General features: G+C 39.3%; 4 protein-coding genes, 1 long non-coding RNA gene, 1 other non-coding gene and 1 pseudogene across 12 annotated transcripts in view; 3 read left to right on the top strand and 4 right to left on the bottom strand.

The window, feature by feature from the left end:
• LOC148867459 (acyl-CoA-binding domain-containing protein 4-like) overlaps nt 1-34,561 on the bottom strand; it is a 43,438-nt gene extending 8,877 nt beyond the window's left edge. The window contains exons 1-13 of one of the 4 annotated variants that reach the window (XM_088979744.1): nt 34,336-34,561; nt 33,763-33,833; nt 17,136-17,199; nt 16,981-17,052; nt 15,537-15,728; nt 15,325-15,402; nt 14,967-15,077; nt 14,747-14,813; nt 14,588-14,649; nt 7,870-8,009; nt 7,073-7,199; nt 6,878-6,992; nt 2,183-2,271 (exon numbers count right to left, since the gene is read on the bottom strand). In XM_088979744.1, coding sequence (XP_088835870.1) covers nt 2,183-2,271; nt 6,878-6,992; nt 7,073-7,199; nt 7,870-8,009; nt 14,588-14,649; nt 14,747-14,813; nt 14,967-15,077; nt 15,325-15,402; nt 15,537-15,728; nt 16,981-17,052; nt 17,136-17,199; nt 33,763-33,833; nt 34,336-34,488 — 1,341 coding nt within the window. In that variant the 5' untranslated portion in view covers nt 34,489-34,561. Of the gene's footprint in view, nt 1-2,182; nt 2,272-6,877; nt 6,993-7,072; nt 7,200-7,869; nt 8,010-14,587; nt 14,650-14,746; nt 14,814-14,966; nt 15,078-15,324; nt 15,403-15,536; nt 15,729-16,980; nt 17,053-17,135; nt 17,200-17,778; nt 19,266-33,762; nt 33,834-34,335 lie in introns of those variants that run through there. The other 3 variants (XM_088979745.1, XM_088979746.1, XM_088979747.1) reach the window with 3 other exon arrangements.
• Nucleotides 34,562-35,507: 946 nt separating this feature from the next.
• LOC148867458 (beta-1,3-galactosyltransferase 7-like) lies at nt 35,508-52,387 on the top strand (annotated as a pseudogene).
• Nucleotides 52,388-67,815: 15,428 nt separating this feature from the next.
• LOC148867457 (homeobox protein LUMINIDEPENDENS-like) lies at nt 67,816-108,005 on the top strand. The gene is made up of 13 exons (XM_088980424.1): nt 67,816-68,127; nt 72,016-72,043; nt 88,217-88,347; nt 89,073-89,422; nt 89,514-89,607; nt 89,688-89,781; nt 94,480-94,609; nt 94,717-94,765; nt 94,846-94,889; nt 94,995-95,083; nt 102,612-103,037; nt 105,372-105,892; nt 106,548-108,005. The coding sequence occupies exons 1-13, from the start codon at nt 67,942-67,944 to the stop codon at nt 107,511-107,513; spliced, it is 3,108 nt and encodes a 1,035-aa protein (XP_088836550.1). The 5' UTR covers nt 67,816-67,941; the 3' UTR covers nt 107,514-108,005.
• Nucleotides 108,006-111,534: 3,529 nt separating this feature from the next.
• LOC148867456 (Photosystem II reaction center PsbP family protein) lies at nt 111,535-112,864 on the bottom strand. Of its 2 annotated transcripts, none has more exons than XM_088975292.1 (3): nt 112,478-112,864; nt 112,158-112,374; nt 111,535-112,063 (listed from the first exon to the last, which is right to left on the bottom strand). In XM_088975292.1, the coding sequence occupies exons 1-3, from the start codon at nt 112,821-112,823 to the stop codon at nt 111,742-111,744; spliced, it is 885 nt and encodes a 294-aa protein (XP_088831418.1). In that variant the 5' UTR covers nt 112,824-112,864; the 3' UTR covers nt 111,535-111,741. The 2 variants fall into 2 exon arrangements, with proteins under 2 accessions (XP_088831418.1, XP_088831419.1); XM_088975293.1 differs by having other exon boundaries at nt 112,158-112,371; nt 112,478-112,823.
• Nucleotides 112,259-113,198, top strand: LOC148867455 (uncharacterized). Its single transcript, XR_016109249.1, has 2 exons — nt 112,259-112,399; nt 112,504-113,198. It is a non-coding gene; the product is annotated as an uncharacterized LOC148867455 (long non-coding RNA).
• Nucleotides 113,199-118,713: 5,515 nt separating this feature from the next.
• Nucleotides 118,714-118,873, bottom strand: LOC148867454 (U1 spliceosomal RNA). The gene has a single exon (XR_016111420.1). It is a non-coding gene; the product is annotated as a U1 spliceosomal RNA (small nuclear RNA).
• A 3,626-nt stretch (nt 118,874-122,499) lies between these two features.
• LOC148867453 (zinc finger protein JACKDAW-like) lies at nt 122,500-127,107 on the bottom strand. 3 transcript variants are annotated; one of them, XM_088981689.1, is made up of 4 exons: nt 126,873-127,107; nt 126,481-126,675; nt 125,006-125,402; nt 122,500-123,862 (listed from the first exon to the last, which is right to left on the bottom strand). In XM_088981689.1, exons 3-4 carry the CDS (start codon nt 125,359-125,361, stop codon nt 122,725-122,727), a joined length of 1,494 nt encoding a protein of 497 aa, XP_088837815.1. In that variant the 5' UTR covers nt 125,362-125,402; nt 126,481-126,675; nt 126,873-127,107; the 3' UTR covers nt 122,500-122,724. The 3 variants fall into 3 exon arrangements, with proteins under 3 accessions (XP_088837815.1, XP_088837814.1, XP_088837813.1); XM_088981688.1 differs by having other exon boundaries at nt 126,481-127,107; XM_088981687.1 differs by having other exon boundaries at nt 122,500-123,880; nt 126,481-126,956.
• Nucleotides 127,108-144,179: the final 17,072 nt, after the last annotated feature.

The raw sequence follows: 144,179 nt of genomic DNA, 5'->3' as shown, positions 1-144,179 counted from the left end.
TATATATATATATATATATATATATATATATATATATATAATCAGTTCAGATATTCATCAAATCAAATCAGGCCATCATCGTCCACACCTTATCCCAACTATATGGGATCGACCACATGAATCTTGTTTCACTAATCCATTCTGTTTAACACCATATCCACTGTTAAATTATTAGTGCTTAAATCATTTCTTACTACTTCTACTCATGTCCTTTTTTATCTACTCCAAGCCCTTCTAGCCCCTTAAACTTGTAGGTTGTAACAAATCACTTCTTCTAACTGGTATTGTTGATGGTCTTCTATGCACACGACCAAACTATCTTAGTATACTTTCTATCATTTTATCACCTATTGGAGCTACTCCTAGGCTTCTACAGATGACTTCATTCTTGATCCTATCTTTTTTAGTTTTTCCATTCATCCATCTTATCATTCACATTTCTACCACACTCATTTTTTGGACATCTATTTCTTGACTGCCCAACACTCTGATGCATACAGAATAGCTGGGCTTACTACTATTTTATAGAATTTTCCTTTTAATCTAAGAGGTATTTTCCAATCACATAAAAGTCCAGATGCACCCCTCCATTTTTCTCACCTTGCTCTAATTCTTTGGGTGACATCTTCCTCAATCTCTCCCTTGTATTGAATTATTGAACCAAGGTACCAGAAATGATCACATTGAGTTATCTCTTGGTCTCCAATCCTAAGTATTTCCTGATTTACACTTCTATTATTACTAAAAGCACATGTTATGTACTCTAGTTTAGTCCTACTTATTTTAAAACCTCTTGAATCTAAGGCATTTGTCAATAAACTTAATTTCACATTTAATCCTTCATTAGTTTCATCATTTAAAACAATGTCATCCGCAAACAACATGCACCATGGAACTTCCTCCTGAATATGTTTAGTCAATTCATCTATAAGCAATACAAACAGATAAGGGCTAAGTGTTGAACCTTGGTGATGACCCATTGTAACTGTAAAATCTGAAGTCTCTTCCACTGGTTTTCTAACATTGGTTGTTGCCCCCTCATACATATCCTTAATTAGGCCTATATACCTATTTTCAACCCCTTTCTTTTCCAAGGCCCACCATATTATTTCTCTGGGACTGAGGACTCTATCATATGCCTTTTCTAGACCAATGAACACCTTATGAAGATCTTACTTCTTATTTTTGAACTTTTCTATTAACCATCTCAAAAGAAATATAGCTTCCATGGTTGATCTCCCTAATATAAAGCCAAATTGATTCTTTGATATACTTGTTTCAAGTTGTAATCTTTGTTTAATTACTTTCTCCCAAAGTTTCACATTGTGGCTCATAAGTTTAATCCCCTAATAGTTATTACAACTTTGTATGTCAAATTTATTCTTAAATATAGGCACATCAAATTGAATCAAATCAGGTCATATCCAAATTTGGTTCGTTTATGTCAAATCTTGAATTTGAACTCAGTTTCAGATACATATACACCCCTAGCTGTCAAATGTACTAGCTTCTTAGTCACCCCACCTATTTATGGTAGACCAAGACTATACAAATTAAATACACAAATTGATAAGCTGTACTTAACTACAACAGATTCTTTTCTATTATTGAGAAAAACTTATAATAGAAAGGAAGTCAACATTGGGTTCCTATTATTCCATAAACAATGAGCAGTCCCTAGAGGTTGCATATAAGTTTTCAAATAATGAGCCTCCAATTTCAAAGTAGCTTTTACAGAAAGATGATTTTTGCAACTGTACCTTATGTATATCTAGGACTTATTTTCATAAATGAGTATCTAGACTTCTAGATAATCAGATCAAATCCACAACTTAAACCTTGGGTGTACAACTTTGTGATTAATTTCAATCCTATAATGTACAATGGACATGTCATTTTGCAAATATATATATATATATATATATATATTTAATGCTCATAATCTTGCTAGATATTATTGTAAGGCTTTCTGACTTCAATATATCCAACAGATGAGCAAGAGCTCTACTATATAACTCATTTTTTGCAAAGATACTCAAAATATTTGCTTGCTTCTAGTTGATGGGTAAGTACACTCTTTCATATGTCATATCATCTGCCACCTCCTTTCCATATGTCCTTTGAATTGAATTTTTCCTTACCAAAAAGAAAAGAAAGAGATATTTAAAGAAAAGAAGCATACCTCACTAGCAAGAGGTACACGTCCTTGAACAGTGGTAACAACTGACCAAACAAGTGTGGACATGTTTAAAACAATAGTTTCTGAGACACCTGTGACAAGAAAGAAAGACTTAATTACCAACAAAAAAAGTGAAATAAAAATGCATTGTAATTCCATCAGAAACCTCAGATCAGCATGTTTTTTAAATTTTCTTCTGAAATTTAGTCAAAACTCGGAAGTGATATTGAGACAGAGATTTCCTTAGACCCCTTCATGCATCTGAACTCCAAAAGTAAAACAGATGACAAAGTTACCAAGGCATCTAGGCAATTCTGGGTGACAGTGGGGTTTGTAATTCCATCAGAAACCTCAGATCAGCATGTTTTTGAAATTTTCTTCTGAAATTTAGTCAAAACTCGGAAGTGATATTGAGACAGATTTCCTTAGACCCCTTCATGCATCTGAACTCCAAAAGTAAAACAGATGACAAAGTTATCAAGGCATCTAGGCAATTCTGGGTGACAGTGGGGTGCCTAGTTGCCTAGATGGGAATTTAGGTAATAAGAATTTTATAAAATAAAGAATTAAATTTTGTCTAGCTCCCTAGTTTTGTATACTACTCAGCATGCATATTAATTGAAATAAGAGCAATTATCCTCATTAAGAACATTAAATTTCCCCTTAAAGCATGACAAATCATCATATCTAAAAGATAAAAGTATTTTAAATGTATTAATTTCAATATTTTTAAAATAATACTAATATAACAAGTATTTAATAGAGAAATGTCACATCAATTAGAAACTAAAGGCTATAATTTTATATGATAAAAATTTATGATAGAAAATAAAAGAGAAAAAGAACAAGGATAGAGCCGCTGTTTTAGTTAATGTAAGAAACACAGAGAGAGAGAAAGAGAGAGAGAGAGAGAGAGAGAGAGAAGGAGAAATAAAACATCTTTATACTTCTATTCTACATGTAAGCACTGCATGGAATAGTTTGATCATCACTGTCCATAGATATATATTTCTGTGGGGAAGGTGAGAAATGTTAGAGTTCACAGAACAGGGGTATTTTGGTCATTTGGGTGCATCTGTGTGAGAGTGAAAGGTCTGTTTTATTTATGTTTAAGTTGTGTGTCCCATCACTTATGAGGGGCAATATTGACTTTCTTGTAACCAAGCTTATGTGAGATAAATGCAAGTGGGTCGACTAGAGAGGTTAGTTTTTTCCTCATCTGGCTGAACCCTTCTTTCCTCCTTCTTCTTCTCTTCCTTCTCCTCTTCTTCTCTGCTTTAACCTAGAATCCAATAGGATTTTACAAGAAACACCCAATGAGATTAGAAACGCCTTGGGGTATTTATAAAGGTAAATAAAGATAAGAGTAGTTATAAGATGATTGACTCTTAGTGCCTTCTAATTTGGGGAAAAGCTTAAGCTAATCCTTAGGGTTTTGGACTTGGAAGTGAAGGGAGTCCTATACTACCATATTACGTTTTGAATTGCAATTAAGATGCTACTTCCTCCAGTATCACGTGGTGTGGAGCTGCACCAGAACCAGGCAGAGAGAAAAAGAGAAACACACGGCATCCTCTATGTGGAGATTAAGTATGTTGGAAGGCTGGTGTTTATACGCAGTCCTTCTAAGATGGCACCAGACAGCAGAGTGGCAGGGACAGATATATCTTCCATTGAGAAGATGGCAGAGGTGGATGGAAGGGGGAAGTCTTCATGCAATGATGGTATTAGAACACCCCACTGATACTGTAGATTAGGCAGGTTCAATAAAGACATGATTTAAATTTAAACTTAAATGCAGTTCCATCTTCCACCCATGATAGAATGTCAGTCAATAGGGCTGGACCATTGACTGACCTAACATCAAGCAATATGTCTGACAGTGTTGCATGGACTCTTCCAAGTAAATGAAGTGTCCATGTCATACATGCATCAGATACCGACCTCCATGGCCTCTTGATGGACACTTCAATATAATGTTTTCCAATATCCACTTGCTTATTGGGCATAAATGAATGGCTAATGTGCAGATAAATGCCATGTTTTCTAGAAACCATTATGAAGTAACAAAGAGAAAATTGTAGACCTTTTTTTATTGGTATATAATGTTAAAATTCCAAAAAAGTATTATTTTAACAGTTTATATTTTTCTAGGCTTGTCCATGAGTTTTTGGTTTTTCTGTCTTGCCAAGCCAGACTCCTGGCCATGCATTGGATTCTGATTCCCATGTCCGTTACCACGCAGCACTGGTGTCTGATAGTGAGTCAGGGCAGTCAGTTATTCAGCTCAGTGGTTTTGTGGGCCTTTGCTCCATCAATAGACTTGTCCTAACTCATCTGTGGCTTTGGTCCTAATGTGTAAGGTCCGGGACCGGTTAATGTAAATTGCAAGAACAAAGGCCTAGAAGGAAAGGTTTGAGCAGAATATTGAGGCTCTCAAGTGTATTCATAAAGTACTCAAGAAAGGGGATAGCAGAAGAAGATTCATATAAAAGAGTTTATATCTGAAGAACCGATTTGAAAATACGGCTGAAGAGAAGAAGCAAAGGATGTTTCCTTTGCTCTCCTAGGCATTTGATTCATTTAATGCCTTCTCCCCACCTTTTTTCTGCAATGCATTCTCCCCACCTGCTGCATTCGCACCCTCACTGAAAATAATAAGAGCTTAATGTGCCAATTACACCAGGAACAGGTGGCTTGTCTTTGGGTAACATGGGATTATTGGCATCAGAAACTGGTAGGGAGCAGTCCTCAAACAATGTCACATCTCAGCTCAACTTTCAATATGTCAGAAGCTCACTGTCATGGTCGTTTGGATACATCTTGGGTTCATCTCATCCATTTTGCTTGGGCACCTCAGTTTTGTCAGTAGTTAGGAGGCATAGGACCAATTCCTCTCACAAAGGATGAGAATTGATGATGGTAGGACTGGTTCTAGGTCTGGGAGGGTGGAAGAAAGAATTTGGGGAGATACAACTTTATAAGGTACACCAAGTGAACAAATCTCTTCCTTTGTACACATTGGTCTTCCTAGGAGGTTTAGATGGCTAAGCCATTTGGTTGCTTTTCTGGGCGGTAAGAAATTTTCCAATGACACTTTTAGGTGGTTGAAAGAGAAAGGATTGGTAGAGAAGTCAAGGGGGAATTACTGATCAAAAGTCAAGGGGGAATCCTCTAGAAGGAAGGTTAGAGTAACAAGAATTAAAGCTGCATACAGAGGTGTTTGATCTGTTTAGCAAAGATTTGGTGGTCATAGACATAGCTAGAGGAAGGAGTAGAAAGTAAAAAAGAAAAATAAATTACCAAAGGAAAAAATTCTATAAAATTAGAGCAGGATGGGAAAAATGGATGGGTGCATCCAGAATCTTATGTAATAGGCAAATACCACTTCAGCTAAAAGGAAGTTCTATAAAACAGTTGTAAGGCCAGCTATGTTGTATTGAGCAGAGTGTTGGGAACTTAAGAAACAGCATGTCCAAACAATGAGTGTAGCAAAAATGCATATGCTCAGATGGATGAGTGGTAAAACTATAAAGGATAGGGTCAGAAATGAAGTCATGTGAAGAAACCTAGGAGTAGCTCCTATATGTGATAAAATGACAGAAAGTAGACTAAGATGGTTTGGTCACAAGCAAGAAGACCATCTACAACACCCAATAGACGAAGTGATTTATTACAAGTTTAAGTGGCTAGAAGAGCAAGGAACAAACTGAAAAGGACTTGGGTGGAAGTAGTAAGAAATAATTTAAGTGCCCCTAATTTGACAATGAATATGGCACTGAACAGAACAGAATGGAAAAACATGATTCATGTAGCTGACCCCATGTAGTTGGGACAAGGGTTAGATGATGATGATGATGATGATGAAATGACCAAAGGAAAACATGGTGCAAACCATTACAACTAGAGGCCATTAGAAGGCTAGGTGGGAAGGGAAGGGGCAAAAAATAATAAAGATCACTAGATTTTGGTCAATATTGGTTTGTTTTGGTCTTTATGGCTTTGGTGTTGCTTCCTAGGCCTTTGGAGGCGGTTTTTGGTGGTGGTGGTGCTGGGCCTAGCAAGGTACTAAAGAGGCAAATGATGGAATGATAACAGAGTGTTGGTTTCTCTCTTGATGTGGACTGTATGCGGTATGGGAACTGAAGTATGTTTGTATATTTTGGTGTGTACCATTTCTTGCTTGGGTTGCAAATCTCACATAGCACTTGTATTATCCCCTTTTTCCTATTTAATGTAATTGTATCAAAAGAATTAAAAATTCAGATGACATGATGATTTAGGATTTAGGAGACTTATCTATCCTACTGTTCCTATCACCTATTAAGAGAACTGTTGCCCTTGGTCACCTACCTCTGAAGGAGTAATTAAATTCAACCTTGATGTTTGTTCTTTGGAAGTGTTTTCTAGGATGGCAAGGTTTTGTACCTTGTATTATCAACCAAAGTCCATTGTCAAGTTACAAGCTTATGATGGTCAGTTAAGGCCCATAAAATCCATGCTTATAGGATTAATAGGAACAGACATCTAAGCATCCATAAACATTAGGGCTGAACTTTAACTTCTGCCTCACTATGTGCAGTTTCTTTTTTGCACTTGTTTGGTAAAAACCAGCAATACTTACCCATAAGTTCAGATAAGTAATAAAAGTAAAAAATCCTTTTAATGACTACAGAATAAAAGTTGAAGAATACACACCAGTCTTATTATCACCCCCACCAACAATGAACCAGTTCTCTCCAACTGTAACACCTGCATGTCCAGCCCGTGGAGTTCGTATTTCACCTTGTGGAGCTGGTCTTGACCATTCCATCTACAACATTCATAACATGAAAGATGTTAAAAATAATATCTTAAAATGAAGACAAGTACCAAAGAAAGCAGATGTCTTACACTTTGCAAATCAAGAACATGCAAATCATTGAAGCATGTGGCATGTGAACCCCCACCAAAGATAAGAAGGTACCGCTCTGCATGCACTGCAGCGGCATGATCAGACCTTGGGGAAGGAGGGACCCCCCTACAAAATAATGAAGCAGAATAAGATTTGAATGCCACTACTAAAGTAAACCCTAAATTGGGTTTTTCTCTTTCAAAGATCAATTGTCTCGACATTTGGATAGAACTTTGTTATATATGAATGCAGTACTCAAAAAAATGCTTCCTTCAATTTTTCTATAACATGTTTTGCAATTCTAAGGGTACATATTTATTCTCTTGTACCCCTTACAAATACACCTATACCACACATCTGGAATATTGTGTCATTTCAAGTGGGTCCCACATGCCAGCACAGATGGGTCCCAAACAATACTCCAGATGTTTGGTGTAGGATTGATTTGTACGGGGTACAAGAAAATATTTTCATATCCTTAGCATTTTTCTTGTTACTTAAGAGAATATTTGAGAATGCAATTACCTTTAAGGACAAGGAAGAAAAAGTAAAATATGCATCCAAAATTACATCTACCTTTAAGGCAATGGCATGGCAATATCACAAGTCACTGTGCTAGGCAAAGAATGGAGGTATTTTAACTCACACATCTCAAGGTCAGTAAGTATTTCTAAAATGAATAACTATAACTCAAGAACCAAGGAAATGGAAGTTTTCTGAATTTGTTATGTGTCACCTGCCTTGTGTCTGTAAACCTTTATGTACTAATACCAATTGAAAACACAAAAATGCTTACACAGTGTCCATTTCATCCCAAGTCATGGTCTCAAGGTCAAGAATATGCAAATCATTCAAGAGAGATCTCCTTGCATCTTCACCACCAAACATGACTAAAGTTGTTCCAACAAGGGTAACTGACTGACCTCCTCGTGAGACCTGTAAAACATAAGTCAATATATGGGAACAGAAAAGCATAATTTGTTTTTTGATAATTGAGAATTAATTCATTAATCAAAGATAAATCTGTCACAAATAAACCCAGAGAGAGGCTCGAGGTGCAGCCTCGCTCTTAAGAAAAAATCAGAACTACATGAAAAAACAAAATACCACTAGTAGAGAGGTAGTACAAAATTACAAAGCTGCCCAAAATAGAGAATCCCTGTTAACCCCTTGTTTTGCAAGAGAAATCAGCCATCTCATTTTCCGATCTTCTTATCCATTGGATCCTCACTATCATATTCCTTGTTAACCAAACCACCTTCTTAATAAGATCTCTTAAAACCCAGACAGTTGGGTCTGGATTCAGCAACCAGACCACAACAACCTGGGAATAACCTTCAATTATCAGCCTTTCTATACCAAGTTTAATAGCTAGCTGAATCCTCTGTACAGCAACTAGAAGCTCTGCTTTGGTAGAGTTTCCTAAACCGATTGGGGCTGAGAATAAAGCTAAGACATTTCTGTCCTTACCTCTCAAGATTCATCCTATGCCAGAGGGGCCAGGGTTACCTTGGCTGCTCCCATCAAGGTTTAGTTTAATGAAACCCTCTGGAGGAGGGACTCAACTGCAACATGACTCTGTTTTGAGGAAGAAGTGTCATCCACTGTTGACCAATTCCTCCAGAAGTCATCAAAGGAAAAAGGCCAGGATAAGTTTGTTGTTTCCAACCAGTGCATTTCCCTTATCAAGATGCAGTCCTTCAACTCGAAGAGACTTGTCTCCTTTCCTCCCAAATAGTCCAAAATGAAGCTTCCCTAATGCACCTCCATATTAAACTTCCTCTTTTTGATTACCTACCAAGGACTGAGGGTTCAAACAGCTGAGAGACTTCTGCTGGCAGCAACCACCTGCAACCAAAAAGGACAAAGATCCAACACCAGATAGCAGTAGAAACAGGGCAAGATAAAAACAGATGGAAACAGTTCTCACCATTGGATTTACAAAGGCAACACCAATTTGGGGACAAGCACAAGTAAATATTAACTATCTCAAGGATCACTTCCCAGCAAAAAACAGAGACCTTTGGAGGAATGGGCTTAGTTCAAACTTCCTTAATAGGAAAGGTGAGAGAGACAGAGGATGGGCAAAGGATTTTGAAGAAAGAAGCAACTGAAAATGAGCCTTTAGGAGAAGGGGACCAAATCCTTTCATCTCACTTAAGGGGGTTCAAACAAACATTAGCCAAGAGAAGTAAAAGGTCTGTCACACAAGTCAATTCTGCCTCCCTTAGACCTCTTCTAAACCCTAAGTTCCATTTCAAAGAAACAGGGGTGATAGGAGAAGAAAGACACCTGGCCACAATCTCATTCTTCCTCAAGAAAACTGAATAGAGAGAAGGAAATAAATCCTTAAGGGCTGAACTACCCACCCAAATGTCTTCCCAAAACCTTACTAAATTCCCAAAACAAACACCATACCTGAAATAATGAAGGAATTGAGGGAGGATCCTTGTAATTGCTTTCCACAGTGATTCCAAAGTAGCCTAACGATACGAGCCAGCATCCCAACCATTGTCCGAGTAACCATGTATACTATCTATAATCTCATGCCACAAGGACTCCCTCTCTCAGGGCCACTTACCCAACAAATCTGTATTCTTACACACTAAATTTCCTAGGCCCAGACCACCTTGTTCTTCATTCCTCCAAACCAAATCCCATCTTATTAAATGATCCTTTTTCTCCTCCCCAGGTTCCCAAAGAAAATTCCTCATCAATCTTTCTAACTCTACCGCCCAAGGAGATGTAATTCTTTTTACAAGAGGCCAACCTTTTTTCAAACTTCTCCAACATTGGATTCCAAAAATAACTCTCTTTAGGATTTGCACCAAGAGGGAGACCTAACTAGGATATAGGTCAAGAGAAAAATGGGCAATCTAAGCACGCTTCAATAGACTCAACAACCCTATCCTCCAAATTTACGCCCACTACACAACTTTTGGTCCCATTGATCTTCAAATTGGATACACTTTCAAACGAAAAGATCAAATATTTAAGATTCCTCACCTTCCTGAAATCATCCCCTTCACAAAAAAATATTATATCATCAGCAAATTGGAGGTGGGTGATTGAAAGACTGCTCCTACCAACTCTCCAACCCCTAATGGCCTCCTCCTCCTTGGCTCTCGAGATTAAACGGCTAAGCACATCAGCTACAAGGGTGAAAAGAAAGGGTGATAAAGGGTCACCTCTAGAATCTGGAAAAAAATCCCTTACGACACCATTAACTAGCACCAAGTAATGACAAGAGCTTATACACCCAAATATCCATTTACAACACCTCTCTCCAAAGCCCTAATTCCTAAGTACCTCCACTAGGAAGGTCCAATCCACCAAGTCATAGGCTTTCTCTAAAACCTAAATCCAACTTACACACAACCCTTGTCAGCCACTCCTTCAAAAGTCCTCAACACATGCATTCGCTATAAAAATCTAATCAGTTATTTGCCTGCCCTATACAAGAGCTCCTTGAGTTTGACTAACATTTGAGGGGAGCACCACTTTGATCCTTCTTGAGAGCACATTTGCCAAGATTTTGTATAAGCTAGTCACCAAGCTAATAGATCTAAAATCCTTTGGGCGTCAAGCTTCACCTTTCTTGGGGATTGGACAATAAATGTTGCATCAACTCCTAGACTAACCTTAAAGCCATCTTCAAATTCCTTAAAAACCTCAATGAGATCATCTTTAATCACCTCCCAACAATCCTGATAAAAAGTCATAACGAATCCATCTGAACCCGATGCTTTTGATTGAGAGAACTGCATGTCTTATCTCTTCTTCTTAAAAGCTCCTCTCCAGCCAAACATTAAAGTCCTCCCCCAATCTTGTCCATTCAAAACCTTCCAAAATATGCCTAGTATTCAAGAGCCTCCTAAATATTGCTTTGAAGTGCTCCACAAAAATACCTGCTATGTCATCCTGGGAGGAAATCTCTTCACGACTGACCTCTAACTTACCCACAAAATTCTTCCTCCTCCTCCCATTGGCTAGTGCATGGAAAAATTTAGTATTCCCATCACTTTCACTAAGCTAATTATTCCTTGATTTCTGCCTCCAGGGAATTTCTTCTCTCAAGAGGACATCTTCCAACTCCTCTTTTAGTTTCCATCTCATATATCTCTTGCAAATTTAAGGAATCCTAATTCTCCTTTCCATCTAATTATTCAATTTGAGACATTAGGAGGGCATTTTGTTCCTCTACTCTCCCAAACTGGACCTTGTTCCACTCTTTCAAATTGGCTCCAAGTCTTTTCAATCTCTTGTGGAATCTAACCCTCTTCCATTTCACTCCTCTCAAATCCTCATTCCACCATTCCTTTATCTTATTCACAAAATTTGGGTGAGTTAGCCACATATTTTCAAACCCGAAGGGTCTTGGTCCATTTCCCAAGGTCTTCTCCAATTTTAATAAGGTAGTCTCTAGGTAAGGCTCTAGCTACTAAATCCCTCCAATGATTCGCCCACCCCTCATTGAAAAGAAACCCATCCAGCTTAGAGCAAGTAAGGTTTTCTCGGAAATTTAACCAAATGAAAATGGTTTGCAGTAGGGGAATCTCCTTCAAAAGTACTGACAAACTCATTAAACTTTCACATGCTGCTTGTGACGGTCTGATGTGGGTTATTGGTTTCATTACAAAGTTTGATTACGTCAAAATCTTCACCCACACACCAAGGTCCCCTCTCAATCTCACTCATAACTTCATGTCTAACTTTAGAACAACACCTTGGAGGTCGGGATGCTGGCATATCTGTCACAAGCATGGAATAGAGGTCAGTACCAAAAACTGAAAACACAAGGTTACCTAATATGAGGTTAGACGGGTGAGCACACAAATTTTGACCACTTTTCCAGAGGTTTGGATTTTTCGGAACCCCTGTACTTGTACTTGCTATGAGTTAGGACCAAGGGAAGGAGAAGCTTGAATTGGAAGTACATCAAAGACCAGCTTAAAGGGTTGCCCCTGTTTTGGCCTGCTCGAGCTAGTCTTTTTGGTAGAGTCTTGTCCAACAATGCCAATATCTTGACCGAGCTGAGTTGTCCAGGCGGACTCCCCTACCAATGACAGGAGCCGTCTGCGCAACTACATCTGACTCAGATGTTCTCTTCCCCAGCACTTCACAAACATTAGCCACATTTCCGATCTTCGGGTCAGAGGAGCTATCCTCTTCCAAAAAAAGAATCTCCGTTCCAAAGAACTCCTCTTCTAGCACACTCCTCGAAAAGCACAAGTCAGTAAGTCACAGCTTCCCCAGGCTTATTGTATCTCCAGTATCCTCTGCATTAGAATCACTACAGTCTTCCTCTACGGTGAGAAATCCTGTTCTAGCTTCTCCATATCACTCTGGAGAACACACCTTGGGTTCCTCCTATCCAGCAAGAGTACCTTTCGATTCTTGGCTGAGATCCATTGGAGCGATGAGCTCTCCTTTGACAGGGCTGCAGCTTCAGTTGAATTACTTGGAGAGCTCGAGAAGGAAGACGATATAGGGTTCTTACCCTCTATCAAAGGAGACTTCCTTGCCATGTGATTTTTATGAATGCATTCTTTGAGTCATTCGAAAGGTCCTTAGACCTCGGCCCAGAATCGTTGTTTTGGCCCACTCCTTGCCCATCTTGTATTAAAGGCCCATTTCCCCGGTTTAAGCTCCTCACGTGACCAGCTGTGACCAGCTGGCCTGGCCCAACAATGCCAAAGAGCTTCATCTAAGGCCCATTCAGAGCCCACCCAAACATAGTTTTCTTTCTGATTCCTCCACTCCCAACTTACCTTCTCATCCCAGGGTTTGTCTATCCTATTTTTGTGAAAACTATGTTTCTTTCTGATTCCTCCACTCCCAACCTATTACATAAAACTTTAGGCCTTTGGCAAGTCTTTTTGAGAAGATCTTGTAGTTCAGACAGTCAAAAGATGCATTGAGCTTTTGACATAAGACCTGGGCAGCCTGAAGACCATTTGGCAGATATGCACCTTTTCATGCGAGATTAAAATGCGAAAGACGCGAAAAGCTTCATTTGGAGGCTCCTGAAATCAGCCCAAAATTGGCTTCTCGTGTCTTTTCGGCATTCCATCTTTTGGCGGTTAGATCTTCCACGCGCCAAATGGAAATAGGCTGAAAATTGGTCTTTCTGACTTGTAAACAGCCGAAAGACCATGCAGAAAGACGCGCCAAACGGGCCCAAATTCATCTTCTACCTTCTCATCCCCTTCCTCTTCGAGCTTCTCTCCACAGATTTGCTGCAATGGAGGAAGCCAACCATACAGCCACTTACCAGACCATCCGCACTCACTTCCACCTTTCTGGGTATTTCCTCTGGTTTGACTCCATTGATTAAGATGGCTGCTGATCGTAAATCACCCCAGAAGGCTCCTTCCAGTCAGCCTCCACAAAGGACTGCTATGAGCTCTGCTACTTCACTCTTCCACAATTGAAAAGGCAGTCCAATAACACGCTCTACCACCCCATCTATAACCTTCCTGAAAGTGTGAGGCCCTGAACTCCAAGGAATTTTCAAGAGGATCTAATAATGTCCTACAACTATCAAAAGGAGTTAAGTGGATTTACTAGCAATCAATGGTAAGCCACATCTATTTTGTACATCAGATTTCTTGTCATCCCTCTTCTTCCTAGAGCCTCTGAGCCTCCCCAGACCTCTTTCTTATTTTCTTGCAGTCTTTCTAATCCTTCCCTCAGAGAGCCATTACTTTCCACCCCTGACTCCTTTTCCCCCAAGGGACACAGATTAATTGCTTCCTCCCCTGTGCAAAGAACTCAGAAATTACTAGGAAAGGTCCCTTAGAATTTCCCTTACACTCAACCACATACCTTCTACCTGTATCAATGGTCATCTCCTTCCAGACTGGTTGCTTGCCTTCCAAACTTGCCTCTTCAACAAAATCTTTCAGCCATTGAATCACCTCTAACCCAACCAGCAGAATGGTTGCCTTCTTTTTTGCTTCTCAAATCTTTAAGCTTGGGTATCCTCGAATCCTCAGCTCTTCAAGTATGAAAGCCTTTTTTTTGAGAGAGAGAGAGAGAGAGAGAGAGAAGTTAACTGATTTCATTGAAAGAAAGAGAGGGTACACAAGGTGGACAAGTACAAAACAGGGGTCACCCCTAAAGATTACACAGGTGGAACTTTGTTTTAACAGTCTTCCTCCACCTAGCAGACTCCCTGAAACTTCCCTCAATCATTTCTATAGTTCCTACCATGCAACTAGTCCAAACTCCAAAATGTGGGTCAACAGAAAAGCATAAATTAATGGAGACAATCCAAGCAAATGTGAGAAAGGCAAGATGATATCATATTTCAGGAACTTTAATAATAAAAGCTATGAATTTTTTCTCATCAAGAAGAGAACCTAATCAGATGTTTTGCATTTTTATCAAAATTATTTTTCCTATGAGCCTGAACTCTAGGTATTAGTAGGAAGCCTTCCAGTGCTGATAAAACCATATTTACAAATCAAATGGCAGCATTTAAAAACTTGGGGGAAATGCATATGCATTACCGGCGGTTTTCCATAAGTCTTTAAGGTAGACCATGTGCAAGTTTGCAGATCAAACACTTTAACTGTCAGGAAAAAAACAAATCAAAATAAATACAAAATTAAGAAAGATAAGTCATGGAAAAAATGACTAGATGCACATAAAAATTATAAGATTTTAACCTGTGACGGTCTCAGAAGGATCTTTTGTATGACCCGCAATAGAAAGAAGCTTATTTTCCCATTGTATCTACAGGATAAAGAAATGATAAAATAGTGTCATTTAAAGAAGACATTAGCACAGTGCACATGATTGCCTAGATATCATGCATAATTGGTTTGATTACTTGCAGAATTATGCTTGTGAGTTATAAAACTAACAAATAAATCATAATATACCAACCAAGGAGTGACCAGCACATGGAGACAAAGATACTGGATTTGATGATTCTGAAGATTCAGTTCCTGCTTTAACCTCTAGCTTGTACCATGTCAAACTTCTTAAATCCAAAACCTGCATTTCCCAGAAAGAAAAAAGAATAGAATCTATTTTGAAAATAGCTCACACTATATCAAGGATCTGGTTAGTGATAATCCTGGAGTTACAGATTATTCACACATTACAAGACACAAAATGTTCAACCAGTTGCTGTTCATAAGCATAAGAAAAAAACAGAAAAAAAAAAAAGAAATATCTTTCCATTCTATTCCATACAAATTGCATAGAGCTATCTATTGCTACAAGCAACTACAGTGAATACCTGGAGATCATTAAGGTAACGACCATTATGGTTTCCACCAAAAATATACATTTTATCTTGAATTACTGCTGCTCCATGCTACACCAGATTGAGAAGAGTCAGTATAACAACAGATTAAAAACTGACAAAAGAAAAATAAGAAAGACAGGGTACTAGGAAAAAATCAAATAATCAGATCAACTATTATAGATAGGTCAAAAGTGGATAAATACCTCATATCGGGCTTTTGGGCATTGGCCAGATACAGAAGGTGCAACCCATTGATCATAGACTGCAACTGAATCGAGGCCCTCCAGGACAACATCCTTATCTTGGGTCTCCAATGAGCTCCCATTTTCGGTGGAAATAATCTTTGGCTCGGGAGAACAGTCCCCATTCTGAGTGATTGATTCTAGTTTTGGATTCTGCAATAATTGTAAATATAGCAAAAAACCAAGGGCCTGAATCAGAAAACCAGCAAAATGGTAAACAGACATACAGAAAACCAGCAAAATGGTAAACAGACATAGTTACCATTATTCTAATGCCCTTAGGGTAAAAAGGATAAACCAAACAACTAACATATCATCAAAACAAATAGACCAACCATCTAACTGTTGGAATTAGAGATTAAATCCAATGGATTTGATTGGTCAATTACATGATAAATTGCACCTACACACTTGTTTGGAAAAATAGTTTTTATCTTATTAAAACCAGTTTTGACTTGTCACACATTAGAAAATTACAAGTTTTGTTTTGGGTTTTTTTAATAGGAGTTGATTTAAACTCCTTAAATAAAGAGAGGAGAGTATGAAGGCTTGCTACCACACAATATGCATGTGTGCGTTTTTGTGTGGTGCAATGAGGCACTTTATAGGCACACTTTGCTTGCACCCACGTGGCTCGCAAAGAATGGCTTTGGTTTTGGTGCAATGTTCGACCACGATTCAATCAGGTGTAATCAAGGGGCACAGTTTAAAATTAACAGTCATTAAGGAACCTTCATCACTCTTTAGAGATTATTTAAGGAGCACAAATTCAAGCATTTGCACACACAACATTTACGAAAATACTCTCTCTCTCTCTCTCTCTCTCTCTCTATATCCGGTTTGTTACAGTCTCACAGAAGATTTCTTTGAAGACTCTTCAACTGTGCTGGTTGTAGATTCTCGTCCAAGGCTCTATTGTATCCTCAGAACGAATTTACCTGTAATCCAATAACAAGTTCAGTAAAACTGAGTGGGGGCAAATAACGTTCTAAAAACAGCATCTTCAAACGCGCCTTAGAGCTTATCCTCCAAGTTTCAATGACCCCATTTCAACACTAACTTCATGTTAGTGACCCAGAATTGTAGTTTAACTGAGATACACTGCTTCCACCAAGTTTTATTTAAGCATTACTAGAGAGATCTTAGGCTAGAGTCCAGGGGTATAATAACAAACTTAAAGTTTAAAAACGAAAGTTGACACGTTATCTAAAACACAAAAGTTATAATGGATTACAAATTGGCATTCTTCATGTAAATCTTCACCAGAATAAGTTACCACCTTGCGTATGCAGGAGTTAGTAACAAGAAAGTATAACCCACAGAATAATGGTAACTATGTTCTACTGTTAGTAAGAAATTGGATTCCAGTATGGATGAATTTGAGAGAGAGAGAGGAAGAACTCACATTCATCTCCACATCTACAACAGGCTCAATGACAAATTCAGATACTCTTGAATACCACCCTGGATCTTCTTTCTACAAAACAAATGATACAGAAATAATCAGCTTACCGAAGTTCTAGATTATATTATAGCAAAATGAACTCAAGCTGCCCGCACCTCCAGGACTTTCACAAAAAGGCGCATTGCTTCTGTTGAGGCCATATTTCCAAGACCATTCCAACTGCAGAAATGGAACCATTCAAGACTAAATATTTAAGGGAGTCATAATTGATGCATAAACCAGACATAGAATGGCTGAACAATAAAATGCACGAAAGCAAATTAATATATAGAGCCTAGACTCAATTTGGAAGGAGTACAAATACAAATTTGTAGAATACAAAGCCTTGTATTTTGTATTATTTTCTATGAATTTGTACTATACATATTTGTATTTGTACTCTTTCCAAGCCGTGTTTGGTTGCAATGCAAATGTAAATATCTACACTACATATTTATTCATTTTTTTGTTCATGAATGCAAATACGTTTTACATTTTAAACCGTTTTTGCATTCTATCTTATTTGTTTGAAATTGATGCAAAGTGTGGGTACATAATTAAATGGTCCAACTATCTTATCTTAACTTTGGTTAAAAAGTTAATTATCAAAAGATCATAAAATTGTATCAAAAAAATAAGAAAAGTAATGTTATCTTCTCTATGTATAAAAGTATCAAAAATACATTTTTATTCTGATAATCATTACTTTTTTATATATCAAATAAATGCTCACAAACAGGAATCAAGATACATAAATACCCCGATTCGACATTTATATCGCAAACAAACGGAGTTTTAAGTGCCAATAGATATGTGATTCCCCCTTATGCAACTACTGATACTCTTTACGGTACCATCAGATAAAAAAGTTTCTGAGAGTACAACAAGAAGGAAAACAAAATTATATAAAAATGTCAAAAGTTAATAAATACATTTAAGAGTAAAAAAAATTGGATTTGGGTAATAGCTTGATCCGGTTTGGGCCATTAAAAAAGGGCTTATTGAAAAGGACGAAGGTTGAAAATCTGAACCAGCAGGATGAAGCTCTGAAGGGATGACGAAGGAGACAAAAAGGTTGTCAAAGTTCAGAAGTGATGACGAAGCTCTGAAGGAACAGTTCAAGCAAGAAGACGATGGGAGAGAGGACAGCCTGAAAGAGAGAAAGGGGCACTGACAGCAGCGACCCAGAACTAGGCTGTCAATATTGAAGCTCAGAGTCGAGCGGAGAGCTCTTTGGCTTCGCAGTCCAATCTGCCGCATCTGGCGACGGGGACTGACTCTGTATCAAAAGATTTGAGGGTGGAAGAAGGCCTAAGTGCGGTGGTGCCTTTAGAAAAGGAAGTTGGGAGCAAATTTGGGTCGGATGCAAACCAAGCTGTCTATCTCGACGGTAAGGCAGGTACTTCCAGAACCCCCAACGTTTCTTCTTCGAAGATGGTGGGAGAGAATTAGTGGGGGCAGAGAAAATGGTAGGGAAGAAAGAAGAGAAGACTGGTGGAAAAAAGAGGAGGTCGTCACTTGACAGAGTGGAGATAAATTTGGAAAAGTCTTTAACAGAAAAAAAAAGAAAAAAAAAAACTGGTTGGGAGGGACTCGGGGATTGAAGAGGGAAAGGGGATCGAGGTAGGAGAGAGGGAAGAGTGTCAAGAGGAGGAGGGGGGAGGCGGACGGAGAGAGAAGAGAAGATAAGTGAGATACAGGAAAGTGGTAATCAACACACTAGTGTTATTTTTCTGGGAAGGGGAGGAATTTGCAAGGAGAGCCTTCGAACAATTTGAGAAGGATTAGAGAGAGGAGAAAATAAGAAGGCAGGAGAGAAAGGGGTTGAGCAGAGGGTGGGACGAGGAAGGGGGTAAGGAGGAGGTTCTGGGGGAGGATTTGTGAGGGGCCAGAGGTTAATTTGTTTCAAGGAGTGAAGGAAGAGGGCAGGAAATACGAAGGTTTTAAGCTGGAAAGTGTGGGGTTTGAGGGAGATCAACAGGAGGGCAACAGTGAGAAACATGATCAGGAGACTTCGTCCACAGGTGGTTTTGCTACAAGAAACAAAGATGGAAGCTTTTAACATTGGTCTGAAGCAGGAAATATGGGGCAGGAACAGTGGGGATTGGATGGAGCTGGATGCTGAGGGGCTGTCAGGGGGATTAATCACTTTCTGGGATTCAGTAGTGGATTGGGTTTAAGTGCCACCAGAATTTGATCTGAGTTGGGGGAGAATTTATCGAATGTTCTTGAAATTCATCTGTTGTAATTTGGATTAGTTTTAAGAGTTAGTTTTGTTGTGTGTGAAGTGGTGACACCTTGTCACCATTTGGATTGTACTTATCTTTTTTTTTTTAATGAATTTTCATTTACTCTTCAAAAATAAATAAATACATTTAAGAATAACAATAAAAAAATGAAAGAAAGCATCATTAGATTTGGTAGTTTTCACTAACATGTCAATTAACCCATGATGTATCCTGTCAAAAGTAATAAGATGTCCAAATATGAAATGACTTTGGACATAGGCCAACAAAATGCTTGGTGACAAATTAATCCAAAATTGGAAACACATCCTAGAAGGTAGATGTTTAGCCCTCCTGTGGAACCCTCCTGCCAGTTTGGAAAGGTTGTTTAGCCCTTTTGTTTTGAGAAGCACAAAAGGAGAGGCAGGATGATCCTGTGGAAATGTACAAGGGTAGCAGTCATTTGGACAGTGTGGGAAGAAAAAAACTCAAGAAATTTTGGGGGAAATGAAAGGAGTAAGGAGACAGTGATAGAAGTTATAACTTTGAGAGTTGATCAACAGGTAAAGACTTTGAGACTCTTTTAAGACTTTAAAGTGGGGGACTTCTTCAGGAGTTGGAGGAGGAGGGCAATAGCTGGCTCTTCCTCTAGGAAACAAAAGTTCCTAGAGGTCTCATCACCTCCAGTGGATGGATGAAACAGAACTTTTTGATGGCAGTAGTGTGGGCAATCCAGGCCCATCAAGAATTAAAGGGATGCGAGGGTGGTTTTATATGTGCCTTGTTCTCAGGCCCAATTGAGCAAGGTGATTCCGTAAGAGCAGAATTTTTAGCAGCAGTTTTTGGGGTTGAGAAAGCTAAAGAGATGGGAATTGGTATCTTGGTCATTGAAGGTGATTCAAAGATAGTAGTGGGATGGCTGAAAAAAGGAAAGGGGTGGTTTGGCAGCTAAGAAATGAATTCAGGTGCTTCAAATGGCTGTCTAGAGACATGAATTTTCAAATAAAATGGGTTAGAAGATCTGCTAACAGCATTTATCAAAAAAAAAAAAAAAAGAGATCTGCTAACAGCCTGGCAGATGTTTAGCTAAGCAAGGGATTCAAAGTCAACATGTGTACTGGGCACATTTGTAATACAGCATTGGGTGGATGTTTATGTAATGGGTTGCTAGTCTCTCATTACTTCTTGTTGTAATCCCTCTTTTAAAAAAATAATGAATGAATATTTTTCCGTGTTTCTGATAAAAAAATGAGAGGTGTTTAGTTGTTGTTGTCATTCTAGACACTCTACTAGTATAATCATCGGTAATCTAACATATTGGTTTACATTTGTGGTAATATCTTGATTAAATAGGTAGGCAAGAAATCCAAGGGAATTTCTATTGGGAGTAGACCATTCTCTAAGGATCATATATTAGGATCAAAACAGCCCAAATATAAAATAGAAATGCTTTTGTTATTTCAACTTGCGGATTTTAATATTCAACAAAGTCATCATCATCATCATTATCATCTAATCCTTATCCCAACTATATCAAGTCAACTACATTAATCCTAATTTGCCATTCCATTTTGTTTAATGCCATATCTATTATTAAATTATAAGTGCTTAATTCATTTTTTACTTCGATCCATGTCCTTTTTGGTCTACCCTTAGCCCTTCTAGCCCCTTCAACTTGTAATAGATTCACTTCTTACAGGTGTTGTAAGCGGTCTCCTATGCATGTTTTCCTTTGAATGATTTTCATTTCTAACTCTATCCTTTCTAGTTTTTTTTTCACTCATCCATTTCAGTATGCATATTTCTTCCACACTCATTTTTTAGACATGTTGTTTCTTGACTGCCTTACACTCTATTCCATACAGCATAGCTCGCCTTATAACTATTGTTTTATAGAAATTTTCTTTTAATCTAAGTGGTATTTTCCTATTACATAAGACTCCGGTTGCACCTCTCTATTTTACTCATCTTGCTCAAATAAATGGGCAACATCCCCCTAAATCTCTTTCACCAAAACAAGGTATCAGAAAAAACCACATTGAGTTATCTCCTGGTCTCCAGTCCTAAGTGTATCCTGAATTTCACTCCTATTATTATTAAATTTACCTAGCATATTCTATTTAAGTTCTATGTATCTTAAAACCTCTTGTTTCAGAGGTATCTATCTATTACTCAATTTTGCATTCAATCCTTCATTAGTTTCATCGTTTGAAACAAATGTTTTCAACAAACAACAAGTACCATGGACCTCCTCCTAAATATGATTAGCCAACTCATCCATAATCATTGCAAATAAATAAGGGCTAAGTATTGCACCTCTAATATTGATTGTTGCACCCTCATACATGTCCTTATTAGGTCCAGATACCTATTTGAAACCGCTTTCTTTTCCAAGACCCACCACATTATCTCTCTAGGGACTATATCATGTGTTTTCTCTAGACAAATGAAAATTTGTCTTGGTCAAATTTTCAAGAGACTCTCATTTGTTGCAATTGGATTTGGATAGATTTATTTTCTCTATAGACTAGGAGGAAGGGTGGCGGGGGTTAGTAGTTAAAGCCTTACCTAGAACTGCTTCATATCATTGTCCAATCAGAATTTTCCAAGAGAGAGTGGGAGGAGGCCCATCCCCTTTTAGGTTTGAGAACATGTGGCTCCTTCATCCTGACATCAAGGCAAAACAAAAGGAGAGATGAGAGGAAGGTCAGGTGGAGTTTAGGTGGAAGGGCTATAGATTTTATTAGAAACTACAACTATTGAAAAGTAAATAGTGGAATAAGAAGGTATTTGGGTTTTTGGAGGAAAGCTTCACATAGAGTTGAGAAGTAGATGGGCTTGAAGGAGATAGGACAATTAGGGTGGAAGAGAGAGCTGAAAGGTGGAGGTTAAATCAAGATTTGGAAGAGCTCCTAAAAAAAGAGGAGATAAGTTGGAGACATAAATCTAGATGTCGGTAAGGGAAGGTGATGGTAATACAAGATTTTTCCATTTGGTAGCAAATGGAAGGAAAAGAAGGAATAATGTCTCTCAGCTAGAATGGATGTGCGGTCACTAACAAGGGAAGAGGATATTGCATAAGCCTTTGTGGATCACTTCAAATGTATCTTTGTCGAATAGGGGAGACCTAGAGAAACTCTAGAAAACTTTGCATTGAGGAGAGGCTCTAGGGTGCTGATGGAAGCCTTAGAGAAGAATTTTGAAATCCAGGAGATTAAGGAAGTAGACTTTTCTATGGCAAGATCTAAAGCCCCAAGCCTAAATGGATTCACAAAAGCTTTTTTTCAAGATTGTTGGGAGACTATAGGTGTTGATTTGGTGGAAGTGTTTGAGTTGTTTTTTGAATGGGGGAAATTCAACTCAAGGGCAAATGCGACTTTTATTGTCTTGATACCTAAAAAAGCATATGAAAACCATCCAAAGAACTTTAGACCCATAAGCCTAGTGGGAAGTATGTATAAAATTGTTCCCAAGGTGTTGGCTGAGAGGATCAAGAAAGTTCTTCCCTCTTTGATCTCTCCAAATCAAGGGGCCTTTGTGTTTGGAAAACAAATAATTGGCCAAATCCTCGTTGTTAACAATGTGTGGATTTCAAAAAAAAATGAGAGGGGAAAAAGGCCTAGTTTGTAAACTGGACTTGAAAAAAACTCATGGTTTGGTAGATTGGGATTTCCTTATAGAAATGCTAAGGTAGAGAGGTTTTGAAAAGAGATGGTGCAAATGGATAAAAGGATTGTATTTCCTCCTATCACTACTCAATTTTAGTCAATGGAGTAGCTAGGGATTTTTTTCCAACTAAAAGGAGTCTTTGACAAGGAGATCCCCTCTCCCCCTTCTTGTTTATTCTAATAGTAGATGTACTGAGTGATTTGATCTCAAAGGCTGATGCAAATAACTCTCTTAGAGGATAGAGATATGAGAGAATAATGTGATGGTCACTCATCTACAATTAGCAAATGATATTATTATCTTCTATGAAGGGAAAGAGAGGAAATAATTGGTCTTCAAAGGTTGGTAACATGCTCTGAAAGGATCTCTGACCTCAAAGTGAACTGGAATAAAAGTTGTGTAGCATGGATTAATAAAGAGATAGGGGGACGTAGAAAACCTTGCTAGGATGTTGGGATGTGAGGTAGGAGATTGGCTACTATAGTACTTGGGACTACCTTTGGAAGTAAACCCAAATTTCAATAGCTTTTGGTACTCAGTAGTGGAAAGTTTCACAAAGAGGCTTGTGGGGTGAAAGAGAAGCTATATTTCTTTAGGGGGTAGAATAACCCTAATAAAGTCAACCTTGACTAATTTGTCAATTTACTACCTTTCTAATTTTAGGATCCCCAGTAAAGTATCCAATCAACTAGAGAAACTAATGAGGGGAATTTTGTAGGAGCCAGGAGATACAAAGAAAGATCATTGGGTGAAGTGGGAGGTAGTGTCTAGGAGCATGGATAATTGATTTTTTTTTTTTGTATTTGGTGCCACACACCACTAATAACCCTCTTTTCCAAATTGGTAGTGAATCGATTCTACGCCAATGCTAGAGCAAACCAACTAACATACCAACGTGCCACCCCTCGGTTAGTGGATATTGGATAATGGATGTAGGGATAGGAAATATAAAATTAAGGAACCTCTGTTTGGAAATTGGCTTTCGAGGTTTTCTTCTTGTGGCATAAAGTGATTGTAAGCATACATGGCATGGCAAACAATGGATGGGACATTGGTTTTGATCCTAGGGCATCACGTTCATCTCCTTGGAAAGCAATCCACAACTTGCTACCTTCCTTCCTCTTGAATATCAAGTATGATGCTTATGCAGGTAATAAAGTGTGTTTATAGGAAGATGTCTAGTTTGGGGATACTTATTTTAAAGACATATTCCCATCTATTTATTCCCTGACTCTCAATAAAGGGAGAGTAATATCCTCAATGAATGGTAATGATAATTCTTGGGACTTAGGTTTGAGGAGAGGGTTGAGAGAGTCCGAAATGAGGTTGGTATATGAGCTTATCTCCCTTCTAAATGTCGTCTTTCTAGATCCCACTTGTTTGGGTAATAGAACTGGGCTGGTATCCTCGTCTGGCTATTTTACTTGCGCTTCCTTTTTCACTGCTATCTTTCAATCCTCTCATCTAATAGGATCCTCCCCCATAAAGGAAGTTTGGTGTAACCTAGTACCCTAAAAAATAAGATCCTTTTGTTAGTTTAGTTGTACTTCAAAAAATCAACACTTTGGGCAAGATACAGAAAAGAATACCAAATTATTACCTCTCCCTTGATGTTTGTTGCCTTTGATTGAGCTATGATAAGAGAATTACACATCTTTTACTATCCTGTCCTCTTGCTTCTTTTGTGTGGAATTGGTTTTTTTCTTTGTTTGGTTGCAGGTGGACTCCTCCAGATGTGGCAACTCTTTTTTTATCCAAGTCTTTTTCACATTCCGAAGAAAAGGGGTAGAATAAAGTGGAGGGCAATAAGAGTTGTCATTCTTTGGTCCTTATGGGAAGAGAGGAATAAAGGGATATTCCAAGGAGTGGAAAGAGCTAAGGAACAAATCATTGATTCCTTAGTTGTTGAGATCATACATTAGTTGAAAGCAACCAAAATGTTCAAAAATTTCTCAGCTAAGGATATCTTAAGGGGATAGTCAGTAGTGAAAAACTCTTAAGCTACACAAAGTGTGGTTTAGCCCCTTTGGACACCTGTAACACAACAAAGAGTAAAATTGAATTTTGATGGTAGCTTATTGAGAAACCCGATGCCCTCTAGAGTTGGGGGAGTTTTCAAGGATGGGGAGGGCAGGATGCAAGCACTTTATTCTAGCCATTCCTTAAGGGCTGAACTTACGTCCCTACCCCAAGGTATGAGATTGGCCAAGCAATGGAAATATCAAAACCTTGAGGTAGAAGGAGACACTAAACTTTTAATAGGATGGCTACAAACAAAAAGCTTGGGTCTATGGACCCTTAGACAACAAATGAGGAAAATACTTTTCCTAGCAAGGGAAGTGGGAGTAATCTTCAAATGGGTAAGGAGATCAACCAATTCTATGACCGACAATTTGACAAAGCAAGGGTCTCTCAGGGAAAACTTCTTTTGGGCTGTATTGTAAGATTTGAGATTTGTATGGGGTCAACGTTCATGCTTTAAGTGGTTGACATTCTTGCATTTAACTACTATTTTAATGAAAGTTACTATTTCCAATAATAAAAGATCTTTCTCCTTGTCTTTAAACTTTTTCTATCAATCATCTCAAAAGAAAGATAGTTTCCATGGTCGATCTTTTAACATAAACCCAAAAGATATCTAATTTTCTTGTTTTATGTCATAAGCCTTTCTTATTTATTTGCTCCAAAGTTTCATGGTGTGACTCATGAGATTAATCACAAAATAGTTATTACTACTTTGTATATCACCTTTTTTTTTGTTAAACTAGGCACCGCATTGTTCTTTATCCATTCATCACATCTTCATTTTTTTTAATTATCTTATTAAATAGTTTACCTAGTCATAATAATTTTACCTCTCCACACCTTTCCACACTTTTATTGGAATATCATCAGTTCCTAACACCTCTCCCTTTTTCATCATATTTAACCCCTCCTTCACTTTAGTAATTCGAATTTTATAAAGTTAAATGTTATTTTTAACAAGGGGCCATTACTTGGTGTAATGGTAAAATCTCATGTTGACAAGCATGAAAATACAAGTTTGGAAGGAAAAGCTAGATATAGTAATGCTGCAAGAAACAAAAGTGGCTAAAATGGATAGGAGGTGGGTTAGAAGTGTGTGGAGCATTAGAGGAATAAGTTGGGTGGTGGTGCCATCATGGGGAGCCTCAGGGGGATTAATAACAATGTGGAGGAATGAGATCCTAGATCAACTAGAGAAATTGGTTGAGCAGTATTCAGTGTTTATTAAATTTAAGAACTTGGGGGGGGGGGGGGGGGGATGACTTTACTTGGGTGCTTTCAAACGTCTATGGGCCTAATAGGTATAGAGAAAGAAGTCATTTCTAGGAGGAGCTTTATGATATTAGAGGACTATGGGATGGGCCGACCTTGGTGTCTAGGAGGGGATTTTAATGTGATAAGATTCACAAGTGAGACAAACAATCCCAACCAAGTGGTGTCCACAAGTATGAGGAGGTTTAATGAGTTTATTGAGGCTTATGAGTTAAAAGAGATTCGTTTCCAACAGACCATCTTCAATTGGTCCAATTTACAAGTTTCCCTTGTTTGTTCAAAATTGGATAGGTTTGTTTTCAATGCAGCGTGGGAAGACCATTGGTGAAGCTTGATGGCTTGGGCCTTGCCTAGAGTTACCTTAGATCATTGCCCAATTAAAATTGGTTCGAATGAGTTTTTAAATGGTCTAACTCCGTTTAGGTTTGGAAACATGTGGATCACCCACCCAAATTTTCTTTATAGAGTGAAAGAATTGTGGAATGAGGAGGTGACGAATGTTGAGTGGAAGGGAGTGAGGTTTCATAAGAAATTACAACATATAAAAGGCAAATTAAAGGAATAGAATAGAGAACATTTTGGTAGAATTAAGGAAAGAAAGTTGAGAGTCACTTCTAAAATAGAACAATTAGACATGGAAAGTTAGTGGTTGATGACAGATGAGGATACAAGAGTAAGGTGGACATCAAGAAAGGAGCTAGAGGAGATTTTGCTAAGAGAAGATATTTGTAGTCGAGACATAAGTGGATCAAGGAGGGGATGGTAACATAAAATTCTTCCATGCAATAGATAATGGTAGGATAAGAAAAAATTATATAGACAAATTGGAAGTGAATGTTAAAATCTAAGGGGACCAAGAGGAAATTGCAACGTGTTTTGTTGATCACTTTAAGGAAGTCTATAAAAAGACAGGTGAGGGAGAAGTCATGGTGAAAGAGTTGGATTGGCCTAGGCTAGATTCAGGAGTGGCAAATCAATTGGAAAGAGACTTTGAACTTGAACAAAGTAGGAGGGCCATTTTCTTGATGGATAGATCAAAAGCACTAGGGTCGGATGGGTTCACAATGGCTTTTTATCAGGACTGTTGGGAGGTAATCAAATATGATTTGTTGGCAGTGTTTGAAGAGTTTGTAGATGAACATTTTATTAGCCCTGGAATTAATTCAACTTTTTTTTGCTTCGATACCCAAGAAGGCAGATGTCGTAATCAGACCCATAAGCTTAGTGACTAGTATGTATAAAATCATGGCTAAAGTCCTCTCACTAAGATTAAAAGTGGCCTTCCCAAATAAAATCTCTCAATCTCAAGGAGCTTTCATTCAAGGGTGACAAATTACAACCAAATACTGATAGCAAATGAATGTGTGAAAGATTTTAAGAGAAGGGGGGAAGGAGGCTTTGTGTGTAAGTTAGATTTGGAAAAGGCTTATGATACGGTGGATTGGCTATTCCTTTTGGAAGTCTTGAAGTGTTATGGTTTTGGAGAAAGATGATGCAGCTGAATTGTAGGGTGCATGAAACTTGTCATTATTCGATGCTAGTGAATGGTGTGGTGAGGGAGTTTTTTCCATCTACAGGGGGACTAAGACAAGGGGACCCCCTCTCCCCTTTTTACCCTCATAGCGAATGTCTTTAGCAGAATTCTCCAAAAGGCGGATAGGTTGGGAGTTTTTAGAGGTTGGAGAGTGGGTAGGAGTGATACGGTAGTTACTCATTTACAATTTGTGGATGATACAATCATTTTCTATAAGGGTGGAGATCCTAGGAAAGCAATGCACTTGAAGGAGGTGATTAATTTGTTTGAACATATCTCCAAGCTAAAGATCAATTTTGAGAAGAGTTGTGTGGTAGGGGTAAATTTGAGGCAGGAAGAAGTGATTGTAGTAGCAGAATCACTAGGTTGTGCTATTGAAAGCTAGCCTTTGAAGTATCTTGGCTTGCCTTTAAGGGATAATCCAAGAGAATCTAGGTTTTGGAACCCAGTTGTAGAGAGGTGTACCAAGAAATTGGCAGCTTGTAAGAGAAATTATATTTTGTTGGTAGGCAGAATTACTTTGATAAAGTCCACTCTAGTGAATTTGCCAGTCTACTACTTGCTAGTTTTTAGGATGCCTAGAAGGGAAGTGCAAAAGTTAGAAAAGCATATGAGGGATTTCCTTTGGGAGCCTAGGGAAGGTAGGAATGATCACTTGGTCAAGTGGGAGGTAGTGTGCCAGAGTAAAGAACAAGGTCTAGGGTTAGGAAATCTAGGTAAGAAAAATACTTCCTCGTTAGGTAAGTGGTTATGGAGATGGCCATTGGAGAGGGACAGTTGTGGCAAGAAGTGATAGGTAGTATTCACGGTGGTGCAGGCAATGGTTGGGATGTTGGGGTTTCTTCGAGGGCTACTTTGGCTTCTCCATGGAAATCCATTTGCGGAGTGCTCCCTTAGTTCCTTAGCCTTATCAGGTATGATGTTTACTTTGGAGACAGGGTTTTATTTTGGGAGGATCATTGGATTGGAGACTCAACCCTTAAAGACCTATATCTTGCTCTTTATTCCCTTTCGTTGCTTAAAAAAACTAGTACATCGTTTTGTGTCATATTCTCAGTTTCTGGGGTAAGTTGGGACCTGGGACTAAGAAGAAACTTGAGAGATAGTGAGCTTGAATTGGAAACTTCGCTCTTGCAAGTCCTTGATTTTGTTTTTCTAGATCTTTCTGAACTTGATGATGTTTACTTTAGAGAGAAGGTTTTATTTTGGGAGGATCTTTGGATTGGAGACTCAACCCTTAAAGACCTATATCTTGCTCTTTATTCCCTTTCGTTGCTTAAAAAAAAACTAGTACATCGTTTTGTGTCCTATTCTCAGTTTCTGGAGTAAGTTGGGACCTGGAACTAAGAAGAAACTTGAGAGATAGTGAGCTTGAATTGGAAACTTCGCTCTTGCAAGTCCTTGATTTTGTTTTTCTGGATCTTTCTGAACTTGATGGTCGTATTTGAACTCCACACCCTAGGGGTTTGTTTTCCTATGCTTCTTTTTTCTCTTGCTTGTGTTCAGCACCGAATCACTCCCCTTGTCCGTTTAAAGAATTTTGGTCCAAACCTGTCCCTCCCAAAGTTGGGTCTTTTTGTTGGGAGGCCTTCCTTGGAAAAATAAACACGTTAAACACCTTGCAAAGAAGAATACCTACCTTGTGCCTTTCTCCAAACTGGTGTATCCTTTGTAGAGCTTGTGGTGAAAGTTGTTACCACCTAATTTCTTGCCCTTTTGTTATAGGCCTCTAGGAAAAGGTTTTTGATCTTTTTGGTCATAGGTGGATTGTGCCTCTGAAGATTGGTAATCTCTTTGAATCCACGGCCTTCAATTGGACAAAGAAGAGAGGTAAAGTCAAGTGGAGTTGCCTTAGGGCTGCTGTGAAATGGATGGTGTGGGAGGAAGAGAAACGGTAGTCTTCAGTGATAGAGAAAGGAGTATGGAGGCAGTTTGGGAGCATATTTTTAATAGAGCTATAAGTTCTACTGCAAGGAATAGATTAGTGGTAGCCTGGGAACTCCCTGATGAAGGCTTTATTAAGTTAAACTTTGATGGAAACAGACCAGCAGCCCAAGGAACTCAAGTGAAGCTGGTGTAGGAGGGGTTTTTAGGAATAATGAAGGACTCATTGTTGTTGTATTCTCAGGCCCGGTTGGAATAGGGGACTCAGTTTTTGTAGAGTTCCAAGCAGTCTTGCAAGGGGTACAGATTGCGAGACAGCTAAATTTTGATAGATTGCTCATTGAAAGTGACTCTAAATTGATAATAGGGTGGCTGAAGGAACCAGAAACAGTGAGATGGAAGTACAACGAATCTATGAAAAAGTTCAAATGGCTTGTTAGAGACATGATGGTTCTTGTGAAATGGGAAAGGCAGTATGCAAACGCAATGGCTAATTATTTTGTGAAGATGGGGATGTTTAAGTCTGAACTATTCTTGGCTCAGTTGTAATTTGGGTCATTGTAGCATGGGGTCGCACCTCACGTCCCTATCGGGATAGTTTGTCTTCTAAATATTGATGTAATCCTTTTTTTAGTAAAATGCTATCATTAAAAAAAACATTGGATTATCACCTTTTCATGTTATTTTTAACACTTGGAGTTACTAAACTCTCCTCCATTTGAACCCTCTATATGTTGCTCGTTTAATAAATTTTCAAATTAGTTTTTCCATCTTTCCTTTCTTTCCCCATCTTTTACTCTTTTACCAAGACTCCTTGATCTTTCTCTTTAATGCACCTAACATGATTTAAATCTCTATATTTCCTTTCTATCATATTTGCTAATTTATAAATTCTATTTTCTCCCTCTTTAGTGCCTAATTTATGATAGTAGGACATAGATGATGGTCATAAAAGTATCCTTGAGAGATTTTCAATAGAAGCACAGTATGTTTTGCCCTATATAGAAAAAAAAAAAAAAAAAGCAGTGATCATATAAAGGCTTGCTAAAGAAAAACTTTGGTTAGTTTATTGGTTGATTGAGAAGAAAAAATATATATGTATGATTCTAAAATAAAGAGCCATTACCCAATGTTAGTCCCATATCTGGAGTCTTAGGAGGGGTGGACTGGATATGGACCTAACCATTAGCATCCTCGTGTACAAAGTGACCAATCTCAAACTTGAACCCTTGTGCTCTAACAGGCATTCAAGAGACCTGGATATAGTCAACCAAAGATGGCAAATGGTAATCCCCAACAATGAGTATGACAGGACATCTCATAGCATCCTTTCAGGATTGATCATTAATCAACATAAAAAGATGTTTTTCCATTTATTAACCCTTGGAGTATTACACATAAAGGCAAGGTAATATTGCAATTGGTTCAAGGGGGACTCACAGTGCAAATACTTAGCATCAGTGCTTCATTAAGAAAGCACCCTACCGTATTCAACTATTAACAGGTTCTTAGCACGTCTGACCTAACTCAATTAATGTGATTACTCAACCAAGCAAATAACTACCAAGGCACAAAATTTGACTGAGCTCCAGGAAATTCAGTTTTCCATACTTCTAATTCAACATGTGTCTTTTCATTTCCCAATACTATTCGCAAGATTGACCAAAAGAAGGAAAATGATAACCTTTATTGACCATTTGTTGCAAAGATATAGTTTCATAAGAAAGTTTTTTTTTTTTTTGATAATTTACAATTTCATAAGAATGTTTATTATAAGGACTAGTGGATTGGAAAAATTATGATGATGAAATATGTCATTACAACAACTACTTGCTCCACTGAATTATGGGGACACTGTATAGAGTGTATTTTCTTTTTGAATTCAAACTTTGACCCATGAAACACTTTTTGAGTTTTTTCTTTGTTCATCAATGAACTGCTTAAACCAGGTTTAATTTTAATGGCAGTAGTAGTGAAATTGGATTACCTTATTTATGGTTGTGTGCATACTTCCATATTTTAATAGTAGTCACTAACTTCTGATCTAGACACTTTTAATGAAATGTAATCATTTTAATGACATGATTCAACTTAATAAAGTAAAAATATCCCATTTCCCTTATATATCTATACTACTTTAAAAAGCACGAATAGGGTCAAGAATATTTCTGGAATTTTTTGAGGACAAGATTTGCCCCTCTATATTTTAATTTATTGATAAAAATGAGGGCAAATAGGGTAATTGGTTATTGATATTAAATGAATTGAAAAGAGATCATTTTAAGATATTCAATTCCCTCTCTTTAAATCCAATATTTAAGATATTAATTTTAAACAAACTTAAGATATTAATTTGCATTCATCTTTATTTAATCATATATTTAAGGCATTTTTTCTCATTATTAAATTCTATTAATTAAATCCATCATAATAAATTAATAATTCTAATAACATAGAAAAATTATACTTTTAAAATCTACCTAAAATAGTCTTTTCATCTAGGTGGAGGTAAGAAATTAAACCATTTTGGGTCAAATGGGCCAATATGTCACCACAGTTAAATAAAAAAATTAAAAATTAAATAAAAAGTAAAAATATATAGAAATTAAAAAAAAAATTGAAACATTTTTAACATCATATATTTGACATATTAAACAAAAATAAGTATGATAAATAATAAATGTTTTTATTGATAATGGAAATGAAATGTAAAATTTAGAACCAATTGGAAATAAAATTATTTTCCTATTCTCTCTCATTAATTCTCATATCTAATGTATATTGTCTCATTAAACCCTATTTTTAAGATATATTTGTCTCATCATTAAATCCACAACATTAATTTTAAAAGTATAAAGAAATATTTTGAAAACAAAACCATTTTCTTCCCTTCCAGTGATGGATAAGCAATTCAACCAATTGGGCATATCTCTAATACTATATAGTCATTATATAAAACAAAAATAAATATAGAATGCAAAAAGTATTATTATTAATGATGAAAATGGAATGCTGAATTTAAAATCAACCTAGAAATGAAATGATGTCATTGTCAAACAATAAAATTTGTAAAAATAGAAAATACAAAAAAATCACAAAAATTAAAAATAGAGAAAATTTTGGGCACATGTCTATTGTTATATATTTATAAAAAATAAAATATCAGGTACATCTCTAATATTATTGATTCATTTTATTGAACAAAAATAAGTATTATACATAAGAAATAATTTTATCATTGACGAAAGCAAAAGTTTTTCTTATCTAAATGGTGGATAAATGATCCAACTTTTCAAAGAAACTCATGATGCCATAATTGAATAATAAATATTTAAAAAAAATGAACACAAAATGATAAAGTAGAGAGTTGTGCCGAAAACATTTAGGAACATTTCTTAATGTTATATACTCATCATATTAAATAAAAATTATTTTTATTTATGACATAAATGGAATAAAATATACTACTACTACTACTACTATTAATAATAATAATAATAAAAAAAAATAATTGTTATCATAATTTAAAATTTCCACATGCAATGCACATGCACATTATTACAAGTGTTTAAGTTTATTTTTAATCATATTGCTACTTTTGTTAATTTTCATTTTCTATATTAACTATGATGAGTCCAAATCTCCTACCCATAAGAACTCTACCCACATGTCTACACAAATAACATCAAAACCACACATGGAGAACATCTCATACTCCTACATAGTATTATGCACGAGGAGATGTTCCTAATGGATAGGGGTAGTGTGCTGCGGGTAGATCTGAGTAAGGTTTCGAAGTCAATTATGATATATCTAAAATTCAAATAATTAATATAAAGAAAATTTTCTCATGTGCAATGCATGTGCTTAATTACTAGTATTATATAAAGAAAATTCTAAATTGATGAGGCATTTTGTATATATCATAGAGTCAATCAAAAAGTTTCCTTATACACTAGTAATAGTTTAGCTGATGTGACCCAATTACATGAGTTTTAAGCCTTTATTACAGTAGGAGTAAATAGTCACTTTTTCAAAGATATACTCATTTTGGAAGGCTTTCATGATTATGCTTAAAAATATGCAAATTAAACAACGAAGATAAAGAAAAAATGAAATATCTTGTATACAAACCTTGCCCATTTGCTGGTCTCCACAGGATTCCATGATCGGGGTTTTGGAACATTACAGGGTCCTACAGTTGCCTGCAATAGTATGAGCCGTTTCAAAATAACTCAATTATTTGGGTAGCTCCTTACACGTGAAACCTCAAGGACAATTGGAATAAGCCTAGTTCAAACAAAATTAGCCAACAAAGACATCTAACTTGACAACTCCCATTGGGGTGTTCAACAAAAACTCTTGCATTAACATGCAGACATGGCATATCCCCCTGGCAACAACCTCATTCTCAAAAAAAAAATCCAATCCGATCTGCCTTAACTGACACTGGATCAATATTGTCCCAACCAAAATCTCAACCCAGACATCCAGATCTACCTAAATTTCAACAAAAAAAAAAAAAACATCCCTAGCCAACATAAATGACAATTAGAGGCATGTCACCATACGGTAATAGCAAAAGTTCTACCAAACATTTGCATGGGGAATGGAAAAGGATCCGGAAGGTGAAGAAGAACAACAATGAATCCATGAAGAATAAAAATGAAGATAAAAAGAAATAATTTGAAGAAATGATGTGCTTACTTGTTGATGCAATCCGTAGAGCAACAATGCTACGTCATTCTGGAACTTGGAAATCACACCTTCAGAGGAATTTGGAGATCCACCAAATCCTGCATATGAAGCTGCGGCATAAAATCTCTCTGGATAAGCGAGGCCAGTGCTTGCCCTCGCCATGGCCGTTTCTGTAGAGAGATGTTGAGGAAGTGTGTAAAGCGTTGTATGGGCAAACGGTTAAGCCCCTAAGCGTGAAGTTATTTATCTATACTACCTATAAAAGAGCAAATTCCCTTTTTTTTTGGAGTTTTCATTGAACGTTTTCTATCCCTCTTGTCTAAGCACACAGCAGGCATAAAAATAGCATATATGTCCTTTACTCTCACTTCAGAAACTACCCACTCATAATTATTCATAAATTACCCATTTATAAGTTACAACCGTTCAAAAACTACCCATAAATTATAAATAGTTTTGTCTTAAAGATACTGCCATGTACAAATGACGTACATGTTTACTATAAATTAATAAACATATTAATTTTGAAAATCAATACCAAAATTTTCAAACATATCTAACTAGGATACGACCCTTATATTAATCATTGTCATAAATCATATTAACATATCACGTCATGACCTGTTAATATGTTCTATAATTATATAAATATGGTTAATATGTTCATAATTTATAAATTATGATTAATATGTTAATATGTTAAAATAATTATAAATATATGTCCATGAACATAATATGTTAATATGTTAGTATAACCTATATGAATTATGTTCATTAACATATATGGACAAATTTGCATATTATGACAGGTTATAATTATGATAATATAAATTATGTTAACATATTAACCATTTATTACATGATATTAATATTATGTTCATATTAACATAATGTGTTAATATGATAAACATAATAATATGTTAATATTAACATAATATGAATATCATAATAACAGCTCTTCGCATTTTTCTTCTTCTTGTCATCGTCATTCCCCTCTCTCTCTCTCTCTCTCTGTTATCTTCTTTCTATTCAAAATCTGGTCTTTCTAACCCAAATCCGTTCTTTACATTCTTCTCCCTTAAAAAAATGATGTAGAGAGAGAGAGAGAGAGAAGAACGTTTGAAACAAAAGTTCGTTTATTTTCCTTTTCCTTTTTATTTTTGATTCTTTATTAAATGAATATGAAGAACCAAAATGAGACATTTTAAGGGAAGTGGATTGTCATTCTCTACATATCCAACTTTTCGTTTGGCATGCTCTTCACAAACAGGCTCTCCTCTCTATGACTCTAAGGGTCATTGTTAGTTTTGGGGTTCACAACTTCGCAATAGAAAAACTTTATTTTATTTTTACGTTGATCTCGTATAAATCCATATTTCTTTGGAGCTAGAAATGTTTTTCTTTGATGGGTTTCTAGGGATTTTCTTCTTGGTGGATTAATTGTATAAAGGGTATTAAATGCTAAGGGATCATCAATTGTTGGTCGAGAATGCAATGAAATTGTGTTTCTCCAGGGTGTGGTCTACTCCAGAATCATACAGTCAGATGATATCAAGGGAGCGATATGAAGAAGATTTGCAAATCATCTCCGGTAATTGCATGTTCAGGCGGGTCTGTATGTTATCTAAAATTGGATATCTCACTTAGACATTGGACTTGTTGTTTTCTCTACCAATTTCAGGTCTTACATATGTTGACTTATGCTTTCTTCTTTATCAAAAGCGTGGAGAAAATAAGGATCTTATGGGGGAGGTTTTCAGAACCCAGGAAGCAATTAAGTTAGCATCGAATTGCATTATTCTACATGATTTAGATGTTTACTTGTTTCTAAATTTAGTTGATCATTTGGTTCATTAAATGAATCTTTTGTGGTCGGGTAGGTCATTGGACAAGACAATTTCGACGTTTCAAATGGAGCTGGTTACGGCCAAAAGTGCTCAGGAGCTAGGGAATCATGATCACTCTCCTTCACAGTTATCACCTTTCCATGATCTCCCACCAAGAAAGAAGGTGTTTATGGTTATTGCGATAAACACTGCATTCAGTAGCAGAAAGAGGTGAGATTCGGTCCGACAGACCTGGATGCCTCAAGGTATTATTCTTAAAGCCTATCTATATAGTCTTATGAAAATCAAACATTGGTTTTGTTAAGTAGCATTCGGATTCAGTGATGATTATCTTTATAATTTTTGTAATTGCTTTGTTGTGATTAACTAGGCGCAAAGCTCCGGCGGCTAGAGAAAGAGAAGGGAATTGTTATTAGGTTCATGATTGTGAACAGGTACATCCTTTCTTTGAATTGTACTAGGCTTTTACTTCTTCTTTTTTATGGAGCGCAATCTGGCCGATCTTAGCTGTTAACGATTTCGCCTTTGAACTGGAGCAACGGGGAACCTGAAACGGAAAAGATGAGGGAATTCTAGGGGGAACCCGGTGAGACAACTCCGAAGCTCAAGTTAGTAATCTCTCAAAGGCAAAGTATAGACCAGATGGCGCAAAGCTCACATACCTTGTTGTTGGGGGTAGGGGGCCTTTTATAATCATTTCGCACACTCGCCCCAAAGCCCTTGTCAGGTCGGGTATGATTACCCTCGCATCTGTCAGTTCGGGTGTCGTCATTTCTGCTGAGATAGAACCGTCACTACCTTTTATCGGAACCGTCTCTCTAACTGGAGATGGCGGTGTCAGGAGGCGGTGGTAGGTGGCCGTCAAGCATCAGATCCCAAGTATGTCAGGTGCGCCGCCCTTGGGTACGGACTTCCTTGGTGTCAGGCATAGTACGGTTTATTTGGTTTCAGTGCCCTGAGGGCAATGTGGTGGAGTGGTGAGCGAGGCGAAGTCTTGAGTTCGGAGGCATGTATAGGGCGGGTCAGTTTGGCGAGGTGTATCCCAAACTGTTGCATGATAGGCCAGTTCGGCGAGGTATGTCCCGAACTGTTACAAGGCAGGCCAGTTTAGCGAAGTATGTCCCGAACTGTTGGAAGGCAGGCCAGTTCGGCGAAATATATCCTGAACTGTTGCATGCAGGCCAGTTCGGATTACTTTCTGGTTTGGGGCCAAGGGTGAGTTCGGGCCCCTATTAGGGAGTTTGGACAGGTGGTTTCTCCCCTTGGTGCTCGCGCCTTAGGCTTGCTTTTGTGTCGAGCTGTTACTTTTGCCACGTGTTGCATAACTGTGAGGTCGGGCCAAATCTTCCTTCATCAATTGCCCCCCACTCCTCGCGCCGAGGGTCTTGCCCTAGCATGGGGAGTTTTGCGAGGGGATAGGTGGATTTGTCCCGTTCTTTGAATCTTGACTTCACGAGGTGCTTTTGCCAGGGTTCTTCCAGTTTTTCGGAGCGTCCGAAAAGGCGGAGGATGTGCATACTGCTCATGAATGCTGACGGACGTGGCAGCGCGCATTTATTTTAGATTTCAAAAATTTCGCGCCGCTGGGACGTGATAGCGGGTCTTTCAATTTTGAAAAAAGCGCTCCACTACCGTTTTGAAGGGACGTGCGCTGACGGTTTTGTCAGTTGTAGGGAGACATGCGGCGCATTGTCAGTTTTAGAAAGATGTGCGCCAGCGCGATGTCGGTTTCAAAAAGACGTGCACTGACATTTTGCTCTTTTCGGAAAGACGTGCGTCAATCACGTCTTGATCTCAGGGGATGTGTGGTCAGCTCGAATGCAGGCCGTCGGATTGTCTTTGATCTGTACTGTCACTTCTTGGTTACTGTAGCTATAAATAGTAGGGGACCCCAGTCGATTTTGTCACTTCTGCAGTTTGCCTCTTGAGCTCGCGTCCAACTTTTCAGCTCGCGTCCAACTTTTCAGCTTGCGTCTAGGCTGGTTACTTAGCCTTCAAGGTTTTTGGCTTGTTCCTGTCTCCAGAGCCTTCAAAACTTTCTTCCGGTGAGTACCTTCCTGAATCCACCTCTTTTCCTTGATGTCTAACTTTGATAGCTCGGACGACTCTTCAAGTAGGACTGATGTAGGTTCTACAAACCGAGTTGTATCCCCCGACTGCCTTAGTGATCCTGAGGTGGAACTTGTGGATGACTATGAACCCATAGGCCGAGCCGCTTCGGGCAGTTTGGCGTCTACCTCTCGCCGGGGTCAGATGCTAGACAGGTTTGGTCCCTCGACCATGACGCCCGAGGGGCTCCAATCTATACTCATGTCTTACAATCTGCTTGGGGGGTATACATATTTCATTCCTTCGGGCAGTTTTCCTTGGGAACACGGTCCTGACGAGATCGTGATTTTTCAAGAGCAGCTCGCTGCGGGGCTGCGACTGCCTTTCCACCCCCTTCTCGTCGAAGTCATAAACCACTTCGGTGTTACCATTGGCGAGCTTCATCCGAACTCTATTCGGAACCTGGTGGGGACAGTCTCCCTTTTTTGCGAGCAGAATTTCCCTTTAGACTTGGAGATATTCTCCTCCATCTTAATGCTTAAGAAACAAGCGGGTTCTCTTCCTGGGGGAAGACGGGCGTATTACCTGTCTCCTCGCCCTGGCTTTAAGCTTCTACACGAACTTCCCAATAAGGTCCCAGTGTGGAAGCGGGACTACTTCGGTGTAAGAAGTGCACAAGGATGGCCCTTTCAGACCGGGTGGGGTGAGGCCGCTCCTGATTCTGGTGTCACTCTCGACAAAGAGACGATGAAGGGCCTCCGGCAATGGGCACGACAAGGTTTAAAGTGCCATCAGTACTTAACAGAGGCCAAGCTTATTGCGGTCGACCGGAGTTCGGGTAGGTTTCAAGCTCAGAGGTTTCTTGTTTGCCTTGTTCCTTCATTTTTTTCTGATGTCGAACTCTTTTCCGCAGGTGTGATGGACGTAGAGAGGACTCATGGGGGGCGCCTATTCCAACACATGAAGAGGAGGAAGCGGGTCGCCAAGCGAACTCGTACCAAGCTACCCCCAGATGAGGAGCCTCAAGTTCCAGGCCACACGCCAGAGGATCTGCCCAGGGAGCCCGAGGTGACTCCACCGATGCATGAAGCGTCCGGGGTGCCTTACGTTGAGACCACTCACACGGGTGCTCCTGCATACTCCAGTCCTCCTGCTCACTCTAGGTCCGCTCATACACGGGCTGGGCCCTCGGATTCGGGAGCTCAAGGGGAGTTCAGGAGCGTATTGACGCCGAACTATGCTCTTCAGAAGAGTAGGGAGGCTACATTCCCCGAGGAGATCACGACATGGACCGATCTTCCTTTGAATCATGTCGCCTGCCGTGCCGTAACACATGCTATGGTGGTAAGTCAAATTCCGTATGCCTTCTTCATTTTCTATCCTTCTTGTTGTTGTTGCTTACTTGTTTCTTTTGGTAGGTGAATTCTTCAATTCACGCCTTAGCAGCCCAGGTGGAGAGGAGCTCGCGACAGGCGTGAGCTGTTGAGGCTGTTGCCCATGCTGCCGAAGAGGCTTTCCGTGCTGCCGAAGCGAATACCCGAGCTGCTGAGGCGGCCGCTTATGCTGTCGAAGAGGCTGCTCGCGTTGCCATGGCCAGGCAGGCGATGTCTCAGCGGGATGCCGAGGCCATGGGGGTAGTCGTCAAGCACATGGCGGACTTGAGGTTGGACCTGCAGCATCAGGTCGAATATCTTCAAGAGGACATCAGGGAGAAAACACGGATTTTTTCCCAAGGTATTGAAGACGCCAAGAAGAAGGCTGTTGAAGACTATATTGCCTCTCCGCATTTTGACGACCTGATGGTGGATTCTTACAGAAGGGGATTCAAGCTGAGCCGGTGGATGATCCGGAACACGTACCCCGACCTCAACATTAGTGTCATATCCACTTCGCGTATAACTCAGGAGATGGCCAATGCTGTCGATGGCGAGCCGGATTCTGAAGGAGAGGCAGGGCCTTCGGGTGTTGTTGAAGTGCCTTCTAATGGCGAAGAAGTAGCTCTGGGCATGTAAAAGTGCTTTTTTTTTTGGAAGTGCCTTCTGATGGCCAATGTACTCTCCTTTTTCTTGCAATGGAATAGACGATTTTTTTAGTTGGTGCTTTTTCCCGAACTGATTTTTTGTCGAACTGATAATATGCCATTGTTTCTTGTCCGGTTTATTGTACTCGTGCGACCTGTTTCAGCGCTAAGGCTTTTGTAGCGAACTGATTCTTTTGCCGAGCTGATAATATGCCTGACTTTTCTTTGCTTGCTTACGCCGAGGTTCCTCTTGTTGGCTCTACATCATGGCCCTTAGGCCCTTGTAGCGATTTCGTCCACTTCGCTTGGCAGTTTATAGGTAGTATCACCTTAAGTTAACAATGTTCCACGCTCGGGGTACTTGTTTGACTTCTAAGGTTTCAAGCTCGTATGCCCCCCCCCCGAGCGCTCACTTTACTTTATAGGGCCCTTCCCAGTTTGGTCCAAGTTTGCTCACCCTGGGTTCGGGCACCATAATCTAACGAAGGACCAGGTCGCCGACCCGGAAGCTTCGCTGCTTTACTCTGGCATTGTAGTAGCGAGCTACCTGCTACTGGTAGGCCGCTGTCCGGATGTGCGCGAGGTCCCTTACCTCGTCCAGTAGGTCAAGGTTGGTACGTAACTCATCTCCGTTTGTCCGATTGTCGTATGTTTCTAGTCGCAATGTTGGTACTTTGATTTCCGCTGGGATCACTGCTTCAGTGTCGTAGGTGAGGTTGAAGGGGGTTTCTCCCGTGGCAGTTTTTTCTGTAGTTCGGTGAGCCCATAAAATGCTTGGTAGCTCTTCAGCCCACAATCCCTTAGCTCGATCTAGACATGCTTTCAGTCCGCGCAGGATGGCTCTATTCATAACTTTCGTCTAACCGTTTGCCTACGGGTGCGCGACTGATGTGAAGTTCTGCCGAATCCCCATGTTCTAGCATCACTCTTGGAACTTGATATCCTCGAACTGCTTGCCGTTGTTGGAGATTAGTACCCGAAGTAACCCGAAATGACATACTATGTTCTTCCAAAAGAAGTTCTGTATGTTTCGGGCCGTAACTGTTGCTAGAGGTTCGGCTTCTATCCACTTCGTGAAGTAATCCACTGCCACAACTAGGAATTTTCTCCCACCTGTTGTTGGCGGGAATGGCCCCAGGAGGTCGACGCCCCATTGTGCAAAGGGCCACGGGCTGGCGATGTATTTGAGGTCGGAAGCAGGCTGATGGTGGATATTGGCATGCTTCTGACACTTGTCGCATTTTCTGACGAGCTCGACTGCTTCTGCCTTCATCGTTGGCCAGTAGTATCCTTGTCGAAGTGCTTTTTGGGCGAGTGCTCTCCCACCCAGGTGTCCGCCGCATAGACCTTCATGAGTGTCGCGGAGTACGAACTCGGCTTCGGCAGGTCACAGGCAACGCAAGTAGGAGAGCGTGTAGGACCGTCCGTACAACCTTTCATCAATTATGACATATTTGGTTGCCTGGCGCTACACGCTCTTGTCCGCATTGCGTTCTACAGGGAGGGTTCCGTCTAGCAAGAAGCTCGCGAGTGGGTCGATCCAACTCGACTCTACTCCGAGGACGAGAGCGACCTCCTCTGTCCCACCGAGAATACTAGGCCAAGGTAAATTCTCTATGTGCACGGTTCTCATGTTGTTGTGGCTTGTGCTGGCTAACTAGGACAGAGCGTCGGCCTCAGTGTTCTCTGACCTCGAGATTTGCCTGATGAATTGTGAATGGAAGTTGAGCAGGGCCTCTTTTACTTTCGCCAAGTACACAATCATAGAGAGCTCGCGCGCTTCGTACTCGCCCGTAACTTGGTTGACCACGAGCTGGGAATCGCTGCAGATGACTAAGTGCTTTGCCCTTACCTTTTGTGCTAGGTTCAGCCCGGCTATCAGTGCTTCGTACCCTACCTCGTTGTTGGATGCCACGAACTCAAAGCGTAGTGCGTATTCCAATTTTGTGCCACCTAGGCCGCATAAGACTATTCCAGCCCCGTTGCTGCCTTGCTGGTTTGAGGAACCATCTACGTAAAGGATCCAGGGCTCCTCATCGCAGTTCACATTTCGCCTGACCAGGAGAGATGCCACACTGGCTGCTACTTCATGGGGTTCAGACTCTATTGGCTTGGGAGCTCCAGGTTTGCCCGAACTGGGGACCTCGAGCTCAACCTATTGAGGGGCTTCGAGGCTGAAAGTGCACTCGACGATAAAATCTGCCAAAGCGTGGGCTTTAATTGCGGTATGTGGTTTGTACTGAAGATCGTACTCGCTGAGTTCGATGGCCCATTTCGTCAGTCTACCAGAGACCTCGGGCTTCAGCAAGACTTGTCTTAGGGGTTTGTCGGTTAAGACGACGACGATGTGAGCTTGGAAGTACGGGCAGAGTTTCCGAGCTGATATCAACAGTGCGTAGGCTATTTTTTCTATCTGCGAGTACCTCGTTTCTGCTCCCTGCAGAATTTTACTAACATAATAGACGGGCCGCTGGACCCGATCTACTTCCTTTACTAGTACCGAACTGACCACCTTGTCTCTCGCCGAGAGGTACAGTTCTAAGACCTCGCCCTCCTCGGGTCTGGCCAAGGTTGGCACTGTGGCGAGGTAGGTCTTTAGCTCGTCGAACGCGAGCTGGCAATCTCGGGTCCATTCGAACCCTTTGCCTTTGATTGCCTTAAAGAAAGGCAGGCAACGGTCTGCCGACTTGGACATGAAGCGGCTCAGAGTGGCTATGTGGCCGTTTAGCCTTTGAACTTCTTTTACTTTCCGAGGTGGTCTCATATCAAGGATGGCCTTTATTTTGTCCGGGTTGGCCTCAATACTGCGCCGGTTGACAATGTACCCTAGAAACTTACCCGAAGTGACACCGAAGACACACTTGTTTGGGTTTAGTCTCATTTTATACTGACGCGGAATTTGGAAAACAGAATCCAAGTCTTTTATTAATTCATGGGAGAACTGTGCCGGTTGACAATGTACCCTAGAAACTTACCCGAAGTGACACCGAAGACACACTTGTTTGGGTTTAGTCTCATTTTATACTGACGCGGAATTTGGAAAACAGAATCCAAGTCTTTTATTAATTCATGGGAGAACTGTGTTTTGACGACCATGTCGTCTACATAACATTCGATTTTCGTGCCAATTAAAGGCCGAAAAAATTTATTTACAAGTCTCTGGAAGGTCGCACCAGCATTCTTTAGTCCGAAGGGCATGACCTTGTAACAGTACAAGCCGAACTCGGTTATGAAGCTGGTTTTTTCCTTGTCAGACTGGTCCATCTTGATCTGGTTGTAGCCGGAGTAGGCGTCCAAGAAGCTTAGCAGCTCATGTCCCGAGGTCGTGTCCACTAGGCAGTCAATTCGTGGTAGGGGGAAGCAGTCTTTTGGGCAAGCTCAGTTCAGGTCGGTGTAGTCGACGCACATGCGCCACTTGCCGTTCGCTTTTTTGACCAGCACTAGGTTGGCTACCTAGCTCGGGTAATGAACTTCCCTTATGAAGTCCGCTGCGAGGAGCTTTTCGACTTCTTCGTCGACCGCCCTCCAGCGCTCCGGGGCTAAGTTGCGTTGCTTCTGTCTAATGCGTCTGACTACAGGGTCAGTGTTAAGTTTGTGAGTTATAAGGCCGGGGTCAATACCGGGCATATCTGCCGCGGACCATGCAAAAATATCTAAATTTTGAAGTAAGAAACTCACCAGTTCAGTTTGCAAAGGATCCTTGATGGAAGCACCGATCTGTAGTTTTCGCGCCGGATCTGTAGCCGAGGTCGGGACTGCGACTATTTCCTCAGTGGGCGAAGCTTGTTCCTCGCCCTACTCCGCAAGCCGCTCTAGTTCGAGGTCGTCGCCTGCCTTGGTTTTTCCCTTTAGGGCGGCAACATAGCATTTGCGGGACTCAAGTTGGTCGCCCCGCGCTACCCCCACACCGAAGTCCGTGGGGAACTTCATTGCCAGATAATAGGTGGAGACCACTGCACGCAGAATATGCGTAATTGGTCGCCCTATTATGGCATTGTATGGGGAGGGGGTCGCGACCACCAGGAAATCATGGTCGAGTCTTACCGCACACGGCCATGTGTCGACTTCCACAAGTACTGTTATTTTCCTTAGGGGCCTGACTTCCTCTCCGCTGAAGCCCACTAGAGGAGTGTGAACAGGTTTCAACTCATTTTTCTGCAACTATAATTGGTCGAATGCCGATTTGAATAGGATGTCCGCCGAACTGCCTGAGCCTACCAGTGCGCGCCGGACTTCGAAATCGTTGATCCTTAGCTTTATGACGAGCGCGTCGTCGTGGGGGTAGTGAACACCTCACGCGTCGTCTTCTTAAAAAAGATCGGTTCTTCTATCTTCGGCCTCTTGGGAGGGCTCTGCTCCTCTCGGGCTGCTTCACAAACTGACGTCCGTGCTGCTGCCGAAGTGCATCCTGCCACCACCGAACCGCCCACTATCACATGGATGGTTCCCCGGACTGGCCTCTCTTCTGGGGGAGGTCGCTGCAAGGCTTCGGCCGGTCTGCTGCTCGGCTCGGGGACATCCTTCCCGTGTTCCCCTTGCCAACCTTCTTTATTACTAGTCATAATGTACAAAATTTCTCAAGTACCTGCGACGGATGAGTCCCTCCATCTCGTCGCAGAGATTATTACATTGCTCGGTGCTATGACCGTGATCTTTATGAAAACTACAATACAAATTTTTGTTCCTATCGTTTGGGTTGCTCTTTAGGTGAGGTGGCCACTTTATGTAGGGGGCGTCCTTGATCGTAATCAAGATCTCAGTCCGCCTTGTGTTCAACGACGTGTAGTCCGTCCGAACTGCTAAGGGAGCTCGGGACGGCTAGCTTGGCTTTGCCTCTCGGTTCTGGCTTCTTCTGTCGCCGGGGTTGGAGGGCTTGCCTTCTCTTTTTCTTTTTTCAACCCCACCTTTGGCTCTCTAGTTGATCTCTTCCTCTATTCTCATAAACTTGTCTGCGAGCTTGAGGAAGTCGGCTACGGTTGCGGGCTGGCTGGCCACCATGTGCCATTTGAATTCTTTGTGCGTCACCCCTCTTTTGGCTGCGACGAGCTGTACCGTGGGGTCTAACCGAGGGATTTGCAAGCATGCTTCATTGAACCACTTGATGTAGCTGTGGATGGGTTATTCCTCTCTTTGGATTACCCCGAATATACTTTCCTCAGTTCTGGGGCACCTCTTACTGGTAACAAAGTGCGCGGTGAAGATCTGCACGAACTGGGCCCAGCTTCTTATTGACCCGGAAGCAAGGTTCCGGTACTAGGTGCGGACCACCCCTCTGAAGGTGGTGGTGAAGGCCATGCACATGCATGACTTGCTGGCCCTAGCGAGGTGCATTTGCAACTGGAACGCGTCGACGTGGTCATTGGGGTCAACTGACCCATCATACTTGTCCAGAGATGGGAGTTTGAAATCTCTAGGCAAGGGGACTGCCATAAGTTCTGCTGAAAGGGGGGGAGGAACTGAGAGAATGGGGATGGTTTTTACCTCACCTGAGCTCGTATCTTCCTTGCCTCTGAGCTCTGGTAGCCCACGTGTAGCAGTTCGGCGACTTCGCCGGTGCCTTCTTTGCGTGGGCCTAGTGCTGGTGATGCTGGCATCCGTGTTGCTGAGCTCAATGGGCTTGGAATGTTGGCCTGTTGCTAAGGCGCTGGACCGGTTCTCCATGAGTGGGAACTCGGGCTTGGAGCGCCGGGGTGACTTCATAGGCGAGGTTCCTGACGCACCCGCGAGCTGCGAGGCGGGGGTGATCTTTCTTTATTTTCGGCCCGGGGATGAGGCCTGACTATTAGTGGGGTTCTGTGGTCGGGAAGCTTCTCCTTGGTGAGGTCGTCCACCTTGAGGGGAGGCCTTGACCGGCTTTGAAACAGGGTGTCGGGGGGGAGCAGTGGCTGGTTCAAGGGTAGCTGAGGGAACTGTTGCTGATAATGGTGTTGGGAGAGGTGGTACAACACCTGGTGTTGTTGGAGTTAGTGCTGCTAGAATTGCTGCATTTGGGCCTGCATTGCCCGCATGCATTGCATTAGATCATCTAGTTGGTTTTGGCGGATCGCCAATTTGACAGCAGTTGGTTCCGCGAAGTTCGTTTCAATGGGGAGTGGAAGAGAAATGCTCAACGAAGGAGTGTTCAGAGGCGCCACTACCTGTGGCACATTCAAACTGGGGATCCCATCCACTGAAAGGGGGATGGTGAACTGCCCAATGCACACCGCTGGAACATGGAGCTGCTCTCCGGTAGTGGTTGTTTCTGTTCCACGTCCGGCACTGTTGGAGGAGGCCATTTTGGTGTTGGAGTGGGTGTTGGAGTTTTTGAAAGAAGGGTAGGTAAGAGAGATTTAGAGGGAGGCTTTTAGAAGTGTTCCCACAGACGGTGCCAATTGATAGAGAGCAATCCAGCCGGTCTTAGCTGTCAATGATTTCGCCTCTGAGCTGGAGTGACAGGGAGCCTGAAACGAAAAAGATGAGGGAACTCCAAGGGAACCCGGTGAGACAACTCCGAAGCTCAAGTTAGTAATCTCTCAAAGGAAAAGTATAGACCAGATGGCGCAAAGTTCACATACCTTGTTGTTGGGGGTAGAGGGCCTTTTATAATCACTTCGCGCACTTGCCCCGAAGCCCTTGTCAGGTCGGGTATGATTACCCTCGCATTTGTCAGTTCGGGTGTCATCCTTTATGCTGAGACAGAACAGTCACTACCTTTTGTTGGAACCGTCTCTCTAACTGGAGATAGCGGTGTCAGGAGGCGGTGGCAGGTGGCCGTTTGGAGTGCGGCCGTCAAGCGTCAGATCCCAAGTCAATCAGGTGCGCCGCCCTTGGGTACGGACTTCCTTGGTGTCAGGCATAGTACGGTTTATTTGGTTTCGGTGCCCTGAGGGCGATGTGGTGGAGTGATGAGCGAGGCGAAGTCTTGAGTTCGAAGGTATGTATAGGGCGGGTCAGTTCAGCGAGGTGTATCCCGAACAGTTGCACGGTAGGCCAGTTCAGCGAGGTATGTCCCGAACTGTTACAAGGCAGGCCAGTTCGGCGAAGTATGTCCCGAACTATTACAAGGCAGGCCAGTTCGGCGATGTATATCCCGAACTGTTGCATGTAAGCCAGTTTGGATTACTTTCTGGTTTGGGGCCAAGGGTGAGTTTGGTCCCCTAGTAGGGAGTTCGGACCGCTAGTTTCTCCCCTTGGTGCTCGCACCTTAAGCTTGCTTTTGTGACGAGCTGTTGCTTTTGCCACATATCGCATAACTGTGAGGTCAGGCCAAATCTTCCTTCATCACTTTCCTTTTATATCTTTTCTATCAAAAACTCGTCTTTAAGAGCCAGAGCACAGTAGTGATTTTTATTTCGCTTTCTTACTGGACATAAATTGTTGGTTTATGTGCAACTAACCATTGGGAGCTCATCTATTACATATTTCTTTGAAAGAATGTATGTTGATGTTTGATCATGTGCTAAACTAAAATTATAACATGATTTTTATAAGTCATTTAGCTAAGCATGTAAAGACATTTTACCATGATAGTATCATAGGCAACTTTAATCAATTGTTCACTATTGATGTAGTGTTGTTCATATCCATGCAATGAACGACATATATGAATAAAGTTCTATCCATTCATATTTGTCAGAAAAATCAATGAAGTTATATTCATTCATTGTAACATCTGTATTGGGAATAGACTGATAGGTTATATGAAAATGAGATCAGATCTTCAAAAAGTAAATAAGGTTTGTAAACCTAGGTAGTTCCTTGTTGGATGTAGTTATGGAGCTAATTTGAATCAATAGTATTATGTATTTGGTTATGATGGTCTCGTTACATTTAAATCAAGGTCCCGTTGGTTCATTAAGACATAGTAGGGAGTTATAGAATGGCTCATATCTTCATACTTTTTGTATGTAACAAAGATCTATTTTAGTTATAGACAAGATTCAAAGTATCGAAAATGCCAAGTGTATTAGAAAGGCAATTTTAAGAGACATATCGGGATACGCCTTGGATAAGCATGCGTATTGGAGAAAAACTAAGATACACATAGATACATACGCTTGGAAACACTATAAATACTTTAATAAATCATAAAATACATCAATAACACTAAATATAAGACCTCAATGAGGTTTATATACATTAAATTAGTATATTTTAATGGTTTTATGAAAAATAGCTAATTATAATTTCATTAAAAATCCTATGCTTAACTATAATTTATAAATTATAATCCTTAAGTTTTAATGTTTTATGGGATGGGAAAAACCCAACTCTCATATCCAACCATAAAACATACATTGGCACAACTTCTATGTGAAAACATAATTAATAATTATTTACTATTCATTTTCAAGAAATAAGCATTATATAATATATTCAAAAAATAGTTACTAAAAAAGAAATTTCAATTTCTTTGTGGATATGATGGATCATCCATAGAATTATAACATATTCAATTATTGTGATTAAATGATAAAATATAATTAATTATTAGTTATTTTTTAATTCTAAAAATATAAAAAATCAAAAAATTATTAAAGAAGAAATTTCAATTGCTCTATGGATATGATAGATAAATCCATAGATCAAAAACATATTTAGTCTTTATATGCAGAGAAAAAAATCCATTTTTTATTTTTTGTTAATTTATATTTTCCCCCAATATGTTATTGAAATTTCCACAAATCTACTAATAACAAAAAAAAAGTGATTTTGAATGTAAGAAATGTAGATCAACATAAATTTAAACATTTAAGACAAAAAGAAATCACAAGATATCAAAAAAATTAAAAAAAAAACCCTATTTTTGCCATATTTTTTCAAATTTTGAAATTTTTTTAAAAAAATTTAACGATTCACACTTACTTGTTGCAAACTTTTGCAAATCTAACACTATAGGAATGATGTTTGGAGTTTTAGAGTCATTTGGGGGTGAAAGAAGGCTTATTTCGGGGAAAAGAAGCTTACTTTTCCCTTTAATTTCTTTTTAGTCTTAGGTCATATCTTTTTCATTGATACACCTCTAATACAGGTCCGATACGCATGGAAGAAGATGAAATATCTGATTTCCATGTGTATCTCATATCGATTTTTCAAAGATATAATACGATACTCTCCGTATCGAGTGTATCGTATTGAAATTTTAAACCTTGGTTATGGATGCTAGATATCCTTTTAAAGTGATAGGACCAAGATTTTGGAATTTGGAGTCTGAGGTGGACAACAAAAATGTAGTAGTTGATTGTCTTATCTTGGTTTCTCTCTTTCAAATGTGGGATTGTTCTTTCTGCCCCCATTATCACTTTTTACCTAAACAAGTAATTGGGAATCTTTCATGAATACGATTATTGATAGTGACAACATCATATCATCTTTAAAATGCATTAAACTAAAGGAAATTTTAGAATGAAGGCATATCTTTCTGGATATCAAAGCATCTTAGTTGTGGTCAGCTTGATTTAAGCTCATATCCCTGGTTTGGGGGTTTATCTTGGCCCTGGCTCCTGATGAGCTTGAGGTGTTGATATTTTGCTCAACTCTTGGAGGATTGGAGGTTAGCTTAGTCAAATGTTGTAAATGAATGTGAGTGGACGTATAGGCTTGATGAGGGCGGGGCGGGGGGATTCTATTGGTTGACTTTGTAGGAAAAGTGTGCGAAAGGGGGAGAGGACACTGGTAAACCAAGATGAAGGTTTGAGTTAAGATATCAAGTATATAATGATATGATAAGAAAAGTTTATAATCTTTTCCAAACATAACCGTGAATTAGAAGAGGTAAAATTCCTACCAAATTGCTCAACTAGTTTCTAATTTGACCCTCCTTTTTTTTCTTATAAAGAAACCTTTAAAGTAATAGATCTAATATCCAAAAAAGCATAAGTCATACAAGAATGAGTTGAAGTCCTTCCAAGGTTTCACCCAAGGCAAATAATAAACTTTTTGCCTCATGTTAGATTAAGAAAAAGATTTGATGGGGGCTATTATGTGATGTATGAACCACAAAATGCTAAAAGTTTTCAGCCTGAAAGACGGCAAATCAAATGTCATGGTCCTGTGGTGGGAAATGGTTAGTCTTTAGCAACAGAATAAAACTTTTTTAATTGTAAGGAATGACTGCAAAAGGCCAAAATAAGGTGATTATAATAATGGTGTGAACCAGGTAGCTGGCATACTAGTCATGGAGGAATGTTGTATGCTTTGGTGGAAAATGAGATTTTCTTTTCTTGGATAAAGGATAAGTAAATGCTTTGAGTTTTGAAGGTTGGATAACATGTCTCAGCAGGGATAGTATGGTATTCTTTAGGGTTTGCGAAATTACTAAATTAGAAAAATATAAAATGTTAATAAAGATGTGACAACTAATCTTAGACGCCCCCTTAGCCCTTTCTTGTAATGGAGAAAGTAACCAGAAAACCTTCTTTGTTTCTCAGCTTTTTCGTGCCTGCATAAGGTTTAACTTCGATGATGCAATTAGATACAATGTTGGCTGAAGTTTCCAACCCCTTCCTTTTTTTTTTTTTAACTTGAAAGGAAAAGAATCCCTGAAATGTAATATTAAAAATTTGATTTTGGATGAAATGAAACTTGGCTATTCTAATTACTAAAATGTCAGATATTTGATGGCAAATAACTAGTTGTTCCTGTTTCTAGATAATTGGTTTCCATGTTTCACGTGCTTGCTTTATTGTCTTTGTTACCATGACTTTATTTTCTTTTAAGAGTTCAATTAATATCTCACCATCTTGATTTCACATTCTCATTTCTTGGCCTTTGATGTGGCAATGTTGTTAAGAAGAATTTAGATGGTCAATTAAAATGTGAACTAACCTAACTGATACCAACATTTATTGATATAGTGCAACAGCCAACAACATTTTAGGTCGGGCCATTGATTCTGAAGATTCCAACCATAATGACTTTCTTAGGCTTGTAAAAAAAATGACTCATTGACTTTCTATACAAATACTGAATTTGTCAGAAGCTCTGAATCTTGTTCTTTTTTCCTTTAGGAACATTTGAAGGTTACCATGAACTCTCTGTAAAGACGAAAACTTTCTTCTCCACTGTTGTTGCAAAATGGGATGCTGAATTCTATGTCAAGGTGGATGATGATGTCCATGTTAATTTGGGTATGAAATATTTCTACTCTTCCTCTTTTTTAAGCCATATTTGTGCAATTTGAGACATTTGTTTTTGTTTGTAGTAACAAAATTTCAATTCTACAGCTTTTGAGAATTGCAGGCATGCTAGCTACAACTCTTGCCCGCCACCGTTGAAAGCCCAAAGTCTACATGGGGTGTATGAAATCTGGACCAATTCTTTATCAGAAGCCATTCTGCTTGAACTTAAATTTATTATTCAATTTTGCCTTCTGAGGTCATGAAGTTATGCAATATGTCCACTGTTTTTTCCTTTTCTTTAATTTTTTAGGAATGTTAAGTATCATGAACCTGAATACTGAAAGTTTGGAGAGGAGGAAAATAAATACTTTGGGCATGCAACAGGGCAGATCTATGCAATCTCAAAGGATTTGGCCACATACATGTCAGTTAACCAATAAGAGTTGGTTTTTCCTTATTTAGTTCTCATGTTTAAATCTAATCGGGTTCTATATTGCTGGATTCCATGAGTTCCATAGTTATCTCATGTTTGAATGTGATACAAGCAATAGCTACAAGTAGTTTACATCAACATGGTTGCTAAAGGTCCACCTTGTTCTAATATATAGTTATCACGTAGTATGATTTTGTCAGTTAAAATAGATATTTCCTGATATATGGTAAATTGGTATTTGGCCCTTTCTTCTAGAATGAATTAATAGTCTAAACTGTTTGACTATGTGATTATAGGCCCATATTGCACAAGTTTGCAAATGAAGATGTATCACTTGGTGCTTGGTATACATTGATGAACGCAATATGTGCTGTGGGACTCCACCAGGTAGGATTTACCTTCTATTATTGTGTGGTTCCCTTCCTGATATCTTTCTTTCTTTCCAATTCATTGCCGTTCTACAGATTGTGAGTGGAAGGCACAGGCAGGCAATGTTTGTATTGCATCATTTGATTGGAGCTGCAGTGGTATTTGCAAATCAGTGGAGAAGATCAAGAATGCTAATGCTAGATGTGGTGAAGGCAAAGGAGCAGTTTGGAATACTCTACTCTAGTTTATTGGGATGATGGGGCTTTTGATCAATCTTTGTGGGAGATCGGTTCAAGTTTTGCCACAAAAGAAAGCCAAGGATGAGCTAGTTAACTTGAAAGAAGCATCAACTGGCAATTTTGACATTAAAGATAGAGAAACAATGCAATTCCATATAATCTCAATTTGGTCTATACCAATGCCCTTCATTTCTTGATAAGGCACTAAAAGTTGGTAGTTGGGTCCCCAACAGTCTGAAATCTCTTTCAACTGGTAAGTGTTGTTTTGATCCAACTTACATTTTGTTGTAAGAATATGAATGTTCCGGAATTGTATTCTCTCTAGATTTGGGAGCATGTTAGGATATTGACAAAAGGAAAACTTTCTTTCAAATGAGGCTCACTGTATTTTGGTCACTAGATGTACAAACAAGACTTATTTGTATAGAGCTCTATTTAACTCCATTTCATTATAAATTCCATACTCTGGTATTCAATTGATTATACTAGAGTCGTTCCATTTTGCAAATTTTTTAGTGTTTGAATGTGTACTAGAATGTTATTACTGTGTATGCTTTTAGGCTTTCATTGATACATTCAATTGTGGGCAAGGTTCAAATATTGCGTAGAATGGCTACCTATCTTAAGATATATAAAATATCGGTTTATAGGACCACTAATACGTTGAATATTTAGAGTAGCCATATTTAATATATTCACTAATAAAAAGCTCGTATAATGCACAGGGTAAAAAGAATAATTAATAATAAATAATTATAATGGGGTAGACAATTACTCCATTTTTTAATTAGTTAAGTATGTAGGTTTTACATGCAAAATAATTTGATTTGGTTGTTATTGGACTCCACATTGTCAGAGAGAGAGAGAGAGAGAGAGAGAGAGAGAGAGAGAGAGAGAGAGAGAGAGAGAGAGCAAATAAGCACACATACCTGTAACCTATACAAATAATCTTCAAAATACTACTATTCTATAAAAAAAAAATTGATGAATCAATGCCATAGCTCAAGAAGTGGTTTAAACAAAAAAATATATATAATTTTAAAGTTTGACATAAGCAATAAAATTAAAAGAAGGGGAACTTAAGAATTCAAATAACCTAGCCTTTTGACATCCAAGACCCTCTGAACATATTTTGTTTCAAAAGACTTCCCAACCCAGTATATATATCACAATAACGATGAGAAGCCTTTGCCCAGAAGAAGACCCACTTAGCTGCAACTGGTTTATGAGGAAACATTGATCTTTCACCATAGTCAAGCCCATCTTAGCTCCCACAATCCTCATTACCAAATCTCAAAGAAAATTAGAAATTAGAAATTGGATAGATAACTTTAAAAATACAAAAATGCAATTTTTAAAAGTACTTACATCATAGGATCACAATCTTATCCTCAACTTACAATAAGGACTCTATGTGGCTACAATGAAAATTATTTAAATCTATATATAACATGTTAATATTATGTTCATTTTAACATAATATGTTAATATGATAAAAATAATATTATGTTAACCGTTTATGTTAACATATTAATATTAACATAATATTAATATTATGTTAATAAATATGTTAATATTAACATATTATGGTTAATATGTTATATTATAATAAACATATTATATGGTTAATATGTCAATTTATGTTCATGAACATATTATAAATTAACCTGTTAATATGTTTTATAATTATATTAATATATTATAATATGTCCATGGACATAATGAACATATTAACCTATTAATATACCATTATAGTTTATAAATTGATTATATAATTATGATTTATAAACTATGTTCATATTATTAACTTATAGTTTATAAAATATAAGTTCCATAAGTCAATTATTCACAATTAATAATTTTGTGAATACGAAGCTCTTCCCTTCTATTCTTTCATTTCCCGGGCATTGTCGTTGGGGTTAGCACTTTGTATTTTCCTCCTCGAATAATGAAATTAAAGGCAATGATAAAATTGTGGGTAAATTTCAAATACATAAAACCAATTTTGCTATGATGTGGTATTAGCCTGCGATGATACCATAGAATCAAAGTCTTTAATCTATTGCTTTGACCCCACCTTGTAGCAATACATCAAAGGCCACGATTCACGGTTATAGCCCTACGCTAAAACCTTATTGTTGCAAAAGTGGGCTCAATCATAAATACTAAGTTCAGGATTAAAATAATTGATCAACGGTCAGTTATTTTAATCCAATTGAACATTTATATGTAATTTTATATTAAATATTTTGGGGAATAAATGACATAAAATCAAAAAAATTTAGGGCATGTTTCTTAAACTATCTCTACTATTTATCTAATTGGCAAACTGTACCCTTACTATTTAACTATTGTCTTAAACCACTCCTACCATTTCTAACAATTGCTTTTGTCACTAAATCACAACGACAAAGATGAAATATCCCTTTTACCCTTCATCCCTCTCCCTCCCCCTTCTTTTTCTTTTTCACCAATCCCTCTCCTCGGTGGCAACTACAATGAACCACTCCCCGGTGGCACAACCGTTCCACTCCCTATATTTCATTGCGGTCGAGACAACTCTCAAAAAATGGCGGAGATTGTTGCTTTTGATCAAGTTCATATTGTTGGATGGGAAGTCGTGATTCGAGACTGCCATGATTATCAAATGCACAAGAATTGACTTCTTTTGTGCTAATGATATTCTACTCAAGTTTTGTAAAGATAACAATGATAGAGAGTTGTGGAAAACTTGAAGGAAGATAGCCACATAATAAGAATATTTGGGTCGGTGATTCTCTACTTACAGTGTCATTTCAACAATAGAAGGGGGAGGGTGGAATGGAAAGAGAGAGAGAGAGAGAGAGAGCTTTAATGGTAACATTTGCTATAGCAGTCTTTAGTCCATTGACAAGAAAAAAAAAAGCATGGGAATAGAAAGATGTAGGAACAAAATAGAGTTAGAATGCTTTTGCACTGTTTTAGCCATTTGTGTCGCTCTTTTTGGTATTTTGTATTTGTTGTTTGGTTGCAGGAGGGATGGTTTCATCACTCACAGAGCTTTTTCTGATGCTTTAGCAGAAGAGGGTGCAAGAGTAGCGAATACACTACTCTGCACTCAGCTTGGACCTTCAACACAACATATAAACTTAAAACCCCAATTTAACAACCATGATCTTTAGGCACTTTCCCTAAAAAGAGAGCAGCAACAACAACACACCAAGAAAACTTTAATCCGAGTCCTACTCCTTCCCTTCCGCCTTACCATCACTCAGCATCCCCACATATGTCTGAAACTACATTATTGCAAAAGGCAACTCAAATGGGTACAGGAGGAGGAGGGAAAAGGAGACGAATGTACCACCTCTGCCTGAAGTTACAGTGGCATTGGTGGTGTATCAGACAAAAAAGGACGAAAAATAGGAGGTATAAGAGGGCAGTGAAGAGGTCCACCTTCTATCCCCACTCCATCGTCGTCTACTCCCCTTCATATGTTGCTTCCAAGTCCATCTCCAACATCCATACATACATACATACATACATACATATGTGTATCTAATTGGGTTGGGGAAAATTTGCATATAGCCTAATTGTTAAATAGATGGGATTATGACATTTGAATAAAAAACGATTAGAGTAGATGTTGGGTTTGATTTCATAACTTTGGAGTCCATAGAAAGCTATAATTCAACACACACACATAAGGGTAAAACATGTAATTTGAATTCCCACATTCTCAATTCATCTTAGTCCCCTCTCATTAAAATCCATATTTAGTACATTAGCTCCCATTCACTCTCATTAAATCTTATATTTAAAACTTGCTTAAAAGAAGTCATGTATTTAAAAGATTTTTATTTCCCACTAATGAATTATACTTTTTTCAATAAATAAATAAAATGCCCTTATTAAAAGTATGAATGGGGTCTTAGATTTCTAGATTATTTTTTACTAAATATCATTTATTTTTATTTTGGTCCCCTTTTATTATAAGGGCAAAATTGTAATTTGGATTTCCACTTTTCAGCTCATCTTATTTCCTCTTATTAAGATATACATTAATAGTATTATTTCCAAATTCCCTCTCTTTGAATCCTATGTACGTAAAAAATTTTTATTTCTCACCATTGAGTCCATCAATTTCAATAAAATATCCACTAATTAAATCTATAACCCATAATTTTAACATTATGAAAATCAATATGTTTAAAACTGACATAAAAACTATTAGGCCATATTTGGGAGTGCTTATGTTAAAAATAAGTGCTTATTCCATATGGCACCCAATTTTTTCAAGTGAAATAAGCACTTATTTCATATTGGGTGTTTGGTAGTCTTTTTTCTCCAATAAGCACTTAAATAAGCATTTGAAACTATTTTTTCCTTCATTTTCTTTCAAAATTTCAAAATATACCCTTATGAAAGTACTTCTATTAAATTACATTTATAGAAATACTTCTATGAAAGCATTTTTATGAAATCACTTTTATAAAATTCAACTAGGGATAATTTAAAAAATGGTATTTTAAAATTCAACCAGAGATAGTTTTGGAAGAAAATAGTTGATAAGTGCTTATTGTATAAACACTTAAAAAATATGAAATTTTGAGCTTAAAAAATAAGCCCTTATTTTTAAAATAAGCACTTATTTTGGGATTATTTCCCAAACACCAATAAGTGCTTAATGGTGTGGTCCTAACCCAAATAAACACTTATTCCAAATAAGCACCCCCAAACACGGCCTCGATCCCCCTTGAGTTTATCTTGTGTGGCTTACAAGCCTTCCTTGTTCAACAACATAGCTGGTTTTGTTTTTGAAAACAAAAGCAAATGACATATAGAAAAAAACAACAACCATGTTGCAAAACACCCCTAAGGTTGTGCCTGATTTAAAGGAAGAGGTAGGGGATCCCCTACCTTTTTTTTTCTTCAAACAAAACACAACCTAAATGGATGAAAGCAAACTAAAATGGTTTGGTAATGTGTGCGTGTTTATCTATGTGTTTTATATGTCTGGGAGTGCTTATGTTAAAAATAAGTGCTTAAAACATGTGCTTATTTGAATAAGAACTTATTTGCATTTGACACCTAACTTTTTCAAGTGCTTATTTTAAAAAATACGCACTTATTTCATATTGGGTGTTTGGCAGTCTTTTTGTCTCCAATAAGAATTTGTGACTATTTTGTCCTTCACTTTCTTTCAAAATTTCAAAATATACCCTTATAAAAGTTTTTTTATTAAATTACTTTTACAAAAATGTTTTTATGAATGTACATTATAAAAGCACTTTTACAAAAGTAATTTTATAAAAGTATTTTTATGAAAGCACTTTTACGAAAGTATAAGTGGTATTTTAAAATTCAACTATGGATAATTTTGGAAGAAAATTTTGAATAAGTGTTTATTGTAGAAGCACTTAAAAAAAAAACTGGAAATTTGGGCTTAAAAAATAAGCACTTATTTCCCAACCACCGATAAGTGCTTAATGGTGTAGTCTCAGCCTAAATAAGCACTTATTTTTAAGCACTCCCAAACATGGCCTTAATGCCTAAGGGAAAATCATTGAACTACTAAATTCATAATCATATTGTAGAGATGTTGCCCTTTCTTGATATAAACTAGGGAGAGCAGTGGGAGATCGAGTTCAAGAAAGATTTGTAATTGACAAAAAAAATGTGTAAAACATGCCAAGGGGGGCAAGCATGTTCTCCCAACAAAGCTTGAATAATGGTGTCAGCATCTCCCTCAATAATGATATGGGATAAGCAAAAGTTGAGGATAAGCTTAAGAGATTCAACAACAACAAACACTTCATTGATAGTAGCAGTACATGGAGGAAGCCTAACCACCCTGGCTACAATCAACTTCCCAACATGATCTCTTATGGCAATTCAAGCACCTACATGACTTTCCTTTGCATAATCATTAAAATTAAGCTCCAACCAGTGAATAAGAGCCCTTCACCAATGGTCAACAATATAATTCTCACCCATTAGAGTTCTCACTAGATATGTTCATGGGTTGTGCTTGGACTTGATTTTTGCTAAAATTTGAATAGCCCTTGCCCAAAACAATATAAATCTGAGCTTGAATCCCAACTCATGAATAAGTTTAGTTCTCACACATGTGTTGAAATGACCATCTACAACACCTATGAATGTTTTTTTATGGCTCGAAACATAACAATATGAGTTAAATTGGGGAAGAACAAACCAAGAAAGGAGGTCAAGCAATGATAAATAATTTAAATAAACTACAATATAACAATGAATGTGCCACCAAGGGCCCATTCTTTTTTTTTTTGGGGGGGGGTAAGAGGGGGGAAATTTGGTAAATGGATTTTTGTTCTAATTGGCTAAGATACCCATGTTCTTTTTTCAATTTTATGTAAGGTCTATGAAAATTTTATTTCCCATGGGTATCACTTACCCAGGTAAGTGATACCCATCTATAATGTGGGTAAGTTACTTTCCCACCTAGGGGGAAAGTTGCCAAAACTTGGATTGGAAAAAACAACCCTTTTAATAATATTTTTTATGGCTAAAATGGTCATTTTCTTATTTACATGGGAAATAAAAGAACATGGGTAAATGCACTTACCTGGATAAGCATTTCCATGAAAACACTTGCCCATGTAAGTAGCTTCTCGAAAAGTTAGTGGGGCTTGAGTGCTATGTGGTTCCCCTTGACAACATGTTAGCCTTATCCTCTATCATGACATATCTAGCATAAGCTCATTTAAGCAACTAAACCTAGTAAGCAATTGTTTTATTCCATTTTATTCAAAAATGCTAATGCCTTAGTAAATCCCAACCATTTGGAGCACATGTGGCAAAGACAGTTCCTAGGCGCATAACCTTGTAACTTTAGTCTAAAGATTTTTTTTTTTTTTTTGCTTCCTCCAATTGCCCTTATCTCCAATAAAGTGATAGTAGAAGGGACCCATGCCATGTACGGGCTGATGTTAGAAGGATGCCTATGTTACATTAAGTTTCGCAACTGAATTTGGTTGTGGGTGAGTTTAAGTAGCCATATACTTAACTTTTTATTTTTAAAATTCAAAAGAACCACAAAATTCTTAAAGCTGCATTTGGAAACAATGCAAATGGAGTGTAAATCCCGGTTCAGGGTAAATTTGCACTCTGGTTCACTTTTGCCTATATTTGGCAACATTACATTTATGCATTGACAGATGATAGAAAACACATTTTCCAATGCATATTTACATTGATAATAATATGTAAAAGCACATCAATAAAAAGAAAGTAAATTTGCATTCAAGCGGGCTTTTGATAAAAAAGGTATATGCTTTATTGAAATTTGTGTTTGCATCCATTGAAACTAAAAGTTTGTTTGGTAAGAAGTTAAATTTGTCTGTGCAAAACTAACCCAACTTTGCAATTTATATGGACCATTTTACACTCTACATATTTGCATTCACACTTATTTGCATCGTTTCCAAATGCAGCCTAAGGGGTTGGGAAGCAATATGTGGTGTTTGACATGGACAATTGTATTTTACAATAGATAATGGTGGTACATATCTTATATATATAATGTGGTCAAACTAGAGTCCCATGTTCAACCACACAGTTTCCTCATTAATTAAGGAATAGAATTTCAGAAGTGGTTTGCTCCCATTTTTAAATAGAATTCAAATCATTCTAAAAAAGTTGAGAATGGTTAAGTCCACTTTTAATTAGGATACTTCAAGCTTAGTCACTTGTCAAACCACTCTTTCAAAAATGAGGGTAGTTAACTGAATTAACACATATACACGTATGTGACAATATTTTATCATAAAATAGCAATCTCTCTCTCTCTCTCTCTCTCATAGATAGATAGATAGATAGATAGAGTACTATTAAAAGTGAAAATGAGGGTGTGGAATTTTATTGTCGACTCAAATATCCATTTTTTTTATTAAGCCCCTCTCTAATAGTGAGGACTAAAATGCAATTTGAATTACTACTTTTCATCTTGCCAAGTCTTGTGTTTAAGATATCAACTCTTGTTTTCTCATTAATAAATTATACTAATTGAATCTACATCCAATATTTTAATAATATGAAATATGTTTTTCTTTTAAGTGACCAAAAACAAAATTGTTCATTTGTTTCGGTGGAAGATAAGTAATTCAACCATTTGGATCAAATAGGACAATCCATGAAGTTGCAGTTATATGATAAAATCTTTAAAATATAAATAAACACAACATATACAAACAATAAAAATATAGATAAAAATGAGAAAATCTATGGAATTTTATATTAATCATACTAAAGAAAAAAAAATAAATGTAATAAAAATAATTGTTTTTATTAATAATGAAAATGAAATGCATAATTTAAAAGCTAAAAAAAGGATTTATTTTCTTATTTGGTTGTAGGTTAACAATTCAATTTGGATAAAATGTGTCAACCTTTATGTAATAACTAAGAAATAAAATAAAAATGATAAAAAAGAAAATAAATTATGAAAAAAATACATATGTTTTGTAAAAAAACATTTGGACATGTCTACAATATCATATATTATATATTCAACATGTTAAGGAAAATACATGATAAATAATCATATACAAATATAAAATATTATTATTACATCTTCATCATCTAAACTTGCCATGTGCAAAGCATGTACGCTTTCGCTAATAGTACCTAGGACTGCAACTTGGGTGGGCTCAACTCAAGCTGAAACCAGCCTAGCCCAAAATTTTACATGGATTGGGTTCGGGCCCAAGATTTTTGGATTTTTATTTTTAGGTTAGGCCTAGGCCTAGCCCATTAGGAAGCTAGAACCCAACCCAACCCAAGTCTAACCTAACTATACACATCCATACATACATACCTAACACATAAACATACACACACAACAACACACATATATACATACATATATATATATATATATATTCATACAATCATACATATGTAATTTTTAGAATAGATTCATTGACAAACCTAAGCTTGATCGGCCTTAACTCCAACCTGATCGAATTGTATCGAATTACAATGCGGACTAAACTCGAATGGAACAATTAGACTTAAACTCGAGCTTGATCCAGACTTGGGCCTTAAGCCTAAATCCTAGGGTTGACCATACACCCGACCCAACCTGACTTACACCCCTGGTATTACCAAAAATCCCGATTAGGAATGACAACGAGGCAAGTTCGACGCAGGGATCATATTCTCTATCCCCAATCCCAATCCCTGTCAGTGATAAAAGTTGTCCTCCATCCCTAATCCTCGACATGAGCGGATTGCCCATGGGGACCCAAATTCCTAAAATTTTGTTAGTTAATAGTATTTTCTAAAAAATAAATATACTTAAAATAAACAAAAATTTAAAATATAAAAATTATTTAAAATATATTTTGATATATAAATAATAATAAGGGAATTTGTCCAAAACCCGCCATCACTTTATATGAATTCTCTTAAACTCACCATAACTTTTCAAAACATCCAAAACTCACCATGTCAGTGAGATTTTATTTTTCTAAAACTCACTATCCATTAGAACACCATTAAAGGTCAATGACATGAGTCAAGTTGTCCACGTCAACCTAAATGCATGTTTCATAATAAACTGCCCTTGAATGGTAAGCCAACTTGTTAAAACGCTCCATATCCTGATGAGCCAATGAGCCCTTCTGCTTCAACATACAGGGGATGATGATAAAAACAAGAAACGGAAGATGCGAAGGGGCCAAAAAATTGTCCAAGGACTTGTGTACCTGCAAGCATCCTCCTCCTAACTCTAGTTGTTAAGTTCTCCCCCATGATGCTGAAGAAATAATGTTGCGTTAGATATTCCACCATAACGTAAAGCCATGCTCCGATGTATATGAACACAAACTCCTTTGTTTTCCTCTCCATTGTCGTGTAATCCCTATAGTAAAACACCTCAATCATGTTGCTCATTATGATTGCAATGTTATTGGACCAATAAAGTTTGATAAAACTGAACCAACTATTAGATAGTGTACGCCCTTAGCTCCAATCAGCATGATGTACTGTTAGATAGTGTATGCCCTTAGCTCCAATCAGAATGATGTACGTTATGACATTTATTGTAAATGAATAAAATACATATTTGATTCATGTTATTAGGGTGTGTTTCTGTGTAATACCCTTAAACTGGACACATATGAGACTCGTGTTAGTTTAGAATCTTCACAGTCGTTGGATAGATCTGGGGAGATTTATCCTGCCAAGGCTGACACCGATGTGCCGCCAAGTTGGTTGGGGTGGCTTGTCTCAGCTGCTTGGGTGAGACCTAAGGTACATGCAGTGTGGGTTTTCTTGAAACCCTGAACCGGACTAGAATTCCAGTATTGCCTTGGACCTTGGAGATTGATGGGCAAAACTGTAATGTTACACTTGACTCCTAGACTCGATTATGATACTGCACTAGGTGTCGGATTGGACTATCTTTGATATGCCAATCAATGAGATCCTTAGAGGGGGTCAAAACCTGGGTATGTTGCGACAATCTGAGAATTCATCTGAGTGGGTGATTATAGTGGCAGGATCAGCCCCTTTGTCGGACAAAGTGAATGATCGGGGATGCACTCTCTCTGATGGAAACCAAAGCTGCCGGCAACCGATTTCAATCATTGAAATTTGTTTTTGCAAAATATATATATACAAAAGGTTTTAATTCCTGGGATCTATGTGAGTAGAGAGTGCAACACTGTTCCTTGCAGCTGAGGGAGAGGTCCTCTCTTGTCGGGCAGTGTTTGATCATTGTGGGCTGAGAGGTTAAGTGTAAGACCATTGAGGGTAATACCTGATGGGCTAATCTTGCATCTGCCCACAGTCCTTGGGTTTTTATAAGGTGGCTTGACCTAGGGACCACTTAGTGTAAGTGTTGAGCCCATTAAAAGCCCATGGTGATGGGCTCAGGGGTTCATTGTTTCCTATAGTGAATTCGGCCAGGCCTTGTAACAGAGACTGGGCTGAACCCATATGGATGATGTGCATATCAATGTTAGGGTCCCACGCCATACAAGGATACCCAACTGGGCAGCAGTTTGGAGGATAAGTGAGCACATGGACTTAATGGGCCTAAAGCCCAAATCGAACTGGTTTAATTTGATTAATTAAAGAGGGGCAGTTCTGGGATTTAGATCAGCAGATAGGATAGGGAGTTATCCCTATCCACTCATAGAGTCCAGATCCAAATAAAGATTTCGATTAGGAAACTCCTAATTAGATTAGGAGGGTTGATCTTAATCTGCAGATAAGATAAGGCCTTATCCTTATCTCTTATAGAGAGTCCAGATCCAAATACAGATTTGGATTAAGAAACTCCTAATGAGATTAGGAGATGCTCTCTTTAAGGCTATAAATAGAGGAGGGTGAACCCTACTTCATCCAACAAGATCTCAGATCCAAGAGAGAAGACAACCTCAGTAAGACTGACACCATCTTCTGCTCTTGCCTCCCTTTATTGTTGCCACCATTGCTAGTTCGTTCTCCACTAATAGGAGTGATCAAGAAGTGTTATTGATATCAGCTTTTTGAGAAAAACTGATCTAAAGACGTGCTCATTCGCCCTCCATCAGATTCTTGGTGAAGAATTAGGTTCTTGCTGAAGGACCACACTGCTGATTCTGCTTCACCCTACACTGTGTCATCTTCAACGGGAGCAGTCTTTGGAGATCTCCTTGGGCGTGAAAACCTTCATTGGGAGTAACTACTACTCTGTATCAGGTATATCCCTCTCCTACCTTTTGGTTTCAAATCTGGTTCGGTTTTGGGTTCAAGATTGATCATTGAAAATGCAGTTTTCTAAAATAGGGAATGTAATTCCCAGATGGGAGAGAGAGAAATTTTTGAAATTTTGCCCTACCTTCCTGTAGGGTTCGGCTATCCATGTGATGGATCTCTCATCCCTTCAGTGGTATTAGAGACAAGTTCAAGGCTTGAACCAAAATTAGATCGGATCTGAACTTGTGCAAATGGGTAGAAGGCATTCTACCCGATTTGCGCAGATAATTAATTTTCTGGGAAATCGGTTCCCAGATTAAGGGATGTTGATCTGAAATTAAATCTTTATAAATCTGAATTATATTTAGAATAGTTCTTTATATTTTTCTTGATTTATGGGTTGTTCGTACGATGGAGATCAAAGTCTTTATTGGCGCAGCAAATATGCGATTTTGCAGTTCTTTAACTTTTAGTCTGTAATTATTATTTTTTTAATTTATAGACTGAATGTATAGGAATTCGATTTGATATAATATTAATAGAAAATTAGGGTTCATCTATTTTATTTTATTCAAGATCAAAGTTGATTGCACAGATGGAGGAGATTTCGCAGATGGAGAATTCACTATCTGCGATTTGCACTTTATGAAACTGCAAATTGTGATCTAACATCTGTTTTGCAGGTAGCAGATGTACGAACAACCCTAGTACTGATTTTTTATTGTCTTTAATCAGTAATTTAATTTCAGATCATTTCTTGAATTAAAAACCAAACCTAGACCCATTCGAACCAGATTGGACCAAACTGGTTGGACCGAATATGTGCTTCGATGGGGGCTGTTCTCTGCCCTAATTTCCCACTCTTGGGTCAATAGATTGATATTTAATTACAAGACCTAATTTGGCCCACACCTGTAAAGCCCAGTTTTAAAGTCTTAAAACTGCTTAAGCCCACTAACTACATAAAAGCTATATGGGCCGAACTGCTTGTTGCTATTCGGCCCATATACCTAGATGATGTTAATCAGTAATATTATGGATCATTATGGGCTTTGATGATGTGCTTTATAGATATTAATTGATTGGATCAATTCTATCCCTACATGTGATGTATGGATGTGTGATGTGCAACGTTCATGGGCCATAAGTACTTGGCGCATGTTGATACGATAATGGCTCTTGCGCATACCATGGCTGAATGCACATCATTGCCATGGTGTCCTTAAGATCATTGGATGATCCTTCCTTCATGATGGGCCCCACACCTCTCCTAAAGAGGAACCGTGCGGAACCTTAGCCGTTTAAGGTCCACCGAAATCTAGCTTTATAAAAGTCAGTGGGAACCACTTTGGTTTGACCTAAATTAAACTAGGGCGTAAATTTTGTTCCCTCCTAAAATATGGGTGCATGTGATAAGGAGATTCATATGATGAACTCTTTAAAGGCTTTCCATCATTAGCATAAAGATGGATCATTTAGTAATGAGGAAACACACCATAAAATTGGGCTATCCATTTGCTGCTGGATTTGTTGGAATGTTTCATAAGATGATAAAGGCGTCATAGACCGATGTGGGAGGGGCTTATCCTAAAATGGAAGACCCTCTCATGGTACCTTGGCGTTCGCGAATATGATGGGTGAGCACTCACTGGACAGAAAGGTTTAACCTAAAATGACAGTGAACCTTGCCTGACAGAGGCTAGAGGGAAAGCTCATATGATGAGTAGATATGATCATTCATAGGAAAGTGGTGGGGTTATAAAGATGAAACAGTTGGCTCCATGCACCCTATGTGATTTCCCACATTTCCAGAGACATAATTCGTAGTCTCCGTCACTGAGATGGGATGGAGAGAAATCTCAGAGATGAAAAAAATGGGAATGTAACATAGATTAAAAGTCATGTCTATGTAGATAACATGAATTAAATTAGGTTGTGGACTAAATTTTGCTTTTTATCAGAAATGGCAAACGGACAATTTGCTAAGCTGTTGAACGACAACAAACTTAAGGGACTTAACTATGCTAACTGGTACCGTAATCTTATGCTGGTCCTAACATCTAAAAAATTAGACAAAGTAGCTAAGAATCTTGCCCCGGAGCATCCGGGTGATAGGGCTTATGAGGCCCGAAGGAGGGATTACCAGGAATGGGAAGAGAAGAATTCTTAGCCCACTGCTACATCATTGCCTCCTTGAGTAATCCGATACAGAGACAGTTCGATCAGATCGAATTGTCCAAGAACATATTGGATAATCTAAGGACAATGTATGAGGAGCAGAATCGTTCTACTCGTCAGAAGGTCCTGAAATAGTTCATGACCACGCAGATGTCCAAGAACCAGCAGGTTCATGACCATTATTTTCGGATGATGGGTTACATAAATGAACTTGAGGCTCTTGGATCCGAGCTTGAGCATGTTATGAAGGCAGACGCCATCCTGAATTCTCTGCCTCCTTCCTTAAATCAGTTCATCATGAACTATAACATGAATAAGCTGAATGTCAGCGTCTAGGAACTTAGCAATATGTTGCAGAGGGCCGAGGAACTGATTAAGAAGGATGAACCCATTGTTATGCTTGTTGAAGCTGGAAAATCAGACAAGAAGAAGAGGAAGGCTAAGAGAAAGCCCAGAAGAAGGCTGCCAAGTCTAAGAGGCAGAAGAATGATCGAGCATCAGATGCTTGTCACTTCTGCAAGCAGATCGGCCACTGGAAGTTTCTCTTCTGCCATAAGGATTAGAAGTTTGAAGTCTGAAGAATAAGTTTCTCTTCTGCCCTGAGGGCTTTTATTGGGGCATTCTTGTCAGATCGGGCGTAACCGCCACTGGGCCCCTGCCACAGTCGTTACTGCCAATGCTGCGCAGGTGGTCGTTGCAACGTACTCCTTGCCCGAGTGAGTGACACGTCTCCAAAGGGCAAGCGCGCCTCCACCTACTGAGAGACGTGGGTGCAGACTATCGAAAGGATAGGGACTGCGTCGTCAGTTAAGGGATGTGGCGTAGTCTGATCGGTACGACCTGTTAGATGGAAGATTCCTGAGGAACGCTCGTGCTGTTCATTCGCGAGCTACTTTGTAACGAGATCGGAATGCTTCAGGGTTACCCTTAGTAGAATTGGTCCCTAGGATGACTTATCTGCTTGGGGGTTCGGGAGAGCTGGTTTCCCTACCTCGCAAGCTAAAGTTGCCTCAAAATATCCCTTTTGGGATAGCTCGGGGAACCCAGAGCTCGCATTCTTTTGCGAGCTACGATGTAGTGAGCTGCTTTATGGACTTGTTACTTGGTTGTACTAGGCCACGATGTTGAGCTGTTACTTGTGCTGAATCAGGTCCACGTGTCACCATTTCATAGGTCGAGCCAAATCATCCTCCATCACTTATAATTATGTACACCTCAAAATTCCAAAATACCACATATTATATTATACATTATGTATGTGGTTAATGCATATTTGTACAACATACATTCAACGTTATGAGACCTATTCACGGGTCAAGTTTTGGGCCCAATTTCCCGAGCCCATTAAAATTTTGACAAAAGTTAAACCCGAACCCGGCCCATGTACACGTGATAGTTGGCGGAAATTGAAATAATCCCATACCAATTTCAGTCACGCATGGCGGAAATGGAATTATCCCATTGTAGCGAGTGTTTGCTTGGTACATTTTACCCGGAAAAAGAAAAGCTGTTTCGCTAGTACGACGTCAATAAATACTTAAATAGAACCCATGGGAATTTCTCTCTCTAAGCAGTGTTCGAAGAACATTACGTAACATTCTAAAGATGGTGCCCTAATGCGCAGAATCTTACCGCTCGATCTGTGATATCGTATCGTCGAAATTTCATATTTCTGACCAAGATGGAGGTTCCAGAGGAGGACTCGGCGAGCACTTTCGCAGAATTGGATGTTGGGAATAACGAAGAGTCTTTTCAGAGGTTTTTAGATTCCCAGAAGGAGCTTTTTCATGAGCAAATTGATCAGCTTCAGAAGATTGTGGTCACACAATGCAAACTCACGGGCGTAAATCCTCTCTCTCAAGAAATGGTACGCTTCACCCCCTTTCGTTTAGGGTTTTTGTTGGCATTCTCAAAACTACGGTTAGCATGCGTTCCCCCATTTTTTTTTTTTTTTTTGTATGAATTCTAGTATTTGCGGTTCTTGTAGTTATGCCAGTTTTTTCTTTTTTTTTCTCCTTGTTATCTGGGTGGCTGCTGCTTTTGGAAGTTCATATGGCTAAAATACATACTAAATTATTCTTCATTGATCAAAGTTGAATATGCTGTCAATAGAACTTTTTTCTGAATTCATTCTATTGCTTCCACCGAGACTCCATTAGATGATTGCTCGAGCTCACTCAGTGATGTACTATATATACTTTATCATTTCAACTTACATTTCTTCCAAACATAGTTTGTCGATCTATACGGAATGATTACTTTTTCTCCCTCCTTATAAGGAGGATTTATATTGACATATGGACAAAGAAGGGGTGTATAGTGAAAACTGAAGGTGTATATTATATGTTACTAGACATTCATAGTTGTCAAGGTGTCCCCTAGTCGCTTTTGGCTGGGTGCCTAATCTAAATATCTTGTTTATAGCAACTAGGTGCCTCCCTAGGCAATGAGACGCTTACATAGGCAGCTAAAATGACAAGGTGGGTAACTTATTACAAAATCAGTCATATTTCTACAATTTCTATATGTATCATTTATACTTTGTTGTAAAGTCTTACCGTTGCAATTAAAAGATCCAAAGGTTTTTGAGATAAGAAAAAACAGAAAAACAAGGATACCCCCCCCCCCCCCCCCCCCGCTTCATCTCTTACATTAAATAAAACAGCAGCTCCACCCTTATTCCTTTTCTCCTCTACTTTCCGTCTTATATTTTATGATATGAAATTATAACTTTCTTTAGTTGCTAATTTGATATGAAATCGCTTCATTAAATATCATTTTAGTATCATTTTTGAAAGTACTGAAATTAATATAATTGAAATACAATTGTCCTAGATACGTTGATCTTCCATGTTTTGAGAGGCAATTTAGTGTTATTAATAAAGAAAATTGCTAATTTTTCCAATTAATATGCATGCTAAATGGCATATAAAACTAGAGAACTAGGAAAAACTTTGTTTTTTATTTTATGGACTTCTTATTGCCTAGGCAACTAGCCACCTCACTCTTACCTAGAATCACCTAGGTGCCTTAACAACTATCCTAGATATATAAAGATCTTGCAAGGATCTTATTATTATTTTTTAATTAGTTTTCTCTCGACCTTCTAAATTTAGACATTGTTTACTTGGAGTAGGGGTGGGATTGTGGGAATACGATGTTGACCATGTTAGTTATACCAAAAAAAAGGATGTTAACCAGGAGTGAAAAGAGACGAATTAGTAGTATTGTATCAGAAATTTCAAGTGAATGTGGAAAAAGACTACTGCAACCATATTGGCTACTGAAATGCTTTTCAAGACTACTCAAGAGGATAGGCCAATATTTTTGTGTTAAATTTCTATCATTATATGTATATTGTCATATCAATATAGTAATAAATATAAAATATAAATCTGGGCTAGTGTTAGCCTAGGCTAACCACCATGTGGGATGTAAAACCTTCTGTACAATTTCCCAAAGTCATTAATAAAACTTATTTACAGTTGCTTATAGAAAAAAGGAAACTTAAAAAAATCTCCGGATTAAATCTATAAACACCCATCATAAACTAAATATGTTCAAGAAGATCTAGAGGCTTGAAATTAAGCAAGAGTAAACATGTTTTAAAATTTTCAGTACTATAAAAGGATGACATATATCTCGTCTTTTCCTTGTCAACCACAGAAAGGAGATTTTTGAGTTTATACAATGAGACACTTTGCACCAAGATGACAGTTGAAGAGAATCTAATTCATCTCCTCTCCTGTTGTTTGCTCAATAGCTCCATCTTACTGGGGCTAGATAGGGTTTTTGACCAAGCTTAAAATAATAAAAGGACAGATATGTCCTTACCAGTGCTTTAAGTGGTCATACACTGGAAACATACAACTTACTGCTCTTAATATCTGGTTGGTTAATCATTAACTAGCTATCATCCTTGGAGATAACTAACCTATATAGGATGCCCCAAGCCCCCAACAACTTATCATGGCAGGACCCACTATAGTACATTGTGTCTACCACCCTCCCAGAGGCCAAAACACTCTGGAGACATCATGCATAAAACTAAATGTCTCAATAATTTTGTAGGGCCAAAAATCTCATAAATTATTGATCATAAACATTCAAATAAAAGCCTTCTTATTGTTTTCAAAACAAAAGGAAAATTGGGGCCATTATGCCATAAAGTTACTGTAGCACCCCAAAGAAATAAAAACTATTTTAAACACTTACAGTTCTTTAAAAGATAAAATAAATAAATAGTAAACCCTACAATATTAATTCTGAATACAAGGGACCTAATAAATATTGAAGTATTAGTTCAAAACAATTAATGGGCTTAAAAAAAATCAAACACAATAGTGTAACCTGTTTGTTATTTTATCAAAGTTGTCCCCATTTTCTCAAAAAAAAGTATAAATTAGGCAGGTTGCATTGTGATTCTTATCACAATCTAGCAAGTACAGACTGTGCAGCCCATCCAGATTGGTCATTTACCCAAAACAACTGATTGGTACACAGGTACAGTATGGAACCATTGCATTTGGCAAATTAAATTAAAGTAATAACCAACCCTTATCGAAGTAGACCTAGATTCAGAGTACAAGGTTGAAAAAAAAGTTTCATACACTGATGCTTCATGCTTGTGGCCTAGTGCATCCCAAATACACGTGTTGAAGCTGTTAACGTCAAGCATATGCTAGTCATTAAGCCATTCCATAGTTGTCAAGGCGCCTAGGTGAGCCTAGGCGAACACAGGGCGCCCAGATGTATATACATGATTTAAATATATTAATTTCAATGTTCAATAACCTGTTATAGGCCAACAAAATGGGGGAATGCAGCGAAAAAAGAGATAGAAAAATAAGGAGATGGAGCCCCTGTTTCGTTCCAAAAAAACATTATTAAAAAAATAGAGCAAAAAGTACAAGAAAAAATTTAGAAAGTTGGGGCGCATCCCCTGTTTAAGTCCCAAAAGTATTTAAAAAAGAAAGAAAATAAAATACAGGAGTAACAGGACGATTTGAAGGAGGAGGAGGCAGAGTCCCTGTTTTGTTTCCAAAAATATTTCTTAAAAAAAGTAAGAAAAAAATACAGGAGCACAGTCCTTGGTCTTCTCTTCTCAGTCTCGGTTCAGAACTCAAACCCAAAGAAACTTTCGTAGTTTTAATGAAAAAAAGAATCATCTCAATAAAAAATTGTAAGATACAACAGGGTGTATGTATAATATATATGGGCATTAAAAAATGATATGATATGTAAGGGTGAGCACCTAATATGGAAACCATATTGGTGTTGGCGTTGGGCAAGCCATGAGGCAACCTCTAAAAATCGCCTAGTCGCCTAGGTGTCACCTTGGCAACTATGACCCATTCATGTGAATGAGAAAACATGTCGCATGAATGAATCAACTTGACTCAAGGTGAGAGGTTCACCCATGTTCCCTTTGTCAATGTACAAGACATGTCCAAATGGAACATACGTCTAATGAAAAGGTAAACCATGTGTAGCTCTAATTGTGGTATCCTTGATGCCCAAGGTATTGCATTGGGCTTGACTTTCAGACAATTCCTATGGTACACAACCATGTTCCTTGCATTGGAGAAGACTTCTGTCACCGTGCTAAGGCCTGAACCATAACTGATATGTTTTACAGCATTTGTGTTTTGTCTCTTCAAAGTTTAAGTATTTATATGAATTTTATGTGTATGATATTCAATATCTGTTTTTAATATTGTAGCTTAATTGATCTTGCACTTTGTTACATGTGCAGGCAGCTGGTGCCTTGTCAATAAAAATCGGTAAGTAAACTGTACTCAGATTTTATTGATGTCTTGATGGTGCTTTTGTGTGTGTGTGTGTGTGTGTGTGTGTGCATCAGTTATTGTTTTGAAAGGGGGGGGGGGAATAGAAGGAAGACCTCTGCTATTTAAATGGTTATTTTGATATGCTTAAGTTATATTCTTCCTTAGCAAGGTCATAACATACTTGTTCAATTACCCAAAGTATTTTGTTTTCTTGGTGTTGAGATGGTGTGATTCCAGAACAGAGAGAAGAGAAGAAGGAGAAGGGAGAAGAGAGGCAAAATTGACAGAGGCAAAAGTCAACTGGCAACGCTAGTTTACTTTGCTATATGTACTAGGCAACTATACATAAAAAATAAAGGAGAAAATTATAAAGGTGCCCTTGCGACACAAAACTTAAAATAAACTAAGTTATTTCAACACTCCCCCTCAAGTTGGGACGTAGATATCAATCATGCGCAACTTGTCACATAAATCATTGTGCCGCGAGTGATGTAAGCTTTTTGTAAATATGTCTGCCAGTTGCTCTTTGGAACTCACATATGGGGTGCACACTTCCCCATTAACAATTTTCTCTCTAATTAAGTGTTTGTCAACCTCTATATGCTTAGTTCTATCATGAAGAACTGGGTTGGCTGCAATATTGATGGCAGCCTTGTTACCACAATACAAGGACATAGGACCATCAATAGGAAAGCCCAGTTCGCTCAACAGATTCTTTATCCACATGCCTTCAGCCACCCCATGGAACATTGCTCCTCTATATTCAGCTTTATCACTAGACCTATCCACCACATTTTGTTTCTTGCTTTTCCATGTGACTAGGTTTCCTCCCACAAAAGAACAATACCCACTAGTAGACTTTCTGTCATTAATTGATCTAGGCCAATCAGCATCTGCATATACTTCAATCTTCAAATGACCATTCTTTTGGTATAACAAACCGACTCCATGAAACCTCTTTAGGTATCTGAGTATTCTTTCTGCTGCGTCTAAGTGTGTGGTCTTAGGAGCATGCGTGAACTGACTAAGAACACCTACTACATGAGCAATGTTTGGCATGGTCATGGATAAATACAGGAGCCTTCCCACAAGTCTTTGGAATTATTTTACATCTTTGACAACTTCACCACAACAGTCACCTAGTCTGTGATTAGGATCAATGGGAGAGTCGGCTGGCTTAACCCATAGTTTTTCTGTATCCTGCAATAGATCTAGGATGTATTTCCTCTTAGAAATGAAGATCCCCTTTTGAGAGTGGGCCACTTCAATTCCAAGGAAATATTGAAGGAGACCTAGATCTTTCACCTTAAATTTAGTGGCTAAGAAATCTTTTAGTCTATGAATTTCAGCCTTCCAGTTACCTGTGATCACTATGTCGTCAACATACACTATCAAGGCTGCAATCTTTCCTTCCCCTCTTTTCACAAATAGAGTATGGTCAGTTTGACATTGTTTGTAGCCAATCTGCTATATAGCTAGATGAAACTTGCTGAAGTAGGCTCTCGGTGATTGCTTCAAACCATACAAAGACTTATTTAGTCTGCATACTTTCTGCTCTTTGTCTAGGGCACTAAAGCCAGGAGGTTGAACCATGTATACCTCTTCCTCAAGGTCTCCATTCAGAAAGGCGTTTTTAATGTCTAGTTGATGAAGATCCCAATCAAGATTTGCACAAGGGAGAAAAGAATTCTAATGGAGTTCATCTTGGCTACTGGGGCAAAGGTTTCTGCATATTCTACACCATATACCTAGGTAAACCCTTTTGCCACCAACCTAGCCTTGTACCTTTCTATCGTGCTATCAACTTTGTGTTTCACTGTGAACACCCACTTGCACCCTACCAGTTACTTACCCTTGGGAAGATCCACTAATTCCCACATACCATTTTTATGTAGGGTATTTATCTCTTCTTAAATTGCATCTGTCCATTTTGGTATTAAGAGAGCTTCTGCCACATTTTTTGGGATAGGGACACTGTCAATGGAAGAAATAAAAGCACGAAAGGAGGGTGGGATGTTCTCGTAGGTAACAAAATGGGTAATAGGATACTTGGTGGTGTAAGACCTAACTCCCTTCCTTTTTGCAATAGGAATGTCAAGGTCATCACTGGATGGAATTTCTATGGCAAGAGGATTAGGAACATCAATAGGGATGATAGTATCTGGTTGGATATGATTTGTCCTCGGTGAATCTGATGATGTCGGTGGTACGGTTTCAAGTTGCTCCACAACTCTTGAATTTAGCTGGCTCTTGCGACGACAAAAAACACGGAATGGAAGAGGGTCAGGCAAAAGAGGAAGAACCTGAACATGAACCGATTTCTCCTTCACCTTACTCTCCCCCTGAGAAGAAATCGGGAAAAAATGATCACTTTCAAAAAAAGACACATCCATAGAGACATAGTACTTCTTGGAAACGGGGTCAAAGCATCGATAGCCCTTTTGAGAAGAAGGATAATCCAAGAAGACATAAGGAATGGTATGAGGATCAAGTTTTCTATGAGTAGGAGAAAGGTTCTGGACGAAACAATGACAACCAAACACACAAATAGGAATAGAGAAGAGTGGAGCCTTGGGAAAAAGAAGCTGATGGGGGGCCTTGCACCCTAACAAGCGGGATGGCATACGATTGATGAGATAGGCAACACACAACACAACATCCAACCAGAAATGTTTAGGAACATTCATGTGTATAAGTAACTCACAAGCAACTTTAAGGAGATGACAATTCTTTCTTTCAACAACACCATTTTGTTGGGGGGTTTTAGCGCAAGAGCTACGGTGTATGGATCCGCACGAGGCAAAGAACTCCGTGAGATCACTATGGAAATATTCTTTGGCATTGTCTGATTGGTAAATTTGGATTTCCGTTTGAAACCGAGTGAATATCAAGCATTAGAAATTTTTAATGATTTTTGGTACTTCATCTCTGGACCGCATAGGGTACACCCGTGTATATTGGGAGTAATCATCAATAAGTGTAATGAAATATCTATAACCAGACTCGGTTGCTAAAGTAACAGGGCCCCAAACATTAGAATACACAATATGGAAAGGAAAATCAGATTTATTATTTCTTGAAGTAAAATGATTTCTACAATGTTTGCTCAACTAACGAGTTTGACATGTGAAATCCGACATTGATACTGATTTAAATAAATACGGTAACAAAACTTTCAATGACTCAAAAGATAAATGACCCAAACGACTGTGCCATAAAAGGACTTAACTCTTATTAGACAGACTCTTAGACTCAATAGCCACAAGACAAGCTTTATTCTCCAGCATGTAAAGACCATCTACCATACGACCTCTACCAATCGTCTTCCTCGAGGCCAAATCCTGTATCATACAAGAGGAAGGAAAAAAGGTTACTGAGCAGTTCAACGAATTTGTTATACTACTAACAGAGAACAAATTTATGGGCAGTTTATGAACATGTAGAACATTAGAGAGGGTGAGTCCAAGTGGAAGGGAGATGGTTCCTTGACTAGCTATGGTGGAGAAAGAACCATAAGCAAGTCTCACCTTGTCCCACCAGATAATAGATGATAAGATTGAAAACAATTGGACTTACCCGTCATATGGTTCAAGGCTCCAGAGTCTATTATCCAAGAGGAGTTTGAGGGATGAGAGGACACATGGAAAGTTGTGGCAGAATTACCGTTACCTGATGTAGATGCAAAGGAAGTCGAGGGTGGAGAAGCAGAACCCATCTGGCGGATTGCCCTCCCATACAACTCTAAATGGTCACGGAAAGAATTAATGATATCTTCCCTCGGATCAGTCCCGAAAGAACTCATAGTGGTGGTAGATGATTGAGGCTCTCGAGAAGCTAAATTTGCTGCATTAAACTTTCTTTGACCTTGTTGTCCTGGCTTCTTATTTTGATCCGACTTTTTATTCATTTCCTGAGCCCACTTTGGCTTCCCGTGAAGCTCCCAACATGCCTCCCAAGTATGCCTAGACTTTTGATAGTGTGTACACCATAACTTATCTTTCTCATCACCTTTCTTTTGGAAGTCACTCTTCTTGAAGGAATTTCCACCACCCGTAGCAACACTCTCTTTAGTTGCTAAAGCCATATGATTATTCATCACATTCTGTCTGCTCTCTTCTGACTGCACTAGAGCATATACTTCTTGTACGGATGGGAGGTCTTTACCCCCCAATAACTGAACCCTGATAGATTCATATATTGGATTCAGCCCTAGGAGAAAGGCAAACACTCTTTGCTGTGAAACTAGAGACTTGTATGCTTTGGCATCTGCATCACACTTCCAATCTATATTCTGATAGTGATCGAGTTCCTTCCAAACAGAAGTCAGGTCTGAATAGTAGGCGGAGAGACTCCTCTCCCCCTGTTTACAAGTTGAGGAGGTAGGCTGCAACTGATACATTTTAGCATAATGTCATTGTGCGGAGTATGTAGACTGTGCCTGCTCCCATATCTCATGAGTTGTTTCTGCCCACATGAAGGTTTTTCTCACTTGTGGCAGCATAGACAATAACAGCCATGACATCACCATGCTGTTTTCCTGGTCCCACTTATCATGTTCCACACCACTAGACTGGGGTTCTCTAATTTTTCCATTGATATACCCTGTTTTTCCCCTTGCAGTTATGTAAAGTTTGATTCCCCTTGACCATTCTAGGTAATTAAGGCCATCAAAGGGAATCACAGCCATGGGAAAACTTATGCCAAAACCTCCGCTCATCCCACTCTGACTAGAGGTAACACTAGACATACCAAAATCTTCTGAAGACAGAGAAGCTAAATCTGATCAGTCACAAACCAGCTAGAGAACAAGTTTTTTAATTCAGTTCAGACCCACAATACAATCAAAAACAGGTTGCAGCAATCTGATCAAGTTTCCAGTTCAGCTATGTTTTTGGACACAAAAAAAACTTGTTCTCATTCAAGGAAATCACAGCTGGTCCCACATCATTACTGTTCTCAGATTTCGGCCCTACTGTACCCTTTCAGACTGATCACATAGATGTGTAAGGAGTATAAAAAAAAAGATCCGACCATTCTCTCCAGCAACAAAACAGCTTTCACATAGTAACTTAGCTTCTATATGAGTAGAAGAAAATAATTTGCTTTCACAGCAGTTACAGATCTGTAACCTTGAAGTAATAACACCTTTCTGGGCAAAAAAGGGATCACTTGATCCACATACAATGAGGGAAAATACTCACACCAGCCGCAGGTCATTAGACCCACATAACCCATACATCTGGGTACAAAAAAGGATTAGTTCGATCCACAAACCGAGGAAGAAAAAACTAAAAAAAAACCTCACAACATTTGATTTTTTTTCTTTCTGATAGTTTTTGGGCTCACGACCAAGAAAAAAGAGCAGTCTTGTAGCGAGCATCCTCGCACATCCACCAGAGATCTTGTTCTTTGGTTCGACCACCAATAGACAGAAAAGGAAAGAAGCGCCGCCCTGGTCCTAAGATTGGATCTACCGCTCTGATACCATGTTTTCTTGGTGCTGGGATGGTGTGATTCCAGAACAGAGAGAAGAAGGAGAAGGGAGAAGAGAGAAAAGAGAGAAGAGAGACATTTTTTTTTATGAATAATAATAAATTTATTAATTCAGAAGCAGATTTAGAGCGAGTTCATAGAACATCCCAGGGAGAGGCGCGAGCTGCAGCCCCTCCTTGAATCTTACAAGTAAACTAGGAAAGAAAAGCAAGAATCACAACTGAGCTCAAAACAATTCTTCCCTATTTACCCCTTGCTTAGCTAACACATCTGACAAAGTATTTGCTGATCTCCCCACCCACTGTACAGTCACCAACATATTCCTTGTCAACCAACTAAATTTCTTCATTTCATTCTTGTAACGCCACATAGCCTCTTCAGGATTTTTCAACCAACCCACCACCACTTTGGAATCCCCCTCGATTGTTAGGTGTTGTACCCCCAACTGGTTTGCAAATTGCACCCCTTGTACAATAGCTAAAAGTTCTGCCCTGATGGAGTCCCCAATTCCCAAGGGTTCTGAGTAGAGCAACAAAATCTCTCCCTTCTCATTTCTCAAAGCACCCCCCATTCCAGATAATCCTGGATTACCCATGCTACTTCCATCAAAGTTCAACTTCAGTGAGCCTTCGGATGGAGGAGACCAACTTGTAATTGATTTGTCCTTTAGGGGTGAACACCTCGCTACTGCTGACCAATTTATCCAAAGGTCATTAAAGTAGAATTGGTGAAAGATTTCCAAGGTCTTCAGCCAAGGTATTGCCCTATTTAACACACAATTTTTCAATTCCTAACAGCTCCTTTCCTTATGAAACTTGATCCCCTTCCATCTTACCCCCTCTCCTCCTCACCCCACCATTCCTTCACTTTTTTCACAAAATCTGGATGGATAAGCCACATATTTTCGAATCTAAAAGGTTTGGGTCCTGTAGGAAAAAACTCAGTATCTATCTGGATAGGACAATGATTAGAGGTGACCCTGGGTAATGCTCTAGCAACCAAGTTTTCCAAACTATTCTCCCAGGCAAGGTTAAATAAGAACCTGTCCAACTTCGAACACAAAGGGGTTTCTTGAAGGTTGGACCAAGTGTAACTGGCTTGCAGCAAAGGTATTTCCTTCAATTCACATTCTTCAATAAAACCATTAAATTTCCTCATGCTTGTTGTAATACTTGTTGGGGATTACTGGTTTCATCAGAGAATCTAATGACATTAAAATCCCCGCCCAGGCACCAAGGGCTATCCCATAGCCCCTTGATTGCATATAGTTCCTCCCACATCTCATTCCTCTCTCTATAGGAATTAGGGCCATAAACATTGGTTAAGACTCATACACACCCATCCTCTGCATTCTTACACTTAATGGAAACTAAGAATCTATCTATCAATTCTTCCACTACTTCCACGACATCCTCCCTCCGTAGTGTTACAATCCCCCCCCGAGGCTCCCCAAGAAGGAGACGAGCTCCAACCTAAACCTTTAGACCTCCAAAAACTCCTCACCCATCTCCCATCTAATTCCATCATTTTGGATTCTTGTAACAACACAATATCGGGTTTTTCCCTTCGGAGTAGGTCTTTGATCACCCTTCTCTTTCTTGCACTCCCTAACCCTCTTAATAATTTTCATCGAGACAAAATTGCAAAAAACTCATGAAAAGGCCATAATCTCCTCATTTTAGGCCCTTCCTCCTATCCCCTCTACCACTAAATTCTAAATCTCCCTCAATGTCTGAGATGAGCTTTTCCACTTAAGATCTTTTTTTCTTCTTTGTTCCTCCCCCCCCCCCCCCCCCTTCCTAATACAACAATCATCCTCTTTCTTTTCTCCATCCTTTCCAGCCAATGTCTGAGGAAGAATTTTACCCTACTCACACTTATTTTGGCTACAATGTCTCTCTAAAAATCCTTCCTTTTTTTAGTTCCTCCATCATTGTACAAATCAACTCCCAAATTCTATTCGCCTCCCCCTTACTACTTTCCATCACCCTCTCTCTTCCTTCCACTATCACCCTCTCTCTTGCATCAGAACCTTTTGGATGGGAACCTGGAATATCTATTACAGGCATAGCATACAAGTCAGTACCTAAAAAAGAATTGACACCCATACCTGGTAGGACGGGGATAGACTAGAATCACTGGAATTGAGTTGCAGATAGGCGACAAATGGTTTTAAGGCCTTTCTCCTTTTTGGACAAAGTTGTGAAATAGACATAGTGAAAGAATCACTTCCTGACGACCTACCCACTTGGAAATCCTTTCTCTGTGTTTCCGACACTGGAATACCCACATCCATCCTCACGGCCGATTCTAATCCCTCTCCACCAACATCCTGTAATTCATTAGACTTAGGGTCAGCTACCTCGATGAAGGGAAGAGGAGTTTTCACAGCTTTAAGACCATTTTCTTCGCCATTTCTAGTCTTCCCGCCACCTGCCTCTTCAATCTCTTCCTCTAAAAACAACAGCTCTGTATGCAAACTTTCTATATCAAGTAAATCGTTGTTGCTTTTCGGAGATAGACTTCCCAAACTTATAGTTTCATCTCTATCAAAATCGTCACTGTTGTTTTGTTCACTCAACCAATCTTCAAATCCTGTTCTGTTTAAATCACTAGGCTTCTGGTATCTCGGGTTGCGCCTATCTGGTGAGAGACGGTTCGCTAGGTTGGATGGGATCCATTGTAGAGAGCCTCGAGACTGAGAGTCTTGAGATTTTGCGCTTGAACTGTTCGACCGAAAGGAGGGAATCGGGGTAGAAGAAGATAGACGCTTAGTCTTGTCTATCAGCTCATCGCTCCTCCCAGTCACGTGCTTACTTAAAGGGTCCCTTGGCCCATCTGTCTTGTAATGGGCCTTGGGCTCAAAACCTGTAATATAAGAACCCAACTTTAAAACCTTTACTTGAGTTGCCTTCTCTGGCCCACCAGAAAAGGGATCCACTCGATTGGGCCCATTTTCTAAGTCTTTTCCTCCCACGTGACCTCTTAACAAATCACGCCCCCCTGTTTTAATGGTCGAACCAGCAACCCTCCCTGTCTAAGGTTGCTGGTTCAGCCCTCTCCCTTTAGACACTGGTATATTTTTGTCTATTTCCCCTGACACCACTTGCGCAAAAGATCTGCCATTTGTCATAGCCTTTTCTTGCTTTCTACAGGTTTGACCTTCCATCTGCCCCAAAGCTTTTTGGCTTCCCAGAATTTGTTGGCCCTTTTTAGTGAAACATTCCTTCCCATTTGAATTAACCAATCTCACAAGTCCACGTAATGCTTCTTCTTCCTCCTCCCCTCCTACCATACGAGCCTCCTTCCACAGCCTTGCTTCAATGGAGGATGCTAGCCACACAGAGACAAAGCTCCCCTTTGTTCGTACCTCTACCTTTCGTGGAATGTCTTCTGGCTTCACACCACTTAGCAAGATTTCTATTGAATAAAGATCACCCAAGAAAGCTCCTTTCAAGATTCCTCCACACAATACTGCTATAGACTTTGCTACTTCTTGTTTCCACAGATGAAATGGGAAGCCTATTACACGCACCACCACACCATCTTCGACAAATAAATCCTTGGAGTTGGATGTTGGATTCCATTTAAAGACTGTGAATGATCTGAAATCAGCCTGAATATTGATAGCTGATATTTCCAATTCATTCTCTACTGGATCTAGGAGGGCTTTACAGTTATCGAAGGGGGTTACTATGAAGACACTCTTTAGCTTCAACCTGGTTGCTAGTAAGTCATCTACCCTCCAATCATTAACCTTTTCCTTGGCTTGTATCACAAACTTACTATCCCACTCTTCTCTCTCTAGACCTCCCACCATTCTGCATTGGCCTTTTGTTTTTGCCATGACCACTGGCCCTTGTTCTACCCTGCTGTTGTTGAGATATGCCTTCTCCTCCCTTATGGAGGCTTTTTTATCATTTGCTACTCTTTGAGCTAAAAACTCTTTGAGCAACCAGTCAACTTCCCCCCATCCTTGGCTTTGTTTTCCTGCTGGTAGATACACCAGTTGCCTTCGTCCCTTACCAAAAAATTCAGCCAAAGCTATGAGAAGCCTTTTCTATTCCTCTTACATTCAACAACATATCTTCTCCTTTCTAATGTGCTAAAATCCTGCCAGTTTATCTACTTACCTTTTGATCAGTTTCCAGCTATGAACTCTCTTAGCCACTCGATCACTTCTAATCTTTCCAGCAATATTGTACCCTTTTTCGCTTCCCTTACCTTTAGGCTTACCTTCCCCTTGATTCTCATCTCTTCGAACATGAATTTTTTTGCTTCTATCTTCAAGGATCTCCTCCACTGACCTGCCTGCACGAACCCCATTCCCTTTTTCCACCACCTTTTAAAAGTATTAGAATCAAGGTTTTGATCCTCTTCTCTGCCTATGTAAACCACCTTTTTGCTACATAATACAATTCCATAGAAGAGAGACAAAATTGAAAGAGGCAAAAGTCAATTGGCGGTGCCTGTTTATTTTGGTATATATACTAGGGTGACCATACATAAAAAATAAAGGAGAAAATTACAAAGGTGCCCTTGTGGCACTAAACTTAAAATAAAACTAAGTTATTTCAGCATATTTATTTTTTAGATTTTTGACTAATTGTTGAGCGGTTGTTAAATACCCATAAAAGGGGAGAATTGTAATTGATTCCAAGTTTATAAAGTAATTGTAGTCAATACGACTAATAAAATATTATGTAGAAGTCTAGAAGATGAAAATTGGAATTGTGAGTGGCCCTTACAATTATAGTAGTTCTTTTTGGTTCAGTTGGTGGGATACATCAACATTTTATTCATGTTTTTTGTGATCACCTGAAAAAAGCATATGATGTTATCAAAAGCATATGACCATGCGCATTAGGAGTTCTTAAATCTGGTGTTGGAAAGGTGGGTTTTGGCATTTTGGTTGGAGATGGAGGAAATGTATAAAGAGTTGATCAAATCTTAATTGCCAATGAATGTGTGGAGGCTCAAAGGAGACTAAAGAGGAAAGGAGTGGCTATCAAATTGGGTTTGGAAAAAGCCTATGATTTGGTAGATTGGAACTTCTTGATATGAGGAGGTGTGGCTTTGGAAATTTGTGGTGCAAATGGACTAAGGGCTGTTTACAAACTAGTCACTACTTAATCATAGTTAATGGGACAATGTATGATTTCTTTGAGGGATTTCGTGGGCTTAGGCAGGGTGACCCCCTTTCTCCCTTCCTATTTACTTTGATTGCTGAGCAAATTATTTAGAGCTTTTAAGGGGTTGGTCAGTGGGGAGGGATAATGTTTTGGTCACTCACTTGTAATTTGCAAATGATATTCTATTTTTTTATAATGGAGATTGTAGGGAAGGAGTGGAAAATTTGAGGTTGGTTGTGAAACTCTTTGAGAGGATGTCCAACTTGAGGATCAATCGGTGAAAGAGCTTACTGGTTGGAACCAACATTGAAGAGGATGAATTGAGGCTTCTGGTAGATTCCCTAGGCTGTGAGAAAGGAGAGAGGCCGTTGAAACATTTAAGCTTACCACTAGGAGATAACCCTAGATCTGCTTGCTTTTGGTCTCCGGTGGTGGAATGAATTGAGAATTGCTTGGTGGGGTGGAAAAGGAACTATATCTCATTTGAGGGGTGGGGGGAGAGTAACTCTTATCAAGTCTACCCTAGCCAGTGATTTAAAAGGTGTGCCTAGGCACACAGGTGAGGTGCGCCTTGCCTAGGTCCTAGGCGTAGCCCTTTCAAAAGGCGTATGCTTGGTGCGCTTTGTGCCTTAGCCCAGGCGTGCACCTTTTGAAACCGATGTTTTTTTCTTTTTTTTTTTTGTGTCTAGAGCCTCTGGACCCTTGTGCCACGTCGCTCGAGGGCTTGTTTGCTCCGCCCTCAAACAACCTAATGTGGACTTGTTTGGGCTTGCCTCAATGGGTGTGGTACAAAGGCGGCTTGTAGAATCAGGAATGTAATATGTTTTTTTTTTGGTGAATAGGAATGCAATATGTTTTTTTTTTTGATGAATAAGGAATATAATATGTTTTACATGACATTAGCTACTTGAAGTAATGCAATTGAGAAAAAAAAGAGATTGTGGGTTTTATATGCTTGAAAATGTTTTATATATTTGATTTTATTTTTAAATTCTCATTTGGATATGCTTTACATGTTATATTTATGTATTTTAATATTAGATAATAGATTTTTTAAAACATTTATTTTAAAGTTAAAGTTTATATTTTTATTAATATCATGTTTAATAGTTTTTTGATTTTTTTTTGCATTTTTGATTTTTTTGGGATTTTTACCCTTTTTTATTTTTGCGCCTTGCTTAAAAAGGCGTGCGCCTTGTGCCTCAGGCGCAAATTGACCCCTGTGCCTTTTTTGCGCCTTGCGCTTTTAGAACATTGATCCTAGCAAATCGTCCAGTGTACTACATGTCACTGTTTAGGATGCCACAAGGGATAGTGAGGAAAATTGAAAAAATCATGAGGGATTTTCTTTGGGAGCCAAGGGAAACTAAGAAATATCATTTGGTTAGATGGGAAAAGGTGGTGAAATTGAAGGATGAAGGGGGCTTGGGAATTGGTAATGTTAGATTGAAGAATAAGGCCTTGCTTAGTAAATGGCTTTGGAGGTTTCCAAGCGAAAATGAGAAATTATGGCACAAACTTGTGGCAAGCATTCATGACATGTTGAGCAATGGGTGGGATGTTGGATTTCTTCGTAGGGCCACCTTGGCTGCTCCCTGGAAAGCTATCCATGATTTTCTCCCTACCTTCCTAAACCATATCAGGTATGACTTATCTTCTGGTAGTAAAGTTAGATTTTGAGAGGATGTATGGATTGGGGATACTCCTTTCTGTGAGAAATTTCCTTCTCTCTTTGATCTTTCCAGATTCAAGGGTAGGCCTATTTCAGATTTACTAAGTCAACCATCTCTGGGTTGAATTGGAACTTTGGCCTTAATTCAACCTTAGAGAGTATGAATTTCTTGTAGTGTCTGAGCTGTTAGGCTTGCTGAACTCATTGTTCTTGGGAGAAGGCAGTTCAGATTCTAGGATTTGGGGTCCTAATTCTGACGGCTCGTTTTCTTGTAAATCCTTTCTACAGTCGTTGGTTGCCACCTCTTCTCATCCTTTCCCAGTCAAAGAAATTTGGTGCCCTCCCATTCCCCCTAAAATCAATGCTTCTTGTTGGGAAGTATTTCATGGTTGTATTAATACTTTTGATGTACTTCAAAGAAAAAGACCAAATTGGTGTTTGTCCCCCAACTGGTGTGTCCTGTGTAAGATGAATGTTGAGACTGTTTTCCGCCTTCTAATATCTCGTCCTTTTGTCAGTTTTATTTGGAATTGGTTTACTTCCCTTTTTGAGTGCAGGTGGTCTTCTCTTGATAGATTGGAAGGTTTATTCAGCCCTATTGGTATTAGTAGCATGACAAGGAGGGGTAAGATCCTATTGGAGACGTAGCACTACTTTGGACTATTTGGGAGGAAAGAAATGCAAGAATATTTGAAGGAAAAGAAAAATGTAAGGAAGCCTTGGTTGAAACAATAACATCGAGGGTGGCACAGTGGGCAAAAAGCTTAAAGATGTTTTCAGTTTTTAAGGTCGAAGACTTCTTTAGGGTTTGGGGACTTATTGCTGCCTCTTCATCTACAAGACAGCAGCTTTTTGAGGCATGGTCTCCTCCAACAGATGGCTGGAAGAAGTTGAACTTTGATGGGAGTTGTGTGGGTAATCCAGGCCCCTCAGGCATTGGGGGGGCCATTAGAGATGAAGATGGAAACATCATTGCTTTGTACTCCAGTCCTGTGGAGCAAGGCAATGTGGCAAGGGCAGAGTTTCTAGCTGCAGTGGGGTTGAGAAGGCTAAAGAATTGGGTATTAATAGACTGATCATCGAGGGAGACTTAAAAACTGTGATAAAATGGTTGCAGAAAGGGGAAGAGGTGACATGGCAGCTGAAGAATGAATTCCAAAGATTTAAATGGTTGTAAGGGACATGACAATCCAGGTGGGATGGGTGAGGAGATTGGCCAACAGTTTGGCTGATTGCTTAGCAAAGCAGGGGGTTCAAAGAACACATGTTTGGGTACAATTGTAATTTTGTCTTGGGTCAGCTTCTAAAGCTGGTTTCTTTCACAACTTCTTGTTGTACCATAATTTTTCTAATTAATGAAATCATTTCAGAGTTATTGAAAAAAAATGTCTAAAGGATTGTATCTCAGCAGTAAACTTTCTGGTCCTAGTTAATGGAACTGCCTATGTCCCCCCCAAGAGGCTTATATCACATAGATCCACTTTCAGCCTTTTTGTTCATTCTGGTGGGGGTTTTATTTAGTAGGCTTATACCTAGAGCTGACCTAGCATGGGCTATTATGATTCTGAAGATTGGGAGGGAGGGCATAGTAGTATTAAACCTTCAGTTTGCTAATGATGTTATTTATTGATGATCAAGGCTTAGAACTGGTAAAAAATATATACAACCTGATCCTAATTGTTGAAAGAGAATCCTTGGGCTTGAAGTAAATCTTGGAATTGGCAGTTTGTCTAGGATTAGTCCTTGATGACAAAGACTTGACAAGTTGAGGGTAGGGGTGCTCATGGTTCGGTTAACCGAACCGTGGGGTAATTTTCTGGACCGAACCGAAATCAAATTGATACAACCGGTTAACCGGTCGATTGGTTAATCAGTGGACCAGTTAATTGCGGTTCGGTTTTTCAGTTATTTTATGCCCTTAAAATAAAAAAAAGGAAAAACACGATAACTGGGATCACTGGTGTTGTTGAGATGCATTAGCCTCTAACCCGCAACCGAGCCTCTAGTGTCGCGGAACGCCGGTGTCGGAGGCCGCCGGTGAATTGGTTGGAGGGCAGAGCGCCAAAGGTCAGAACCCAAAGGGCCAGAGAGAGTCCGAGAGGCGTGAGAGAGAGAGAGAGAGCAGAGAGAGACTGAGAGGCGAGAGAGCTCAGAGAGGGATTGAAAGGCGAGAGAGAGAGTTCAGAGAGAGAGAGAGGGAGAGAGAGAGGGAGAGAGAGAGGGAGTATGAGAGAGTGAGTCCGAGAGAGAGAGAGGGAAAGAAAGGCCTGCGTAGCGGCCAACGGGTGTCAATCTATCAGATGACAGACTGTTAGGCAGTGAGGCAGGCTGTTCGCCAGTCTGTCAGACTGTTTGCCAGACTAACGAACTTGTCTCAGCTCTCAGTTCGGTAGTTTGAACACTCTCAGGCTGTCAAACGTTTTTATTAGATTTTTTTTAAAAATAAAATGTAATATATATATATATATATATATATATATAATATTATATAAAAATATATATCGTTTGGTTCGGTTATTCACCGGTTTTTTAAATGGTTAGCCAAAACCGGACCGAAACTTTCGGTTTTCTGAAAACATCGAACCGACCAGTTTGGTTAATCAATTTTTCGGTTTGGTTTCGGGCAGTTTGGTTTTTCGGTTTTTTTTGCTCACCCCTAGTTGAGGGGTTTTGGACCCTTGTGAATCGTTTGTTTGGCTTTTCTTAGGTAGGCTTTTGTATTAACCACTTTGAAGTTTGAAGCATTAATTATACCCTCATACTCGGTTATGCTGATAGGTTTTTTAGCTGAAAAAAAAAACTAAAGAAGCTCTTTTCATCTTGTTAATGAAAAAAAAAATATAGCCATTTGGGAAGCTTCAGCTCCTTTGAAAGTTAAATTCTTTTTGTGGGTGGCTCCAAAAGGGAAGTGTCTTACCAAGGAAATGCTGATAAGGAGGGGTTTCAGTCTTGCAGATGTGAATTGTCCTCTGTGCAATATGCTACCGGAATCCACTGTGGCTTCTCGGCAGTGGTGTGGCAGCACTTTCTTAGAGCAGTTAACCTGGTTTGGGTTTGGCCTGAATCAATCCTCTCTATTACAAGGGTGGAGAGTCCAAGGAATGTCCAAAGAAGGAAAGCTTGTGTGATCTGTGATTCCAGCTGCAGTTATGTGGGCAATCTGGTTAGAAAGGAATAACAGGTTATTTGAACAGAAAGCCAATTCTGAGGCTGGGGTGATCAACTTTGTAATGGAAGAGCTGAGGAGCTGGTTATCTATTTCTGATGTGTTTAAAGAAGTGTTTTGCTCCGGTTCTTTTCTGAGGGTGAATTTTTTTGGGGGCTTTAATTCTGATTGTATAGCCTCTTGTACAGATCTTTATACTTTTGATACTTAATACATACTTTACCTTACCTTTTCAAAAAAAAAAAAAGTTATAGCCATTGAAATTTCTTTTAAGCTTTCCACACTTGCAGAAAAAGGATTACAACAATGATGTTTGGTGAGTTGGTGTCCTTGAAGTTCACAGTTATTTCTTGAGGTTCTTTGAGATTATTGTCATAGGAAAGTTGATAGTTTTACACTTGAACTTAAAGTATCCTTGTTTCGAACAGATACTTTTTCCCTGCTTATTTATGGAAGTTTGTTTCAAGAGTCAATATTATTTATAACAGAAAAACACCGAGCCCAACACTGTTAAAGTGTCCTTGTTTCAGAGCAATGCCTGATTATTTCTTTCTATTTATGAGAGGTTGTCTTGGTATCTTTCATGAAGTTTTCTCTTTTTCCTATGCTACATTTACATTTTTTCTCATTATTGATATAAATGATGACGTTTCTGCAACCACAAGTAGCCACCTCCTAATCAAGTTACTTTTTTCCCCCCCCAGGAAAACGACCAAGGGATTTGCTAAACCCCAAGGCCGTGAAATATATGCAATCAGTTTTCTCTATTAAAGATACAATTAGCAAGAAGGAATCTCGTGAAATCAGTGCTCTTTCTGGTGTTACGGTCACACAGGTTGTTGTTTCTCTTATATGTGCCTTTCTATCTGCCACAGCTTCTTGTTCACACTTTGGCTGCTAATTGAATGATATTCACTGATGCTTGTAGAGTTTTAAATTCCTTGAGTGGGGGATCTTTATCAGTTTCTGTTCTAAAATTTTGAATTTTAAATCTCCAGTTATCTTACATGTCACCGTAAGCCATTTTTCAGTCTTGCCACTTGATATGCCTAACAACAATGACAACTCGTTATCTCTTTAACCTGATCTAAAACATCTTGATATATTTCTGTTGTTGAAAAATGTTGTTGTTTTTTATTGTACTCATTCTTTTGATTTACAGCTCCTGCTTAGTTTATGTTTTGAACTACTTGTACCATGGAAAATAGATATTAGATTTATATCTCGTCTCTGGGAAGAACATCTACAACACCCTTAAGAAGAAGCAATCTGTTACAAGTTGAAGGGGCTTGAAGGGCTATGGGCAGACTGTAAAGGACATGGGTTGAAGTGGTAAGAAATGATTTAAGCGGTCATAATTTAACAATGGATATGATACTGAACAGTATTGAACGGCAAAACAGGATTCATGTAGCCGACATCATATAGTTGGGACACGGTTTAGATGATGACGATCTTGTCTTTTGGGATTACTTCACTTCTTCAACTTGGAGGGTGTTTTAGAAGTTTGTTTTGCCTAATTAGATCATTAGATTGCTTACTTCCATTTACTGATTACAGGTTCGGGAGTTCTTTGCTAATCAGCGTTCAAGGGTTAGGAAGCTTGTCCGCTTGTCAAAGGACAAGGTGATCAAATCCAAGGCATGCAATGCATCTCAGGATGAGTTCTCCACCAATTCTGATCCTGTCATGCCTATTTGTCCAATTCCTTTGAACTCTGTGGCCCCTGACACTGTTCAAGAAGCACCATCTTGCTCATCACAGGATGAAACTATATCAGGCATAGACAGCTCTGATAAAAACTTCCTTGAAAATATTTTCAATTTGATGAGGAAAGAAGAAACGTTTTCTGGGCAGGTGAAGCTGATGGAGTGGGTACTGCAGATACAAAATGCTTCTGTATTACTTTGGTACAGAACAGGCACTTTTCTGATCTTGTGAAGATAAAGATGCTCCAAATGTTTTATTAGCTCACACAAGTATTTCCCTTTATATTTTCAGGTTTTTAACTAAAGATGGCCTTATGATTTTAGCAAACTGGTTGAGCCAAGCAGTTTTAGAGGAACAAACAACAGTTCTTCTTGTCATTTTTAAGGTGCATTCTTGGTTGCTCTATTGGTCTTATTTTCTCTGAGTAGTATGAAATTTAGACTAGATTGTAATGGCTCTGTGTAGGTTCTTTGTCACCTGCCATTGCATAAAGCTCTGCCAGTACACATGTCTGCTATATTGCAAACTGTTAACAGGTTGCGGTTTTACCGGACATCAGGTGTGTATTAGTTTAAACATTTATTCTCATCTCTCTCTCTCTCATCTCTCTCTCTGCCAGTACACATGTCTGCCAATCCATGCATATGCATGTATGCACTTGCACACAGAAATGCTGTGCTTATTTCTATATAATAATCTTTTCCATAGGATAATACTACATCCGTTTACCTGTTTAGAATAGGTCTTGCATATTTTGGCTTGGATAGCTTTTCCCTCTTATTTATTTTTGTTGGGGGGGGGCAGGGGTAATAAAGGCAAGTAGCCCATGTTGGTCCCAGCTATTTGGTGTCTCAGACCTAATGCTTTTTTTTTTTTTCTTTTTCACAAAGTGGTCACTGTCAGACTTGAACCTGCGTTCCTATGCTTGCTAGTGCGAGATTTTACCACTACACCAAGCAAACACTCCTTATGGTTGGCCATAATATGGTGAAGTTATTGATTTAATTTGTTTTGCAGCTGTCTGATTGTTGCTAAGGTGATCTTACTGCATTTTTTTTTGTAAAACTAAAAGCAGAAACAGAATCTGGAGTCCTGTATGTAGTTGGTTTTTTTATTTGCGTATCTCCAAAGGACCATATAGTTTTCAATTTGTATATGATAAGCTACTTTGGTGTCAGCAAGCCAAGTTGTAAATTTGCATCTATATTTCAAAAAGCTAGAGGTCACTGTAGCATTTGTTATTGTCACCTTAGGGTGGAAGAAATCATGGTTTGTGTGACACTAAGACAACAGGGTCACACATTCTACTATAAAGAATTAAAGAGGAGAAGGGTTTATATTGCATGCTTACAAGAAATTAAATGGAAGGGTAAAAAAGTTCAAGAAATTGATGGCTACAAATTATATACATGGGAGAAGTAAATAATGGAATTGGAGTAACAATAATAGTAGATAAAGATCTAAAAAAATGAAACTGTAACTGTTAAAAGAATTGGAGATAGAATACTTTTAATTTGACTTGTTTTAGGTGAGGAAATCATCAACACAGTTAGTGCTTGTGCACCTTAGAGGAAACATCAAAATACAATTTTGGGAAACCTAAGAAAGATAAATTCAAGAAATACCAAATGAAAAGAATATTTTTATAGGAGAAAACCTAAATGGGCATGTGGAGAAAAGAAGTGTGGGAGTGAAGCAAAAGATACAATCTTAGAATTTGCAATAGCTTATGATATGGCAACTTTAAACACATTTTTCAGAAAGAAGGATAAACACCTAATAACATTTAAAAGTGGACCAAACATAATATAGATTTTTCCTTACTAGGACAACAAAACGAATGGTGTAAGGATTGCAAAGCTATTCTAGATGAAAGCTTAACCACACAACATAGATTAGTGGTGGTAGATGTGGGCACTAGATAATGGAAGAGAAATAGGTAATAGAATAGGTGTCCAAAAATTAGGTGGGAAAACCTAAAAGGAGAAAAGCCAGTACAATTTAGAGACAGGCTGATAGTAGAAAGAAAATAAATTTTTGATTAGAGACACTAATGACATGTGGTTTGAAATGGCAAATAAAGAAAGTAGCAAAGGACATTTTAGGAGAATCTGAAGGGAAATGGATAAGTGCTAAAGAAGTTTGGTGGTCAAATGGAGAAATTCAAAATATAATCAGATTAAAACAGGCATGTTACAAAGATTGACAAAAACTAAAAATGGAGAGAACTTGGAAAAATATAAAACCATAAGAAAGAAACTTGAAAAAGAAAGTGAAATTAAATTTGTCGTATGATGAACTCAATCATAAATTAGGCACTAAAGAGGGAGAAAGAGAAAATTTTAAACTAGCAAAGATGAGAGAAAGGAAGGCAGCGATTTAAACCATGCTAGATGCATTAAAGTGAAAGATCAAATTGTCTTGGTAAAATATAAGGAAATAAAAAAAGCTGGAGAAGCTATTTTGAAAATTTATTAAATGAAACATTGTGCAGGGCACTAATGGAGGAGATATTAGTAATCTTAATAGTGTTAAAAATAAATTTATCAAAAAAGTAGTGTTAAAAATAACATGTACCATCATGTAGAGGTAGGTTTATTATGAAAGGAAAGAGGTGCACAAGATGAAGAAGGGGAGGGTGTTAGGACCTGATGGTATTCCGATAGAAGTGTGGAAAGGTATGGGAGGGGTAGGCTTATTAAGCTATTCAATAAGATATGGAATAAAACAAGATGCCCGATGAATGGGAAAAGAGTAATATGATGCCTATATTTTAGAACAAATGCTACATACAAAGTTGTAACAACTATTGGGGGATTAAACTCATGAGCCACACTATGAAACTTTGGAAGAGAATAATTGAGCAAAGGTTATGACATGAAATATTTGGAGTTGGATCTTTTCTTTGTTTGGATGCAGGTGGAATCTGTCCTCAGAATTAAGTCAGCTGTTCGATCCTTCTTGTTTTGTGTGGCCTACAAAAAAAGGAAAAATGATGTGGAGATGTATTAGAGCAGCAGCCTTGTGGACAATTTGGGAAGAAGGGAATGCTAGGGTGTTCAAAGAAAAGGAAAGAGGCTTACAAACTGTTGAGGATTGTATATTGACTAGAGCCTTTCATTGGCTAAGAACTTTGGACTTCTTTCATACGTTTTCCTTTGATGACATCTGGAGTAACTGGAAGGCGGTAGCCACTAGTCATATGAGGAGGGACAAGGCAGCTGCAGTGTGGAAGCCTCCGCCTGAAGGTTGGGCAAAGCTGAATTTTGATGGTAGTAGCCAAGGAAACCCAGGCCCTTCGGGGATTGGAGGGGTGCTGAGAGATAGAGAGAGCAACATCCTAGCTTTGTTTTCAGGTCCTGTGGGAATAAGAGACTCAAATAGATCAGAGATCTTAGCGGCTGTACAAGGCATCCAGATTGCTGAATGGTTAGGAGTTCAACACTTGATAGTTGAAGGAGACTCTAAAATTGTTGTGGGAATGCTGACAAAGCCAGCTTCAGCTATGTGGCGATATGGAGATTTATTGAGGAAAGTCAATTGGCTCACAAGAAATATGACAGTTACCTCTCTTTGGTTAGAAAGATCAGCAAATTTCTTAGTGGATGGACTAGCTAAGCAAGGGGTTTCAAGGGATCATTTGTTTTGGGCTGCTATGTAATTTTATTTCTGCTTATCCAGTTCTTAATTGATGTAATACTTTGTTAGAAGAGGTAACATCTTGTGCCTCTTCATGGGTTTCCTGTATTGCCTTATATTCTGATTTTATAAATTATTTTCATTCATCAAAAAAAGGTTATGACATGAAACAAGTATATCAAAGAACCAATTTGGGTTTATTTTCATTCATTGATGTAGAGAAATCATATGATAGAGCCCTCAAGGGAGATAATATGGAGGGTCTTGGAAAAGAAAGGAGTTCCAAATAGGTATATAAACCTAATTAAGGATATGCATGAGGGTGCAACAATCAATGTTAGAAGACCTCTAGGAAAGACATCAGATTTTATAACTAATATAGGTCTTCACCAAGGTTCAACACTGTCTTATTTATTTGCACTGTCATATATGAATTGTCTAAGCATGTTCAAGAGGAGGTCCCATGGTGCATGTTGCTTTCTGATGACATCGTTTTACTTGATGAAACTAATGAATGATTAAATGCAAAGTTAAGTTTATGGACAAATATCTGAAAAAAAAAGGGGTTTTGAAATAAGTAGGACCAAAACAGAATATATGATATGCTAATTTAATAATAAAAGAGTGCAGATCACGGCACACTTAGGATTGAAGACCAAGAGATAACTCAATGCAACATTTTCCTGTATTTTAGTTCGATAATTCATAACAAGGGAGAGATTGAGGAGGGTGTCACCCATAGAATTAGAACATGATGGGAAAAATGGGCAGGTTCATCTGGAGTCTTATGCGATAGATAAATACCACTTGGATTAAATGGAAAATTTTATAAAACAGTTGGTGTATGGATCAGAGTTTTGGGCAGTCAAGAAACATGTCAAAAAATGAGCGTGGTAGAAATGTGTATGCTGAGATGGATGAGCAGAAAATGTAGAAGGGATGGGGCCAAAAATGAAGTCATTTGAAGGAACCTAAGAGTAGCTCCAATAGGTGATAAAATGAGAGGAAGTAGATTAAGATGGTTTGGTCACATGTATAGAAGACCACTGACAGCACCTATAAGAAGTGGTCTGTTGCAAGCTGAAGGGGTTAGAAGGGCTAGGGGTAGATCAAAAAGGACATTGGTTGAAGTAGCAAGAAATGATTTAAGTGCTCATAATTAAACACTGGATATGACATCGAATAGAGTGGAATGGCGAAATAGACTCGTGTATTTCTTCATATAGTTGGGGTGAGTCTTGGATGATGATACCTTTAATTTGGGATCAAATTTGAAATTTCATTTTTCTATGCCCAAATTGGAGGTAAAAATCTGCTGCCTGCAGAACTTGGTAATTGAAATGAACTTTGGCAAACCAGTGGTTGTTGAAAGCAGGAAATTATGACCTATAGGAAGTTAGCAGGAAATTGGCTCAGCATTCATCTAACTTATTTATTTATTTTTTTATTTTTAATTTGTGAATATCTGTCCTGAAGAACTTTCTGGGAATTGCATACTTTTTTGATGTCTTGATGAGTTTTTATTATTTTATTCTGCAAGAAAGATGTTCTGTTCATCAGCGGTCTTTCTGAATTTTTATCAGTCTTTTGAAACTCATATATCTGATTTGAAGATCAGACATATCGAACAGGGCAAGGGTTCTATTGTTGAGATGGAGCAAACTATTTGTGAGAAGCCAAGCTCTAAAGAAACCTACTTCCATTAATTCACCCAGTGAAGCACATCAAGAGATAATCAGAAAGTTGAGGCATGTTTTATCACTTCTTATGCTTGTTCTATGTGTGTGTGTGTGTGCGTGTGTGTGCATGTGCGTATGCTCCTTTTGTCCATTTGTCTAACTTCAGTCATGTGCAGGATTGGTGAGACTCTCAGTGATGAGGCATGGAAGCCAAAAGATATTCTTGTATGTGCTTTGTGTTATAAATGATTCCTGCAACCCATGGTACCCTGTTATGAAATCTTGTTCTTATTCCTTTTCTGCAGGGGGAGATTCTCACTCTCACTTTTGAAAGTTCAGAGACAAACAGGTATGCTTATTATGCTTCTAATTATTTTCTGAGGCCATACCTCAGTTCAACTTCAGCTATAATTATTTTCCAATGTTGTTAACACCAAGCTTGAACTTCATTCAGGGATTTGCAACCACTTCAATCTGCAAAACTACTCCTTGCATCTGCAGATGATTCAAACAGGAAGCAAACAAGGGGCATATTATCAACACGTATCCTTATTACTTCTCTGTTTCTTTTAACAACAACAACAACAACACAAATTTCAAAGCCCCAGTAAAGCCAGGGGAAATGGAATGTTAAATGCTAAGTGGTCATAAATATTGCTTTTGTATAACATTCCTAGATAATACTAAAATAAGTTTGTAAAATCAAGGAAAATCTTAATAATGTGCTCTACATATTGGCGAACCTCTGATAACCTTAGCCCTCATGTAAGCTCAAGATATGAAAGTCCTCTTTTCGTCTTTTATTAAATCAGTGGACATATAACAGTATAAGAAAAATGTTGGAATCAGGAATGAACTTGGTGATTAGTTTCACTTTCAGTAACACTTCCTAGGAAAACACTTACACAGAATGTGCAAAACCAATACACTTCTTTGTAGGGTGCTTGAAAATTGTGTTCAACCTACAAGTACTTTCAATCAGTTCAAAGCCCAAGATACAAATTCATTTTTTACATTATTTGGGAGCTAACCTGGTGTTGAATTATTATGAAAAGTTTGATATATTGAAGATTATTAAAAGATAAATATATAAATAAATCTTTGGGGTGTTGAATGCAGATTGCTTTTTGCCTTGTGGACTGCTGCAGGATGAATAATAAATTAAATTTGTACAACACCAGGAATATGAAACAGATAAGTTATGTTTTACATATTAGTTTTCTTCCTCCATAACAAAGCACATCCTTTGTTTTTCTTTCCATTAATATTAGATTTGAACAGCCTGCAAGTTTATAAAATTTAATCCAACATGATTCTTAGATGTGAGAGGATGTCACAATAACTTTGCTCCATTGGAAAGGCAACAATACCTGATCATCTTTGAAAGGGGGGATCACCTTTTTGTCAAGAAAAATTCTTTTGTGAGAGGATTAGTTACTTAATGCCATGCAAACAGAAAAACTACTACTTGGTCATCTTTGAGTGGATGTTGCACCCCAAGTACTGGTTTTATATTAGAACGTCCAAATCAACTGAAATAATAGGTGCCAGCACCAAATAGGTCTTCTGATTGTTGCTGGAAAGTGAATAATAAAATATGCATAAGTGATATGAAAGAATCAATTTACATCAAGGTGTAAAACTGGCCAAACAATTGGGGCTACGACAGATTGAGATAGAGGGAGACTCCAAGTTGGTAATTGGGTGGACGCAATCAGGGTAGCTGGGAAATTGGCAATATAGACAGCTGATGAGGGAAATTCTTAGCATAACAAGGGAGGTGGGTGTTTGGTTCAAGTGGGTAAGGAGATCAGCAAATGGTTTTGCTGACGCCCTAGCAAAACAAGGGACTGTAAGGGAGAGTCTTTATTGGGCAGTGCTGTAATGTTTGATGTTTATTGGATCAACCTTTGCTAATAAGGGTTGACTTCCGTAGTTCAGTTTAATTTATCTCTAATGAAAGTTATCATTTCTGATAAAAAAAACAAGCAATCTTGAGCCATATAATATGCCTTGTGCTTTGGGCAGTGTAAATTTTTGATGGCATTATCACACCAGGGATTTCATTGGTCACTTAGAGGACTTGAACACATTAAATTGAGATTCAAACGTCTAAAAATGCACCACAGTTGGCTTCCATGGGGCTCTAATTCTGATTGTAATCTTCTATGGGGTGCACCTGTTGGGTGGGGGGGGGGGTGGGGGTGGGGGGATACAAGTCGGTGAAATATTTTGGGACTTGTAATCAGTATTGTGCTGTTTGTTGCCTCCTACAATCTTTGGAAAGTATAGGGTTGCTTGATTAAAAAGGGTAAATTACAGAGGCCTCCTGTAGTTAATGGTGAATGAAAGTACCTAATTGCCATATGTCATTTTTATGCTTTTAAAGCAAGAAATCTAGATTGAATTGTATCAAATGTTGGCTACTGGAATTATTATTTTTTAGTCTACCATGTGAAAACTCTGGCACATCATTTAGATGGCTCAAATCCACTGATCTATATCCATGCCACTTTATTGAACCAGATCTTTTCTTTAATTTGGGACATTTGGATTGGCTTGATAAATGCATTGCCATAAGGACTACTTTGTTGGCCGTGATTGGGCGATTTGGTGCATTATTTGGATGGTCTATATTGGTTGAAATCTTGGCATCATTTAGATGGTTGAGATTGATCCATTGATCTCTTTGGAAACAAACCATTTTAATGGCTCAGATTTGTTGATCTTGGCCATCCAAGCAATATACTGAAACTTAAAACCAATCTTGCCCAATCAAGTAAATTGGCCTCTAAAGATCAGTCAATAAATCTCATCCATCGAAAATCATGTACTGCTATTTCAATTAATTTGTTTACCCAAATAAGATACCAAATCAACATATCTAAGCCATTACAATAGTCTACTCTGACCAATTGGTTAAATTTTGGTACATCAGCTGGATGCTTGGAATTAGTTGTTTTGATCTTAGGATGCCACTTTGATGGCCCAGATTTTTTATGATGTTGAGGACATCATTTTATTTTGGCCAAGGTTCAAAATGTCAATACGCCCGATACGCTGGTAGGGGTGTATCGGGCGATATCGATAGCGTTTTTATGCTTTTTTTTATATATTTTTTTTCAAAACCAGTTCAGGGGGGCTGGTTTAGGGCTCTACCCCTTGAACCAGTCAGAACCCCGATACACCCCTTGTATAGGGAAGCCACTGGCACGATACGTATCAGCTGATACGGGCTGATACTTGGTGCTGTACTTGAATTGCCAAGATTAGTTGAAAGCTTGGTACAGTGCTTGGATGGGCAAGGTTATGTCTGGGCAAGGTTATGTCTCTGCTCTTAGGAGACTATTTTGATAGCTTAGATTCTTTTGCTGATTTGTTACCTGGATGATTGCAATTAGTTCAACGAACTAATGAGACCAATTTGATGGTTTAGATCTTTAGGTTGATTAGATTTATCTTTTCGATGGGTTATATTGGAGGAAACATTTTTACATCATTTGGATGGTAGGAATTAGTTGACTAATGTTATGGCTCAAATTTTAGGTGTTGTTTAGTATATCATTTTATTTAGCTTACATTTTTTTTTTGAAAATTTGGTGCTCTACTTGAATGATTGAGATTAATTAAAATTATGGTACATTGTTTGGATGGTCAAGATTAATTCTTTGCTCTTGGGAAACCATCTTGTCTTTTCTTTCTTTTAAAGATACCACTCCAACTTAAAAAATTTGATACCCCTGGGGTGAAGTCAAATAATTTGGCCAGTACATGAATGATTCGGTTATTTTCATTAGCTCTTAATGCGGTTACCCTTGGGGAAAAGGTGCCCACTTATTATTGATCCTTTTTTCTTGTCTGGACAAGGTTCCCTTATTGTTGGCAAAATAAGTCGATGCAGGAAATTTACAGATCATGCTTTGCAGTGCTTGATTTTCAGGGTCATTTATGAACTCAGGACTATTTGATGGTCTCCCAAAGCATGAGTTTTCTGTATGGCTTTAAACCTTCATCAGTTCATAAAGAAACTAAAAGTTTCTTCATGGGTTCACAAATTTCAGACGCAGCAGATGAGGCTTATAAGTTTGTGGGAATTCTCAAGAGAAAACAGCTAGGTCTTGCACTAGGTCATGGAATATCAGAAAAACCAAAACTTAGCCTGGTCACATATCCGAAGGTTTGGAATTCAAAATAAAAGGCCAAGGACAATAACCCAAAATTTGGATTGAGAGTGGGGGAAGCTTTTACAAAGTAAAATCAAGAGAACTAAAATTTCAACTCCCATTGGTACTATGTGGAGGTTCAGTGGAATCTTAACATCGAGAAAAACTTAAAAATGCATGAAGTTATACAATGTAAAGCATGCTAAAGCTTGGTTAAATTCTTATTTGTGAATTGACTTACATTCTAGTACTTGCTAATGTTATAAAAGGTATAAAGATAAACGAAATTTGTTTTCTTGTATTTTTAGATCCTATTTGTAGACAGGAAGGGCTGAATGACCTAAGAAGCCGCACCTTGAGTCATTTCGAAGTGAAGTTCAACACTCGTCAGTTTGCACGCTGCAGTCAGTGGCACCTCAAATGCAAAGGGAAATGTTGGTGAAAAGAGTGTTTTTTGGTGGGAAGGCAAAAAAGTGGTATTTATGTCAAAAAGAAAGTTTCATAGGGTTAATTTTGAAAAAAAAAACATTTAAAATGGCTCCTAGCACGTCCAAACTGAATTGGGATTTGCTCCTCACATAGTGCACCCCACACTAACTCACAGCCCATACCACCGTGTATTGTATTGGGAACATCTCCCCATGAATATCAAAACAAAGTATGGGACATGTTTTCTGATGTGCGAGTGGGATGTGTTGTGAGGTTGATGCAAGGAATGCTCTGTGAAGAGTAGATTTGGATTTGTTCAAACTAAGGCTGTCAATGGATGGGGTTTACTCAACATATGTTGGTTCTGCTTCTATGCTTTTGTCTCGATTAATAATTGGGTTAGGGCCAGCTCTTGCCGTTCCTAATCAACTTAAGCCCAAAGCAATTATTTGGTTAGTAATGTATAAAAATATCCTGTTTTTTTTTTTGTAAATTTTGTTATATTTTTCTAAAAAGAGTAAATTTATAAACAATATATAAGATAATTATGGTTGTAAACACATTTTTCATCAATACATAAACAGTTTAGTATTTTACTACCATATTTATTGAGGTTATATTATCAGAAATGAAGTTCTAGATTGTTATTATGATTGGTAATTATAGATGTCAAGTATAATTGGGTCAGACCTTATTGGCCTGATTAATAATAATTTGGTTCTTGGTTTTTTTATTTTTGTGATTAATAATCGGAATGGGACTGGTACATTTGTCTCAAACTAGACCTGAACCATTGACAGCCCTAGTTCAGAGAAGAGTTCTCTTAGCCACTAAGAGTCAATTTTACAACTAAGTGATTTATCTCAGAGGTTGCACTACCAAATGAAATGGGACCTCTGAAAAGTCATTTTCTCATACTTCAGAGGGCCATTAAGTGTCATTAAATGCCACCTCAAAGTATATGCTAATCCAAAAAGGATAATCTAGAATTGAATTCTTAAAAATGATTTATTCTCAATTTGGCTCATTAGACCCTATGTTAGGTCTGAAAGGAAAATGACTCTAGGGCTTTCTAAACAAAATTTTGATCTTAAACAAAATGCCAGATCAACTGAGACAATTCAGAATGCAAATGGAGTTAAGACTTAAAAGTTTCTGAGCACTATAGGTAAACACTGAAGTTAACTGAGCGCTTGTGTGATAAAACATTTTTCCAAACCAGAGGATTTATTATTGGAGATTCTGCAGCCTCACAAAGCATTCGTGGACATAATATTAAGATCACATTTTTTGGTAACAATGTGAACATCACTTTAGGTGTTGGATTGCAGGATGTGACCTTGTGATTGCTAGTAGCATTGGTTCTGGCACGCTTTTTATTTCATGCACCATGCATCCAATTTATAAAATTGACTCTAAGATCCTGAAGAATCAGGAGTGTGTTTGCCGTGGTTATCCTAAATTTGAGTTTCAAATTTGGGTCTGCTCATAAGCATTTTTTGAACACCAGTATGGAAATCCAGCAACAGGAGATTGCTCTATTTATACTTTTTGTAGAGTAATTGATTGATTTCTTAATTGCAGAGGAGATTGTTCTCATAATAATCCCCAAACCAACATATTGAAAATTGAACTAGTCTGTTTCCATGTTGCACCCTACCCTCATTATTTGCGAACGTTCTCTACCTTTCACAGAATGATCTCCACATACTTTCCAACTTGATGGGTTCTCAAGCTCTTTCCTTTCATTAAGAAAGTCATTGGCTTATTTATTCCATGGCCCTGCACCCTTCAAAACTACTTCTTTGAATGAACTCTTTTTCTTTGTTTACCAGGGCAAGTGAAAAGAAAAGAAAAAACCACCTTATCCACTATTCATTTCAATAATTTCCTTCCAATTGTGGTATAGGAAACTTATTTGCTGCATTCGTTTCAGATTGCAAACACTGAAAACCTTTGTTGGCAAGTCATATATGGACTTGTGATGAATTCCTATGGAAGAGTCCCCCCAACCACACATGTAGAGCTGGTGGGTTGTTTTATAAATCCATTAGGCAATTAAGTTTTTCTCATATTAATCATCACACAGTATCACTTGCAAGCAACCATCCAAAATATTGCATTTGTGAATTGGAGGGATGCCAAAGAACCATATTTTTGGAATGACTAAGGAGTCGGTGCTAAACCAGAAAGATTTGTTCCGTTGATTTGACACTAGTTCTTAGTTCTTACAGATTATTTAACAATGATGGGAGGTGCTATGGAAATTCATGTTGTTGTCCATTTTCTTCATTTTGTTCAACTGTGACATACCAATCACCGGTCCCCTTTTGATTCCTTTCTCCATTTACCTTGGAATTTGTAAATGACTTCTTCCTCCACTTTTATGTTTTGGTAGAAGGCTTATTCATCAATCTTTACATTAGTGTCTTAATTTTGATTGACATACATAAACCATCAGTCCAAGTCCTATTTGACAGGATGGAACAGAGTATTGTGGAAGTTTCTATTTTGTTCTTTTTCTCTAGTAGATTTGGAGCTCCAAGGAAATTCTGCTTTGTGTTGGCATCTGATTATATTTATTTTACCAGTTCTGGGAATCCAGATGAATTTTTTTTTTTTTTTAATTTCTTTTAGTTTCAGTAGAACTTCTTAACTCAACTCCAACTTACTTTTAGGTTCCTAGTTTCCTTCTACTCTATATATTTGAGTGGTTTAAAGGATGTATAACAGGTTCAGACTTGGATTAGATCTAGGTATATCATAACTTTGTCCTTGACCCATTTAATCAGATTTAGCCATTTAGGCATAGCCGCATAGTGTATCTTGAATGAAATGAAGTGCAAAAGTACCCTATGGGTTGAAGCCACAATCTTTTGCTCGGAATACAGTAATTAGTAGCTATTCTAATAAACATTTATTGGTTATCACATAGCACGGGGTATATTAACATATAACATGGAATATGGTAATGGTCCAACCTAGCTGATTTCTGTGTTTCATTGATGGTATCCAGGTCATAAAACAACTCTAACTTGAACTCATAAGCTATGTGATGCTGAAATGGGTATAATCAGATATTTCTGTCCAAATCTGGTATAATGGGAGTTGTATATTTGATTCTTACATATTCCAATTTGTTTAGCTGATCTCCTCGCCTGTTTAGATATTACATTTTATTCAGTGTTTTCTCGGTCAATAATTGTTGCTATAAACACCAATGTCATATTTAGCTCTTAACAGCTTTCTATGAGAAAAGTTAAGCCAATGAGCGTGTAACCTATATAGATATTACATTAGGTCAAGCAAGTAAGAAATAGATAAAACTAAAAGGATTATATAAATCAGAAAAGAAAATAGATGGAGCTCTACAAGGATTGCACTATAAGTCTGCGATAACCCAACTTGTCTGCAACCATAATTTGGAATCCATTCAATATTGTTCATGTTTCAGAGTGTATTTTCTTAGCTAGTTACAGAAACCAGAGAACGTAGGAAAGTTTTGCTGGTAGAACAACCGGGGCAAAAAACAGGTGGAAGGAGCCAGAAAGCTGTGCCTGCAAAGCAATGCCGTCCAATGTCAGCTGATGATATCCAGAAAGCAAAAATGCGAGCAATATTCTTGCAAAATAAACGTGGCAAGACTGGTTCATCTTCCAGTGAGAACCTCCAACAGAAGACCGAAGATCCAGTCAAATCTTCTGTGTCTGAGATAAGCAACTTACTTTCTGCACATAAATCTCATGTCAGGCCAAAACTTGAGGACTCTAAATCTGAGGCGCTTGCCTCAAAAGTTTCTCCCGTTACTTTGGAAGCTCCAGCTGATCTAAAGCCAATCCTGGGGCCCCAGGCACCCCCACGAGATAATCTGAGGAGGGATAGGATCCCATGGCAGACACCACCAGGTACTCATTTTTTTGGTCGATTTCTTTCTACTATTTGCCAAGTATTTTGGTGCAGGAATGGTATGTCTCTTCTCTTGGGAATATATTTCCCTTTAGGAAGTTGACAGAGAGCTATAAGTTATAAAAAGGAATACAACAGAAGGTGCTTGGACTTATATACCTGGAGCCTGGAGGCTATTTCCAACAGTTCCCTTTTCATATTCACTTGCATACTGAAAACCTAAATACCAGTATAAGGCTAAGTTTAGGAGTGCTTATTCGAAAAATAAGTGATTATTGTAATAAGCGCTCATGAACATTTGGTGAAAACTGAAAACACACTTGTTTCAAACAGGGGAAGTATAGGTAATTTCAAAATGATGTGGCCGGCCAAGACGGGCCAGAAAGGAAATAAGCACTTATTTAGGCTTATTTCCCAAAAGCAAATAAGTGCTTGTTGTTATGGTCCTCCTGGCCCAAAATAAATGCTTATTTTTAAGCACTCCCAAACTTGGCCTAAGATGGACGGACTTGCCAAGTACTAAAAGGGAAGAGGAATACAATTCGCATATATCAATCACAAACATAGCATATTTCATTTTCTCAATGGATGGGAAATTTCTGCATTTTAGAAAGAAAGAACCGGAAAGAATACCATTCTCTCTTAATGGGTATAAAAGCTGCCTGACCGTATGGGCTACCTCTGTCATACACGTGGCAATAATCAAAATTATAACCGTGGTTGCTTCATATATGTTTTGACTACCAGTTAAACAGGATGGGTGAATATGTTAGCATCATCTAATCCAGTTTATATGTAATTATTGAAAGATATGTCTACCGGTGTGATTAATTAGGTTGCATGGAAGAGATCTCTAGATGGTGGCAATTGATTGTAGATCCCAGATCCTCTACAAGATGAGATATATTAAATAAGAAAGTGGCCCACAAGATAGAATAAATCAATTGAATGGATCCCAGGTCCCCTGTATTATGGGATGCAGAATAACAGGTGGTTCAAGGGATAGAATAAATCGATTGAATGGATCCCAGGTCCCCTATATTATGGGATGCAGAATAACAGGTGGTTCAAGGGATGAATTCAGGGTCTGACTGTTGTGATGTTCGCCATGGCACTATGCTTGTTTATGATAACATCAAAATTGAACAACTCTCTATCTGCAAATATGTTTTCTGAAGGGAATATCTTTTAGAGATAGGAAATCATATTAGATATCTAATAGAACTACTTGCTGGCAAAAAATATTAGGGTAAATTGCTGAAATCCCCCCTAAAGTTTCTGACCATGGCTAAAACCTTCTCTGAAGTTTAATAATTGCAATCAATTCTTCTGAACTTTTTGACAAAGTGGAACCCTTTGTTAGAATTTTCAAACAAGAGCACAAAAATGACCAAAATACTCGTACAATTACTTTTGTCCAAAATGTTTATTTTCCAAATTTTTTCTTCATATCAGTCTCTATCCCAAACCCTTCCAATATTTTTTTTGAAATTGATTTATTATTTAAATTCGCCTGCCATTTCAATTGTCTAACGTAAGACTGCAACCTTAAATTCTTTTTTTTTCTGTTCATAAAGTTTGTATTTTATTTTATTTTATTTCTTTATAGAAACCAGCTTCAATAATAATTGCGTGGCTGTTTTTGTCATTTTTATCCCATTTTAAGAATAGGAGGCCTACTTACAAGTGTCAAAAAGTCCAGGAGAGGTGATTTTAATTACTGAACTTCAGGAGAGGTTTCACCGTCAATAACTTCAGCGGAGGTGTCAGCAATTTACACAAAAAATTATTATAACCGTTTTGTGCCTGCCTGTTTGGGCATACCGTATGAGGTAGACTGGATTCTGAGGGTGAGTGACGTTAATGAAGGGGTTGACACCGATGAAACTTACTGCTTAGCTTTGTCAAGCTAAAGTTCTTATTTGAGAAGTTAGATCTGTAGGAAGATGTGCTCTCTCTTTGCTGATGCATCCTGACTTTAACTACCACTGTAGTGTCTATTGATTCAAATTTAATTGCTTGTGACATTAATGGCCATGGTCTCAAATTAGATATTAAGATTGGCAATGCTTTTGCAAGATATTCCACTAACAACAAATGCTGGGGCCATTAATTGTTTTCTTTTTGCTTATTCTTAGTTGGTGTTTCTGTTCGTAACCCCATGGAGTTTGAATAAATCGGTTAGTTGGAGATGCATATTTTTGCTTTGTTGGTGATTTGGATTTATTCCTCCTATTTTATCCCAATCCGCTGGATGTTTTATCTCAAGTGAAAGCTTTGAAACCATTTCTTCAAGGAATTCAGCCTTTTCTGCCATTATTTTCTTTCTGCAGAGGTGAGGATCAACAGTCTGTGGAGAGTCGGCACAGGGGGAAGGAGCAAAGAAGTTGAAGTTCAGACAGAGAGGTTGCGACGAGAGAAGGAAACTTTATCCCACGACATTCAAGAAGTCCCATCTGATCCCAAGGAACCATGGGACCAAGAGATGGACTACGATGATACATTGACCCCAGAAATCCCAATTGAACAGCAGCCAGAAGCTGATGGTGCAGAATCATTGCCTACGCCTCGTGAAATTATTGAAGATAAATCTGCTGTCACACCAGTCGGACTTTGTAACGGGAGTGCTCCAGAACCGGACCTTGAGTTGCTTGCTGTGCTTCTCAAGAACCCGGAGCTGGTTTTTGCCTTGACATCTGGTCAAGCTGGCAATTTAACGAGTGAGGAAACAGTGAGGCTGCTTGATATGATCAAGGCTAATGGGATGGGCTTAAACGTCTCTGGTGGAAACGTTGAACCAAAGGCAGAAGTCACATCTCTTCCTTCCCCAACTCCTCCGTCGGACCCCATAATGGTGTGTGACTTAATTCTTCCTACCATATTATTGTCTTGTATCTGTATGCTTCAGAGTCTATACATACTTGAATGGGCCCCAAGAAGATTTTACTTGCAGCACATTCTGCTACTTGAAAGGGATGGTATCCATGATCAAGAATGACAATTATTCCAGAAAGAAACTTCTTTATCTGTTTCATTTTGACCTTTGGTGAGACTCACTCTGAGTGGTTGAATCTCGCTACATTACAGTGTAAGCACTGGGATTTTATCCGATTTAATGCTCCGGCGACAATCAATGGTCTACCATTCATTGGGTTCTCTCCTGGGTACCATTACGACTGTACCACCACCTGTGCTACAGTTAAACCATGAATCTTCAACTCGTTACTCGTAATATCCTTTCTCGGATAGAGAATATGTATCTCAGATGACTATGAATGAATAAAAGAAACCATTATATGCATGACGCCCATGGTTTCTGACGCCAATTGGATCCAAATCCAAGTATGGATATGCTAATCTCCTCCCTTTCTGCAGTTCAGTAGTGACTCTGACTGTATGAAGCTGTCATCCGACCACCAAAACCTTGGATGCTTATTTTGTAGTTTTCTTAAGCCCTCTGCTTATTTTGGCGTGGGCCTAACAGAAGGTTGCTCTTGTTTTTTTTGCAGAACCGATGGAGACCAGAACCCTCCAAGGATTTGTTACAGCAGCCAGCTCCAGCGGCCAACAGAAGTGGAACTGGTTTCCCAGCAATTCCTGCAACCGTCCTTTCACCGGAGAAGCTTCCTGTTGCCGTGTCTGTGACTGTGAGGCCTCAATTTCCAACTACTTCCACCATCACATCACCACAAATGCCAACCGTCCTCAGTCCCTTGGCCCAACAGCCTCCACCAGCATTGCAGCTACAAACATCCCATCAAGTCTTCGCTGCTGCGTTGCCTGAGAAGCAACTGCCCTCAGTGAATCCCTCCATAGACCAACATCTATCGTCCACTCCCCTGTTACAACAGAACCACTTCCCTCCACATAACTTGCATGCATCGGTCCCTCCACCGCTGCGCCCAGAAACATCAAATTTTGGTCAACTGCACAATCCCAAGCCCCCAACCATATCAATCGTCACGAACCCACCAAAGGAGAGGCCAGCCGTTGCGATTCCCCGGTTGCCACCTTTGTTGCCAACCCCGGCAAGGCCGCAGCCACCACTGCTACCAGAGCCTTCGATCATCTCGCCTCCATACCACCACCACCACCCATCTATGCCACAGAAAGCTGTTAGCTCTGGAAAACAGGCCTCCGTCTCTGACTCCAGAATGGGTGGGCAGGGTTCTGTATCAATCCCCTTTGTTCACGCTAACCAAAGCAATTATAATGCGTTTGCCGCGCAGCCTCCCTTGATGCCTCCTGGTCCACGCTGGGAGACAAACGAAATTGCCGGTGAGCCGGAACTTGAAATGTGGAGCCCGGAGAGGAGTCCAGTGAGATCCCAAGAGTACCTGTTCGGACGGAATTTTTCTGAGCCCAGAAGGGATTATGGTCGCAATTCTAGTAGACCACCTGACTGGTCAAGACACCGGTACTCTGGACACCGGGACCGTAGTAGGCATGGAAGGTGGCGTGATCGTAGGCACTGAGTCACCGACTATGCCGACAACCTTGCTAATAGGAAGGATCATTTAATTGTAGTGTAGAGCTGTGAATAGATTCGGTCGTTAGGCAATGATGTTACAGAGAGCTGATGAGAAACAACAAAGCATCTAACAAAACCGGGGTCAGTTTCTCTTTAGATTCTCCTTTCGTGATTTTTTAATGGAAAGACGTGAATCGCACCCAAGAGATCATCGGCGGCCTGAGTCTCCCTTCATAATTTTTTAATGAAAAGAATTTGCAGAGCTTTCCGGTGGTACCATTTCGTTTCAAAAGTTGAAAGCCCGAAAGATCTCTCTCATTTTATCCTGTAAGATGACTTATTTGATTTCTTCGGCTGGTCGCCTTTAGTAAATGTGAGTGGCGATGGTTGCCAAAGTCACTGATTGAACTGTAAAGATACTGAGTTATTGGACATGGGTCTGATTGGAAAGCGCATTTTATAGATTCTACTTGGAAAATTTATGAATAATTCTTTATAGACCTGGCTCAAGTATGCAGAAAACTGGGTTTTGAGCTAATTTTCACTGCATATTTGCTGGGCATAATTCAGAGGTAATTTGTCATATCTAATTCACAAAACTACCTTTATAGGGTTATACCAAAAAAACATACAAGCATGCCCAGCTATAGTCCAGGAAGAGGATTGAAGGCCCAGAAAGCCCAGCTATATAGGTTTTGCCAAGGAGTCCGGATTTCCTATCCATGACAATTTTGCCTACACAACCCCACATAACATTCTAGCCACACATAACATTCTGGAGTCCTTAGAAAGAGGATTGAAGGCCCAGAACTGCAATTCCTATACATTTGGACCAGTGCAAATGAAAATTGTACTGCAAACAAACTGATCCAAAGAGAAACAAATTCATGAACCACCCAATTTCCCTGGTTTCTAAAAGCACAACGCCTTGAAATTATTTAGATGGTGTTTGGTATCGATGTAGCTTTTGGAAGATACAGTGCCAGCTCAGCATTGAAGATGCGTTTAACAAAAAAATGCCAAAAAAGGTATTTGGTTGAGCCCTCTTGAAAATCATGTAAACTGTTTATTAAAAAAACATCAATTTTGATGTTTTTTATTTTCAAAACCGGTTTTCACTGTTTGGCTTATATGGTGCAATGGCGTCTAGTGGTGCCCAATTGTCACGGGGGTAGTTCTACAGCGGAAGAACCCATGCGGCGTTCTGGCCAAGGTAGGTCAGAACAAGCCTTTATAACGCATAGAGGCTAGGAGTTGCCCGATGGGATGGCTCCACCAAAGTCAGTAGCACTGGATCATGACCTCAAGTCCAATGGCCGGGGCACTCTCCTGGCTCAGACCGGTCCATGGGAGGCGCCGCTTACATGCTAAAGGGGGACAACCATAATGCAAGGCGACTATGCGCCGATGAGGTGACTTGGCACCGATGTGATGAGTCTCCTGTATGCCGATGATGATAGGCACCTGTGTGCCATGATGATAGGCAACCGCTTGGACCGAAACACACCCGTTCGCCAAGGGCAACGGGGTAGCTCACTCAGCTTGGGCAAAGGACTGGCGTGGCGAAGGGACGTGCTTGAGCCAAGCCCGCATGCCAAGCCTCCCTTGAGTATCGGCAGCGCAGTGCCAGTCCAACACTGTCCCCATGAGCAAGTGTGCGCCCATGAGGAACCTTGGTAGCCATGCTACCCGTTGACCAGGGCCGCCCCGCAAGGGGATGAAGGTCTAGGAGTGCCAAGGTTAGGCACCCAATGAGGTCGACCACCCCTCCTCAAAGAGTACGTTAAGCTTCTAGTGGTCTGCCTGAAGATGACATCAGTTCTCCCAAAAATCTTACAGGCGAAAATGACGGGCATGTCCCTAACGTAAGCCTGCCAAGCGTAGGCAAGGCTAAGCCTGTGTCAGACCGTGGCAAGGCTAAACCTGTGTCAGACCGTCACAGGCTCCCCCACTCAATCCATTGCCGACCTCGACAATGGTCTTCACGTGAATGCGCGTCTGTGTCCCGCGCCATCCACTTCTCCACCAGTTCCTGGGCTCACCTGGTCAACCTGGGTCTTGCCTATGTTGGTGTCCATTTATGGGGACGGAACCATTTCACCATGCCGGCCTGCCTGGACTTCACCCTTCCAATGTTGAGGTTACTCAAACCGCGCAACGGCTATGCCGTTGAATTGTGAAAGAAGGGCCCTCGAAGAAATGTGTGTGGTGCTTCGCGGAGGTCTGCCCCATGTATCATCTTACCTCAAGGCTCAACCGTCTTCTTGGTAGCTTTTCAGTGATGCTATCGAACACGCTGATAAGTCTACTCCTCATGTTGGCGATAACCTGGGTACCCTTTCACCATGCTGGCCTGCAGATTTCACCTCGCCCTGTGAGGGTTACTCAAACCTAGCCATGGCTTATGCTCTCTTGGCCCTCGAAACTACGCTTCGCCTCGCCGACTCGGGCTACATCTTCACTCCGAGGGGACCCACTACTGCTGCCTCAAGGAGACCTGACCGCAATCTGTGCGAGTGTGGCAACTTTTACCCATGAGTTGTCGAACTTGCACTCGCCTTGTGATGAGCTTCTGTTGCTGCAAGTGTTCAACCTGAAAACTGAGCATGTCCACCTGATACTTTGCCAGTGTAGGGCCGCCATGCTCCAACGGCCAGGGTAACCACATTCCTAACAAGGCCCACGCGTCTGCCCCCGCATGAGGACAACAACCAATGCGTCTGCACCCGCAAGGGAAGCTGTTTTAGGGTCATTGGAATGGGAACACGACCAATGAATGGCCTCTTGCTAGGCCAGATAAGCAATCTACTCAAACAGTGTACCCACATCCCTATCAAGGTTCACGCGTCTACCCCCGCATGAGGACAACAACCAATGCGTCTGCCTCCGCAAGGGAAGCTGTTTTAGTGTCATTGGAATGGGGACACGAACACTGAAATGGCCTCTTTCTAGGCCTGATTTGAACTATGCTCGATCCTGGGTGGAAGTGCCTAGGGACCGCACCCCACAAAATGCTGCTTGTCGAAATGACCGCTTCAACTGCCTCTGGGTTAATCTGCTAAAAACCAACTGCGGTTGCAATTGGCCAACTTGCTCTGATACCAATTGTCACGGGGGTAGTTCTACAACGTAAGAACCCGTGCGGCGTCCTGGCCAAGGCAGGCTAGAACAAGCCTTTATAACACATAGAGGCTAGGAGTTGCCCGATGGGATGGCTCCACCAAAGTCAGTAGCATTGGACCATGACCTCAAGTCCAATGGTCGGGGCACTCTCCTGGCTCAGACCGGTCCATGGGAGGCGCTGCTTACATGCTAAAGGGGGACAACCATAATGCAAGGCGACCATGCGCCGATGAGGTGACTTGGCACCGATGTGATGGGTCTCCTGTATGCCGATGATGACAGACACCTGTGTGCCATGATGATAGGCAGCCGCTTGGGCCGAAACACACCCGTGCGCCAAGGGCAACGGGGTAGCTCACTCAGCTTGGGCAAAGGACTAGAGTGGTGAAGGGACGTGCTTGAGCCAAGCCCACATGCCAAGCCTCCCTTGAGTATCGGCAGCGCAGTGCCGGTCCAACACTGTCCCCATGAGCAAGTGTGCGCCCATGAGGAACCCTAGTAGACATGCTAGCCATTAACCAGGGCTGCCCCGCAAGGGGATGAAGGTCTAGGAGTGCCAAGGTTAGGCACCCAATGAGGTCGACCACCCCTCCTCAAAGAGTACGTTAAGCTTCTGGTGTCTGCCTGAAGATGACATCAGTTCTCTCAAAAATCTTACAGGCAAAAATGACGAGCATATCCCTAACGTAAACCTGCCAAGCATAGTTAAGGCTAAGCATGAGTCAGACCGTCACACAATGGCAATGAGGTGTAAAAAAATTGTACAAAATGTTTATAAACACCATCGATACCAAACAACCTGTTTGAAAACCGGTGCCACCTAAATTGTGCATATTTGTATCTGCGCTTGAAAAAAAAATACAGAAAAAGCATGGGTTACATAATCCATTACAGATCCGTTCGCAGCAAATCTCCGAAACACTAACGTGTTCAATTGTGATTAGTTATAAAATCCGTTACACACGCGTTCACTCGTGACTGGTTTCATAACCCCTTATACAGATGTGTTCCCAGCAAATCTGAGGCACCTTCTGACGGTTCAACCAAACCTCGCCGACATGTTCACTCACGAGAATCTCTCTCTCTCTCTCTCTCTATCTCTCATATGTTTAGGCAGTGAGGGTGAAAGAATCAGCAATCCTGTAGAAATCTTGGTTCACCTCCGGCCAAGCTGATTCCGGCGCCTGTGCATTTAGAGTGAATAACCGGCCACCACGAGCACAACAGATGGCGACGTTGTGACGCCGAAACGAGGGGCTCTCGACTCTGAACTCCAACTTGTAGTAGTTTACTTCGACGTTTGGATCCTTTCTCACCGTGGATTCTATGAGCGTTGCTCTCACATCGGGCCTTCGTCCCGATCCTGCTCCTGCAGCAATTGTCCTTATCACAGCCTCTCCTACTTCTTTCGGCCCTCCGAAAGCTTCAATTCTACCATCACCAACAACAACTAAATCAGGAACAGAAACAAACAGTATAGTCTGTGTTTCAGAAACACGAATGAAAGCATCCAAAAATTACTGACGAGAAGTCAAGAGGGACCGGAGATACGATGACGCTGACGTTGAGCTCCCCGTTGGAGCCCGGAGGCCCAAATGCCACCACCGGTTCACTAAAATTCCGGCGACGGCGATCTTTGTTCAAGGGAGGTGGGTCTAGTGATCTCTCTGCCTCTGCCTTCCCCACTGCTCTGTACAACAGTGTCTGGTCTCCCACCCAATTGGCTGGATAAATGAATTCTACTGGAAAGGAAAGAGACTAAAGAGAGTAAGTATATATGAAGTTATAATAAGCTCATGCCATGGCGCTCTCCTCCCCTGTTTGGTGGTGGATTACTGGACTTACCAAAGCCTTCACTCGTTTCAACGCAGCGACTGTAACCACCCACCGGATAAAGAACGTCCAGCTTCAGATTCCTACCAGTTTCCGGCGACAATCCGAGAAGGAAACTTGTGACGCCTGCAAAATTGGCGCCAATGGCGACGAGAGAAGCGGAACTGACACCGATGAGGAGCCGCCGACGGAAGACCGAGGCTAAAGGGGCAAATTCCTCCGCTGGCGGTCTCCCTAAAGAGGGTGCCACCACCTGCGGCTGCGGGTTGTCCTTCTGGCCGCCGGAATCCTGTGCCAGATAGATTCGTTGGAGGCGGCAGATTGCTTTGCCGGGGTAGAAGCAGTGTTGGAGGGCCATCGTTCACTGATCTAAGATCTTTGTTCTTTCCTTGTGGATCCAATGAAGACTGAGGGTGTTATCCATTTGAATTTGATGCTCATTGACCGATCACACACCCTCCCTTCGTCCTCCTCTCTCCGTATGATTCTAACACGTGGCTGTGACGAGTGCTTCTGTCGTTTAACAGCCGTTAAATTATTAGAGGCCCAAATCTTAGAGCTACTTGCGGCCAGGTGATGCCTCATGATCTCAAGCTTGGAGATGTTAATTGGGAACAATCTTCATGGATCGGATCATGAATTCGGATAGTCCCACCTTAGTTCTTTGGATCGGATCCGATAATAGGATTGATTAGAAATTGGATTGAATTCGAATCATTTTTTATCTGATCCATTATTTATTTTTTTTATAAAAAATAGGGTAAATTATAAAGACCCCTTAGCTGTTAAATCATATGGGTTAAATTATTAAAATACCCACCAGACTTTCTTTATTTTCTTATCATTACCCTTTTTTCATAAAATCGTGTTTTTCTTAAAGGGTAAATTACAAAGACCCCCTATAATATGGTGTACCCCAGTACTTTGTTTTGTGACAAAGACCCCGTACAATGACTGTGAGACAAAGACCCTCTTTCGTTCATTTTCCGTTGCTATAATATTTTTTAATCCCCATACTACCCTTATTAATTGTACAGCGTTGCCTACTCCAACTACGACCCTATCTTCCTTTCCAAAGTAGCTTGACAATCATCACGTTTAATATGTTCGTCGTCCTGTAGATGAAGATGATCCCGAGAGTGACCTTGAGCTCCTTTCCTGGGCAGATTCATAATTATCTCTAGAACTCTCTTTGCTCCACCTCCGAAGCAATGAATGCCGAGGATGGTTTCTTGTTGGAACGCGAAAAATGCATCATTTGCAAAGATATTGCTATGCGAGTGTGACGATGGCAACACTATTGCCGAAATTGCAGGTAGTGTTGGACAAGCCGTTCTTGAGGGCGTAATCGTTGAAGGCATAGGAGGCCATAGACGGGATATCCCGGGATTGTAACAGGGACCGCCTTGCTATAGAGCCCTGCAATCAGCGCCTCTCGCTCTGCAAGTCCAATCCAACGCCGTCTGCAAAGTTGAATCTTCGGCGTTGTTCTTCGCTGCGCACCAATACTTGGTTGTGTCAGAGCCACTGTTGTTGGCCTTTGATTAGAAATTGGGGTTTGAAGGCGATGGCGATGCAAACGAGGGGCACTGAGATAGGGTGGTAATGAGGATGAGGGAGACAAGAAGAGAAGCACGAAATCGAAAGGTCGTAGCCATTGGAAGGGATCTTATGGCCAGCCAAAGAGTGTGTGAACTGTGAAGGAATAGAGGCGTTTGACAAGGTTTTCTTCGATTTTTATATGAAGAGAGAGAGAGAGAGAGAGAGAGAGAGAGAGAGAGAGAGAGAGAGAGAGAGAGAGAGAGTGAATGGCCGACCACTCGAAGAGCAACGGGTCAGTTGAGGAAGCTCGCGCCTCGATGCTAAACTCTTCTTTCAGCAAATGGCTAAGGCCGAAGCCTTCTCAGATGGAGCTAGCCGCCGGTAGCCATGGCTGGAGTGGAGGAAACAACACTGGCTCTTAGAAGTTTTCACACACTGAGGAAAAGGAACCCCAAAGACAATGATCTCAGATCTGTCGTTGATGGAGATGCATTTTTCTTTCTCTTGGTGGAATTGAAAATGATAATATTGAGATTTTCTTTTTATCTAATGGGGAAGGGGAAGGTGGCGGTTGGAGCTACGGTGATTTGTGTTGTGACTGTATGCACAGAGCCAATGTTTATCGTGCGCCATTGGATGCGATGCTCAGGTCGTTGGGCCCGGGTGATGGCCATAATGAAGGAATTTGAAGAGAAGTGTGCGACGCCGGTTGGGCGGCTCAGACAGGTGGCCGATGCCATGACCATTGAGATGCATGCTGGCCTTGCTCTAAGGGAGGGAGCAAGCTCAAGATGCTTATCAGCTATGTCGACAATCTCCTTACAGGGTACAAAATCTTTCTTTTTTTTTTTTGTTTCGTATTATTGATTTTGCTTTGTGGACTTAATTCTGATTGTTGTTGTGATTTTGCGTTTTCAAGTTATTGTTGTCGATCTTTTCTTTTCTACAAATTTTAAATAGTTTTGGAGATGTATTGATTAAAAGCGGTGAGTGCTTCTAAAGTAAATGATCTTCAATCGAACTTCCATTCTTCTAGCATGCTCAATAGTTTCTGTTTGTAAGTCTATATAATGCCCAGCTTGGTTTTACTTTTTTTTTGGGGGGTAAATTACAAAGACTCCCCTTGGAATGTTCAAGTGTAGGCTTAATCACACTAAGCAAAGCATTCATGTTGAGAGGGATGAGTAATTTCATCTTCGTCATGTTCTTTCGCTCTTGCCACTCTCCTCCACCTTTTCCTTCTTCCCCCATTTTCTTTTGCTCGATAATTATGTGGCAGGGCAGAGAATTTAAAACCTACATATTTCAAACTTAGGACCAAAATCAAATCTCTTACAACAAGAAAATCAGAAGAGAAGAAGAGAAAAATGAGAGTTGGGAGAGTTGGGTCTAACAGGTGACTTTCTAGGTCTGGCGAGAGAGTTTCTAGGTCTAACAGGTCTGGCGAGAGGCTTTCTCGGTCCTTTCATTTCGGAGAGTTGGGAGAGAGAAAGAATGAGAGAGAACAATGAGAGAGAGCAAAATAAGAGAAAAAAGGGAAAATAATAGGTTAAATAGGTTTTAAGAGAAAAGGGCAAAAAAAAAATAGAAAAAGTTTAGTGGGATATTTTAGTAATTTAACACATTCTGTCATCTGACTTAACGGTCAAGGGGGATCTTTGTCTCATGGTCATAGTACGGGAGGGGGTCTTTTTCGCAAAACAAAATACAGGAGGGTCTTTGTCACAGATCCCATAGTACAGGGGGGTCTTTGTAATTTACCCTTTCTTAAATTATCAATCCAAATCCAATAATTCTTAAAAAGTCCGATCAAATTAAACCTTTAATATCCGTTCGATCTTACAGAGCACAATTCCGTCACTGTATTCACCGTTAATAAGAAATTTATTAATTAGGAGATCCTTAACTCTGAAATCGACGCAGGAGCAGAGTAGGATCTCTCCATTCCTCTGTTTGATTCTGGGTCCCCCCATTGAAGCTTCTTGGACTACTTGAGCTGTGCTCCAAGTTTTGAAAACGATTTTGCCTAAAGAAATTTCTTCCATCTGCAGTATACAGCTTGAGTAAACAGGTTAAAGTTAAAAACACAGAGGCAATGGCTTAAAGTTTCTTTCATCTTCAGGAATCACCGACAATGGGCTCATTGTTCGGGATATGATGTTCAAAAACATAGCGGGACCTCAGAAGCACCAAACAGTTGCCCTCCGCTCAGGTTCGGATCTCTCAGTCTTCTACCGGTGTAGCTTTGGTAGCGGCGTTGGCATCTTCCTGAATGGAATTAATACATCAGAACTTGCTTATACTTGGATATATCACTTACATTAAACTGAGTTGAGGTCGAGCTGTCATGGCACTCAACCCACTGTCGCCCAAGTGAAGCTTTTGCATATAAATCATGGAGATCAATAAGTGTTCAGTGACAGTGTTTGATACTTGAATAAAGTTGAAGGTTATACACAAAATACATATGGAATGTGTATTTCGTATGTTCACCACCCAGAAGGTTAAGAAAGAGGAATGACGATTGCTCCATTATCATTTGAAGATGCTTTTTATTTCGTTTTCCTTTCTAAATACTTCTGTGGGAGTCCTCTAACTGGACTATCTCACTAACCTTTGGTGCAGACGCAAATGGTCATCAGTGGAGAAAAATGGTTGGAGCCCGTCAGTTAAAGAAAGTGGTTTAGTGTCTGTCCTATCTTTGGTGCAAATGGAGTATAAATCCCGGTTTAGGATAAATTTGCACTCTGCTTCATTTTTGACTGTTTTTTGACAATATTACATTTTTGCATTCACAAATGACAAATCAATGCATATTTATATTGATAATAACATGTAAATCAACAAAAAAGAATTAAATTTGCATTCAAGTGGGCTTTTGATAAAAAAAAAAAAAATATGTTTTATTGGAATTCGTGTTTGCATCATAAAAGTCTATTTGGTAAGAAAGTAAATTTGTCAATGCAAAACTAACCGAATTTTATAATTTATATGAACCATTTTACACTACATATTTGCATTCACACATATTTGCACCATTTCCAAACACAACCTAATATATATCTTTCTATAAAAAGGTATTCTGATTTGACTTGCTCTCCCAGATTCTCTCTCTCTCTCGCTCAAACCATTGTTCAAGATCTAGCAATCAACATTGTTATCGGGTTTTTACAAGTATATGGGTTATTTCCTCTCACCTTTCTAATAAATAAAGAAAGAGTAATTTAAGAATTTAGAAAACTTTAAACAGTCAAATGAGAATCTTTTTTGAAGTCAACTGAAACGCTAAAGAAAGGGTCTTTGTCTAACGGCCAAAGTACAAGGGGTGTTTGTTGCAAAAGAAGCATAGGGGGTCTTTGTCACAGACCCCATAGTATAGGAGGTTTTTGTAATTTACCCTAAAAATATGTATATATATGATGAAAATAGTTGAAAAGATATTTGTAGTTTTTTGTTTTTCTTGATTTAAATTGTTACATTTTAATTTTCTTTTAATAATTTATTAATTTTTAAAAATCAAATCGAATCAGATCAGATCCAAAAATCTGACTTCCTCATCGAATTCGAATTCAGATTTCATGTTTATCAGATTCGATCCAATCGAATCTGCTATTAATAGTGTCGGGTCAGATTCGGATATACCCAGATTTGAATCTAATCCAATCCGTTTGCATTCTTAGTGAATACAAACCAAGTTTTTCACAAGCTATTCCAATTCAACTCATAGAAAGTTAAATTTAATTTGATCTAAATTGACCTTTAACCAAATAATAATTGATTTTTGAAGATTACAAATTTAATTGAGCTTTTAAATCGGGCCAAACTGAACAAAACTCTACTCCTAAGGCTGGAAAAGATTCAATAGAGTTTTGAAATTGAAATTGCACTTCACCGGATTGAAGAATTCTGGGAGTTCAAATGAGTCTATAGCTTCATTTTAACATGTACTTATGTGATACTGGTTATGTGTAGGAATCACAAGTTGCTTTGTTAGAAGGAAGGTAGATTAATTTTCTAGTCGGTGAGTATGAATATAGGTGTCAATGGTATTTGAAAATCCAATTTTGAATTTGAGATTGGATATAACCAAATCTAATTCAAATAATTCAATATTATAATCGGTTGAATTCAAATATGACTTGCTTTCATTCAATAAATATCTGGATTTAACTTATTACTTAATTCTTATATGTGTAATATATAAAATATTTAAATTATATAAATAATTTATATATTTATTAATTACCTACAATAATTAATCAATCCAATTGGAATCAAATCGAATATTTGCATATTTAATTGAATTCGAATTTAAACGTTGATTTTTTATTTTTGAATATCCATTGAATATTGAATCAAATTCGAATATCAAAATTTCGAATCGGAAATTTCAATCCATTTACACGCTTAGCTGTGAGCAGTAGCCATGGGTTTTTGATTTGCTTAAGCTGTAATTCCTAACCATTTGTCTTGGCTTGTTTTTGTGTTTCATTTGATCAGGTCGTTTCGGATCTAGTATTTTCGTTATTTGGTGAGAAAGGCTTGTAGGTTTGCTTAGTGAAGGAAAGCGGAAAGCCAAATCAGATTACCATCACCACTGGGCGCCTTAAACCCTTCTCTAATGCCATTATTCTGGAAATCCACGCAGAAAGCCTGGAAAATGAATAGAGGTCGGTAAACTAAAAAAGTTTCGAAATAAATTTGGGTAGGGGCCGCGCGAATGCCTACCCTCCACTACCACAAATTATGACGTACGCTCTCCAGTTGGGGAGATGTTAAGTGAGCACCCCTCCCAAGTGCAATGAAGGTCGCTAACCTAAGCCATAAGCTTTCTTGATCAGCCATTGACCCCGTCCAGGTAAGTATCTCACCACCCCTCTCGCCTCTTATTTATATTCACCCCTTGCTTTCTCTTAACTCACTTCCTACCGACGTGGGAATTGAAAGCAAACCATATTTTATTTATTCAACATACGTGGATTTGGATCGAGGATAGAGTTGTCTTCTCTCTAACATCTTTTGGCGTAACAACTTCTACCGTTGTGTCAGAATGGGATTAGACTGGACGGTCGAATTGGAAAAACCAGAATCAATCACCTGACTGGTTCCGTTTAACCCTAAAACTGTTTTTTAGTTAAAAAACCATTGATTTAGGCAGCGAACTGCTGACCTAAGCAGTTGGACTGTCAAACTATTTGACCCGAGAATAGGTTTTGGTGTTTTTGGGTTTTCAAAATTTTAATTTTTTCTATCAGAGTGGACTGTCTATTCGAATCGGACAGTTGAACCATTCGACCCGGGAATCCGATCAAAAACGGTTCCCTGTCCGGTCCGGTTTTTAAAAACCTTGGTAGCAATACTGATGAACATACTGTAATTTGTCAGTCCAGTGAGTCGCGATTCGCGAGGGTTTTAATTTTTAAAATTCTAGTCAGTGGTGGCTTGGTGCCCAATAGAAGTCCATGAGCAGTGTTATGAATTCTACACTACGGTCTACAAAGTACTTGGATCACATGAGCGGTGTTGTGAATTGGCAGAATTATGAATTTGCCTCCACTGCAAGTCTCCAAGGGAGAAAAAGCTTTGGATTAGGGGTTGTGTGAATCCAAGATTAACATGGCCGCAGAGTTTTAGGGTCTATTTAGTTTACATTCGGAATTGGAATCTGATGATGTGTGATCTGGCAGTTTCTTGTTGGAGGACAATTCGGATGCCAAGCTAGTGAGTTCGTTGAGTTGACTTGCAAAAAGACAGTATTAGAGTATCTGGGCTACTTTATTTGGAGTGAGCACTCTGATGCTTAAGTCAACGAATTGAAGATCTTGGAAAGAGCTAAAGAGCGAGAGTGCTAGAGTGTTTGAGAGCTGAATCGTGTGTACCTTCTCTCAGGGAGGGAATGTCTTTATGTAAACGTAAGAAACTGGGAGCTTCCTGTAACACATCCAAAATTCTCAGGAAACCGCACCCGCCTTGTTCGGAGGAGAGAAATAGAGTCCGTTCGATTAACTCCGATGCAGACGATATGGAAAGACAGGTGTAATGGTCGAGTGTCATGATCCCAAAGAAATCAGAAACAATAACTTACTTAAGGAAGCGGTTGGCGAGCACGTCTCACAAGTCGCCACCTGGACCTCAGTCAAGTCGGCAAGTCCTTGAGGAGGTCGCTACCGATGCCGAGGTCACTTTGACCGCTATTGATGAGGTATCGCAGGTTAGCAAGTCCTCGAAGAGGTCGCTCATCACACTGAAGTCCCTTAGGCCGGTAAGGACGAGGTGCCCTGGACTGACTCTGGGGTGCGTCCCCTTGACTCGTCAAGATACGCATCTATCCACATAGCGCTTAGGTGTCATGCAGCAAAGACGAATGCCACATGTCACTAGGTCAACGGAGGGCCAAATTGGCCCTCATCGGAATCAAAATCCCTTAGAATTAGAACCACAATGATCTATTCCCATAATCTATTTGGTTCATATAAAAATGGAAAGTAGAACTAAAATCATTTAAAATGAAATTTCATTCTGAAGAGAGAGAATGACCATTAAATTTCTGTAATATCTAGCAAGTTGAGTCTAATGTCATTCATATAGAACAACACGTAGAATAAGGGCTGGAGGAATTGGTCCATGACTTTTACATCGGTGGAATGCTACCTCCGACTCCCTGTATGCTGTCAGACACCCCTGCATTTCCAAAGTAGGAAAATGCCCGTCTTCCTCGGTACCATTTTTTCAAATAGGAGAAGCCATTCCACTAAGAATAGGAGTAAGGTTATGATTCCACTCAACCAACAATTGAAATTGGAATGGCCCCCTGCTACACGCGGTCCATCTTCAAGCAATCCGGGGGGGGGGGGGGGGGGGAGAGACAAGAAATTATGGGCCTCCCAAGCCATGTTGATGGTCGTCAAGCCTATGTAGTCTATCACCTCACCTAGATAGTTTCTTGCATTATACAGTCCCAACTCCCAACTCCCTTGTTACACATGTTGATAAAACCTGCCTTCTGAATTCGAATACGTTGCAGTATATCTGAGTCCCAGCCCAGTCCATGAAAATGTGTAATTGGGCCTATGTTCAAATTGGGCCTTGCCAGTGCCCACGTATTCACCTGAAATCCAACTTGGTAAGAAACAATTCTTTACAAACAATCAAAACATCAATCAAACGAAGCTGAATATATCCACTGTTGAATCGTGCTAGAATGCATTTGGAGCATGTAAATACAGATAGTGCATTAAGGCTCGGTTTGGAAGGAGTACAGATATATTTGTACTCCTTGTATTTTGTATTATTTTGAATGTATTTGCACCCTACATATTTATATTTATACTCCTTCCAAATTCAGCTTTAAGGCTCCATTTGAGAAGATGGTAAATACAAATATGTTCGGTGCAAAACTTTATATATTACCTCTAAACTTTGTATTTATATTGTTCTCAATCTTAACTGAGCCTAAATTTGGAAACAGTATAAATGCAAATGTATTTAGTGCAAAACCTTGTTTACGACATTTCTAAACCTTACGTTTATATCGTACATTTTTATATTTGTACCGTTTTCAAACTGAGACTTACATTTATAAGGTAAATTTTGTACTTATACACTCAAAGATGCATTTTTATTGGGGATCCTGCCATTGATCTCCCTCAAAGGATATGTATGTCAGCATGAATTGAACTCAACCGGATGGAATCAAAGTGGAAAACACAGGGTTGTTTTTGTCTTTTACCACATATATTTCTTGAACAAATGAGTAGGTCATAACTTATAATTATGTACGGGCTGGGTTTAAACTTTTGGTCCTCGGGCTGGGTCTGAGTATAAAAGGTTGGGTTTTTAATTTTTTTTTTGGGGGGGCTGGATTCAGGCCTAACCCTTGGGAAGTCCGAAACTGGCTTAACCTTATCTCAATTTAAGCCCAACCATAAATATAGACACATTTTTATATGCATACATACGTATTTTTTAATAATCTCATATATATGCGTACAAATTGACTAACTTGAGCTATCTGGGTTCGAACCCAAACCGAATGCGGTAAATTTTAATATTAACTGAGTTCGGGTTGAATGGTTCGAGCTTGAAAGCCCAATTCTTAGGGTTGGGCCTGGTTCATAAATTATAAATTATGCTGTAGGCCTGTAGCCGCTCTGTGAGTAATAAATTACATTTTGTAGAGCAAATATCTTAGGTCGTGATTGATGGAAGGCTTATTAATTGCTCATCATGGGTTGCTTGATGACTCTAGTTCTAGGCTCATAGCTATTAAAGTCTTGACCTGAGTCCTGAGCTGGCCTGCGAAAGATTTGATTTCCAACAGGGCCTTCTCTGCTATACCCCTAATACTTTTTTCCTTCTGCAATTCTATATGGATCAAGTTGTCGTCGACTCGTCGTTTCGAAGTTCGAACTGATACACACTTCCCTTGTCTATGAAAATGTGATCCCGAGTAGCTTTGCTCTGAACCAGTTGACAATGACAGAGCTTCAATCTTTTTGGGGTTCCCTCAAGTCAATATAAAAATAATTTTCGGGGATCGAAAGTCTAGATCGATGTGAATTGTCCTAAACAGAGCCAAGGTCCTTAGTGCCTTGCTCTTTAGCAAGCCACCTGGGTTCTTCCATGGCTGAAACTGAAATCTACGAGAAAGAGAGAAACCCTTCAGATATACAAGCCAAAAGGATGAAAGAGATCGAAGCGACCGGAGCAGCTCTCTCTCAAACATCCCACATGGGTTTTTCCATTGCTGCTTGTCCATGTGATATCTGTTGCTGTAACTGATGCAATCCTTGCAACCTCTGCTGACTGATTGCCTCAAATTCCAGTCCCTGTTGTTGCCGTTGATGTTGTTGTTCTTGCAAATTCCTCAGTCCCGACCCTCCGATCCCTAAGAAATCCACTGTCATCGTATCTCCGCCGCTGTTCCCTCCAAACCTTATCGATGGCCCCGCCGGATTCAGTCTAGTCGGGGGAATCTCCAGCCCCAGGTTGGTGTTCCTTCCTTGTGATGGCATAACAGTACTACTGCAGTTCTCCTGCTCTATGTTCTTCAAGAATCCATGGTTCTGATCACCTCCCGCGAACATCCCCGAGAATATTCCCATGTCATTCATCTCTGAGCTCTGGACGCCCGCCGTGGTCTCAACAAAAAGCTGGGTCGACGACGACGTCTCTTGTGTGGACTTCTGCAAGAACTGGCTCGAGAATCCTCCACCTTCTATCGCAGCTAGTTGTGAGTGGTCTGTTTGTTGTTGTTGGATGTGATTATACAAGCTGTTGTCCTGCTGCATTCCTCCGTAAGCCGATGGTCTCAGGCCGGAGAGCTGATCAGTCCCCGTCATGCCCAATAGGAAGCTCTTTTGCATCACGGAGGAGTTGATGTTGCTGCTTGCGGTTGCACCCATTTGAGCTGCCTTCTGCAACAAAGCTGTGGCGGACATGTAGGTCGATCCGACGAGATGGCGCCCGTTCTTAGTGTCGTTGAGGCCGTCGAAGCTGGACGAGCTGTTGGCACTGAGCTGAAGGCAAGAGGAGGATGAATTGATGCCTCTTGGGCTGCCGAGGAGGGCTCCGGCGCTGCTGGAGAACATGCCGCCGGCCATGTTCAGAGACTTGAGTGGCATAGACATTAGATCATTGACTAGGGGCTTGAGAGGGTTCTTGGCGTGGGGATGGTTAAATTCGGATATCCCCATCGATGCATTGTTGGTGGTGTTTATGGGCATGGACGACATGAGCTCAGAGACTTGGCCTGGTAAGCTTCTTCCAAAGCTGGACACTATGCCCTGGTTCACTTTGTTGTTTTCTTCTGCTAATGCATCACAGAAAGCTCTATGCGTGATGAAGCTATCTCGTCTGCATGGAGGGAGTTGACTAATTCAGGTCAGTCAGTATATACATTAATCTTAAGACATCTACCAGACACAATGAGATAGTGCAGTAACAGAGAGAGAGAGAGAGAGAGAGAGAGAGAGAGAGAGAGAGAGAGAGAGAGTCTTTTATATATATATATATATATATATATATATATATATATATGCATGAATCCTATGCATATCCTGCTTTAAGTACTTAGGACTGAAAACTCTTTTGTGCCAAAAGGACGAGAATTTATTGCAAATTTGTCCGGTCCTACAGAGAATCTAAGTTTAATTGGTAAACTAGGTTTGAATAATAATCTTACAGTAAAGACTACAAAGAACAGGATGTTTAATGGGATTGTAGATCACTGATTATAATTCATAAAGGTAGAACAACAGCTTGATATAAGAGCAGCATCAGTATCAGTCATGTAGGAATGTGGGTATTTAGCAATTCATTAGGGACGTTATAGACATTTAATTTGGGCGCTCTACAACTCAATAAAATCACAAAATAAATTACCCACAGAATATAATTTGTCTTCTCTTTACAGAAGTGTTCGATGTAGAGACAATCTCAAAAGCATAAAAGGTATCTTAAAGTAAATGTGAAAAGGTTTCCTCACTTTGTCGGCCATTTACCAAATTTACCTTGTTTGGAAAACTAATATAAATATACTACACTAATTCAGGTGTTGCCTGCGGTACAAAAACATTTGAGATAGGCCCGGAACAAGAAAAAACTGATCATTTGCTTTCTCCTTTTTTTAATTCCTTCATATTATATTAATGCCAATCATTTGAGAAAATTAGGGTCCGTTTTGATTTGCAATCGGTTGGGATAGAAATGGTCTAATTCTCATGGTCTGTTTGGTTCAATCAGGAATCCAAATTAGAATTGAAATAAGTTGAAGTGGGATTTCATTCACGAGAGAGGGGGATGGGATTCCCATTCTGCCCAACTAAACAGTTGAAATCCGAATGGGTCATTCCAAATTTCCGATCTCGATTCCAAATCCTATTCCCACGAACCAAACGGGTCCTTACATTCATTTATTTGAATTCTTTGTTAGAATTAGATTGTAGTTGTTATTTCCATGAGAAGATTGTAATAACTAATAAGGTTATGAGTGTAAACCTGGAGAAGATGGTTCCACAGTCACACTTGTATTCCCTAGTGCCGCAGATCTTCGAATGAGCTTTCCAGTCCGACTGCACCGCATACTTCTTCGAGCATTTATCACATTTCCACTTCTTCTCGCCGTGCTTCCGGCAGAAATGTTTCTTAATTCCTGTAAGGTCGCCCAGTGCTCGAGCTGGGTTGTGGTGGACGCAGGATGGCTCGGGGCATATGTATACCTTCTTCCTGATCTCGGTGCTCGTCCGCTGCCGGAGTTTCCATGGGAGGTTGTGGCCTCTCCGGTGCAATTGCAGGTTCTGATCCCTCTGAAACCCCTTGTTGCAGATCTCACATATGAACCGGTTTGTCGCCATCAGGGTTGTAGGCGATAGAGCGATGACTTCCGCATTTGGGTCTGCACATGTAAATTGCAAAAATCCCATTACTAATCACCATGTTTCTCCTTCAGTCTCCTGTTGTTTTGTTCATCAATTCTCACATCCAAGAAAGCTTCACAGCCCATCAAAGAACTTAGAATCTATATCTTTTTCTACCAAGTGTTCGACCAATTTTCAGTGTCCTTTAATTCATGGGTTTAACTGAATTCCAGCGGAAGTTGAATAATTCTAAATTTAGGGAACTAAGTAGGCATTGATGACGATGCATGACTGATGAACAGACTCGTGGGAGTATGTCTACAAAGGAAACCTTATCTAAACTAAATATTAGGACTGATAATAATAGTTTAATTAACAACAAGATCAAATTTGCTTAATTTGGAGAGAATCAGAAAAACCTTAGAACAGTAAGCTTGAAAAAAAAGAGAGAAAAGGAGAGTCAGCAATAAAATCAGATACGGATATTATTCCCGATCAGTACTCTGAAAATCTAAAACAGTTGGAGAAATTTAAAGGAAAAAATAAAGAAAACTAATTTAAGCGAAAAGGGAATAGAGTTAACAACAGTTCACTGCAATTATTGGAATTTCCAGTCAATAATTGAACCCTTCAACAACCAAAAAAAAAAAAAAAGTTCAGTAGTTTCCCATTTCAAAAGCCAAAGTTAATTTTAAAACTTCAAGAACTCGCATCCCAAATCGGCAAAGCTTTTCCTCTTGGTGCTTTTGAGGAAGAATCAAATCCGTGACATCCACGTCCGGAATTACATGCAAGCCATTAAAACCGGAGGAGAGAAAATCCAAGGATAAAAATAAATAAATAAATAAATAACTCAGTAACCAAACTGGAGAGAAATCCTCTTTTAAACCCATTTCAGTTCCCAAAAAAAAAAAAAAAACAAAGAAATCCAAAGTTTAAAGAAGAACATCTTCATGGATCACTTAGATTGAATTGAGCAGCCCCTCAAAAAAAAAAAAAAAAAAAAAGAAGCTTAGTTTTAATTATCTAAGAGATGAAAAGATGAAGCTAAAATTAGGTACTAGGAATTAGGAAACAATGATAATGGCTGAAGGTTGAAGGAGAAGTTGAATTTGCCTGGATTTCCTGGTAGGTTTCTTTTCTTCTTGACCGACTGCTGGTGGTGGTGGTGGTGGTGGGAAGTGGAGCCATTACTGTTAGTTGTGGTGGAAGGTCCAGAGTTGGAGCCATGGAAGCGATGCTGTAGTTGTTGTTGCTGCTGCTGCTGCTGGACTTCTCCAGTGTTGCCAGAAGAGAAGCTCCCACCATCACCTGTGATGTTTGACATGGGAGGAGGGATTGATTGAGTGATTATAATTGAAGTTTGTCTTTCTTTCTCTTTCTTTTTTTTTTTTCAAACTCTATGCTTTCTTGGTTCTTTCTTTCTCTTTTTTGATTTCTTGTTGATGGTGCTCTTCTAAAGGGGGTTTGTTTTTTCGGTGAACACAAATGCTGGGATTTGCTCTTACCAGAGGAAGACAAAAACCAGGGAATTCTCCTTCATTTCTGGAGAAGAAGAAACCTCCTGCTGCCAAGAGAAGAACATCAGAACCGGCTCTTCCTTTGGCTTTGTTTTTAAATATATGTATTATGTTCATAACCTACATGGGCTACATATGCCCTTCAATTTTTTTTTTTAAAATTTTTTTTTCTGGGTATCAAACAATTGCCCCTCTATCTCTCTTTATTTCCCTTTTCTATCTCGAATTGACTCCAGAGTCTCAGTCCTCTATTAATAATACTTTTTCATCTTACTAGAGAAAGAATGTCATTTACCCTGTTAATTCTACTCAAAATTCAACTTTTGTGCGCTAAATGCATCTAAATTTCCTCTCCTACCATGAATCGGCTAAGCCTAGCTAGCTTATCTTATTCTAATCAAATGGCTAAGAAAAAAAGAGCAAAAGATAAAGAAAAAAAAAGCTAAGTTCTTCAAATAAAACAAGGGTGGAACAAGTAAACATGCATCCAATAATCAGCATCCCTTGGTCAGTCCGATCGTTTTCTTGACGGAACGGGCAGAGAACTCACGGGTGGGACCTTGACCATTGCTTGGAGACACGACTCTACTCACAGTTATTACAATTTTACAAAAGTTAGTAGACATTATTTTTGTTTTCCTTTATAAAATGGAAAGAAACAGTGCTTATTACAAGTAAGGTTGAATAACGGTTGGGGTCTAGGTCAATAAGCTTGCATGCAATTACATGCATTTCGTTTCTGCCAAAAGTAGAAATACTCCATTGCTGTGAGACCATGATTTACTTGTGCTAATGACTACTTTGTTGATCATTTTGTGCAGTACCACTGGTCAATACACTGAACGGTTGTTGGCTTGTATGAAATTAATTTCAGTACCCAAGTTTGCTGTGGTTATGATTCAACAGCTGAATATAGCTTAACTGAATGGCTTATTCACTAATGTAAGAGAACAAAAAACTATTAGGGGGACCTCACCTAGTAGATTAAGCTTTTAGGTTATAAGGATTCTTTTGAGATGGTATCAGAGTTTGTTTGATCAAATGATTTAGCGTTTGATCCTTGTTGTTACTATTATAATTAATTAGATTTCAATTTAAGGTAAAGGTGGGTCTGTTCTTATTGGTCCTTACAAGACTGTGCTCACACTATTTACATATAATGTTTTGCAGCTTTGCATTGAAAATATCTCCCTATGAAAAAAACATACAAGGCTGTGAGAATGGTGTAACCATTGAATCCCATCTCTTATTTATTCGTACTTCAAATTAAAATATTTAAAAGAATGTATTAAAAAATAAAAATCGATTCAATAACCTCATTTAACAACTTAAGATTTTAGATTGAATGATTCTGCTGGAGAGAAAACAAAATCCATTCGGTCCAGCAAATTCAACCACTCCTCAGTCTTCCTTTATTTTTTTCTTAAACTTTCAACTAAATTGAAACTAGCTAATCTATACTTTTATTTCTTAATCGTTTTTTTTAATCATTAGGGGTAGCCTAGGGCGTTTTGGGATATATCCGAAAAGATGAGGGTAGTTTGTAACTCACGTTAAGAGATGAGCATGAAAGCATGAAATTATTTAATAATTTTTCTGAGTTTGAACCTTGCTGGCGGATGGTTGTAGTTTTGTCCGATTCTGCGGCGATATTTTCCTATTTTCTTCCAAAGCCATACAGAATTTTGAAATAAAAAAATTAAAAAAGAGAGAGAGAGAGAGGGAACAGAAGAAATGGCACCCACATTTTCAACAAATCTCCGAAGTAGCACTGTACCAAACCAGCCGCCGTGACTCATCTAAATGACGAAAGTAGCCTCAGAAGTCACGGGAGGGCGCTCGTCGAATCCCTCGCGAAAGGGACCCGACAAAATTCTTAGATCACGTGCAGCGGGGGGCATTTGTCCAATATTTGTGAAATCCCAGGGGCAGTTTTGCTATTTCCTGAGATCTGACAGACGATGATACCGTGCGTCTCCTTTTATGACGTGCCTTGTATGGTCAATAAACGTCGTGGTAAAAAAATAAAAAAAATAAAAATTAAGGAGAGAGAGAGAGAGACACGTCACGTAACCCACCCAGACTCCAGAGCAACGATTGACTGGTTTGGTTTGATCTGCAACGATGTTGTGTGTTGTTTTATTTTCCTCCCAAAATACCCAGGTCGCTTTCTCAGTTCTCTATTGCTCTTCCATATTTATAATACCATATTTTACTTATTTTACTAAGAGCCCGTTTGGGAGGGTTTTTGTATTGGAGAAAGTGTGGTGATTCTGCCGTGCTGATTGAGCATTTGTGTTTCAGGAAAATTATCTAGAGTAACTTTATATTTCAACTACATTTCTGACCAAGGTTTTTTAAACTGAATCGGGACAAACCGATTAGGGGTTCAACTGTCAGATCAAATGGTCTGATAGTTTGAACCGAATAGATAGCCCGTTTTGACAAAAAAAAATTGTTAAATCGTTGGATGATTTGATCGCCTAAGTCAACGGTTTACTAACCAAATCAATGGTTTTTGGATAAAACAGAACCAGTCACTTGATTAATTCTTGATTTTTCCGGTCTGACCATTCAGTTCCCACTTTGACAACCATGTTTCTGGCATCAATAACATAGTGATTAGCTTTTTGGATTTTTACCAAATATAGCTTCTGGCATTTCTATGTAGGGCCCAGCTCAGAACCCTGAAAACCACGTTCTAAAACCCTTCCCAAATGGGCACTAAGGCCATGTTTGGGAGTTGTTTTCACAACAGGCTTCTGTAGTTTTTTTTCACTTTGTTTTTTCGGTAAACAATAATGCTTTCCATTAGTAGTGCATGGGAGCGCAATTTGGTTCCATTAAGATTGCAGTGATTTCCATTTAGTTGCATTGCAATTTTATTTACACTGGTTTAAATGCATGCGGTGCAAATGAAAAGAATGGAAGTTGTGGTTTGATTTTGTTTGGGGGTTACTTTATTTTGATCCAAGTCTTGTTTTTCTTCATTTTATTGAAAATCAAACAAAATGGGGTGAAATTTGAAATAAAGATAAATCAGAATTTGCACCCAAATCATTTGCACTATCATAGTTTTGCATCAATGTAAATAAATTTTCACTGCAACCAATTTCAGGCTTTTCAGCTCTAACAAAAGTAGATAAAAAACAACTTCACAATAGATATAGAGCAGATAACGACTAGCAAGGAAAATCACCTAACAGAAAAGAACCACTAAACTACCACTACTACTTCAATTACAGAATCCAGCCACGCAGGGCAATCACCGACAACAAAACCTTGTACCTAATCCAAAAACCAATAGAAAAACTGTTGGGCTTTTTTTTCTATTTCAAACAAAACAACTGATGTAAAAAGCATTAATCCAAACATTAGAAAAAAAAAGCAATTTTTTTTTGTTAAAAACCCATTTAAAAAAAACATTTGTTTTTTCAAAAACTATTTAAAGAGCACATTTCAAAAACCCATCATCCACAGGTCTCTCTCTTTCTCTCTCTGCTTGTAGTGGATATTAATAAGGGACTTTTGCATGGCGGCATGTATTTGGAATTACGGGCATGTGAACTTTGTTAAGGCATGTGAAGCATTTCAGCTTCTGTCTGCACTCTGCATGCATGTAGGTAACAACCCATCTTTTGGTGTGGCAGTGCCAGTCCTTAGTTCCACGACCCCCCAACCTATCCAATTGTCTACTTTCTTTTCTTTTCCCCGGATCTGCTCTTCTGAACCCACCCTGCTCTAAACCTGGATAGCCCTCACCTCCATCTCAGTGGTTTCCATCTCTATATCAATAATAGATGGGGAAATTTCTCAATTAGTATTCTGTACTTTGGGCTTAGTGTTACTTTGGTCCCTAACATTAAAATGCGATAATATCCAAACTTTCAAAACGTGACAGTTCAGTACATACCATTAATTAGTTGTTAATCAACCCTTAAGTGGCATTCAAAAAAAAAGCATAAATATCCTTTGAATGTCATCCAATTTTCTTTATCAATTATCCAAATATTGACAAAAAATTAATAGTCCCAAATCCTTGCCTCTTCTATTCGAGCGTGTGATCCGAACTTTCTTGAATGGAAGAGGTAAGGATTTGGCACTGTTAATTCTTTGTCAACATTTAGATGGTTGATAAAGAATTAAATGACACTTGTGTCTTTTCCAAATGTCACTTAACCGCAGGTTAACATCTGATTAATGACAGGTATTGGATTGTCATGTTTTAAAAGTTTGGGTACTGAATTATCACATTTTAAAATTCGGAGATCAAAGTAACACTAGGCCCAAGGTACAGGGTATTAATAAAAAAATTTCCTTGAAAGATATCCAATTTACATCAATTGGCATGGGTTTGTTTCAACTTTTAATTCTCAAAATCAACCCAACCGTTTGGGGTGCTTATGGGTCTCCATTTTCGTTATAGGCTGTTTGGCTAATCGAATTAATTTTATCGGGTTAGGGAATTCATCATTCTAAATTGATCAATCATTAGTGAAAACTAGTCAACTCGGGTTATATCAGTTAGGATTGATTTATAAATTTGGTTCGTCTGCTCAAAAGAAATAAATTTATAAATTAAATGTGAATTTAAAAAGTACAATAATATTATTAAAATAAATTTAATATAAAATATTTTAAACTAAAAAATGTAAAAATTTTCCCACTTTTCATATTTAAAATATTAAATTTTAATACATATATATATATATATATATTTATTTATTTATAATCGAATCAAATTAATTTTGATTGATTTATACAAGATGAAACTAAAACCGAACTGAACTCAAAAATACTAAAAAACCGACTAACTGAAGTCGAATTCGGTCGGTTTCATTGGTTTAATGAACAGCCCCGGCAACAGCAGCCATGATCCTCAAAGTCTAGGCATGTAGACGAGGGGGATTGTCACTTCGAGTTTTTGACACTAATCCTGGGCCCACCACTGGACATGTTCCACGGCCAAAATCAACGCAAAACATCATTTGATGAAGATGGGACTGATGCTTGATTACTCCTAATCGTAAGAAGTCAATTATGATGATGTTGGGGAGAATGACTATTCAGCCTATCTTAGAATTCGATGGTACAAGTGGGATGAATCTCGACCGTAGATCGATGCTAAATTTACATGCAGGAGTGCAATATACTTCACCGGATGATGCTGGCTTTGAGGTCTATATTTTAGGTGGAGCCCAACCAATGGAGGGTCCTGATCCTCAAAACCGTACGAGCACGTGGCGAGTTAAAGAGCTCCCGGACCTCAAGTAGGGTTCGTGGAATCCCAGACGACGGACACTCCCTCCAATGAAGAAAATTTCACTCATCCCCACCACGTACTCCTTTTAGGGTTTCTGTGGATGGATGGTCTTCCGGTTCATCGTGTCGGAGTCGAGGGGACCATCCAGTGGTTTTAGGGCTGAACCCCTTTACCTACTTCTCACGGGAAGAGTGTCTACAGGGAGACAACGCACCTGTCTTCTCATATCTCAAACCAGGCCAATTTGTTCCACCCGTGTCTCGCAACTTTCTTCCTTTGAAGAAATAAAAAGTTTCTTAACCCATTAACCCATTAGGAGTGCAAATGGACTGAGTGTAAAATACTAAAATCTAGTTTAGTTTTGCTTCAGATTTGGTATTGTTTTATTTATTTTAAAAAATAAAATGAAGTGATCTCTACGCGTTTCCCAGCTTTCATTTGAAAGTAAAGTCAGTTCACGAAGAATTAAAATGATAATTTGTTTGGTTCACATGAATCATTCCAACAAGATATTAGGGATGAGATTCCAATTTCGTTCAACCAGGCAGTTGAAAGCAAAATGATCCATTCTCATTCCAATTCTAGACTCCTATTCCCATGAATCAGACAAATTTCCTAACCTGCTATTGGCTTGCTTTGGTTGTAGTGTGAGATTCATTTGCATGGGATTTAATCTTTTATCTTTTTAAAGAAATAAAACAGGAAGTAATTAAAATAAAATGATCCTAAATTTATAAGGATAAAATACAAAAACCTCCCATGAAGTTTTTGACAATTATAAAAACCTCCTCTAAACTTTTGAAAAACAAAACAAAAACCTTCCTTCTGTCACCTTCTCAGACGGAAAACGTTAAACTGATGTAGCAGTTTCTTCCAAACATTCTACCCCTTTAAGCAACCCATGTAGCTGATAGAATCGAAATTAACCCCTAGCTAGATCTAGCAGAAAATCAGTTGGATTGACGAGAATAACCTCCGACATGTAACCGATAGAACCGAAATATTCGAGTGCCTGAGACGTGCTGCCGCTATGTATCAGGCACCCATCCGATAACACCACCAACTTATCGAACATTCGATACTTGCGAGCCCCTGCAATGTCCAAGAGGCGCAACAGGGGAGGCCTCTATTACGGAAGAATGGTACTGGCGTCTCGCTGTATATCAGGCACCTATCATCATCACCACCGTTCTTCCGCCTCTTGCGAGCCCTTGCAATGTTGCCACGATACACTGAGCGGTGGTGGAGTTGAGCCCCAACGTGGGTTCATCCAGCAACAACAGACTCGGGTTCATCAGCATCTCTTGCCCGATACTGACCCGCTTGTAGGTGATGCTGCTGGAGAACTTCCCCGGCGTAGGTTAGTGTCTCTAGCACGGTGAGGTGGGGATACAGTACGTCATCTTGTGACACAAACTCAATCTTGCACTTTATGGAGCTGGAGAAGGTTTGCCCATTGTAGGTGATGCTGCTGGAGAACTTCCTAGAAGCCTGTCTACCGAGGCCGTCAAGAGCGTCGGTTCCCGTTGCTGGATGGGCCGAGCATTGCTAGGAGGTAACCCCAGTAACGCCGTTGAGTATGGTCCGTTCAGCAAGCTTGGGTTCCGGTGCAGAAAACCAAAATCCACCAGACTTCTTCAGCTTTATACTGTAACTCACATCTTCAAACTGCAAAGAACGGATGCATGTATGGTGAAGAAATTACTACATCAGTTTAATGTTTTTCGTCTAAGAAGGTGACGGAAGGGAGGTTTTTGTCGAGTTTTTCAAAAGTTTATGGAAGGTATTTATTAAAATGAAACTAGAGGGGAGGTTTTTTTGATTGTCAAAAACTTCAGGAAAGATTTTTGTATTTTACCCAATTTATAAATAAGAAAGAGAAATGAGGTGGGAGGAGGGTTATTCATTTTGGGGGGAGTAAGGTGGGAAACAAATCTATTGGTCCTCTTTTGATAAGAGAGAAAATTAAGGTAAAAAGAAGTACAAAATTTACACTAGTTTTTAAGGATTAATTTGGAAAGAGTGTACATATAAATATGTACAGTACTTGATGAGGGCATATTTGGCCTTCTAGTGAAATTGTGACATGTGGCACCTCGTGACAACTAGGCGATACCCAGGCAACAACTTATCAAGTTGGTGTCCCACCCAAGCACCAGCCAGGCCAGCCTGGCACAGCCTGTGCACGACCTGCACGTGGCCTGCGCGCGGCCTGGCTCAGCTTGCGTGACCTAACTGACCTGGATCAGCCTGACACATGATCCGACCTGGCCGACCTAACTGACCTAGATCAACTCGGCACATGATCCGACCTGGCCGACCTGGCAACCCATAAGACGTGCCCACCGATAAACTCGGCATGCATACCCCACGATACGTGGAGGCCGGCCCACGTTCCGGAAGTTAGTCAACATGCATGGCGGTTACCTCCAAGGAGCTCGCCAAGGAGTTCAGAAGCTCTCCAAGGAGCTCGCCAGCTCACCAAGGAGCTCGGAAGCTCTCCAAGGAGCTCGCCAGCTCACCAAGGAGCTCACCAGCTCTCCAAGGAGCTCGGTAGCTCACCAAGGAGCTCACAGCTCTCCAAGGAGCTCACCAAGGAGCTCAGCAGCTCTCCAAGGAGCTCACCAAGGAGCTCGCCAAGGAGCTAGGCAACTCTCCAAGGAACTAGCCAAGGAGCTCGTCACCAAGTAGCCACCAAGGAGCTCGTCGCCATAGGCATCTCGCCACTTGCAGGGTAGCTCGGTACAGAAGAGCAATTCGGCATATCACAAGAAGATCTCCTGCCTAACAACCGTACCTAACAGGTCTAGTGGCAGCACCCACATCTCTTGCCAGGCAGCGTCGTGCCTGCCATCTCTGAAAAGCATGGCACGCCTAACGAGTCCATACCCTGCAACAGTAGCCTGCACCTGTCACCTCAGTCCTGGCAGTAATGGCTTGGGCAGTGGCGGTTACGCCTGATGTGACTGGGCACCACTATATAAGGACTCCAACCCCCAAAGCCAAGGGAGAGAGGATGAAAAAATGGAGGTAATCCCTGCTCTCTATCTCTCTCATTTCTCTCCAAGCTCTTTGCAATCAGAATGCTAACTTAGACATTGGAGAGTCCCTGTCGGGTAAATATCCTCGGGTCCTCTGATTCAGTTCTCACAGGTCCCTCAGCTCCCGCCTAAGAGCAAGTCAAATGACGAGTCCACCAAGGCAACTCACCATCAGGGAGCTCGGCATAGCTCTCCCCTAGGCAGTCCGCAGGGAGCTCGGCATAGTTCCCCCAGCTCGGCATAGCTCAGGCAGCTCGGCATAGCTCTCCCCAGCTCGACATAGCTCTCCCCAGCCCAGCATAGCTCAGGCAGCTCGGCATAGCTCTCCCCCAGGGAGCTCCACCATCCTTTCCTGGGAGCAAGTCAAATGACGAGGTACTTAGTAAAAAAAAATTAATACATCACAAAAATTGGTATGTGACCAGAAACGGTTACATCAGTACTCCTTCCAAAGTCCAAGCTGAGTCTAAGATACAAAAAATACACTACTATCACATAAAAATAAGTGATAATAGATAAATTTTACATCAGATGGAAATAAAATTCATAGTCACAAACAAGCGAATACAAAACTGAACCCGATTCAAAATTTGTATCCGATTCATAATTGCATTGCAAACAAACACAGCCTAAATTCCAGCGGGGAAGCCAAAATGGGCAGATCATTGTATTTTGGTTACACCTATCCGGGTCGGGTCGACACACAGTGAGGTCGGTTCCTTTCCAAACAAGAGAGACAGAACGAAAAGGACTTCCTTTAAGCGGTTGGAGCCATTTCATCTGGCGGGTCAGTGTATTAATGTGATTTGTCGTAATCTTCAACAGTAACCATCAGTCTGACCCGTTACAAATTCACGGCATGTCATCAGAACAGAACATCAACCCCATCGAGCCAATAATGGCGCCATTTGATTTGATGATCCCACGACAAATTTGTTGACTACGATATTCACACTCACGAAGGAGGGAATCAATGAACCGTACCGGTCCGGTGGAAAAAAAAAATGTCACATGCCATCTACTATGCTACGCCTTACATAGTTACATGTGCGCTGTTTCAAGATTGTACCATCAATCAAACGGTGTTGAAGTATATGTCACAATGATTCTTGGTTAGTAGAACATCAACGTTTCAAACAATGCTTTAGGTGATGTTTGGCATCCGATGTTGATTTCTCCTTATCGATTAATTTTTAGAATCTGTGACTTTTGAAAAATCATAAAAAATTGTTGTTTGATATAATTTACGTAGATGTTTAAATTGGGCTATGCCGTCCAAAGCGTGACATGATGGATTGTGGGCTGTGTCGCTCATAGCCGATACAACCCATATATAATCTTATTTTCAATTTTATTATATTATATTATTTTTATTATTGCATATATTTAAAATTCATATAAAATAAAATTTTAAGAACTTTTACTTTTTGTCTAATTTTTAATTTGTGTTTATATTTTTATTATTTTTCAAAATAAAAAAAAAACATGGCTTGGCCCATGGCACGACATGGGCCCATGTAGGCTCGGGCCGTGGGTCATATTGGACTGACCTCCCCGCCCCCAAAGTATCCCAAGGGAGGGAATCATGGCCCAACTTGGCTTGCAGGCCGATACAACACGACCTGTACTTTGCATGAGCCTCATGCAAGTCGTGTCGTGCTAACCCAACATATTTACACCTTTACATTTATGCCATGTAAGCTTATTTTTGAGGAATCAGCTTTGAGTCCATTTGGTACTGATTTTCAAGGGCCGATTATTTTTGTATTAGTTATTATTCAATGCCATATTGGATGCCATGTCATCCTCAAAAATTGAAATTAGTTAAAAATCAGGAAATCACAAGAAAAGGTGATCCTTGAAAAAGGTTGATTTCAATAATCGATTTTTGGCTAGGTTCCCAGAAATCGGCATAATCGACCAACCAAACAAGAAAAAATCACTGATTCTTCAAATCCTGATGTGAATCCTATGTGGTGCCAATTTCTAGGAAATCATCATCGATGCAAAGCATCACCTTAAAAACCAACCTGGAACTAGAACTACTTTGGCCACTGGTTTTTAGGTCAATGGTTTGATCGGCCAGTTTGAATGGATGGCCCATTCCAATTTTAGGAAAATAAAAATAATTGAAACAAAAAGCGACCAAAAACAGTTGTTTGAATCGAACAGGTTGATGGTTCAATTGGCTGGGTTAGTGGGCTGTTGACAAAATCAACTGTTTTTGGAAAAATTAAAACTGGGTCAAGGGTGAAACAGACCCAGTTGCCTGAACAGTTTTTGGTCCGAAAGCTTCGATCATTTGGATCAATGATGATTCGAAAGCCATGGTTTCAAAAACAAAAACATGTAGAAACTGGTGTTAGCATAGGTTGTGTTTGGTGTTATTGCTATTTCTACTAGAAATGTTTGAGGTTTATCGATATAGGCTTTTGAGAAATTATTTTATTAGATCACATCAAATAATCATTTCCACTAAAAAATATATATGCATTGGATTAGTGTGGCATTTATAATATAAACATCAAATTTGGCATTTTATGAAGAAATGACAATGGAACTATCATTTAATACTAAAAATTGTATTTTTTTTTTATATAAGCGGTGGCCTATTTTATCAAAAATCTGTATTGATAAGCATCAAATGTTTTTTTAAAAGCATCAATGATACCAAACAAAACCATAGATGTCTTATATTACTCCCGATCAGGAAAAAAAGAAGAAGAAGAAGAAGAATATGAAATGATGTGAGGTGTAAATAATACGAGTCTGATCTAGTTTAGAATCATTATTTAATATTTTTAACTGAAAAATATTATTTCATCGACAATATTGTTGACCCATATTAATTTATTAATCAGGATCTGAACCTAATCTTTGTTAAATATTGAAACAAGAGGAGCACTATGACATATTCCTAACGGACCGGGTTATAAAGCGTAAATTATGCACGGGTCTAATCTACCGCCAAGACATCTTTTGCCTTCGGTTAGAAACTTAAAATCATTATTTACTTTTTTACCTAAACATTATCATTTCATCGGTATTATTGTTGAACTATATTAATTATTAAACAAAATTAAAATAAAAGGAACTTTATGACATTCTTAATTTGACGTAGCGTGGAAGCAAGGGGAACCGGAGCTGGCTATGCAAGTACCGGGCTTCCGCTAGCATCTAGCGAAAAACACTAATTTCTCTAGGAGAGAGAAAAAGGTAGTGAAAATAGGAAGAAGAGAATTTGAAGAAATTCTGAAAATCTAAAGTATGGAATTGATTAATAATTCTGGGAAATAGCAGTATTTATAATACATTGAGAAATTATAAAAGAACTAGGAAAAGAAATTAGATTTGATCTAAACATCTCAAACTTGTAGATAGGACCGAACCCTTCTTGACTTGATCTCCCCCGTCCGATCTCCCTTGATCTTATCCATGCATGAATCTTGGATTATCTAGAATTCTTGAATTCTTGATGAGTCTTGGATTCTTTGAATTCTTGAATTCTTGATGAGTCTTGAATTCTTTGGATTCTTGATGGATCTTGAATTCTTGAATTTTGATAATTCTTGAATTCTTGAATTATCTTGGACTCTTGGCCTTATCCTAGGAGCTGCCGCCCCTAGGAGTGAGATGGGCCTTGGGATGGGCCTCCATCATTCTCCCCCACTTGGAGAGAACTTGACCCCGAGTCGTGACGAGGATAGGCAAGTGTTATCTCTGGCAGGTACCGGTGAAGGTCAGCAACGTTGAAGGTCTTGGATATGCCCATATGATCTGGTAGGTCCACTATATAGGCATTATCATTAATCTTCTTCACGATCTTGTATGGACCATACTTCCGAGGCTTCAACTTGTTGTAGGTACCTACGAAAATTCTTTCATTCCTTAAGAAGACCATAACCTCATCACCTACATCAAACACTTGAGGTCGGCGGTGTTTGTCTGCGGCCATCTTGTACTTGGCATTGGATTGTTCTAGCTTCTACTTCACGGCGTCTTGGACGGACCGGATTTGTTCTGCCATCTGTTCTGCTGAGATACTGGCGTTGCGTACCTTGGGTAGTTTCACTAAATCCAGTGCATGGTTAGGGACCTTCATGTACACGATGGAGAATGGGGATCTGCCTATAGAACTATGCACTGTATTGTTATAGGCGAACTCGGCCTGGGCTATGGCAAAATCCCACTGTTTCGGCCGTTCCCGGCAAATGCCGCGAATTAAATTCCCTAAGGTTCAATTTACCACTTCTGTTTGTCCATCTGTCTGCGAATGGGCTGTACTACTGAAATTAAGTGATGAATCAAACAACCTCCACAGGGTCATCCAAAAGTGACTAAGGAACCGTGTGTCACGATCTGAAGTGATGGTCTTGGGTACCCCATGTATGCGAACAATTTCCCTGAAAAATAATTTGGCTGTTGCGGATGCATCTGCAGTTTTCTTGCATCGGAGGAAGTGAGCCATTTTTGAGAACCTATCAACCACCACGAAGACGGAGTCCATGTTCCTCTGGGTCTTTGGCAAGCCGAGAACAAAATCCATGGACAAGTCTTCCCATATAGCAGTAGGAACGGGTAGGGGCATGTAGAGACCTGTGTTCTGGGTTTGTCCCTTAGCTGTCTGACAAACATAGCACCTGCTTACGATGGTAGAGACGTCCCTTCTCAATTTCGGTCAGTAATATCGCCCCTTAACAGTTTCTATTGTTTTGTCCCTTCCCAAGTGTCCTGCTAGTCCACCCCCATGCAAACCCCTGATGATCTTTTCGCGGAGGGAGGTGCAAGGGATACACAGTTGTTCCCCTTTCATAAGGAACCCGTCATAAATAAAGAAGTCTTCCGTTGGCTGCTTATTCACACATTTCTCCCATACCTGTTGGAAGTCTTCATCTCGGGCATATAAGTCTTTTAGGCACTCAAAACCCACGATCTCAACGCTGAGGGTCTTGATGAGAGCTACACGCCTACTAAGTGCATCAGCCACTTTATTTTGCTGCCTTGTCTTATACACAATTTTATATGGGAACTTGTCTAGGAACGCAGACCATCTGGCATGTAAATCACTTCTTAATTGCTTTTGCCCACTAAGATATTTTAGGGCCTGGTGGTCGGTATAGAGAACAAATTCTTTTGCAATTAGATAGTGTTCTCATGTTTTCAAGGCTCTTATCACAGCATAAAACTCCTTGTCATAAGTAGAACACTTTCTCCTAATTTCACATAATTTTTCACTAAAGAAGGCAATGGGTCTTTTCTCTTGAGACAATACAACCCCTATGCCAACTCCACTGGCGTCACATTCAACTTCAAATAATTTATTGAAATAAGGTAAGGCAAGAACAGGAGCAGTACATAACTTTTCTATTATGAGAGCAAAACTTTGCTCTTGTTCTTCTCCCCATTGAAATTTCCCCTTTTTCAAACATTCAGTAATGGGAGCCATGATACTACTAAAATTCTTAATAAAACGCCTATAGAAGGTTGCCAACCCATGAAATCGCCTGACATCTGTGACAGTGGATGGGGTCGGCCACTCCCTAATGGCTTTCACCTTTTCCTCATCTACTTTCACACCATCCTTGCTTATAATAAATCCCAGGAATAATAAATTATCATTCATAAAGATGCATTTCTTCAAATTGACATATAATTTATTTTCCCTCTGTTTTCAGGACCTCCCTAATATGTCCCACATGCTCAGTGATAGATTTGTTGTATATCAAAATATCATCAAAATAGACTACCACAAATTTACCAATGAAGGGGCGCAATACCTGGTTCATCAGCCTCATGAAAGTGTTGGGTGTGTTGGTTAGTCCAAAGGGCATGACCAACCACTCGAACAAGCCATCTCTAGTCTTGAAGGTTGTCTTCCATTCATCTCCGGGACAGATCCTGATTTGATGATATCCACTCCTAAGATCTATTTTTGAGAAAACTACAGCTCCGCTTAGTTGATCCAGCATGTCGTCCAGCCGAGGAATGGGAAATTTGTACCCAATGGTGATCTTGTTAATGGCCCTGCTGTCGACACACATTCTCCAACTGCCATCCTTCTTAGGTGTTAATAAGGTAGGTACTGCACAAGGACTCATGTTGATTTGAATGTGTCCCTTTTTCAATAATTCTTCTACCTTTTCACGTAAAATTTCATTCTCCTTGGGATTCATCCTGTAATGTGGGAGGTTAGGTAGACTAGCACCTGGAACAAAATCAATATGGTGCTGTATATTTCTCATGGGAGGGAGTTCATTTGGTAACTCCTCTGGAACTACATCATTAAATTCATCCAGTAGTTCCTATATTTCAGCTGGAATTGTATTTTCATCATTAACATCTTCTCCTTTTACTACTAACAAATGTATCTCATGAATATCCTTACATTCTTTAACAAATTCAGCATGATGATGGGTGATGGTAAGGAAATTTTTCTCATGTGCCTTTGGAGTATTTGTAACATTTTTTTCTGCAATGGGTAACAAAGTATAGCGTGTACCTTCTTTTTCAAGTTGGTAGGTATTCTTCCTACCCATGTGCTTTGCATCTGTATCAAATTGCCAAGGCCTCCCTAACAAAATATGGCAAGCATCCATATCTACAATATCACAATATGCTTTATCATGGTACTTACCAATTGAAAAATGTACCTTGCAGCGTTCTTCCACTCGTACGCCGCCTCCTTCCTTGATCCACCCAATTGTGTATGGGCTGGGATGTTTTTCAGGAATCAGCTGTAATTGTTGGATGACATCCCTGCAAATAATATTTTCTTGACTACCACTGTCAATAATTAAATTAAATAATTTTCCCTTGATAGTACATCTGGTACGAAATAATCTGTGTCGTTGAGAAGTATCCTTACTTTTCTGGGACAACATTAATTTTCTTACCACACAAGTATACTCCTCATGTTCATATGGACCCTCTTCATCCTCCCCATCAGGTCCACAATATACCTCTTCCTCAATATCTTCTTCATCTTCCCTTTCTACCATATTAACTGCCTTCCTCCTGGGACAGTCACTGGATCTATGTCCAACCTCATTACATTTAAAACATTTAATAGGAGCAGGCCTTGCATAAGGGTTACTGGGTTTAGGAGGGTTGGAAGGATTACCTCGAGTATGTCCTCCTGTAGTAGCCTTACCGGCGTTACTTGTACTTGTCGACAGTTGCCGGTCTGTTGTCGCTCCCGCTGTACCGGCGATAATTATCACTGCGTGCCTTGTCCTGGAACATTAATTCTGCTTTCAAGGCTAGGTTCCTTGCTTCCTGCACACTAAGAACCATCTGTACACCAATTTTATCTCTGATAGACAGTCTTAAACCGTTTAGATAACGGGCTGCCTGCTGGTTATCACTTTCAGGTAATTGATTTCTTTCAGCTAATCTCAAAAATTCAGATGTATATTCATTAACACTACGAGAACCCTGCACACACCTCTGATAAGATTCAAACATATATTGTTCATAGTCAGGAGGTAAAAATCTACCTCTGATTAATTGTTTCATGCGTCTCCAGGTTCGAACAGGACCCCTTCCTTCTCTCATCCGGGTCTCTCTCATTCGTTCCCACCAAACAGATGCGCCTCCCTTTAATCGGAAAGCTACTAATTTTACCCTTCGTTCCTCTGGTATTTCCATGTAATCAAAGAACCTATCGACTTCTATGATCCAATCCAGAAGTCCCTCTATACCAAGATCTCCACTAAAAGTAGGAATATCTACATTGAGTTTAAATTCATCATTATTCCTACGGGGGTTGAAATTACCTTGATTGTGCCAAATTCTATCGTTTCTGTCGTTGCCGGGAAGAATTGGAGCACCACCAAATTCGAAATCATCATCACTGTCGTCGTCAAGAACTAGACGTTGGGACGCAGTAGCGACGGATGGTCTGTCGTGGTCGTCTCCTGCGATCTGCTGTGGATTTTCCCAGATTCGTGGGACAACCTCCCGTAACAAGGTTTGCAATTGTTCAGTCACCTCTGCCAACTGTTGTTCGATGTTACGTGTGGCTGTACGCTGCTCTTCGATTGCTCTCCAAACAGTTGGGAACCCCTGATCTCCGTCACGGGGTGGGTTGCGACTGCTACCGTCTGTGTTGGACATGACTGGGCGAATTTCTTGCTCTGATACCACCTGATGCAGCGTGGAAGCAATGAGAACCGGAGCTGACTATGCAAGCACCGGGCGTCCGCTAGCACCTAGTGAAAAACACCGATTTCTCTAGGAGAGAGAAAAAGGTAGCGAAAATAGGAAGAAGAGAACTTGAAGAAATTCTGAAAATCTGAAGTATGGAATTGATTAATAATTCTGGGAAATAACAGTATTTATAATACATTGAGAAATTATAAAAGAACTAAGAAAAGAAATTAGATTTGATCTAAACATCTCAAACTTGTAGATAGGATCGAACTCTTCTTGACTTGATCTCCCCCGTCCGATCTCCCTTGATCTTATCCATGCATGAATCTTGGATTATCTAGAATTCTTGAATTCTTGATGAGTCTTGGATTCTTTGAATTCTTGAATTCTTTATGAGTCTTGAATTCTTTGGATTCTTGATGGATCTTGAATTCTTGAATTTTGATAATTCTTGAATTCTTGAATTATCTTGGACTCTTGGCCTTATCGTAGGAACTGCCGCCCCTAGGAGTGAGATGGGCCTCCATCATAATTGGACCAACTGCTAGGATATCTTTTACTTTCATTTAGAATCATTATTTATTTATTTTTATTAAAAATATCATTTCATAGACAATATTGTCAAATTATATTATTGTATTATCTTTGTTAAACAAAATTGAAGTAGAAGGATCCCTATGACATTCCTAATCGGATTGAGGTATAAAATGCAAATTACACACGAGTCTAATCTACACTTATAAAATCTTGGGAAAAGTGTGGATAGATTCAATGCAGATTTATGAATTCCACTGCAAATTTATAAATATTCAAAATATCAAAAACCCTATTCTATATATT

Source organism: Nelumbo lutea, chromosome 3 (assembly GCF_056320005.1).
Source record: "Nelumbo lutea isolate HS-2025 chromosome 3, American lotus-T2T, whole genome shotgun sequence".
Lineage (NCBI taxonomy): Eukaryota > Viridiplantae > Streptophyta > Magnoliopsida > Proteales > Nelumbonaceae > Nelumbo > Nelumbo lutea.
Note: the sequence above shows the minus strand (reverse complement) of the source record. Positions and strands in the feature narration are given on the sequence as shown.

Excerpts from the sequence above, each read along its gene's own strand:
- LOC148867457 (XM_088980424.1), top strand. The coding sequence starts at position 67,942 with ATGGAGGTTCCAGAGGAGGACTCGGCGAGCACTTTCGCAGAATTGGAT. Across the intron at positions 68,128-72,015 it reads ATCCTCTCTCTCAAGAAATG|GCAGCTGGTGCCTTGTCAAT; the intron begins GTACGCTTCACC and ends TTACATGTGCAG. Across the intron at positions 89,608-89,687 it reads TTCTTCTTGTCATTTTTAAG|GTTCTTTGTCACCTGCCATT; the intron begins GTGCATTCTTGG and ends GGCTCTGTGTAG.
- LOC148867456 (XM_088975292.1), bottom strand. The coding sequence starts at position 112,823 with ATGGCCCTCCAACACTGCTTCTACCCCGGCAAAGCAATCTGCCGCCTC. Across the intron at positions 112,375-112,477 it reads TGAAACGAGTGAAGGCTTTG|TAGAATTCATTTATCCAGCC; the intron begins GTAAGTCCAGTA and ends TTTCCTTTCCAG. Across the intron at positions 112,064-112,157 it reads CCGGTCCCTCTTGACTTCTC|AATTGAAGCTTTCGGAGGGC; the intron begins GTCAGTAATTTT and ends TGGTGATGGTAG.
- LOC148867453 (XM_088981687.1), bottom strand. The coding sequence starts at position 126,691 with ATGTCAAACATCACAGGTGATGGTGGGAGCTTCTCTTCTGGCAACACT. Across the intron at positions 125,403-126,480 it reads AAACCTACCAGGAAATCCAG|ACCCAAATGCGGAAGTCATC; the intron begins GCAAATTCAACT and ends TTACATGTGCAG. Across the intron at positions 123,881-125,005 it reads TGTGGAACCATCTTCTCCAG|TCAACTCCCTCCATGCAGAC; the intron begins GTTTACACTCAT and ends GACCTGAATTAG.